This window comes from Eptesicus fuscus, chromosome 20 (genome assembly GCF_027574615.1).
Source record: "Eptesicus fuscus isolate TK198812 chromosome 20, DD_ASM_mEF_20220401, whole genome shotgun sequence".
In the NCBI taxonomy this organism is placed as follows: domain Eukaryota; kingdom Metazoa; phylum Chordata; class Mammalia; order Chiroptera; family Vespertilionidae; genus Eptesicus; species Eptesicus fuscus.
The window spans coordinates 24,233,538-24,377,716 of NC_072492.1; positions in this window are offsets into that span (position 1 = coordinate 24,233,538).

Genomic DNA, 144,179 nt, shown 5'->3' on the forward strand with positions numbered 1-144,179 from the left:
TCCTGTAAGGAAATATTCCCGAATTAGCCTTCTGTACACAGAGGCATCCATCCTTTACAGGCATTGAAGGAATGGGCAACCGTTTTATGGCGTAGGTAAAATGTTTCTTTCCTAAATATAAAGCTTTCTGGAGGCATTGAGGCGAAAAAATTGCAGCTCTTTATCTGTAGATAAGAACCATGTCAAAGGAGACATCATTTCTGGTACCCATTCCGCACAGATGCTGAGCTCTCGGACTGGAAATCGGCGCTGAAAGTGTTAGATGAATAGGAGAGATCTTGCCCAGTTTTGGGGTCTTGACGAGAAGGAATCAGAATGTTTAAGGTTGTCATCCTAGAGTGCAGTTATGAGCAATTTATAAAGTAGGGCAGGAAGTAGAAAAAGAGAACTCAGTACGGCTCTTTCCTGCAAACTAGCTAGCTAATGCAACAGAATCCTATATTTTGTAAGCCAAGTGGTTTAGAGCCCTTGAAATTATTGTGTTTATTTCATTTTTGTTATCCCTTTGTGTTTAGAGAAGTCTTTTAGAAATCTCCAGTCTGTATTAGCTCTACTAAGAGGAATCAAGAAAAGAGATTTGGCTCAGGTTCCATCAGAGTAATAAAAGAAGAAAATAATGGAGGGAGAGAGGGAGAGAGGAAGGAAGGGAAGGGAGGGAGGAAAGAGGGAGGGAGAGAGAGAGAGAGAGGGAGGGATGGGGGGAGGAAATAAGGAAGGAAAAAAGGAATAGAGGAAAGAAAATTACTTTGAGGGAGAAATATACTATATAAAATGAAAGTTACTTCAATGTCTTTAGTTCTCCAACCATGAGATTCTGTGATGAGGGGCAGGTTGCACTGTAATCAGAGGAAACAAAGGACACAATTGAGAATATGTCCAAGTGGCAGAGTTTACTGTCAATGCTAAAACATTTCACAAATGCAGCATTTCACAATTGAGCTTTCCAAAAGCAATTAAAAAGATACCCCAACTTTTCAGCACCATGAGCAAGGTAAAGGAAATTTACAAGTCTGAAATATACTGGCCCAGAAATTTCCTTTTTGTATACCTTCTACACAGTTATTTTCCATACTTTTTTATAATATTGCCCTTACTCTAAGCTAAAAGATTTGAACAAAACATACCTTTATCAATTATTTTTAACATTTTTTTGAAACACAAATAAAGGCAATATTTTAAGAGGTACCAGGAACACTCTTAGAAAGGGTGTAACATCCACTGCCTTTGGCTTGAAGTGATGATGTTCTTGTCACTATGTCCTCCTACATGATGAACACTTGGAGGAAATAGGCCAGATTTTATTCCAGCGTCTTTAACAGTAGTGTTGACAATATTTTGTAACCATATTATGCATGGAAATTTCTTAGCAAATTTTTATTAAACACCAAAGACCTATCATATTATGCATCATCTTCAGTGTGAAATACATACATACAACCTGAAACACCCATTATAAGGGTACAATTTGGTGAGTTTGACAAATGGATATGCCCTGTAACCACTATAACAATTACGATATAGAATATTTCTTTTATAGATGAGAGTTTTCCTCTGCCCCTTCCTAATCACCCCATGGCCTCTCAGCCCCAGGGAACTTCTAAATTGCTATCTCTTTAGAAGTAATTTTATTTTTTTAGAGTTGTGCATGAGTAGAAATATGCAGTGTGTACCCGTTTATGTCTGGGGACTTATGATATTTTTAAGAATCAGCTATGATGTTATTATCTTTTTAACAGTTTGTTTCTTTTTAATTCTCAGAACTCTCTCTTTCTATAAATACACCACTATTTGTTTACTCATTCATCTATAATGGGTATTTGGCTTATTTCAGTTTTTATCTAATGCAAATACAGCTTCTATGAACATTCATGTGCAGACTTTTATATAGAATGATGCTTCATTTTTTATGGTAAATTCTTGGGAATGGAATGGCAGCACAGTACTTGTATGTTTAACTTTTTACTCATCCACCAAAATATTTTGAAAAGAAGTTGCAGCATTTTAATTTATGTATTGTGAAGCTTTCTTATTGGGTATGCCCACCTAGGATTATTATGTTTTCTTGATGAATTGACCAACTATCATTATGAAATGTTCTTCTCTATTCCTGGTATTATATTTTGTTTCTGCAGTCTTGTCTTTAAACCTGATCTATTCTTCTGCAGTCTACTATTCATTTCATTCAGTGGAATTTTCCTTTCAGATATTTAGTTCTTTGTTTATATATTTTAATTATCTCCTTATAAGTTTATTTCTCCTGTAAAGCTTTAAACACACTAAACATACTCATAATAGTTGATTTTTAAGTCCCTTTCTCTAAATTCCATCATCTTTGTCATTTTAGATTTTGTTTCTGTTGGCTGTTTTTGTTTTCCAGGTGATTCTATATTTTTCTGTTTCTTGGAATACCTATAAATTTGTTATTGAATTCTAGATTTCATTAAGTATTGCACTGCTTGCTGTCTTCCTCTTAAAGGTGCCAGTGTGGCCTGAACCCTAGCCCCTTCTGAGGGAGGTCTCCTGCCCCCATGGCTGCTTCGTGCTTCCCATGCCCAGCCCAGATGAGGACTCAGGTGACCAACAGAGACTTGGTCGACAGCAGATGCCCTCTCACTCCAACAAGAATTGTTTGAGTTGTCTTGTATCCATCGTGTGGGGAAGTGGGTTTACGATATATAAATCCAGCCTACCACCAGGAATGTTCAGGACCTACTCAAGAAGGCAAATAATCCTTTCCACTAATATTGATTGTTGTCAGAGTAATAAATTTGACAGTAAAATAGTAGTCAAGTTTTCAGGCAAATTTAAATTGGCTAGTTGAAACAAGCGAATATTCTAGAAAAATTAATTGTACTGGACAAAAAGGTGTTCCTAAAGTGTTAACTAAAATTTTTATTGGTAGTTCATCTCATGATAAAAATGCATACCATGTAATGAACCTAAAACAGTAATATTATAGTGCTAAAAATTAAAATTTAAAAGCCATCAAGACTACATTATAAAATTTTCAAAAGCATCCTAATATTTAAATCAAAAGGAAGGGTAGTAGAAGAATATCATGTAAGGAAAAATATCCTGTAAGTAATTACATCTAGAAAATTAATACTTTAGAAAATTAATTGTAAGGCTAAAAGCAAGACACCCATGAAAAACACACAAGGTGTCAAAACAAGCCAGAGGAAAATCATTTGGGCAAAAAATGAAATAGGATCCCAAGTCAAATTTATAGAAAATATTCCTTTATTAACTTTTGGTCGAGAATATGTTTGTATATTTTCAGAAAAAACTCCGAGACCATGTGGATTCCAGCAACAGAGAGGAATCAACAGGACTACTCCAGCCATCAAGACAGAAGAGAAGCAGTCCAGAGATGGAAGACGCTGACGTCGCCTTGCCATACTAGCAGTTAACAGCTGTGCGTCACTACAGGTTGCCCAGGACCAAACCAGAGAGGGTCAGACCAGCATTACCACCATCTGTCCACCATCCAGAACTGAAATGTCATAGCTGACATGTACACATAAGGAACTGTGTGACATTGAAATTGGGTCTCAAAAGAACTGTTGGCCCAAAAAGAAACTCACTACAGACTCATTCATTTGCCTGTCAGCATAACCATTATTGCTTATCTCATTTTCGGTTCTTATAAGTGTATTTCTAATAGCACATGATCTCACTCATCTAGGGGAAATAATGAACAACATAGACTGATAAACAAGAACAGACCCAGAAACAAGGAGGCATGGATCAGACTGTCGGGCCTCAGAGGGAGGGTAGGAGAGAGTGGGGGTAAAGGGGAGAGATCAACCAAAGGACTTGTGTGCAAGCATATGAGCCTAACCAGCAGTTAAGGACAACAGAGGGGTGGGGGCATGGGTGGGGAGGGGTGTGGGCTGGGAATGGGGGGATGAGGACAAATATGTGATACCTTAATCAATAAAGAAATTTAAAAAAATAAAAATAAAAATAAAGGTGCCAGTGTTTGTTTGGACAATTAAATTACTTGCATGTCAGCTAGAGCTATCCCGGGCTCGTTTAAAGCTTTATTAGGGAAAGTCTACATAAGCCTTTATTCTAGAAATAGCTTTGCTCTATACTAGGTAGTGAATAGTCTGGGTTATCATCTGAATACTCCAGGTGTTAACAGAGATTCTGCTAACAGAATCTGGTTGATCAAGGTAAAGTGTCCTTGGTCTGTGAGAATTTGGGAAAACGTTCAGGTTATAATTCCCCAGTTGTTCTTTGTCCAGCTTCAAGGAGTTTCATCTTATGCCTACATAGGTTGTTACTCAACAAAAATTCATGGAAATCCTTTAGAAATTTCTGGAGCTCCCCACCTCACCTCCATGGCTCCTTCCTTTCTAGAATCCTGTCCCGTAACTTCCCACTGCCTTGGTCTAATCTCTGTCTCCTCAAGTGAGAGAGCCTAAGTGCCTGCTTAAATCCTAGTCTTCACACTGGGCTGGAATGTGTCTCCAGATAGAAAGCTCCAGCAACAGGCTCCCTTCCTCACTTGTTTCCCTTTCATGAAGTATCAGTTATGAATGGCCTGTTGTCCAATCTTTAAAAACATATGTTTTCTCTTTTTTCCAGCTTTCTAATTGTTTTCAAGTTTGTTTCTTGTAATTCCATCATGAATGGGACACATTTTGTGATTAGTTTGAACATATGAATCAAGACTACGATTGGGTGGTAGTCATTGATTTTATTTTCTAGTCCATATGGTCTGGGGAGGGTCTAGAAGCAGTCAGCTAAGAGGACAAATGGAATGTTTCCAGAAGACAGCAGCCTATTTATCCATTGGTTTCCAGCAGAATGTTAATTTACATAGTTTTCTAGTTTGAGGGTGAGACTAATAAGAAGATGGAGCAGTAATACCTTAGTTTCTGGATGTTGGGTACAATTAAAGCATCAGGGAAAATTGGCAAAAGCAGCTTTTGATGTCAGAGAGAAATGATTTAGACCTCAGCTTAGTTGTTTATTAGCCATGAAATTTCACTCAATTTCTTTGAGCCTCAATTTAATTCTGTGTAATATGGATACAACAATACTTGCATTATATAACTGTTACCAGGTTTACTTGAGAAGTTACATAAATAACTTCTAAGAGTTCTTGGAACTATTGTAAAAATGCCAGATTCCTTCTATTGGGCTGGTTGAAGAAATTTATTGAGATTTATTAAAGATTTATTAAACTTGGTCGAGGCGATTTCTTTCAAAGCAGAGAAAACAGAAATTTAGGAGAGAAGAACATGTTTCAATATGGTGTTTCAGAGAATCAGAGACTCTCAGAATTAAAATAGCTCTTAGAAATAATCTCCAGAGATTTTTATGCTCTTCAAAAAATACTAAAAACCAACCTTTTAAAAACTAAATCTTATTTGGCACCTCTGTAGGTTATTCTCCATTTGATTTCTCCCAGCTGTTCTCACGTTTTCCTGTCCTGCTCTGTCCCCCACAGGGCTGAACCCTAGGGTGTAACCCTTGGCTTCCTCGCTTACTGCTTCTGCTCCTCTTTGGACAATGAGAGAAACCACCAAGAGTCTGGAGGACAGGGAAGAGAAGGAGAGGTCGGTGTATTTGCTGCATTTCTGCCCTGGCTCCTGTCCTGTCTTGACCTTGCATTTCTGCAGTGTTGGTGTGCACCACCACAGCTCCCTGTGTATGCTTCCTCAGCTCAGCCCTCTCAGTGTCCATAAAGAAGCTATTCCTTCCTTTTGTCTCTTTAGGTCTAGAGGTGGCAGAGCTTCCTCCTTGCTGTTGCTTATCCTTGAGTGCTTACTGGGATCCTGGAAACTTGCTCATACCTCTTTCAAAATTACCTTCATGAAGTCTCTTCACTGTAACCCTTTTGAGTAGAATTTTAACCCCCATCAAACCGTGATGGTATTCATCTCCTTGGCCGATGAAACACATGACCACAAACTGGGTGATTTGAGCAACAGAAACATATTCTCTTATAGTTGTAGAGTCCAGAAGTCTGAAATTAAGGTATTGGCAGGGCCACACTCTCTCTGAAGGTCCTAGGGGACAACCTTTCCTTGTGTCTTCATGCTCCTGGTGGTTCCATGCGTTCCTTGGCTTGTAGCTTCATTATTTCCATCTCTGCCCCTATATTCACATGGCGTCCTTCTCACACTTCTCTTCCTATAAGGACACTGGTCATTGGATTTCCAGTCCAGTGGCATAATCCAGGATGATCTCATCTCAAGATCCTTAACTTAGTTACCTCTGCAAAGACACTTTTTCCAAATAAGGTCACATTCACAGTCTCCAAGACATAAAGATATATTTTTGGGAGACACTGTTCAACCCACTTCACTGACTCATACAAGATACTAATACTTAAAATAAAAAATAGTTAACCTGCTCTAATTGAAAGGAAGGTAACTGGATCATACCCTCCTCCTCCCTTATTCTATATGAAGGAAAAAGAAGCTGAATGATCAGAAGCTATTTACCTACTATCACAAACCCATTTAGTGTACTTTCCTCATGTAGCCTTCTCATTCCTAGTATTGGGGTAGCTGAGAGGCTAACCATGAAGTCAATGTCACTTAAATATGCTATTAAGAAAATTAGACATTTGTGGCTAGGTTAATTCTTGTCTTCCTGGTGTTTTGTTTTGTTTTTTCTTTTTGTTTTTTTTTCTGTTTTTTTTTTTTATTTCGCAGGGGGGAATACTGTGATTAATGCTGCTTAACCTAATGATATTTTTAAAAAATATTTTTATTGATTTCAGAGAGGAAGGGAGAGGGAGAGAGAGATAGAAACATCAATGATTACAGAAAATCATTGATTGGCTGCCTCCTGCATGTACCACACTAGGGATCCAGCCTGCAACCCAACATGTGCCCTGATCTGGTACTGAACTCTGACCTCCTGGTTCATAGATCGACGCTCAACCACTGAGTCACACCGGCCGGGCTCTTCCCATTTTTGAAGAAAGTGAGTTTTTATCTATTCTCTGCTTCTACCTTTGTTATTTCCACAGAAGAACTCCAAGAATTTTAGATCGCACCAGGTCAAATGATAGACATATTTTATAAAACCAAGGAACTATAAAGAAGTGCCAAGCAGAATGTCATTTGATGCTACCTTTTGGCATTCTGTTATTACTGCTGTCAGGCCATGGAGCCCTGAAAAAGCATATACAATTCTGATTTCAAAGATGTAGACAGCAAGTGAGGCAGAATCTTTAAACCCCTGACAGCAAATCTCTCAATTTCCTGACAACAGCTCTACCATGATATTCTAAGTATGTCTTTGGGTTATCTGGTGTCTCACGACATTTATAGATAGAAAATACATAGGGGGCTTATGGGGCATGAAAGTCAAATTCGGGCAAAGGCTTTCTACTGAAGGGCTGGTGAAAAGCTAAGGAATATGGGGCCAGGGTAGAGTCCAGAATAAGTATTTAAATCCTTTGAATTTTGTTAGGATGTTTCCTAGGTGTGCTCTACACTATCTGGTAAATATGATGCTAAAGAATTACTTTTAAAAGGTATAATCCATGACTCTTAATTAAACACAAAATCAATTAGCATTAAGCATTTTATTTAACTCATTAATTATTGAGGTAACCAGTCAGGTGTTAGAATAGGTTCAAAGGAGAATTCCAAGTACCACATACATAGACATATAAGAAAGGCCAAAATGAATTTACCAATTAATGCAAAATGGCAATTAACAAAAAGAAGTAAAATGGAACTGCATTCTACCATACAGCATTTCTATGGGCCAGAATCACTGGAATTGTTTTCAATTTGTTTTGTTTTGTGTTTAGTACTTGACAGAGTTGTAAATTTGTTCAAATCCAAGGAAAGGTGACTATAAACTAGGATTATGCACAATACAGAATACGTGGTGATTGTCTTTCTTTTCTTTTTCACAATTTTCCCCTGACAAAGTAGATAACTTTTCAATGACCTTCAGAAAAGGTTTTTAACCCTTAAATGATCAGTATTTTGATTCACCTCACTATGGTCAAATAAAATAATGTAGAAGGCAGTGCAGGGAAAACTCTAATATGTTTCATAATTGTAAGTCATTGCTTTTCATTCAGCCTAGCTGTTGTTTCTTTATACACAGCAAAGTCCTCACGTCAGAACTATTGCCATCAAATTTCTCCATCTTCTCCAATTGCTACCATATCTGAAAACACACCTTTATCTATCCCCTTGGTAAAGAATATATTAAAAGTAAGGTATTTGGAATACAACTTTAAGATTAAGTTACTTCACTATGATTAAAATGCTATAGAAAGGCTCCTTCAAATACTTATCATTCAATGAGAAAATTTTTTAAAAAGGAAAGGAGAACCAATGGGTGGGGGAATACAACTAGGAAAATGAGAAAAGGCCAAAAGGTCTTTTTGGGGTCCAAGACTTTTACAGAAAAATTAATGAGGTCTTAGCCTCTAAAATAGTCAAAGCTCCAAAAAATAAATTAATTTTTAAAAGCCCTTCTGCTTTAGATAACAGCTTGAAAATACCACTTTAGTATTGTGTGCATTGCATGTTTTTATCATATGTAATTGATGTTATGCTTAATGCAGCCTGACATTTCAAATGATTAAGGGCCTGGTGGGGGCATTAACAATGCAAGACCTTATTTGCATTTACACTAATGATTTTATAATGGGGTTTTATTATATTAATTATGACTACTGGGAGTCAAAAAGAAGCAGAAGAAATCCAAGGAACTTCACTCTTTGATAAAAAATGGCTGTTACCAAATTTGTTGACATAGATGGTTATTTGCACAAAGGGAAACAAAAGATTTTATGACGATTAATCATTCTAAGCTTGATATGCATTAGAGTCATTACTAAATTAATTTATCCATTATCGCTGGGTTTTAGGTGTATCTTTTTTGTCCTCCACAGAATGAAATGCAAATTTAATCTTTCTAGGACCACAGCTTGAGCATCTGAGTTGGCTGGCATGCAACGTCAAGTTGGTTAGCTCTACATTCCTGTATCTGGCCACTCCTCAACCCAGTCTAATAGCAAGTCTCCCTTTACAACTAGTTTCGCTTTTGCTGTCATAGAGAGTGTTTGGATGACGTATAGTTGTGTTTTTTTAAGTCTTTAAAGTATTACAAATGCCTCCTTTTCCCCCAATTGACTTCTCCGGGGTCGTTCCCAACCCCCCCTCCCCCCCCCCCCGGGCACATGCCCTCACCCCTCTACTGTCCATGGGTTATGCTTATATGCATGCATACAAGTCCTTTGGTTGATCTCTCACCCCCACCCTCCGCCTTCCCTCTGAGGTTAGACAGTATATAGTTTTAATATGGCAAATTGTCTATTGGAAGCAAAAATTACTAGATCTCCTTCCTCTGGAGGTGAGGAGGCAGCCTCAACAAATCTATGCTGGTTTAAACCTGCAGATCCTCACTGAGGGTAATAGAGAGAGATTCTGCATCATCTTTAAACTATTTTGCCTCCCACAGGCACAGTAATTCCTTTGTGTTTGTACAGAAAGCTTTCTCTACAGATGTGAACATCTGAAGCTGCCAAATAAAATATTTGTAAGAAGTAACTTTCCTACCTACCCTCAAACCAACCAAGCGCAGGAGTGTAGGTGGGGTGGGAGGGGGGAGCTACCCTGGCAGCCAAGAGAGCAGGAGGCAATGCAGTGGGTACGTGTGGAGAATTACGAATTGCGCTGTTCCCTAAAAGCGATAGAGACTAGGAAACGGTGTAATTTGCCATGCCTGTTGGTTACTCCAGCAATAGACTGCTTGTAATAAGATTTCACACTTTAATTCGTCTGAGAACCTCGCAGTGCTTTACAAGCACTAATTACTGAGCATCTCGCCATGCTTAACGGAGACAAGCGAAGGCTTCCCCACAGATTCTATTTTTAAAGTTGGTAAATGGGAAGAGAAAAATTCACCATTCTGCACAGCGCCGAGAGAGGATCAAGAGAAAAAACTGCTTGCTGGCATCACAAGCTTTACAACTAAGGCCACCGCAATCACAAAACAGTATGTAGTTCATCCTAGAAATAATATTAAATATTTTTTAATGAAAGTTTACTTATTCAAAACTGTTATTGAGCCCTAGCTGGTTTGGCTCAGGCGATAGAGCCCTCGGACTGAAGGGTCCCAGGTTCGATTCCAGTCAAGGGCACATACCTTGGTTGCAGGCTCGATCTCCAACCCTGGTCTGGGTATGTGCGAGGGGCAACTAATTGATTTGTCTCTCTCACATCAATGTTTCTCTCTCTGCCTCTCCCTCTCCCTTCCACTCTCTCTTAAAAAACAAAGAAAGAAAAAGCCTGTTATTGAGTGATGCTGTGGGATAGACGATGAGTGAGGCACAAGGAATAAAAGAGTCCATTTGGGGTGACAGGCATGCAGACAGGGTACTATAATACCCTGCCATAAGAGCTGTGATGAGCAGGGTGTCTTCATCCACTCAGGGAAGTTGGAATTTCACTTGGTGCAGGAATGGAGAATGGGTTTTCAGGGTGGGGGGGGGGCGGTGGGCAGGGAACAAACCACCCACCTTCTTTGCAAAGGCATGGAGACATATTTCTGAACCAGCAAATAATGTGGTGCCATTTCAGTTTAGATGGGGAAGAGTTCAGTGCAGATGAGTTGCAGCATACATGGGCAGAATGAGTTGAGTTAAAGAGGAGAGTATAGGGAGAAGAGAATAATATCTTTTCAGAAAGTAAACCCCTTATCGTTTAAGCAAAACCCAATATATCATCTGGTACTTAAAAATTATAGCCAACACATGCTTTCATGATACCCATATTGTTACAGTAATTTCCCAGATCTGATCCATTAATATAGCAGCCACATTGCTTTTCAACTTTTCCTAATCTTCTTAGAAAACCATGAACTGAAATCATTTATTCCAAGCTTCTTCCTCCAAAGGGATCAGGAGCAGGTTTCCACTGTAAATTGGTTTCCTCGCTTCCTTGAAGGTAAATAGTTCTAGCTTTAATAGAAATATAATATATAGCCTGTCATTTTTCATTGGTAGTTTGGTAAAAGTTGGGCTTTTAAAGACAATGTAAATATTTATTCTATGCGTCCACATAAGGATGAAAAATGTACTTATCTACTTTCCTCCCCTATAAAAGACTCAAAATCAGTTTCAACTTGGGAATTTTAGAAAGCTATTGGCAAAAAAAAAAAAGATAAATAAGTGTTTTGCAAACCAAAATGGCATCACTGTCACTGTTAATTTGCTTTAAATTGCCATAGAAAGGAGATTTTCATTCCCTGCTAGAATTTCTTATTGGTTTAAAACCAACCAGTGGATATTAGATTTTATGGGCTCAGGCATGAAAGGTATGGCTAAATATTAATCTTGCAAACTACCACACTTACAGCCAGATCCACACCCCTAGTAGACTAACACATACCTTATGGCTCAATTAAAAAAATAAAAAAAGGTTTTGTGTGAGTCTAAAAAATGATGTCCCATTTGAAATGACCCCAGACACTGTGATGGGACCTAACTGTTCATTGTGAGTACAGGTACTTACTGAATAAAGAGAAAAATAGTACAAAATGAAGTTTTCGTATTTGATTTCTCTGTGTTTCCTAGCAAATGTGGCATCTGTTTGAAACCAATAGAATGACACCATAGGGAGGATTCATATGAGAGTTTGGGATATGGGTCATTCATTCATCTATTCAAACAAGCATTGATTGATCTTCTATTATAACAGAACACAATGTTCTATACTGACAAAATAATCATTAGAAGTCTCTGCATTTTGACACATAGTTGGAAGAAGCAAATGTTATTAAGTAAGAACAATCTGGTAAGCATTACAAAATACAGTGAGAGAACACTAAAGAGGAGACGGTTGACCTACCTATGAAGGCTAAAAGAAAACACCTACACTTTTGTGCTAAATTGAACAATTGTACTCAGAGTTCACTATGATAGAATTACATATCTATACCTTGACATCTTTCCTAACTACCTACCTCTTAACATTGACCATGGCCATGTTATTGTTTTGGGCAAGGGGATGTTAGTGGACATAAGTGGACACCTTGATTATAGATTTAGGCTTGCCCTTATACTCCAGAAGAATACTCCCTAGAGAGCTGCTGTCACTTGGCAGGGGGGCCGGAACAAATGGGACATCTAGACCCCACCAGCCTGAAGCAGAGCCACTGGGCTAAGCCTAGTCTGGATCACCCAAACTACAGACCTGTGGCCCTGACAGTAAATGCGTGGTGTTGCAAACCACCAAGTTCTGGGGTTGTTGTTGTTGTTGTGTGTGTGTTTATGTAGCAAAACTGACTAATGCAGTGTTTAAGCTGGATTTAAAAAGCTGAATTTTCAAGGAGGACAAGAAGGAAAGAAATTCTAGGTCGACGGAACAGCATGTCAAAAAAGGAATGGAGGCAAGAAACGGCATGATATTTCTAAAGCATCAAGTCGTTAGATACTGCCAATATGCAGGTTATGTGAAGGGACTAACTGCCTCACACTTAGACTGGAAAGATTGGTTGAGACCACACTGTTAAAGCATTTGGAATGTATTCCCGATACACTTGAGTAGTTGAGGAATATAGTGTTATAATTAGTCCCTAGATGAACACTGCAGGGACTAATAGTCAAAGGACCCACTTGTGTTTTTTTTTTCAAAGCAGAGGCCTAAGGTTGACTATTGAACTGATTTACCCCACTGGTGAAATGATTTTCTTGGGGCAGCGCTTGCTGTCAGGGCCCAAACCTTGTTCAAACATCAAGAGCTAAATGACTTTTATCCTTTAATTCAGTGTCAGGGACCCTAAGTCATAGTGAAGGAGAGGAAGCAGCAGTAGGACATCCCTCTGGCTTCGCAGGTCTCACCTGCACAAGGAGTCATTATGACGGATCACTTGGCTTTACTCGGCATTTGCACTGGGATTGACTTTAATTTAGTGCGTTCAGTTTTCCCCAAAACCTCTGCCCTCCCTGCGAACACAGCAAAACTTGAACAAATCTTTGCCAGCGACAGGTGCCAGGGCATCAGAGACAGCCCTCTGTAGTCTCTTAAGTAGGCAGGAGACGTGGCTACTGTCACAGTGACTATGCTAGAGATTTATGGGGACTATGACTGTGGTTCAGGGAGCCTGCTTAAGCAGACATAAATCTTGGCAAAAGAGTCAGTCAAGCCATATAAAGATGCCATGAGGAAAACACAACAGTCAAGGGCTGTACTTATTAGCATAACAAAATCAAGGTATGCTATAAATCTCATTTACATATAGACATACCCATCTTGCTTTAAGTCATCTTTATATTTAACAATATTTCTATAGCACCAATCAAGAGAGGGAGTAGGCAACAGTTCCTAGAGGGAAATAAGTCAATGTTTTAAACAAAAATATTATACTTCCTCACATGTATGCAGTGCCCTCTAGTTTACAAAGAACTTTCATGTTCGGTATCTTACCTTTTTTTTTTTTTTTTTTCCAAAATATGCTTTTATTGATTTTTAGAGAGAAAAAGAGATAGGAACATCATGAGAGAAAAACATTATCTACTGGCTGCCTCCTGCATGCCCCCTACTGAGGATTGAGCCTGCAATCCAGGCATGTGCCCTGACCAGGAATCGAACTGTGACCTCCTGGTTCGTAGTTTGATGCTCAACCACGGAGCCACACTGGCCGGGCTTGGTACCTTACTTTTAACATCACTACAGACTTGTATGTCAGGCAATGCAGATACTTTCTAACTTCTATAGGTCATAAAAGCAAGCCTTCGAAAGTGTAAGAAAAACTTCCCTACTGTCTCAGTTTGTTCATGACGAAGTCAGGATTCAAAATGAGTCCTTTAACTCCTGGGCCAAGCCTCTTGACAGTAATTGAAAGAATCTCAGAACAATCACATTTCCTGCTGTATGAGTTCTCACAGTCAAACTCCTATCTAGCTAGGAGGCAGAGTCATTGCTATAGACTAAAGATTGGTATCTCCCCAAAATTTATATGTTGAACCCTAACCTCCAATGTGATGATATTAGGTGGAGGGGGTCTTTTGGGGGTGATTAGGACAGAAGGGTGGAGCTCTCATGAATGGGATTAGTTCCCTTATAAATGGGGGCCTGGAGAGCCCTGTCCCCTGTCCCTTCCTCTCAGTGAGAAGGTGGCTATCTAAGAACCAGGAAGCGATTCCTCCTCAGACACTAGGTCTGCCAGCACTTTTCAGCCTAGAGAACTTGAGAAATAAATGTTGTTTAAGTCACCCAGTCCATGGCATTTTTCCTATCACAGCCTAAAACAACTAATATAACTATTCATTTTGTTCTGGGGCCTTTACCTAGCCAACACTGTTATATGACCGATCCAATAAAGTCAGGGGAATGTTCAGAGTGAGATGGGGGCAAGTGATTAATCAGTGAAACCACAGTAACCTTTACATCTATGTAATGCCTCGGAGTATAAAAAAAAATACTTTCATAGCTAAAATTAAAGTTATTGATTTTAACTCTGTTATATCTTTTCTCAGGGGATGCATTTGTGTCAAAATAGCTTAAGTCGCAAGACATAGGATTTGACTTACATAACTATGTATCACTTAGCAAGTTCTAATTTTATAATTATTTAATTGAGGAAGCATATGCCCCTAGCAGTGAAAGGCTTGCCAATAATAATTCATTCAGTTAATTAATTAAAACTCAAAACCTGTTATCTTAACTTGCAGGTCAGTTATGACACAATTATGAAAATTGTGATTCCTCAAGGCTGGAGGAGGATCACTTCAACTTATTCCCAACTCCAAATTGCCATCCACAGTCAACACAAGCAAACCACACACACACACACATACACACACACACACACACACACACACACACACACACACAAGTTTAGAATTTGGTCTATATCTAAATGTCAACCCTTATTCCCCTGTTCTTCGTAATAAACAGAATTGTTCCGGCCATCAGCATTTCTGTAAATCACCAAGAGCTTAGTTTTCATGGCTTGATTTTCTGCTCTCTCTAAATACTGATTTCACTCACCTATCACCTCCAGCAGCCATTCTATTTCATCTGTTTTGTACCAACCCAGTTGAAACACTCAGACCATTTTTCTTTAATTTTCAAAAAAAAGGGCAGTCAAGTATTGTAAGTAGCACTTATAAGTAGCATATTTTACTGAAGGCTTTGCATGATTGGAAAGGCTGACATTACAGTAAAGTATATTTCATAAAACCTTAGCAATAGCTATTAACAGAAATGCCTTACCCCACACTAGGGAATTTCTCATTGGCCACTTCATTTGTCATATTTTTGGGGGGTTGCCACTCTCCCTCATCATAACGCAATTCTCATAACAAAACTGCTAAATAATTCTGCTTACCATCCATTATTCTATCTACCTTTGCACATCCAAATATTTTTTTTTTATTGTACTCTGCCAAAACAAATGCCATGGGTCTATTATTTCCCCTTTGGTGGGACAGAGAACCTATAAAAATTTGAAATTCGTCTATCCTTCCTTTCTCCCACCTAAGTCACTCTAAGTGGGAGGTTGCAGTGATGAGGTACAACTTTCACACTAGAGTCGACGTTAGAGAACAGAAGTGACTACACTCAATTCGGGTTTTAAACTACACTTTCATAATCCTTTACTAGGGTGTAAGCAATGAATTTCCCTTGAAAATCACAATTGGCTGCCAAAATAGCTTGACATTCTGTCTAAGATAGCGATCCTGGCCCTAGCTAGTTTGGCTCAGTGGAAAGAGTGTTGGCCCATCGGCCCATGGACTAATGGGTCCTGGGTTAGATTCTGGTCAAGGGCACATACCTCCATGGCAGGCTTGAGTCCCAGCCCTGGTCAGGGCATGTGTGGGAGGCAACCAATCGATGTGTCTCTCACATTGATATTCCTCTCTCTCTGTCTCTCCCCCTTCCTTTCCACTCACTCTAAAAATAATGGAAAAATATCCTTGGGTGAGAATTAATAAGATATGATCCTAAATTTCTGCAACACCACTTGCAGGTTGAATCAATTATATTTAAAGAGAAGAGCTAGTAGCGTGCATGTCATCAGTCAAGATGCTCATAAAATAGGTAAGCTCCTTGTGATTTAATTAAGGGGGATGTTTCTATCCTTTTATGTTTTAAAATCAATATGTGTCCTGGTTCTGGACTCTCCATTCCCTAGTCATGTAAGTTGCTTTAAGTAAAATTCATCATTGTTCTCTGTCTTGGGTCCTGGGTATGGTAGATAATAATTATTAGAAAAAATGTATACTCCTTAATTTTTCTCAGCTGCATATACTTTTTGTGATGCACATGCTAGAGAGAAGCTCTTATAGCTATCTTCATGCCCCGAGTTTGTCTGGAAGCTGGTGATGATGTTAAAGTTAGTGTCGTGGTTAATTCATCACAGAGCACTAGAATCAGATCCTGGTGTACCCCTGTCATCTCTGTGATCAATAATGAATTCCTACATGTCATCTTACCTAACCTATTGGTAACATTTGACATAGTTTATTTCTTCTCTTTAGTTACTTAGAGTCTGCAATCCAGTGGAGTTCAAAGGGGATAAAAAAAAGGTTGTACAAACAAGTTTCATACATCCTGTTTGACAGATGAAAGAAATTAGCAGCTATGTAACCCAGGAGAATGCCTTGGAACCTAATTAATCAATGTTTGTAAATTGCTTTGAGACTCTGAGTGAGAATATACATGTGAAAAGTTGTATCATCATTTTTCTTATCTAAAGCTGTTTGTTTCTGAGATGATACATTGCTGAGTGGCAGGAAGCAGAAACCTGCCCAGATGAAGTGTAAGAAAAAGTATTTTATATCAAAAAAATAACAAATTTCTATTAAATTTTATGAAGATTACTTTTTCAACAAGCAATAATAAATATAAATAATTAAACAATAAAACTAGGCAAGGCATGTGTAATCTGAAGTCTTTAATGCATACCTCAGGCATGTGATAAGTCATCATGATACAATCATATTGACTTTAATCAAGAAGCCTGCACTAATGATATAATAACTCATACTGTTGTCTATTTATCGCCACAATAACATCAACATTTTTACAAGTTCACAGATCTGTTTTTTTCCTTGTGCATCACAAAAAAAAAAAAAATCAAAAATGCTGATTGAGAACAGATGTCCTTTCCCCAAGGCCATTACTTAATATTAATTGCAAAATCTGAAAGGGCCTTTAGCTTTAAATGTCAGATTTTAGGGTACAAAGAAAGATGTGAACATAGCAATTCTTTTCACTTTCTGTTTTGTTAGATTGTTCCTGTGATGCAGTTACACAGGATAAAAGGGACTCTTTCAAAATTAAATTTCAATAGATTAAAATCTATAGGAATTTTCACATGTTTACTCCTCCTGTCTCATAAATAGGACACCTCAAAATAGTTCCTTTAAAAAATTGTGAATTAGTGCATTAAGAAAGAATAATTAGACTCCACTAAAATTTCCAAATAGCTCTCTTTTGCATGCAAGTTTATCAGCAGGATTTATCTCAGAGTTCTGTGGTTGCCAAAATACCATAAATGTTCATGGCACCTGGCTGGTTAATATTTATATTATAGTGACACATTCTAAAGAAAGCTAATTAAATTCTAAAATCCTTTCTCTGTGAGGCCCACGGATACCAACTTGTGCAACTCCATAAGATACCACTCATAATATATTCTATTTGAATGATGTTCCAGACCCAACTGCTTAGGCATCTCCAGGGCAATTCTGATATGATACGACCATTTCATTCATTTCATGACTTCATTATTCTGTGGCTGTCCCTGAGGTCTTGAAGAATGTCACTATTTCTTATGGTTTTTTGATTTAGCATGTAGCAGAGGATGGCAACCCTTGGATTATATGCCCCCAAAAAGTAGATCAATCACTTTCCATTTAAAGCCTTTTTCTTTCTCTATTTCAGAGAAACTTGCCACACACTGCACGAGTTACCAACTGGAACATATTACCCCCTTTTTTTTTTTCTCATGCCATGTCTAGCTTTAAGTCTTTGATGGTTCTCCAAGGCCTAATGATTAAGTCCAAGCTAAGTAGCTCAGTTTATTTTTCCAATATCACTTCCCACCAACGGACTCACTACCTCCAAGTTACCACAAGCTCTGAGAGCCATGGACGATTCCACTTTTCTCAGAAAGGTCATGCCCTTTGTGCCACCATTTAAAATACTCTCTGTGCTTGGAATAACATTCTGAGGTGTTTTTCTCTTGGGGAAATTATATTAATTCTTCTGAAATAGCTTTTGTTTTTTTCCTTTCTGACCCACTGACTTGCCCAGTCAGGATTATTTTATTCATCCAAAGAGTATTTATAAGATGCCTCTTATTTGTTGGGCATTAAAAGTTGGAGACTCAATGAGAACAACAAAAATATCCCCTGACCTCAAACTAGATTACAACATTTTTCAACCGGCAGCTTAATGCAGAAGACTGAGTGCTCTCACACCTGGGAGCACCTAAGCCAACCCTATTGACTCAGGAAAGGCTTCCTGAATAGTAGGATATCCAAGAAAAATAAGGAGTTAACTGGGTAAAGAGCTAAGAATCTCATTCCCATTAAAAGATCAAGCTTTCCCCAGAATGTGAGAGTACTTAGAAAGGTATAAAGCTTTCAGATACAGCTCTGAATTATTATTATTCACATTTTGCAAATGAGAAAGTTAAGACTTACCCTCAAAGAGGTGAGTTCAAATAGTTTTATATTCCTATGTTGTCCCATGGCGATGTTGGATCATGGTGTAGGGCAGGGGTCCTCAAACTACGGCCCGCGGGCCAAATGCAGCCCGCCGAGGACATTTATCCGGCCCAGGCCCATGGGGTGTTTTTGCCGCCGCTGCCTGTCCTGCTTAGCAGCCAACTCGTCCCGGGCCTGCAGTGCGCATGTGTGGAATGTGCGCCGCACTCTCCGACTCCCCTCCTTCTCTCTGAGGGACAGTGAACTGGCCCCCTGTTTAAAAAGTTTGAGGCCCCCTGGTGTAGGGTCACTATGTACCTGGTAAATCAGTCAAAATCCAAACACTACATAGAACTTACCCAATAATTTGAATAGAAGTTTAATATAAAGCACTAGTAACTAAAACAAGGGAATGGCCATAAAGGTATAGAGATAATCCTTAAGAATACCCTATGACTTAGAGAGAGTAAACCCCCCAAAAAGGACAAGGCTAGGATTCAGACTTTGTCAGAGAAGATGTGGTTCTGGCCCATTGCATGGTACAGAAGTTCTCTGGCTTCCACAAGCCAGACTTGGTCCATAGTTAGTGTATGAACAGGAAACACTTCTCCAAGGTAAATACAACTTAGGCTTCCAGACAGGCACGCAGAGGAAGTCGGGACAGGTGAAGCTTGCTCACCTGAGGGCAGCATATGGCCTGGGGTGCATGTCAGCAGGGCCAGAGGAATAATCCTCCAAGAATCAGATGGGTTGAGGAGGAATAGCAGCAAAGGGATAGGAAGAGCAGTGTACTAGTATGCCCTAAGTCTTGGCGACTCCATCATAAAGTGAAGTAAGGTAGAATATAACTGCTGGTTTCCTTCCCATTGTCTGGTTTCTTTCCTTCCTTCCTTCCTCCCTCCTTCGCTCCCTCCCTTCCTTCTTTCCTTCCTTGCTTCCTTCCTTCCTTCCTCCCTTCCTTCCTTCCCTCCATCCTTTTTTACTTCCTTCTTTCCTTCCTTCATTCCTTCCTTCCTTTCATCCTCTTCCTTCCTCCCCCTTCCCTAATCTCTCTCTCTTTTTATATTTCATTCCTTGATTTAAAACAACTTCAACTAAGTTATAACCTCAAACTATTTCACACTTCTCACTCTCCATCATCATAATGTTTTAAGTCCTTGGGGTCTTCCATCATCTAGTACAAATACGTCAAAAATGTGAAGTTGCACAAAATAGTCATTTTTCATCCACCTGTTTTCTATCAGACCCCCCTCCTTGAGATAAAGAAAAATGTAATATGTAGAGGAAGTTATTTTGTATCATAAAGGGTCTTAAATAGATGTCACAAGGGGATAATGGTTAAGTCTTGTGTACAACTAACTCTTTATATAAATTTCAATTTAGGATTAGAGAGAAAGGATAGAGATTTTAGAATCTTCTGCCATTAAGTACTGCTCAATCAAATTCTATTTGACTCTTAGGCCTCTTTTGAATTACAAGTAGTCATCTACATTTTAATATTTCTATTAATTGACACCTCCCCCCTACTCACAATATTTGAGGTAGATAGTGTCATCCTTTAATATAAGGAAATTGAAGTCTAAGGAGATCGTAACCAGAAAGCAAGTGGCAGAACCAATATTCAATTCCTGGTCTATCATACTCCAAATTCCCTCCTTTTCTCCTCACATTACCTTAGGTCAGTGGTCGGCAAACCGCAGCTCATGAGCCACATGCGGCTCTTTGGCCCCTTGAGTGTGGCTCTTCCACAAAATACCACATGCGGGCACACACGTACAGTGCGATTGAAACTTCGTGGCCCATGCGCAGAAGTCGGTTTTTGGCCTGGGCGAGTCTATTTTGAAGAAGTGGCGTTAGAACACTCGGGTGGCCAAAGAGCCGCATGTGGCTCGCGAGCCGCAGTTTGCCGACCACTGCCTTAGGTTAATAGAAGCAGACTTATGCAGGGAGGAATTACTCATTTTGCAATTCATGTATTTAGTAAATGCAAATGATATACAAAGACTTCTTGCACCAGATCCAAGTATTTCTGTGTTTCTTCATAACTAAAGAAATAGTGCAGAGGACAGGAACCATGAAACCTAAAAGTCTAAACCCTGAGATGCTCCTTAGAATGAGACAGTTGATTATCTGACATTTAACAGAATATGGGCGAGGAGGGGGGGGGAGGAATTGCCAGTAGCAATACACTGTGGAATGAAAGAGGGCAATGTTCAAGATAAATATAATTCTCCTGTCATCACCAAGAAAGAGATTCAATGAAACAGCTCTGAAAACCCACAGCAGCAGGTAATTACCCCAGAGCAGAGACATCCACTTAGAAGAGATGGAATACAATGATCAAGATCAGCGTGATACCAGAATATCATTAAAGTTTTACCGATAGGACATGGTCTCTGTTGGTGATTATAACCCACATCAAATTTGTAATATCTTCAAAAACAAATGCTTCTATAGCCTTTAGCCATCCATCTCTACTCAGATGACTTGAACTAGTCAAGAGGTTTAATAGTTGCCGAGAGAGAAGTCATTTCCTGGAGGTTTTTATTCATGTTCAAAACTAGAATCGGGAAATCCAATCAATATATATTCTCTATTTGGCCTTGGATAACATTGAGAAGCTAACAAAGATCATCACCAGGAACCTTCAGTCACTATCTTCTTCCCACACACATTACCCTCTCTTAGTGGCAGCTCTGTTCACACTCTCAGATACCGAGTGGATCCAGTTCTCCCTTTCTATTCTCCTTTAAAATTACCAAGTCTAATTTGTAAGGAGATTTGAAACTCATTCACAGTAATTTAGGCCTGGTTGATTGTATTAGTTATCTATTGCTGTGTAACAAATTACCACAAATGTAGTGGTTCATAACAATATACACTTATTATCTCACCGTTTCTGGTCACCAGGCTTACTGGGTCCTTTGTGTAGGGACACACAGGGCTGCAGTGCACTGGCCAGGCTGCATTCTTGTTTGGGGAAGAATCTGCTTCTAATTTCACTCAGGTGGTTGGTAGAATTTCTTTCCTTACAGCTATAGGATGAAGAGCTTCAGTTCGGGGCTAGCTGTGGGTCAGAGGTTCTCCAGAGCTTCTAGAGGACACCTTGTCCTGTAGACTTCTCCAACATTGCTTATTTCAACAGGCCAGAAAGGAGATGGCTAGAGCAAGTCAGCCAGCAAGATGGACTCTTATATAAGGTAATATAATCATGACAGTGACATCCCTTCAACCTTGTCATATTCTATTGGTCAGAAGAAAGTGATAGGTCCTGCCCACACTCAAGGAAAGGGAATTACACAAAAGCATGACCTCTAGGAGGCTAGGGTCACCGGGGACCACCTTAGAGTCTGTCACCATATAAAAATGATGTCTTTAAGAGACAGCTTTTCTAAGCATACATGCTTTTAAACAAGAATCAAAGAGTTAAAGTAAAAGAATGATCATGCAGGGCAATGAACAAGGAACTGCAAGGATATTTGAGGGAGAGAGATTAGCAACAGGTCTGCCTGATTTCTCTGAATCTAGAGATTTCCACGGACAGCAGAAGCCTGCACAATGTGCTAGAAGCTTTATTCCACACCCAAGTTTTACTGTTATGGACTCACACTAACACACAATTGGGTTTGGGGCAAATTGTATATAAAACCTTTCAAGTCATTAGTTTGTTCATCTGTAAAATTAGTAATAATCACACCTTACTGACAAGTTTGGATCCAGATTAAATAACCTTAAAGATAAAATGGACCTGGTATGTAGAGTTGCTCCTTGCTCTTTGTACAATGCAACCTCCTCCTGCAAATGAAACCCTACAGGTGCCCTTAAGGTCTCAAGCCAAGACAAAAGGAGGACATTATGTTTCAACAACAGTTTTGTGGATTCCTTTTTTTTTTTTTTTTGTCTTTTCTTAAAAATTCTTCAAGTAATACTATAAACAATAAAAATATATTTTTAAAAATAATTCTTCTATAACTAAGTGAAAGCAACTGTCAAATACCTTTTTAAAATTTGAAATATGTAAATATGTTCATTTCATGACATTGTAAACATCACAAATAGAAATACCCTTTGACTACCACCTGCAGATGCAGTTTTGATCCTGGAAACTATTTTTATTGATTTTTTAAATTTTTTTAAAAAACACTTTTACTATGCAGTTATAACCAATTTTGTAGATTGTTTGGTCTTATAGACTTTATAGATAGATAATTGATTAATTGATCATATTATACTGTATAAGAACTAAAGTTATTTAACTTGCTTTCTTATTCAGCATAGTTCCTGGAGTTATATCCATGTTAGTACCTATAGAGTAGGATAATTTTTAATTGTTTCTTAATATTTCCATGTCTACTAAGGCTCTATTGTGGATTAATAGTCTTTTGATTTTTATCTGTTGTAAATACGCTTGAATTAACTACCTTGAACATCTCAATATGCAGATATAAAAGTGTTTTCTAAAAAAAAAAAAATAGGTTGATGCAACATCAGCTAAAGATTTTTTGTTTTTTGTTGTTGTTTTTTTAATATACACTGCCAAAATGCCCACACCAATTTATATATCTCAGCAGGGAAATATTTTTATAGTTATATAAGGCAATGTGGGCCATGTGCCTGGTGCAGCCTTTGGTATATATTAAAGTACTCAGTAACTGTTAACTATTACTGTTACACTGAGCTAAAAATAAGTTTTTTTTTGTAGTAGTTTGACTTGTTGGGAGGATAGAATTTGGAAGAATATCTAGGACAGTTGGTAAGTTTCACTAAATGTCTGAGTGCAAATGTCAAACTCAAATGAGCAATATGATGAGGACAAATTCTATACTTTACAATTTTGCTTGAGGCCAACTCACAGTTTACTTAGAACTCTTATGTATTGAAATTATTAACATATCTAGCACAAGGATATAACCAGCAATGTCCTCAACTTGGTGAGGTCAAGAATTAAAGCCCCAAATGCCCTTTATGTGAAAGTTTCATGTGAACTAAAATATTTTCATAATGTTATGCATGCTAGAGTATAATAGACTTAAAATTTCATTTGACTTAATAAATATGACCATATAAATTGAATCTGACTTAAAATGTAATGACATGCCAGCCTTAGTACATTGCCTAAGCATAATGAAGTACCAAGATAAGATGAATCCTAAATGATAAAACTAAATGACAAATGACAGGATTTCTCTTTTAAAGCATTCAAGGATTTGACAACCTGAGCTAGATTAAAAGGAATATAATTGGATTTTTATTGGTTAGAGCACGACTTAAAGATATTCTGGATAATCAAAGGAGAGTTACCAGAAAACTCCACTGACAGAGAATCTCTATAAGAAAGAGAGAGAGAACCTCATAAAGTTTTTCCTGGAAAAGCCATGTCCTAACTTCACATCAAAGCCCAGAGGGTTGAAAAATGAAGTGAGCCATGGGGCAAGTTCTGGTGTAATTAATTAAAGACCACAGAAAGAGCAGCTGCATGAGGCTCCTCTCAAAGTAACTTCCCTCAGGTTAAATCTCAAGTAGTCTTCTCTGTTTAAAAGTAGAAAGACCCAGCATGGGCTTTGGTCCAGAGAGAAAAAGAGGAGTTTCTCAAATAACTTTTCAGCTGTGCTCAAGAGACAAACGCTGTATGGACCTGCCACGTTCTGTTTCCACTCAGCCCTTCTCTGCATGACCACACAAGCCAGAGCCTTCAAATCAGAATTTGTAAGCACTACCAGTAGAATACAAATTTTTTTCTCATGTCGACGACCTGCAGTACTGATCAAACTAATCCTTTAATTATAAATGTGAAAAGCTATGCACCAATCACTAAACAGACTAAACAATTGAAAGAATGCAACACAGAATTAAACTGATGTTGCAGAAATCTGAGGAGATGCTCAAATAATTTTAATTATCACCCTCTGAGAGATTCAAAAGGATAATACATTTATTAAAAATTAACTGGTCACTATTTCAAAAGCAATAAGAATTTGTACCAGTTGTAGTTATTCAAATCCAGGGAATGGGTTGGGGGTATGTGTTAGGCAACCTCTAAGATGGTTCCCAGTGAACCTACCTCCTGGTATTCATGCCTTTGTTTAATACCTTCCCTTTTTGTATGGGCTGAACCTAGCGATTCTCTTCTCACAAATAGAATATGACAAAATTGGTGAATAGTACTTCAAAGATTGAGTTACAAAGAGACTGCGGCTTCCATCTTGCTCTTCTTCTTTGGTTCTCTTGCTTGTTCACTCACATGGAAGTTAGCTGCCATGTTGTGGGCTGCCCTATGGAGAAGCCCCCATAGCAAGAAACTGTGGAAGTCCTCCGGGGAACAGTTAACAAGCAACTGAGACCCTTTGTCCTACAGCTTTGAAGCTTGCCAACAACATGTTGAGAGTAGATAATCCCTCAACTGAGCCTTCAGATGAGACTTCAGCCCTGGCCAACAACTGTCCGCAGTGTTGTAAGAGACCTTGAAGCAGAGGAACACAGTCAAGCCATGCCAAATTCCAGATGCACAGAAATTATGATATAATAAGTGTTTGCTTGTTTAAGCCCCTAGATTTTGCAGCATTTTGTTGCAAAGCAATTGGTAAGTCATGAATGAGGGATGGGACAGGCTGTAGGAAACGTCACTGAAGGACAAATAGAACAATTCCTATTAAAAATCAAATTAATGAACCAAAGATCAAGTCAAAAATTTTCTTATAACACAAGACAAAAAGAACAGTAAGAAAAAAATTATATATATATCCTATCTAATAAAGAGGGATATGCTAATTGACCCTCATGCTGTCACAAAGATGGCAGCACCCACAGCCAATAAGGAGGGAATATGCTAATTGACTTCCATGCCCTCAAAGATGGTGGAACCCACAGCCAATAAGGAGGGAATATGCTAATTGACTGACCCACCCTCAAAGATGGCAGCACCCACAGCCAATAAGGACGGAATATGCTAATTGATTTCCACACCCTCAAAGATGGTGGCACCCAGTCCCCTTAGCCCCACTGGGGCGGCAGGCATGCAGCACCTGTCTCTCGAGTCCCCCAGTCCCCTCAGCCCCCAGCCGCCCAGGGCCAACCCAAGGAGCAGGCAAGCCTCAGATGGCGGCTTCCCAGCCACTCAGGGCTGCCCAAGGCTCAGGTAACCACAGCCGGCCAAGGCTTGCACTGCCAGCAGTGGCAGCAGCAGAGGTGTGATGGGGGCAACGCCTTCCCCTGATCACTGGGTCACCTCCCACCCCTGAGGGCTCCTGGACTGTGAGAGGGGGCAGGCTGGGCTGAGGGACACCCCCCCTCCATCCAGTGCATGAATTTTCATGCACTGGGCCTCTAGTACAGTGGTCAGCAAACTGCAGCTCGCGAGCCACATGCGGCTCTTTGGCCCCTTGGGTGTGGCTCTTCCACAAAATACCACGTGCGGGCGCACACGTACAGTGCGATTGAAACTTCATGGCCATGCGCAGAAGTCGGTTTTCAGCTCTCAAAAGAAATTCCAATCGTTGTACTGTTGATATTTGGCTCTTTGACTAATGAGTTTGCCGACCACTGCTCTAGTATATATATAAAATATTAAAATATATTTAACACTTAAACATATATTTAACATTTAAATATATATTTAACACTTAAATACATATTTAATCATACATATTTAAGTTAAGAGATGTGGAGACTAGACCTACGAGATGAATGGACAGGAAAGTAATAATAAAGAAAAATAATTTTTAAAATTCCTAAGCTAAAAACGTTCTGAGTCGTCATATAGAGTGAGTTTAAGAGAGCTAAAATTGTTATTTAAAAAGACATCTAATAGTAAAATTTGTTAATACCCAAGAACAAAGAGACAATTCCATAAGCTAAACAGAGAGTAGTGAGAGAAAAATAAATATTTCCAGTATTATAGAAAACATTCAAAGATGTATATAAAGTGTTCATGGAAAATATTTTAAACTCATCTAAATTATATTCAAATATGACCCTAAATTATATGAATAATTATTTTATGAAATGCCTAAAATAGAAACAACTTCAGTTTAAAATGGCAAATTGACTAAACATTTCTCATTTCTACAGATAACTCAAAATAAGTACATCACTTAGACCAGTGATTTTCAACCCTGCACTGAAAGAATTTTTAAAACATGCAATACCTGACTATTTAGTCAGAGGCAATGATCTCTTTTCCCTTAGATTTTCAAATACAAAAATGACAACAGCCAACACAACAATAGCTGACCAGAATGAATGAATAAAATTTATACCTTTTTTTTTGTCAGATCAGCAAAAAATATTTGTTTTGGTGTGCAACAAAATTTTAGTAACTAGTTTACATGTGCCATGAGATGAAAAAGGTTGAAAATTGCTGACTTAGATCAATATCTTGATTCACAAGTGACATTGTTAACTTTGAATTAAATCATCAAACAATTCACCGAATTTGAACCTCATGGTTTTTTAATTGGTTGCACAGTGGTCGGCAAACCGCAGCTTGCAAGCCACATGTTGCTCTTTGGCCCCTTGAGTGTGGCTCTTCCACAAAATACCACAGCCTGGGCGAATTTATTTTGAAGAAGTGGCATTAGAAGAAGTTTAAGTTTAAAAAATTTGGCTCTCAAAAGAAATTTCAATTGTTGTACTTTTGATATTTGGCTCTGTTGACTAGTGAGTTTGCCGACCACTGGGTTAGCACAACACGTTATCCCAAATAAAATTTCTAAAGGAGTGCACCTTTGGATATTATGTATTTCACAGCTGACAGGGATGCTATCTAATTAGCTATTTATATGCAAAGCAGAGAGAAGGATAATTAGAGACATGGATTATGCAAAAGCAATCACACTGACAGAGGGCAGGAGAAACTGGGAACATATTGAATCAAATTTGTATATACATTTCTGCACTTCATCATGTTTCATTTGTATTGTATTACAGTTATGCATCATTTAACATGCTATAAATGAAGTAATATCCTAATCCATTAATTGGTAAACTAAATATAAATCTTATAATATATCTATTGGATTACAAATATAATAAGCTTTAGATGATGCAAAGAAATAAACTGCCTTAGGAAAATGTCTCCTTTAGCTCCAACATCCAGAACTCTCCCTAGAGAAATAGGGGGAATTTTTAACACGAAAAACACAGAATTCTTATCAAAAAGAAAAGTCCAGGCTTATAAAACCTGTTCTAGTTATCTGTTGCTGCATAAAAGATCGATAGGACAAGTAGTTGATCATGCTCACCGTTTTGGGGGATCTGATATTTGAGAAGGGCATAGAGACAATAGCTTGACTCTGCTCCAAGATAACAAGGACCTCAGATGGGGTGACTTCAATGGCTGGAAGTTGCTGAGAGTGTGACTAGAGCCATATGTCTGGGGCTTACTTTCTGACTATCAACTGCTTCTTTAGTTCTTCTCCATGTTGCATCTGCTGGGGATGAAATGCCTAGGATGGCTTCATCCTTCACATGCCTCTTAGTGGATGGACATCTCTCATGGTTAGCTTAGTAATTTCAGGGTAGTAGTCTTACATAATGGCTTTGTTCTAAGATACAGGATGGAGAAGACGCCGGTCTTTGTTTTGTTTTCTAATCCTCACTAGAGGATATTTTTCTATTGATTTTGAGAGAGAGTGGAAAAGACAGAGATAAATATCGATGTGAGAGAAAGACATCGATTGGTTGCCTCCTGCATGCATCATGACCAGGGCCTGAGCAAGGGAGGAGCCTGCAACCTAGGTGCATGCCCTTGACCTGAATCAAATCCTTTGTTCCATAGGCCAATTCTCTATGCACTGAACCAAACCGGCTATGGCAAGATGCCAGTCGTTTAAGGCCTGTGCTAAGAAACTAGCATGGCAACAATTCCACCATATTTTACTGGTCAACTTATTGAAGGGAAGGGGACATAGATGCTTCTCTTGATAAGAGATGGGCAAATAATTTGTAATCATCTTTAATGTGTTAAAGAACCTTATAGTCACCATGATGATTTACCAGAAACTGGTAGATCTTAGCAGGATTCTGTGACATGACTTCTTACAGGTTTTTACTTACATGGAAGCTCCCATTTCCCCAAAGGAAAAGCAAGTCAGAAATAGAATTCCATACCATGCATGGTGTCAGGTGGGTACCAGGCTTATCATGGGAAATCACTTAGTAATTTATGTAAGTGCCCAACTACTGTGCTGAACACCTGAAACTAATATAATGTTTAATGTCAACTCTAACTGAAAAGCATTTTGTAAGTTATTGTAAAATGTAAAAGAAAAAAAGAAGGAGGAGGCGGAGGAGGAGGAGGAGGGGGAGGAGGCGAAGAAGGAGGAAGAGGGAGAGGAGGGGAAAAATGTAATTCCAATCAATAAATTGTTTTGGCACAAGTAATTTTAAAAAATTTCTTCCAAAGTTAGTGTGCAAAACGTCATGTTTGACCTCTCTGTTTGGCACAGTGAGCTGAGCTGAGTATCTCAAATCCTTCCTAACCCCTATTGAAATTATGTAAAAAAAAATCAAAAGGAAATACATCCATAACAATGCAGATAAGGAAAGAAAGATCATTACAGGCACAGATAAGTTTATGTGTTTCTGAAATATGGAAGGTGTATGACGTCCTATCGACAAACCATGGAGAAATGGAATCAGTGCACAGTATCACAAGGGATGCTGCAGGTGGGTCCTGCAGATGCCTCCAGGCTCATAAGTTAAGTAGGAGCAACAAGAGAGCAGAGCCTGAATGGGATCCCCTTCATTCCTGCATATACAGGTGCACTGTTTGTATAGGATGAGCTGAAGAACTGTTCTTTAAAGAAGTTGAGTGACCTGTCTAGCAGCATTAGGGTCTGTACAGTGAAGAATTAGCCTTGCACAATGAAAAGTCTGACCCTTGGTCCCTAGCTCCTGGAAAGTAACCTATAAGCCTTTGGATATCCTGCATGATAATAGTCTTCCTTTACCTGAGGGTTTTGGGCCACACCAGATAGTCTATGATAACAATATGGTAAGGGTGGGGGCTTTGGCCACCTAGTAATAGGGGCTGGAGACTAAGGTAGGCCACAGGGGTGGTTAGCCATGTCTACATGGCCAAATCCCAATAAATAAAGAAATAAAAACCCGCAAGGCTCAGGTGAGGTTCCTACATTCACTCCATGTATACTGTCACTCACACACTGTTACTGGAGCAATAAGTGCTGCCCATTTAAATCACTGGGGGAAGGCAAGTATGTGCTCCATACCTGGTCTCTTCTAGACTCTGCCACAGATGCCTTTTCCCATTGCTAATTTCAGTCTGTATTCTTTCACTATAATAAACTATAACTGGGAGTATAACCACAAGTAATTGAACCTGAGGGTAGACATGTGGGGACGTCACTGTTCCTACTGAGAGGACTGGTCCCCAGTGTATGGCCTCCTCAATTTAGCAGTTGGGTAGATATTCATACTCTCTGCCTTCTCCAGATCTGATTATTTTAAAACTAGAGGCCCGATGCACGAAGATTCATGCAAGAATAGGCCTTCCTTCCCCTGGCCGCTGGCACCGGCTTCCCTCCAGCACCCGGGATCCGGGCCTTCACTCTGGCTGCTGCCTTCCACCTTCGCTCTGGCCAGAGTCGCCTTCTGCCTTCGCTCCAGCCCTGCTGCCCTCCTGTAGCTCTCTCTACCCCCCCACCTCCTCCACCTCATAGCAGGCATCCCACCCAGCCCAGCTGCTCTGCGCCTGTGTGCATGCACTGCCCAGAGGCCCGGAGTGGCCAGGGTGGGGCGGAATGCCTGTGTTGTCGCCATGGCAATGACACAAGCATCCCAGCCCAGCTGCCGCCATCTTTGCCATGTCAATTTGTATATCCCCTCCTTATTGGCTGTGGGTGCCACCATCTTTGTTGTGGAGTGATGGTCAATTTGCATATTCCTTCTTCATTCGATTAGGATACAATTAATCCAAATGAGCAGACTTTACAATAATCCCTCCTACTTAGGAAAAATTTACAGCCTACTACACTGCAAAGAAAGGAATTTAAAATTGTTTAGAGTTATGCAAATAACTATTAGAAGAACCCAACAGAAACAGTCAAAAGAATTTTACCTTTGTGGAGTGGAATGAGAGTTGTGGAGTCTAGAAAATGTTTTACCCTACTGTGTTTTTAATATTATTTTCATGGACATAGATTCTCTGATATTTTGCAGAATTCATGACCATCCAAAATGAACAACACTTTTCAGTTCCTCTAGCATTAAAATGTCGTCTAATTGCTAGGTTCTAGTCAAGGAAATATGCTCAGAAATGTGTGGCAGTCTTCAGAAAACATCTTTAAAAGGCATCTGCACTTTTTCCCTCTTTTTATTACATGTGTTCCTCTTTCCTGTTGCCTGAAACATAAGAATGAAAACTACGTAGTAGAGAAAGCAGACCCAGCAAGTTCCAGGGTCTTTGAGCACTTAGAGGAGCAGAGAGGGCATATGACCCTAGAGTGCATAGCTCCAAACTTTTACATGAGAGAAAAATAAGCTCTTACTGGTATTTCTGGTCTAAATCAAAGTTATTCTAAGTTTTCTGCACATGCATTTAAAAGTAATTGTAATACATGCATATTCCTTTTATTAAAACCAAATTCATGTTCTGCCATTCATTTTACTTCCATCCTATTTCCTCAAACTGCTAATTTTCTCTTTTCTTTTTCTTTTAAATAACTGTATTTTTAACATCAGTCTCTTGATAATGAGGTCTTTGATGAAAGGCAATGGTTGTTTTGACGAGTTTCCTCATTTGGAAAGAGCTCCTAGGTTATCCTCCTATGCATCCTTGGAGTAAAGCAAGGTGAATAATCTGCCTTCTAGCACAGCATTCATGTACTTAAGCACCAATATTTTGGCACCTTTGAGAAGAACATGGCTGCAAGATGCTATTGCTGTCAGTCAACCCCTTAAGCGATTAGTGGATTGAAAATGGATTTTCAGACAACCCGCCAACATTACTAGAATATTCCTTTTAGTCTTGCAGATGTGCATAAGAATCTCTATTTCTTCCCAGGTTTTACATAATTATTATTTTTACTTCCTTGCTCATTAGGTAAAGGTATGATGTAAATGGGAAGTGTTGTTTTCAGACTGGGTGAAATGGGATGCTGAGAGAACCTGACAACACCCTGGAGGAATTGACCAGATGTTTGTCATGCACATTTCAAATGCTATGGCCTGGGTGGAGGCAAATGTTACAAAACGGAAATAAAAACAAAAAAAAGCTACATACTCTTCACATTAACCAAGACAACAAAGTGCCTTAATCTCTAGCTGCCTTTGCTCCCATGGTGAAATTATTTCATCCAACTTTATTTCTGCAATTCCCAACACAATAAAATGCCTGTGCCCCTAGCCAAGTGGGTAACCACTGACACGCTGATTAAGCATTCTGATTAACTGTACAATAAGTCACTGAAATTGCTGGTGCACAGATGGGCAACATTTATTTAATTGTTTAATAGCCTGCACTCTAATGGGAACTTGCTAATGCAACTACAATTGAGAAATGATCATGCTGTTTCAGAAAAACATGAATTGATTGACCTTTTATGGACTGAGGTCATCATGTGGGTAAACTTGCAAAACTTCATTTTAACTCTTATCAGTCCTGATGCAGGAGACCACTCTGTCAGGCGAAGGCTCAGAAAAAAAATCTAAGTGAGGCACTATATATTTTAAAATGTCCTCCTTGTTATTTTGTTTTGATCCTATTAATCTTGTTTTATATTTGTTGTGGGTTTGTTTTGTTTGTTTGTTTGTTTGTTTTAGTTGATTTCAGAGAGAGGAAGGGAGAAGGAGGGATAAAAAAAAATCAATGATGAGAGAGAATCATTGATCAGCTGCTTCCTGCACGCCCCCCACTGAGGATTGAGCCCAAAACCCAGGCATGTGCCCTGACAGGGAATTGAACCTTGTTTTCCTGGTTCATGGGATGACACTCAACCACTGAGCCACACTGGCCGGGCTTGTATTATATTTGTATTTGCTTGTCTGTCAGATGTATAATGTGTTGACCAAAGTACTTTAGGAAACAGAAGACACTCTTCATAACCAGCTGAAGATATATTTATTACCACAGGCATAGTCTTTCAGCCCTAGGCCACTCTTCAAAGTCAACTGGAATAAGAACTTGAATAAGGACCCTTTCTCATCTGACAAAGAACAACTATGATTTAAAACTCATCTCAAAGTTCACTAGAGTTTAAATTCAACAAATACTTCTTGAGCACATAAATATTCTGATTTGTAAAATATTAAAAATACAAATAATATTATATTTCACACAAAAGCGTAAGAATCTAGAAATACCTGAGAGACCCTGACCTGTAGAGACCTGGCAATCATGCACAAAGCAGGTGCCATAGTGGCCAACATGTCTGATTACTGAAGGTCAAGTGGGACTAAAGGCATCTCCATATATGCCAGTGTAGAAGACAATGACATAGGGCCAGGGCCAATATTTATAATGTTATTTGATTATAAATATTGGCCCTGGCCCTATGTCATTGTCAGTTAGTATAGTATAGTTGGTGCTCATTAAGTCCCCTAAGACCTTGAACACAACTTCTAAAAGAAGAACCAGAGCCCTGAAATGATTGTGATTACTCTAGATCAACTGAAATGAAGCACTTGATTAAATGGCTGCTTGAACTAGAAATAGGGAAAATAAAAGGTCACATTTCTTACACACTCGACCTTGTGGCCTGAGATTCATATCGTTGTATGAATGAACCATTATGCACCTCATACTTTCCTGATTTCTTTCCTTTACCTCTTTCTATGAAACCCAAAATAATAAATGGTACATGAAGAAATTTGGGAGTCAGAATATTTCAAATTGGGATTCAAGTATGGGGAAGGAGTTTATTTTATTCTATTATCTTTACTTTAAATCCTGGAGAAAGCTATGGCTATAATTAAGAAATATACTTAAGGTGGGAACTTATAAAGAATCTACTTTCTCCAAAATTCTAGGCCTGAAATTGAGGCTCTGCATAGTTTACTGATGCCTGGTAAGTTGGGTCTATTTTCAGGGCCTTTTTTCCCCTTTTCTTGGGAAAAAAGGACACAAAAACTACATAAGTATATAGATTTTGAAGAAAAGAAAATTGTGCATTTTAGAAGAGAGAGAACTTCTTGTAGTTGTACTAAGTATAGTGAGACCACAGGAAAAATGTTTTTCTAAGATTTGTTTTCTCTTTTAAATTCTATATAAAGAAAAGTGCCATTAAAGTCTCTTTCATGATTTTTTCCCCTCTAAAATGCAATGTAAACATTTTGGGAGAAAATAGTTGCCTACCTCTGTGATGTCACAATCTAAATAGTGTAATTCTACTGGCATTATTGAGGGCTCATGCTCAAGCAAAAATATCCCCTATAATTAAGGAAAAATACCTGTTATGGGCCAAAATGCACATTCTTCACCGAGTCTCTACTTAGCTGCAAAAAGGCAGCCACCAGCAGGTCTTGTAAAGGGCCTATACTAACTGGCTTGCTTGATCCCTTCCAAGAAAAAAGTCAGTCTCTAGGGAAGGTATAGAGGCAGAAAAGCTTCGCTTTTGATCACCATGGCCTAAACCTAGATTGTATCTATTCAAATCTGCCTGCGTAAGTGAAATTGTGCCTTCAAAATGGTAGTGGGGATTTACTCAAAACATGTTTCTAAAAGCCAAAAGGCACTGGTGCACTAGTCAGCATAATATGGTCTAGAACTCAAAGTCTGGGAGTGAAGGAAAAAGGACTAAAATCAGAGGTGAGTCTAGATAAGAAGAAGGAGATGAAAGTTTTGGGGTGTGTTTTTTTTTTTGTTTGTTTTTTTTGCAGATGTCAAGACCAGTCACATTCTTCAATTTTCAGTTGAATGAATAAAAAATATGAGATTTGAGCTTACTGGTGACATTATCCAATCATGTACTTGGCATAATGTTTGATTCTTTAATGTTAATGTATAAGAATAAAGTCATAGCCTAAATGAAATAGTCTACCCTAATGATTATTGCATTCTAACCATATTTCACATAGAAGTCCCAGCTACCTATGATTCTCTTCAGCTGCACTACTTCTGTGTTTGCTTTATCTGATTAATTTAAGATAACTTATGACAACTAATAAAATTTCGCTGAGTAAATAAGACTCACGGGGTTTAGCCCAGAACCTAATCCTGTTGTATAGTCATAATAAATGCTTAAGCTTATATGTATGGTCTCAGTAGAATTGACTCAAGGTAGTAAATGCAGGAGTTATTTCTTTCAGCATGCCCTAGCATTGAAGACAATTTGTTCCTACTAAACATTGTATCTTAAAACAGGGACATGTCAATGTTATTAAAATAATTTTTATTATTAATGGAGACTCATCAACATCATTCTCATTGTTTATTACTCAATCAGGGATATGTTTGAGATACGTAAAATTTCTGCTTCTTTTGTTCATTTTAGTCATTTTTGCTAAAAATTGAAAACCAGACTTTTTGATTATTCACCTTGCGGCATATTTAACATTCCCATCAAGTGTTCTACTCTGCTGCATATTACACACGGAGTCTCCATGGCCACACTCTGAAAGATGATAGAGCCTGAAATTGCACTCTAAAATTGGAAATACCTAACTCAAGTATTCTCCTTAATCACACTCACCTACCCTGACCATTTATTTATCCAAGCATTCCTACTAAAATATTCCTTTTGACATCAGTTAGGTAACCAATAAATTAATTCCTCCATTCTCTTTCTATCTAGCCCACTGATTCTCATGTCCCCAAGAAACATGACAATGTCCAGTGACATTTTTGGTTTACAACCCTGGATATGTAAGTATCATTGTTATCGAATGGGTAGAGAGGCCAGGGAAGCTACTCAATACCCTACAAAGGACAGTTCCCATAACAAAGAATCATCCAGTCGCAAATATCAACAGTGCCAAAGTTGATAAACCCAACATTTAGTTCCCTGTTTTTATTTTCTTCATCAACAATCCTCTAAAACAGCACACTAGCAAATATCCTCATTTTTTTTGCACATAACACCTTCCATCACCACTCTTTGAAGAACTCCCAATCTTATGTTGGCTATTGACTCCCTACAAAGACAACCAGAAACACCCAGTGATTGAGCAAAAACTAAGGGTATTTAGATCACCGAAGTAAAGAAGAATACCATCTTGACAGGATATTAGAAAGGGCTCAGAAGAGGGAAATCAGAAAAAGATATTTATAGGGCTGTATGCTGGCAATAGGTCATTTTAAGGCAAGTCTGAAAAGATAAGGAAATAATTGAGAATGGCAGAATTTATGACACAGGAGCCTGGATTGGTGGGCACAGAGATAGGAGCTTGAAGTGACTATTGATAAACAAGCTGCTAGTCTTGATAAGTAAGCTATTTTGGTGGTTTCACAATCTTAACTTCCAAGAGCAAATATTTCTTGAAACTAACAGTTAAGTTAGTTTTGGGTTTTTTGGTTTGGTTTCAGTCTGGTCCCAGTAACTGTTTAGCACAGATTCAGGAATATATTCTTTATACTAGAATTGATTAACATAAAAACAGAACAGTATGTTGGCTTCAATTCTTAATTGAACTTAATAGCTGGACTTCATGCTTCAACTAAGCAACTACATATGGAGGAAGAGAATCACATAACTGTACAGCTTCATATCACTATATACAAATTTATAATTGCCTATTTCAATGGCCACAAAACACCTTCCAGCAATCTTACTGTTTCTCCAGTAAACTCATTCTCCCCTTTACTAATTTTATTTCTTCTCCAGTCACCAAAAACCTCTGAGTTGATGAACTTCACAGAGACAACAGAACCTATCAAATAAGAGCTCTGCCATCTTCTCTCCCTCATGTCTCATCTCCCATCACTTGATTCCTCTTCATACTTGCCTACTTCAATTCCTGAAATATGGTTTCCTCCTTATTCCATTAAGATCTAATAACATACTGTTGCCTCTTTCTGGAAATGTAACTTCTCCCTATTTTTAATCTCATTTAAACATGAGTTTCAATTTTATTGCCATTTCCACAAATAAAATATTTCCTTACTGCCCAGTACATCATACTGCCCAATTTGAATTCTATTCTTTCATAACATCTTGTATTAATTTTATTTCTTTATAATTATCAAAATTTATAATTAAAATTATCTGTGTTTCATAAGAGAAACCATACTTGCATTATTAAACACAGTAGACTATCATGTATAGTATCAAATATAGTAGACACTCAGTAAATATTTGATGAATGACTGATTGAATGGATTGAATAACTAAACTTGCTCAGAGGGTCTGAATAGCTTGTATAAGGTAGAAGAGCACCTAGCAATCACCAGAACTCTGAATGAGCCCACAATTTATCTGACTTCCTAAATCATGCTGTCTCCTTCATCCTGCATTGCCATTCCACAGAAATAATTAATTTTGTTCTCTTTGCCTCCCATGTTCTCATTTTTTCTTTATTTCTATTTATATGTCAATATCCATCTAAGTTTATTTTACTGACATTTTTATCCATTTGAGTCATGAAATATAGGAATTTTCTTCTTCAGTCCCATAGAGTTCTAGTTCCGAATACAGTTTGCACCTATACATCAAAGTTTTCATTCCACTTAAAAATTTTTTATCTTTTAGTTACCAAGTCTTTTTATCTTTGAATTAAATGAACCTTTAAATGTCATAACTGCTCTTCGAACTAATGGAACAGCCTTGGGATGTGCCACTCAGTTCTCCCTTTAAGAAAAAACAACAACATGTCATTCAGCAGCAAGGAGTTGAGTTAGCAGGCAGCCTTCAGCTATTAGCACCTTCAGGAACTGCCTCAGCTCTGAAGCCAAGCCCACTTTCTTCCTAGGCAGCCCTCAGCCAACCACGGAGCACTGTTCCTATGCAGCCAGCATCCTCTAACAGGCCATCTTTGTCCTAGAACTGCCACGTGGGTTGGTGGACAGGGTCAGATCTGCATTTGAAGATGAGACTCTCCCTGCCCAATCTTGCTTTGTTTTTCCTTTTCTTTCAGATCTTTTTCATGATTGTAAGGCTTTCCTTACTCAAAAATCCCTGACATTCCATCCCAAAGTCATTGTCCAGGGGTATTTGAATAGCAGACTAATTCAGGACTACATTTCTACGCCATTGGGTGAGTCGTTAAATCCCATTCACTGTTTATTAAGCACCTATGTAGAAATGGAGTGGGTACATTCTTAAGGGCTTACTATGTGCGACATATATTTTACAGTATATGCTAGCTTGGTTAATCTTTATAACTTAGGAGGGAAGTATTTTTCTCACTTTAGAGGTAGGAAACCTGAAACCTAGGTCGAATACTCTGCCTAATTTCATCCAGGAAACCAGCAGCAGAGTTATGGATGAGACAAAAATCTGTCTGACTCAAAATCCTGGACTCTGCCTATTATACACATGGGGTTATACCAACAGTAACATGAGATGTTGGTTGCTATGAATAATAGAAGAATTGCAAGATAATCTTTGCCCTCAAGTATTTGTTAAGACTTCTAGTTCTAAACATGTCTAAATCTGTGAAATATGAATTAAATGTTCTTTTATTGTGGATAAGATCCAGGAAGTTATAGAAAGTCCCATGGTAAGCAGAACGCCCATTGCTATATCACGTTTACCTTTAGAATTGGTCATACCATAGCCCCGATTTTAAACTGAATGTCAAATTTAATTTGCCTGAGGAAGCCTGGTGCTAAAAGTCTATCACAGATCACAAAAACAGACTTGACAGCTGCCTGATGGATTCACCTGATAAGGAGGATAGGAGAGTGGATGATAAATCACTGTTTAGAGCATTCTTACCTCATACTCACCCACACCCTAAACAGCTTAATATCCCATTTGAAAGGATTTTGTCTTTGTAAAGCTAAACATAAAAAAAAAAAAAGTGCCATTCCAGATCACAAAGAGGCTCAGCCTATATACTTCTGCTACCAAGGATTTCCATTAACCATTTCCCTGTCTTTCCAAAAAATAATTTTCAAGGTTTATCTACAATCTTATCTATAAGAGGAAGGCTCATTTCACTTCATTGACTTCCTGTTTTCTAAATCTAGAACTACTGATAATTTTATAATAAACTTAAATATTTCATTTATTATTCAACACACATTTATTGACTACCTACTATTGCAAAAATATAGTTGTCACTGTAGGAGACACACAAGTAGACAAAGGCTTTTGCCTTTAGAACTTGAAATCTAGTTGAGGAGGCATAAAATCAATAACTTAGAGAAGCATTTCTTGGTCAATAAAAGATCGAGGACAATAAAACAACAGAGTTAAATGAAATAACATATGTATCAATTATTTTAAATTGTAAATTGTTGATAACAAGGCAAACGAAATGTGACATAGTAGAGATAGAACTAAGTGTCATTTGAGTACAGCTGATGATGTGTGGAAATCATATTTAAATTAAGCTGGTCAGGGTGAATAGATTTTTGGCTTTGGAGAAGAGAAAGGTGGACAATAAAGATTGAGACAGTATTTAAATAAATGCAAGGCTACATGAAAACGTTTCAGGAGTAAGTAGTCTGATGGGTCTGAATTATTTTATGCAAGGATAACACTTCTAAGAAATCAGATTTGAAAAGTAAGATAGGGTCCTCTCATATGGAGCCTTGATTGTCATGTTAAAAAGTATAAACTTTCTAGTGTAGGGATGTTTTTACAGTGGACATATGTTTGTTTTGTCCTGTGGCTGTCACTGTTTTCTGTTTAAGTTTTGTGGGCTCAGCACCCTTTCCCTATGCCCTGTTATTCTGGTGAGATTTTTAATCATGCCACCCAACCTCGAACTCCAGGGGTGGCCATACAACTTCAGTTTAAAACAAGGTGCTCTGGCCTAGAAAGCTGCATTTTGAGCAGAGCCTCATAGACAGTGACCATGATTAGAGCTGAGTAATTCGAAGGCTGAGCTCTAGAGAAGTCCAGATTCTGAGATCTCTAGAGCTGCCCTTATCTAGATCTCTCTGAGTTCTGACCTTTCAGCTTTTCTTTTAACACATTGTTACTAACATTAGACAGGCTCTCCTCTCATTCCGGGCCACCACACCACACACCTCCGGTAGAGCAATGAAGAACTTTGAGTAGGTTAATATGAGCTGAATTACAGTGATCGTGTGTAGAATATATAATGCTTCAGAAAATAAATTCAAATTAAGAAATTATAATCATAATAATGAGGATCTAGAATTATTCCAACGCACTCGTTCTACTTTAACCTTCCTGAAGCACATCTCTACCCACGACTCTTCTCTACTTAAAACTTTTCAGAAAACACATTTCCAAACTGATGAACAAAAACAGATCCAGAGACAGAGAAGCATCAGACTGTCAAACCTCAGAGGGAAGGCAGGGGAGGGTGGGGGTAAGGGGGAGAGATCAACCAAAGGACTTGTATGCATGCATATAAGCCTAACCCATGACACAGACACCAGGGTGGGTGAGGGCATGAGTGGGGGATTGGGGGGGGGGAGCAATGAATGGGGGGATAAGGACACATATGTAATACCTTAATAAGTAAAGAAAAAAAAAGAAAACACATTTCCCACTGGAATATCAAAATTCTTTGACCAATTACGCAAGCTCCTCAGATCTGGCCACCTCTTTAATTTTCAATAGTACTTCTTTACTCCTTTTCAGGTATCAAATTTCAGGTCTCTCTGAAACTACTCACTATTACTAGAACCGCTTGATTTTTGCCTCCCTGCCTTATAGAGTTTCCAGAGACCTGGCCCTTAAACAGAGCAATGAGAACCTCGCTCTAGAAACAAAGGGTCAAGGGAGAAAGCCTATTCTGTTCTCCAGCAACAGAATATAAATAGTTCACCCTAATGGCCTGCCCATTTGTATCTTTCTAAATGGCATGTGCATATTGATGAGCAAGCCAGGCACCTTGCAGGAGCAGTGACATTATCATGTTAATGTCTTAGGTGAATGTGTTCTGTCCTGAAGGTATTGCCCTTCCTATATTAATGGCGGGGGTTTTTCTACCTTTCCAGGCGGGTTACCTCAGCAAATCTTACTAACAATGATGGGAGTTAGGCTGCTAATCTGCTGAGAAGCCCTGAAATGGCCTTCTTAGTGCCCTCCTGGTCAGATGTGAGTGTAACCCAGGGGATGCCAGCTGGTTGGTTGTGTAGCAAGGCTCTGGGAACATCTGGGCAAGAAGCCATTATTGGCTTGTGCTGGCTGATGATGTTTATAGAGCACCCACCTTGTGCAGAGCCTTTAGGACTGCCAGCAATTGAAGGGGAAATATGTCCTGTGACCTGGGGGGTTTGCAAACTAATTGAAGGTTTAGAGCATGCACATATGAAGAGAAGGTAAATTAGGAACACCAAGTAAAAGTGGCACCTGGGGCAAGGGAAGACCACTATGAAAATATCATTCTCTCCACCTTTTTCCAGGGCCGGCCCCCATCACTTGAGGAAGGAAGCTTCCAGGAGCTCCCCAAACTTTCTCTCTTCGCACTTGTCACCTTGAACTCTTATGTTTACTTGCCTGTCTTCTCCACTGGGCTTTACACTCCTATCTGATTTATAGCTATAACCCAACCCCTTTGTGCATTCCCTGGCACAGAGTAAAAACTCAATCATGAAATATTAAATAAGAAAGTCTTCCTATTGAGATAAACTCGGGGTATTCAGTTTCTTGGTGGGAGGAATACCCTTTAACAGGGAAAGGCCCCTGCTCGGTTACTCTGCATTTCGCATTTCCTCTGATTCTGCTACTTCCATTATTACTTTTACCAGAATATTTTTTTCTTTTTGAGTTATAGTTTAAAAATTCTGGGTTTCAACCTAATATGGAAGTATGTATTTTCTTAAGACATTTTTATTAATAAGACTATTTGAGGAGAGAGGTGAGAAGAAAGACAATTCCTGATTTCTTCATAACAACAGAGCCTTAAGTACTTGCCTTTTACTAGTAAGAATCACTTTTAAGGGGATTTATACTATAGGTAGGAAACAGTTCAAATGTTTTAATAAAAACTGTAATTCAATCACCAAATTTATAGTTATTCTAATTTCTTATTCTTGCTGAAAATAAATGCACAATAAATATTTCTTGAATGAATGAATTATTACCATCTCAGTGCATCTTATACTTAGAGTTATCTTTTCAGTTATGGAAATGATTGTCTCAGAGAATGTGAATATTCTTATCAGTAAATCATGATGGCAAGAAATAGAAGCCAAGAGATTCTTACTTTCTTAAGTACCAGGTCCTCTTAAAACTTTCTTCCATGCTTCTATATCTGTGTCAAATTTTCTCAAGTTATACCATGGATAAGGAAATAAAAAAGAGGAGTAAGCAGGAAAGTGTAGTGTGTTGTTGGCTCCATCCGTTCTGCCTTGGGTTACTGCTTGAGCAAATGGCAGTATTTAATCTTTTATTATGGTTGAGTACCATATATGTACCATATCTTCTTTAGCCAATCATCTATCAAAGGATCCTTTGGCCCTAGCCGGTTTGGCTCAGTGGATGGAACATTGATTGGCCTGCGGACTGAAGGGTCCCAGGTTCGATTCTGGTCAAGGGCATATACCTTGGTTGAGGGCACATCCCCAGTGAAGGGGTGTGCAGGAGGCAGCTAATCAATGTTTCTAACTCTCTATCCCTCTCCCTTCCTCTCTGTAAAAAAAATCAATAAAATATATATATTTTTTTAAAAAGACACTTTGGTTGTTCCCCTGTCTTGGCCACCTTGAATAATGCTGTAATGAACATAGGATAGATATATCTTTGTGAATAAATTATGTGTGAAAGAACAATTACCAATCAGAACCTACGAAAATAATCTAATTTAACAAAAGCTCTTGGAATCTAATGCAACCAAACAGCTTTGTGTGTGTGTGTTTTAAAACATACAAATAAACAATAAAACTACCCTAATGTCATAAATGAGTCATGAAGTTCCTAGCTCCAACAGCTTGGAAATTATACAAAAATCAAGAAGACCCTGCAAGTAGAAAGTTCTCATTTATTATTTGAAGTTATTAAGTTACCTGTATATATTCAGAGATTGACAACATTTTTATGTACAGAGCCAAATAGTGAATATTTTTGACTTGACAGTTATTCAACTCTGCCATTATAGCCTTAAAACCACTATAAATAAATGGGCAGGGCTGTGTTCCAAAAAAACTTTACTTACAAAAACAGGTGACTGGCTGGCCCATGTGTTTATTAATCAAAGGAGAGAGCAATGGTTTTGAATAGACAGATGTGGGTCCCATTCCCGACTCCTACCCTCTTAACAGAGTAGCCTTAGACAAATGGTTTATTCTCTAACCAAACTCCCTACCTCATAAGGTCAATGAAAACTGCAGTTAAAGTGACCTGGTCTAGATGAGCCTCTTAGTCAATGGTAGTTGCCTTCCTTTCTACATAGTACCAAAGGAAATACGGAAACAGACTAAGTGAATTTGCCTCTAACATGTTGAGCTACTTGCAAAAGTGGGTCAAAAAGGTCTCTGGGGAAAATTTGGGAAATATATTGTGTAAATAAATTCCATAGAGAAAGATAGCACATAAAAGTGCCAGAGTTTTAATTTTTAAAATGAGCAACTTAATATCTGGAGCAGAGTTTAATGGGTTTAAAAGAACAGAACGGGATGTGTTATTATTGCCAGCAGGGGACTACCTCATTGGGAGTCCATCACCTACCAGAGAACACACAGCTGGAACCCAATCAACTCCTGGTGAACAAGAAAAGGGTGTGCAGGAGGGCTGGGGAGGAAGAAGACAATGGGTTGCTAGAGAGATAGGTGCAAATAAATAAATAAACAGGCATGGCTCCAAGGGAACTCCCAGCAAGAGATCTCAGAAACAGAACTTGTAAGTCAGAGTGTCCCAGGGGCACATTGTGATTTACTGAAAACCCTCCACATCCTTCTCCTCTCCATCAATAGTCATGAGGTTACAGCAAACTTAAATTTTCATCAGGGGAAAAAAAAAAAAAGGAAGACACCCTTGATCACACACTGGCCAGTGCCTTTCCCCCCAAAGGAGGCATTACAACCTCCAGAAATTGCCCAATTGCTGAAGGCTGGATAAATTCTCCCCCTACATGTTCTCCAGCATGCTGGCTTATTCAAATGATGGGGCAGCGTGGGCTTTTTCTTTCTCTGTCTTCCATTTGTTCTTAAGCACCTGAAAAGAAAGGTTCCATGTGCTGTCATTGAAGTCATGTTCACACTGCCTGGTTAAGTGTAAAAAGTTGATAAATATTTGTTGAATAAAGAATAAATAGCTGAATGTGGACTAAAGAGGAGTCCTTTTTTCTTTTAAGATATTTTGATGACCTGTCCAACATGGCTCAGTGGTTGAGCATCGACCTGTGAACCAGGAGATCACGGTTTGATTCCAGGTCAGGGCTAGATCCCCAGTGCAGGGTGTGCAGGAGGCAGCCAATGATTTTCTCTCAACATTGATGTTTCCCTCTCTCTCTTTCCCTCTTCCTTCCTCTGAAATCAATACAAATATTTTTTTGGGGGAAAAGATATTTTGATGTTCCTTCAATCCTCAGTAAACTGTCACCCTTTCAAATTTAATGTCTCTAATTCCCATTGTCTTGATCTGTGAAATACTTCACTTTCTTGTTGAGGTGAAGAACCTATCAGAGAGTCAGGCAGTTTGTGTTTATTAATTCTTTCCCCCTTCATGTCAGTGTGCTACTAGCCTCAATCATTTCTTAGTGAAACATTTACCTGCAGGTATATTTGCTCTTGCCGTCTTCTTTGTAAATCACGTACAACAAAATGAAGCCAGATCACTTTTAGTAGTAGTGATTTTTTAAAAACAATTTCCATTGAAGTAGTATGCATTCTAGACCAGGCCAACATTAACTTTGCTTCACCTGAAATTACCATTGAAAGTGACTCAGGCCTTTGAAATGCATTGCCTTTTATATCAGCAAACCCAAAACCTTACTGCTCTTAACCAATGTCAGCGTGAAATGCACACTAAGTATGGAATCCACACACCATCAATAGAAATCGCATGTAGATTTCCAATAGGCGGTAGGGCCAAGAGTTCAACTTTTGGCATCCGATTTTTGGTGATCACATCCTGATCCACCCTGATTAGTTGGTAAAATAGAGAAAATACTCAGATCATAGCGTTATGGTAAGGGTTCAATTAGTTAACATATACAAACATCACTTTTAGTAACGTCAGACACTGAGTAGCCACCATGTTTGTGTTAGCCATGTCACTGTTATCGTCATGTGGATCACAATGAAGAAACACTGGCTGTCTCTGAAACCTAGATCTACAAAGACAATTACACCTACAAAGAGCATGTTTGCACTGCAGAGTGCTTTCTTACCACAAACTTTCACTGGGACAACTGCCTCTCCATCGCTCTCCCTATCACATACAGAGAAAGTGGGCTAAGAGCAGCTCCATTGTTTGCCAAGGTCATACGATCACTAAATGACAGAAACAGACTAAAATCCCAAATCGGACTGCATTTTCGGTACTTATCCACCGTACCACAAGGAAGGCAGGAAGAGATGTAAACATGAAGACAGCAGGAGAACACAAAGCTAAGAGAAAGTCTGACTGCCGGAAGATAATGAATTTTAATACGGATCAAGCTGTGGGAGCACACCTTCGAGGGATTCGTGCCTTCTGGTTAGGAAGCAGTTCCCAACATCAAAGTGTCTGAGCTTGCATTTGATCCCAGATCTTCTGAGTCAAACTCTTATTTATTCATTTGCTATTTTGATTATACCATGGTATGTCTCTGGAAATATTTAAATACTGATGAGAAAACTGTTTTAAAAAGACTATTACAGCCCTAGCGATTTGGGTCAGTGGATAGAGTGTTCTTCGGAGGACGGAAAGGTCCTGAGTTCAATCCCGGTCAAGGGCACATACCTCATTTGCAGGTTTGATCTCCCACCCCCCCTTGGGGTGCATGCCAGAGGCAACCAACAGATGTGTCTCTCTCATATTAATGGTTCTGTCTCTGTGTTTCTCCCCCTCCTTTGCACCCTCTCTAAAAGTTAATGGAAAAATATCCTTGTGTAAGGATTAACAAAATAAAAAAAAAAAAGAGTATTACAGGCATTTATAAAGATGTGCTGGAGTATAGATTTCATATGGACTTTGGAACCTCTGCCAATGTATATAACTTCATCTCCTATAGCTTTCCTTTCATTTAGTATTAACTGAATAGCCACATGGGATGTCTTCTTAAAGGAAATGATTTGTCATGAAATGAGGATGCATTGGAAAATGACTTTAATAACACGCTTTTGTTCATTGTATATTATTAGACCCCATTGCATCGTTTCATATTTTTTAACATGTTTTTTTCTTTCTAGAAAATGTGCTAAATGTTGGTGCAACATTCAGGTCAGTTGTTAGCTTGCAGTCATTTGTTCATTAAAGTTACCTCTTCAAAACAAGACTGCACCATCAGGCAGATGGATAACATCAAGGCGGGGCTATCAGGCTTCATTTATGTGAATGGGCTGTTGCCAGTTGACAAACACAGGTATGTCCGGCATTAGGAATGCAGAGAGCCTGATCCAACCTGCTGCAAGAGTCAGAAATAAGCCATGTATTTTGATGCAATCATCAAACCCCCTTCTCTGAATGAACCCATAGATGAAAGAACCATGCAACAAATCAAGGTTCAAAGGCTCTCTTCTGCACTGCCTTTGCTTTCTATCCCGTAAGCACTTCAATTTTCTTCTCCAGCCGTGCTTTACCCTTCTTAAACCTTTTAGTCAATAAGTCATCCTTACACATCACTTTCTGATATGGCATCAACTATCTCTATGTCTGTGACTCCAAAATCTTTATATTTATACTTGATTTTCCCCCATGATCCCAGGTGTATTTGCCCACTGAACCTCTCCCCCAGGGGATCCCACAAGTACCTGGCCATTAAAAGCAGAACTACTTCCTCATGACACATCTAAATCTGCTTTTCTTCTCAGTTTTTATCCCCAAATACATTTTAGAGCCATCTTTGGTTCCTTCCCCTTTTTGCAAACCCCTCTTACACTAAAAACTGCCAAGTCTATCTCTGAAATGTCATTCAAATCTGTTAGCTTCTCTCTATCTCCATTGCTGATGTTTTCCATTGCTGATGTTTTCCAGGGAGCCCCTGTCTCCTTTCCTCTTGGACTGATCCAACAGAGGTCTCATTTATCTTCTCATATCCAGTCACTTCCTTTTCCAAATCATTCCTCACACTCCCTATCTAAACCAGAGATCAGATAATGCCATTTTTCTCTTCTTAAATAGCCTTTCTTCCCATTCTGGCCCAGTGAACGTATTCTCAATCTTTCAAGACCAAAGCCAACTGTTACAATTCCCCTACAAATCCTATCTTGACTTTTCCAGGCAGATTTAGTCTCTCTTGTCTGAATTCCAATAGCCCTTCTGAAAACATCAGTTACAGTGCTGTCACTTCCTTTGTATATTGAAGTGACCGGTATAATAGAGGCTTTGAGAAATGCACCCCAGTGACAGTATTGAGAAATTTTCTTTCCAGAATCCCAGGCTCAGATCACTCCTCAGTACTGAAATTCCTACTGTTAATCTCCAATAGAATGCAAGTTCATGAGAACACAGTTAGTTTGCGTGAAGATTTAAGATCTCTTTTGCAACTCTATACCAAGAGTTCAAGCCCCAAGCCTCAATAAAGCACACTATTGGGTGTGTGTGTCCATGCACTCAGGCACTAAACCCAAAATCTTAGGAGATATTTCCCTGGCTTGCTTATACGGTCTTTTTTTTTTTTTCCTTGTTAAATGAGAATCCACAGAGTATACTTTTCCTGGACTTTTTCATTCTCAGGTCATCTGCTTATGAGAACTATTAACTAATCTCAGCCTGGACTCACCTCACTTTCCTGTTTCTTGTCCCTTTTATTTTTCTTTAAAACTAACCTCAGTGGCTATATCATCTATGAGTACCAAAAAAGAGGGTCAATCTTAACATCATTCTAACCCTCTGGCTAATAGTAAAGAAAGGCTTTATTTTTGTTGTTCTACTTTCAGAGAATTTATTGAGAACTCTTTGATATGTGTTTAATACAGTGTCAGGTGCATGCTAGGAGTAGGTACTAAATAGTCTCTATTTGTCAGATGAATGAACACATTCTCTTTATACAAAGTTATTCTTGAATCAAGAAATGACACCGTAGGTAAATAAATGTTGGATGTGAGTTCAGTATGTCCTAGATTTTTGGCCAACGAGAATCCTAAAGCACATCAAGTTGTGGCATTAAATCTTACAGAAATATATCAGAATGACATAGCAAACCAACCTATAAAGCATTCTCCCATGGCTCTGTACTTGTATGCTGATTATGCTGTCTGTTGTTGTTCTATCCTTCCATTATCCCTGACTATTCAGTAAAATGTTATTAAGGGTTGCCACCGTCTGGTCTCATTGATATGTAGAGAAAGGAAGGAAGAAAGGAAGGGAAAAAAGGAGGGAGGGAGGGAGGGAGGGAGGGAAGGAGGGAAGAGGGAGGGGGGAAGTTGTATATATAAATTAATAATTTCTACTAATAAACTTTTTTTTAAATAACATTAAACAGGGTAAGGAGAACGGGATTGTGGGTGCTACATGGGAATGGAGCACATTGGAACTTCAATTACTATGAGACTAAGACTTATGGAGATAGAAATGAAGGAGACGGTATTTGTGAGTTGAAACCTTCATCATCCTATGATGAACAGAGATCCCTTCCTGCCCTATTCTGCACTTGCAACATGAGCAAAATATTTTGTGTCAAGCATTTGAGATCTACAGGTTGTTCTTTACTACAGCATCACCAATTCATCCTGCATGAGAGGGATAAATTATGAGAAGCAAATAAAAAAGCAATTTAGATAATCATGGAGAGTGGAATTCCTTAAGAAAAGTAGAAAATTGAGAAACTGTAAAAGGACAGAACTGTAAAAATGAAAAACTCTCTATAGAAAAGGTACTATCAAGAAATATAAAAGATACGCAATCCATTGATGAAAAATTGCTGATACACATAAAGAATAGATACCCATAATGTATAAAGAGTTCTTATAAATCAATAACAAAATAAAATAATTCTAGAAACATTGACAAGGACTATAAAAAGGTGATTCATATAAAAGGTCTGTATTTAGTGACAGAAGAATATTCACAATATTACAGCTATATACAGATATATACTATATCTTCCTTTTAAGTATACATGAATGCATAATTTTAAGAATACATGAATATATATGAGTGCATAAATGTTCATATACCCACATATACTCATATATATTTTGTCTGTGTAAAAAATGTTTTTAAAAATATGAAATAATCTTTCAGCTAGAATTTGAGAATTTTTTCAGCTGCAAGTTCCCTAATTTTATGAAACAGTTTTTAAAACCCTTCTTGGTAAACATCAATTAGCACTTGAAAATGCTTTATTGTTCAGTTTTGATTGTGGTGTCCTGTAAATGACCATGAGGTCAAACTGTTTAATGATATTGTTCAGTGCTATTTTATGCTGATTGAACCTCTTGTTCTGTAAGTTACAAGGAAATGTTAGAATCTCAAACAGAGACTGTGGATTGGCCTATTTCTGCTTTTGGATCTGTTAACTTTTCTTTACATATTTGAAGTTATGCTATTAGTAATACACAAACTTAAGACTGTTACATATTTCTTTGAAAAAAAATTATCATTATGAAATAACCCTCTGTTTTTCTCAGAACATATATTGTTGAAGGTCTAGTTTGCCTGATATTATTATAGTCACATCAGCATTCTTTGCTTTGTATTGTCCAGTCCTTATTCCACATTATTAATTCTTTTTTTGATAATTAAACTTCAAGCTCCTTCTGATGGGATTATAAATTAGCTTTCTGAATTCAATAGAAGCTCCCTTGTCACCTAAAGGCCAGGTGTTCCAACTTCTCGGGTCACCTGCAATTCATCCCTTCATCCCCCCCCCCTTATAAGGGTGACAAGTTTTCACAAAGTTGCAAAAAATTTAGCATCTTCTCAGCAATTCACTTTGCATTCTTTAAAAAAACAAAACATTTTTTGTAAACTTTTTTAAAAATAATCACTGAATAAAATATCCTCAAGGACTTTCGCTTGGGTCTATGGCTCATGGCAAGTATCACTTGACTCTGCTGGCAGTTAGGAGTGGCTCAGCTTCATATCACTTTTCTGATAAATAGCTTGTAGCTCACTGTCTACAGGATGCCCAGAAGCCTGGCGACAGGAGAACACCTTAGCTGGCCACCTGGATAATTATTCAATGCCCAACATCCAGGCATGCACAAAGAGCTGAATGGGTGACTAGATTTTCACTTTTCTTCCAGTATTTATATATATGTTTATATATATTTTTTGCCACTTTATTTTCTCCTTTTCACTATGATTGCTCTTCTGATTCACCTATGAGAGCAGCCATCGGGGTACTGAATTTTCTTTCAGAATGACAGCATCCCTACCTGTTCTACCAGAATTTCATCCTCCTTTCTCCACGGGATTTATGTTAGTTGAGGATCTGAACAATTGATAAACTGTAATACTCCTCCCCATATAAAATTGATGTTGGCATTCATTCAGGGCCCATCATGTGAGTTTGGGGGTATAAATGTAGCTGCCCAATAAATGAACTATGTTCAAAGCTCTAAACACAGTCAATATCCCAAGCTAATCACATCTTGATTAAGGTGGGAGATGATAACGAATTTGGATCTTGTGGCTACCTTGAATTTAGATTCCTTATCCTCACCTCTTGCTGTCTGTGTAAACTGGTAATTTTTTTCAACTTTCTGAGCCTCCTTTTCATAGCCAGTAGAAACAAAATAATTTATAATGGTTGCTGAGTAGACCAAATAGGAAACCATAATCTGAAAAGGTGCCTTGGAAACTATCGAGGGATTTATAATTGTCAAGTATAGGGATGTACAATAGCATTCCCTTTGTTAGGACACAATAGCACCAGCAGCTGGATACAAAATACAGATTTAAATGCTTAGAGAAACCTCAATGACAGGAATTATGCCATTGCATTACTTTGTGGTTCATACATTGGCTGAAATAAGGTGTACCTTATAAATGTTTGCTAAATGAGAAAAAAAATGAAACTATGAAATAGAAGAATCTTTCTATTTCTTCCTTTCTGTGATCTCCCCAATACTTCCCATTTCCCCAGGGAGTCCTTTCCAGTCCTCCTGCCAGAGTTTACCCTACTCTGCCATGCACATCTGCAACTATGTCTATGAACAAACAACAGAGTCCTGAAGGGGAAAATTTGTTAAACTCACATCCATTTCGGAAGGACTTTGAATTCTGGTATTCCTCCCCAATCCATCTGCTACTGTTTACTTTTCAAAGTCGTCAAACAGTTTCTCCATGCCTTCTGTCCCTGGTTTTATATCTGTATTTATCGATACAGGCAGAATGGACTGTGCTTATTCCATCATATGCATGGCCAACCTTTGAACTTTATTTTTAAATAAAATCAAAGTATAATTTCAGAAAGAGCATATTATTTACATATGCAATATTTTCAATAGAAAAACTGACACTAAACACACTTGAAAGCATTTCAGGTAACTGGCATGAACCTTACTTACACTGCTCCCTCTGAATTCTTTCTCACACTGTCTTCTAAGTATGCCTACCAGCTATGATTACCTAGAGAGAGATTTTCTCTTTGTTATCTGCATTATAAAGGCAAGAGATTTCTTTTCCATTTTTCAATATAAAAATTATGTTACAATACTGAATGTTCTCCTTCAAGCCACACATGCCTTTTCTTATTTCTAGTACTTTACTATGCTCTTTTGACTTCACCTCCAAATTCAGAAATGTTGCTCTAACATATACTGACTATGTGCAGGTTGCAAATAGCCTGGAAGTATCTGTTAACTGAATAGTTGGTATTTGTGGAACAGGTACTGGACAAGTAAAGGCAACTTGAAAATTTAAATGTGCTCCGTAGACTCTATCATGTGGGTAATGTATACAAGAATAATTGTGAATCTTCTGTCCAGAGAATTTCAACTAATATTGAAGATCTTGGGTAGACAAATTATCTTAAACTTTAAAAATTAACCCAAGGGGTTACTCTTTTATATGGTTTTGGTTTGTTTGTTTGTTTGTTTGTTTTGAGAGAGAGAGGAAGGGAGAGGGAGAAAGAGAAACACCAATCAGTTGCCTCCCATACATGCCCGACTAGGGTTGGAACCTACACCCTGGGCATGTGCCTTGACTGGGAATTGAACCAGGGACCTTTTGGTGCACAGGACAACACTCATCCAATTGAGCCACACTGGCCAGGGTCTAAATGGTTACTCTTAAAGTGTTATGGCCTTAGGGCATCTGAACTTTCAAAGGCACCAAAGCCCCACAATTTTTATTTTCGTCTGTGGTTACAGCTTGCACTGCCCTAGTGAGAACATATCATTTCATATTTAGATCCCCCTAACTTTGCTGATTCTTTCTTAGGTCAGTTCAATTCTGCAACTGCATTGACTAGTGAATTTTTATTTCAGGTATTGTACTTTTCAGCTCCAGAATTACTATTTGGTTTCTTTTTGTGATTTCTATCGCTTTATTGATATTCCCTATTTATTAATACAGCATTCCCCTGATTTTTTTAGTTCTTTGTTCATGGTTTCCTTCAGTTCTTTAAGCACATATAAAACAGTTAACCTAAAGTCTTTATCTAGTAAGTCTATTATCTAATGATTTTTGTCCATTTCTTTTTTTCTGTGAACAGGCCATACTTTCTTGGGTCTTTTTCTTTTTTCTTTTTGTTTGTTTGTATGCCTTGTAATTTTTTGTTGAGAACTTGATATTTTGAATATTATAATGTGATAAATCTATTTATCCAATTATTTTCCCTCTCAGGCAATTGCTATTGTTACTTAATAAAGACCTCAGGCATCCATTTATTTATTGGGTTTTTCAAACTATTTTTGCAGACTACATTCCTTGTCTCTGTTTTGTCATCAGAATAGTCAGCCAGTGACCTACAGAGATTTTCTTGAATGCCTGCGTGCATTTATAAGAGAAAGAATGCTCCATCCCTTTTAATCCTCTCAACTGACACTGCTGGGAACCTCCTTTCTGTCTGAGAATTGAAACAATAGTCAGCTTCTGTGCCAGCCCCTCAGTAATTTTCTAGGCTGATCAAAACCCTAATTTTTGGAAGACAGCAACTCTGCTACCCACCCTGACACAAACAAGCAACACCAAAAATGTGTTCCATCATCCTCACAGCTACTTGCTATTTCTACTGGTAGTTGTCACTATATAAAACATCAAAATTCACCAGCCTTTTTCTTCATCAAGCACTACTTTAGATGTTGCAAGTATTTGTCTAGAAACCTGCATTGCAAAATAGTTGATTCTGAGAGTTCTTTACCAGCTCAATATGCTTTAGTGGAGAGACTATTTCCTGGAGCTTCCTACTCCACCATCTTCTATGACATCACCATGTCTTGAAGTTTTGTGCATTTTTATGCTTTACCTATTCAAAATATAGAAGACAAAAGGAGAGAAAGAGGAAGGAAAAAAGGAAGGGAGGGAGAGGAGGGAGGGAAGGAAGGGAGGGAGGGAAGATGCTAATACCTGAGCCACGGAACACAAGGCGACTAACCTGGGTTCTTAGATGACTTTGTTGGTGTTTCAGCCACATAAACATGTGTTGTCCTTGTGTCAGTGTCATGTTGAAAAATGCCATACAATTGCTGAAACAGTTGTATTGTTATAATTAACACCTTTTGTGTATTTTCTGGGATTACTTTGCTCTCCCACTGTAACTGGTCAACATGATATACTAGTAATTTATGAAATAATTTTCTATCAGCACTGTTATGTATTCTGGTCCTTTTGCTTTAATGACATTTTTCTTAGGCTCTTTGGCTGTATAGTTCTAATGGACTGGGATTGATGTGGGGGAGGAGAGCTTTGCCACTGCCTTCTTTCCATACCCACTGTCTTTGAAGTTGAGTTTTTAAAATCAAAAGAAAAATATCACACTCCCCAAGCCCTAAACTATTACTACAGAGATCTAATTACCTGATACCTTAAAATACATATTGTATTTCGGGGGGGGGGGGGTGGGGGGGGGGGGACCATCTCCAAAACTGTTCCAAGGAAAACAATACAAATTACAGTCATTAAGCGATCCACTACATCCCAGCAGGAGATTTCCTCCTACAGAGCTGTAAAAACATCTGAGAGATATGGTTGGGCAGGCTGCAGAAAGCACAGGTCTTCGAAGGAAGCTCTGACCTACCTTGTTTCTGCCTAGTTCATACTGGTTCTTGCTGCTGCAGCTTTCTGATTCAGGTGGAATCAAATTATGGCAGCATTTCTGGTGGCCAGTCTGCTCTCAGGAGGCATAAGGCAATTTCATAAGACAGATGCTTCTGATCTCCTGTCAACAATTAGGAGCATTACTGCAGCATGTAGCTGGGAATTCAAGGTAATTTCTGTTTTTGTCATTTCAGTGTTTGCCTCCACTAGATAAATGACTTTATTTAAGAATGGGTAGCAATGTAACACTTCAAAATATCTAACAGGGACATCATCTTAAGTAGTAGGCAGTGATTTCTAAATATACACCAGAGAGATCTCATAGGAAGCAACTTATTTATTAATAAGAACCTCAGGGAAGATTTTCTGCCATGACTTAATGAGGCTGAGGATAAGGAGGCCGGCCCCAAATTATCTCATTGGTTTTCACATGCAATATGCACTGTGCCCCACTATCAGCTGATTCCACATACAGACTTCCAATACTCCTTGATTAAGAACGTAAGAGTGGAATAGAGAAGTCTAAGAAGCAACTGCTTAATAAGAGCTAATTAAAGGACTAGCTTGGTGTTGAAAAGGACTGCATAAAAACCACACAAACTTTATAATGTTTTCTGCTTTTTCCTTTCTCTCTGTCCTAGTCCTCACTCAGACTTTCTGCATTGTCTAATTTATTAAGAATGTTTAGCTACATTCATTCATGCACGTACTCCTTCTATGGATCTGTCATTCAAATGTTCAGGGAACATGCAGCTGCTCTCATCTCATCTTCAGTTTCCATCCACTGGTCAGTAGGTATGACTTTTAATTAAAAGTCCAATATGACTTGAAATGTCACCTGACATGATCATTTAAATAGTTAGTTGCTGTAGGCAACATTCGAGATCTTCTTTGGATAACAATGCTTAGTCTCAGGAATCTTTGTCTCCCTTTGCTTCTCTTCCCAAAATGTCATCATGTTATAGATTTGATAGGATCTTGGTTGACCCATTTTTGTGTCATTGGTGGGAAGAACTTACTGGCTTGGGCTAGTGTTTGGGTGCATGTTGATATCTTCTTGTCTCCGTGGCATTGTACCTTCCTTAATCTCCTGGTTGCTGCTTGCCCCAGTGCCTTGACAGGTAATATTTGTGGTGGGTATTATCATACTTGATCTGGTCTCTGATACATCAAACTATGTTTGCATAGCTAGTTGCTAGGTAACCTATCTGATCCTGGCTCCTTCTGGTTCTATGGATCCATATTGGGTCCTCCTTTGACTTCCAATTCTTTCTGGCCAGAGCAATCTATTGATTGGCCCTCATTACATTGTATTCTTTGTCATAATTACTACTGCCTTCTGGCAAGCTCCTCAGCTACTTTGGAGGTCCATATAGGATGTGGGGAGGCAAGGGACTGCTAGAGAAACATGTATCTCAGGATTTCTTTTTTCGTGGAAACCAGACACTTCCAAGTTAACTTTGTAGTGACAATACCCTTGAAAGGTACTCTCTTTCCTTGGAGCCCTAAGTGGAAAATGGGCAAGAATTCCTTGCTCTCGGTGCCTGCCTAGATCAGGGGAAATTGGAAGAAATTATGATGGCTTCCCTTGCTTCCCTCTCACCAGCTCTTTCTTTCCCTTTCCACATTGATTAGCCAGGGGGAAAAGCATGAATTTCCTTTCCTTCTCCTGTCTAGACCCAACCTATAAAAATTTGGGGGCCAGATCTCCAAATCTCACCCTTGATAAAAAGGAAGCCAGCAGTATTCCAAACAAATCCTTCTAAACACAGAAGCCTGGTTCACAAGATTTGCCGAAAACTTTGTTGGAACTGTCAGTGAATACGAGTTCCATTTCTGAGGATGGTAAAACAGCTTGTAGCAAACCACACCTTCCACAAAAACAAGGTGACAGTCTGGATTCATTAAAAAAACAAAATGAGAAACGACATGTGGGAAACTCCTTGAGGTGCCTTGACAGTCTGTGGCTTTTTACCTTAAAACATTCACCAATTCCCAATAGGTGGAGGTTAGAGAGACTGGAAAGTCAACCAGAAAGTGACTTTGACAAGGCAGAGAAGATGAACAGAACTTTTGGCAATTTCATGGAATCTAGATACAAATTGGATTTCACAGCTAATAAAATAGCAAGGATCTTGGGCAGCCAACATTCCATGGAGAAGAAAAGTGTAGAGAACTAAGCCTGATAGTATGAGCTGCTCTCCTTGTCAAGACATTCCTGATTTATAAGTAAGCAATGAGGGCAGAGATGAGCCAAGGGAAAACAAGGCAGTGAAGAGAAAGACCTAATTGAACTTTCGGGAGTCTCATGGCACTTAGATAAAAATTGGAGCAGCCATGCATGAACTCTAGGGATCTCTCCCTCACACACAGGAATCATGCAATAATCACAGCTATTAATATTACGGCATTATCTTTGATCCAGGAATTCTACTTGTCAAAATTATCCTGAGAAACCCTTGGAAAAGTATGCAGAGATGTATGTTCAAGGATTTTAGTTGCATTTTTATATTATTGAAAATTTTAAATTAGTCTACCATTTAAATATCTTGATAAAGAGCTATAGCCAGTATAGATGTAGATGAGTGTACAGAGAAAAATATATGTAGGACAGACACCATCAAGATTGTCACACTTCTATTGGCAAGTTAAAATTGTGGGATTTATCCTTTAGTGGGGAAATGAAGATATAATCTTAAAAACAGCCTTATCCAGTTTTAAAAGCAAAAGTACACTTCAGTTTCTGCTTTAATCCTTTTAATGTTTCACAAAGGAGAAATTGTATTGTATCCATAAATGTATTCTATCCATAAACACATTCTAGAAATATGTATGTAGCAGAACTAAAGTAAATATAAATCTAAAAATGGAAATGGGAAACATGTTCCATTTACTACACACTGAAAACTATAAAATAGTTAGAAACAAATATAACAAGAAGGAAACAGGAACTATATAAGAAAAATAATAAAATCTTACTGTAGATTATAAAACCATATCTTAACAAATGGAAACACATATGCTCTTTAAGAGAGGATTTACTATCATAAACCACTATTATCCCTAAATTAATAGAAATTTAATACAATCTCAATTGAAATGCTAGATTTTTAAGTTGAATTTTATAATAGATCAGAAAGCTAATATGGAAGAAAAAAGATACCCAAGAGTAAAAAAAAAAAGAAGAAAAAAAAAAAAAACAGTGAAAATAGTGAAGAGGGACTTGCCTTAACAGATATCTATACTAATAGAAGGGTAATATGCAAATTGGCCAGGATGCCCTCACAGTAACGACCAAACAGCAGGCTGCATGGGGTGACCAGGCCGGTGGGGGGGAAGGCAGTTGGGGGCAACCAGGCCAGTGAGGGGAGGGGGGAGTTGGGGGTGACCAGGCTGGCACAGAGGCAGTTGGGGGCGAACAGGCCGGTGGGGAGGAGGTCAGTTGGGGGTGACCAGGTTGGCAGGGGAGGCAGTGAGGGGCAACCAGGCTGGCAAAGGGGGACAGTTGGGGGTGATCAGGCCGGCAGGCCGAGGCAGTTAAGGGCGATCAGGCAGGCAGGCAGGTGAGCAGTTAGGAGTCAGTGGTCCTGGATTATGAGAGGGATATCTGATGGGTCACAGATTGGAGAGGGTGTAGGCTGGGCTGAGGGAACCCCAACCCCGTGCACAAATTTCGTGTACTGGGCCTCTAGTGATATATAAAACAATTTCCTATAATTAGATTAATATGTCATAGCATAAAAATAGATGCATGGATGGGAAAATAGGATGTAGAAGAAAGAAATGTGCACAAATATATGAGAATTTCTTATATATTAATACTGATATTTCAGTTTACTAGGAGGAAAATAAATTATTGATAAGATTGTGTCAGAATGGCTATCTGTCTGGAAAAAAATAAAATTGTACCCTAATATTAGGCCATAGGGCAAAATTAAATCACACATAAAATACAGACTTAAATATTAAAGAAAAATTTGAGAGATGTGTTCAATACCTTATTGATGAGGTGACAGGAACCTTCTTAATCAAGATAGGAAATTAGAATCTACTAATAAAATATAACCATTTTGCCTATAAAATATTTTAAATATTTATATGGCAAAGGATCTAAAAACCAAGGCAATAGACAAACAATGGATTGGAAAGAAAATTATAAAATATTCAACACAAAAAATTTTGCTGTCTATATAATTGAAAATCTGAAAAAAATAAAATGATTTCCCATAATCCACATTTAATGTTCTATACTTAACAACTCCTGCACAGCAAACCACAGCATAGTGTGAATGTAAACTGTTTGTTTTTTTTAAATATATTTTATTGATTTTTTACAGAGAGGAAGAGAGAGAGAGAAGAGAGAGAGAGAGTTAGAAACATCAATGACAGAGAAACATCGATCAGCTGCCTCCTGCACACTCCCTACTGGGGATGTGCCCGCAATCAAGGTACATGCTATACAACAATTAAAAAGAATAAACTGGGCCTGGTTGGCATGGCTCAGTGGTTGAGCACCAATCTATGAACCAGAAGGTCACAGTTCAAATTCAGGTCAAGGAATATGCCCGGATTGTGGGTTCTATCCCCATCTTGGGGCGTGCAAGAGGCAGCTGATCAATGATTCTCTTCGTCATTGATGTTTCTATCTCTCTCTCTTTCTCCCTTCCTCTCTGAAATCAATAAAAATATATTTTTAAAAAGGAATAAATTGGAATTATACCTGTTGACTTAAGGAATTTCTATGAATGAGAAAAGCAGAAAGCAGAGTTTGCATACAATCTCATACTGAAAGAAAGAATAACCTCCATCCTACCTAATAAAAGACAAATATGCAAATTGACCTCACCTTCGCTATGCCCAAGCCATGCCCACCAGCCAAGCCACGCCCATCAACCAATCAGGATGAGTATGCAAATTACCCCAACCAAGATGGTGGCTATTTTGCATATCAAGACAGCGGAGAAAGAAGCCAAGAGCTGCAGAAGGGAGCAAAGCTGTGGAGAAGCAAGCAAGCCGGGGGGAGAAGAAGGGAGGAGCGGAGGCGGGGCTGGGGGAGAAGGGAGGAGAGCAGGCGGGGCGGGGTAGAGTACAGCAGGAAACCCTATTGCAGGATTTTTCCTGCAACAGGAACACTAGTATGTATATAACTTGCATTTGTATAGTATCATAAAAATATAAACAAAACTTTGGAAGGAAAATTATTAGAATGTTATCATGAGTTTTCTAAGGGTCGGCAGGGGGGAAGCCTGAAGGAGGAGTGATATGAGAGGAAGGAGAGAGAGGACAGAGGAGGGAAGCAAATAGGAAAAAAAAAAAAAAAAAGGTAGATTTTGTTGGCTGTGATTTTTCATGTGCTTGTAAATGGCACTACTTAGGAAGATCCAGAAAGAGTTGTCTCTGTTCATGCAAAAGAGATTTCTGAAACCACTAAGCAGGAATCTGCATAATGGTGTATTAGAAGTATTTACTTGGAAATCAACAGTCCCAAATATAGGAGGTTGAACCCTGGAAAGTTACTTCATGTCTCTGATATTCAGTTTCCCCAACTTACACTAGGATAATAACTGTCAGGAGTAAGAGGATGTTAATGTAGATTGTATCAAATGCGTAGTAGTACGTAGGCACAGAGCAGGAACTCAAAAATGTTAGTTCTCTCCTTCCCACTTCAATCAAATTATGTTTCTTAATAGTCAGTGGCAGTCACATAAAATCAATTTCTAAGACTGAGAATGGTAAATTACCCAGGTTAGTTTTCAAAAACTAAGATTTCAAATAATTTTTAAATGTGAGAATGCAAAGGTTTGTTAGACACCAACTAGTACACAACCATCTCTTGGGATAATTAATTTAGGCCTATTAATATACTCCCTGGAAATTTCAGGCATGGCTTTTTTTTTTTTTTTTTTTTTTAGGTCCTCACAAACTCTAGTTATCCTGCCAGAGCAGATATTGTTTCATTATTTGGTTGGATGCAGATGGTTGGTTTTCCTATCTTTTCACAATTCTTGTCAGCAGGTTTACAGAGAGTAAATGAACAAAGTTGATTTGGGGGTCGGGACGAGGGGAGAGTGGAACGAGTCAGGCAGAAATGAACTTGACCCAGAAATCACACACCTTCTGCTACCCTTTGCACACTCTGCAGTGCGTCTCATCTCACTGAACACAGCAATGTTTGTGGAGCTGACTTGCGTACTATTCCAGGAGTTGGAAGGAAGAAGAGAGGCAAAGCGTTCAATACAGATCTATACCAGTGTTCCCAACCTTTTGGCCATGCCACCTAAGCATCTCTCAAATCCTGATTCCCCCGTCCCCCACCCCCTTGCCCCCGTGACATATAATTCTTATTCAAAAAGTGAACTCCTATTCACGTGGAGGAAGTCGGGCCATTAACTTGGTCTAAGCAAGCTTCCAAAGAACATGGCATCCATGAAAAAGAAAAAGAACAAAAGGACAGTTGAGGTACTGAGGAAGAAATCACTAAGAAATTGTTAAAAAAAAATAATATGAAATGATATGAAAAAATAGCAAATAAAGTTTCAAAACATATAATAGAGAACTGAAATACATATGTCTATGAGGCCCATAGAACCATAAGAAATGCAAAAAATTCACTGTTAATAACTCATTCTCGAATTGTCCCCCTTAAAAATCAAACTGCCCCCCTGTGGGACATGTGCCCCATGTTGGGAACCACTGATCTATACCGTTCCCCCACTCACACATGAAAAGGTCCCCATTTCCCTGTGATTTTCCCCTAGGCCTTACATTACTATTTCACTGACATTCAAACACGATAAGTGTGAGCAAAGGCTTCTTAAGTGAACAGGCAGTAAAGAAATGTATTTATACCAGACAAAGCAATGAAGGTGAGGTAAACCATTCTGTTCTTTTTTCTGGCTTTATAGGATGAAGAAGGCTCTTAGCTATTTTCAGTCATTTGTGGCACTGCATTATTAACTTGCCATCGAGCATCACATGGAGGTGGTTCGAGGTGGCAAGAACTCAGTCAGAGAGTGGCATCCCAATAATGGCACTGACGAACTGAATAGTCCGGGAAATTCAACTTTATGAAGACAAGTTCTCAGTTACAAGATGCCCATCTTGTCCAGCCAATGTGGCTCAGTGGTTGAGCATCGACCTCTGAACCAGGAGGTCACGGTTTGATTCCCGGTCAGGGCACATGTCTGAGTTACAGGCTCAATCCCCAGTAGGGGTCATGCAGGAGGCAGCTGATCAATGATTCTCTCTCATCATTGATATTTCTCTCTCATCCTCTCTGAAATCAGTAAAAATATATTTTTTAATAAAAGGAAAAAAGCCCCATATTATAGACTCTGAATTCTTCAATGTTCCACTAAATGTAAAGTATTGAGTAAACCATAATTTAGTAAGTATAAAATGGGATAATCAAATTTCAGATAATACATACTCAGCAATTAGGTGTTTTAAAGGAAATCCAATTTCTAACTTCTCTGCTATGAATAGCCATTTTAAAAATTCTTCAAATTTAGTTTTTAAAATCAAGAGCAGAGTATCAATACAGTTTTGTGAGAGCATAATAATAATAAAAGTAAAACAACGAAATTTATTAATTTTAAGTATCTCCAAGTTACTCTATGACTTAGCATAAGTACCTAGTGATTAATCCTTACGTTTTTTGTGGAGTTGTGTTTTTTTGTTTTGTTTTGTTTTTTGCCTTCAAAAGTTATAAAATAATACAGTCTAAGGTCTAGTGATTAATCCTTACGTTTTTTGTGGAGTTGTGTTTTTTTGTTTTGTTTTGTTTTTTGCCTTCAAAAGTTATAAAATAATACAGTCTAAGGTCTTTGTATGAAAGTTTCTAGTATGCTCCAAACAGGGCATGTATTTAAACTCTGATTTAGGAATAATAAATCTGAATTGATAGCCCCACACAAACTAGGCCATAAAAAGAAAACTGCTGCAGAAAACTTGAAGTTGCTTGTTAAACTAGAGAAGACCATTTATTGAAATCCAATGTATGGGTGTGTGCCTTTGGGGTTTCTAATTTTAATTAGAGAATTGCTCTAAGATTGTTTCTGTTTTTTTAACAGACCATATGGGGAGGGAAATGAAATAAAGTTGCCTCTACTACAAAAAGCATGAGAGAACCCCTCTAAAATTGTGTTTTAAAAATAGCTCTGAAGAATGTAATTATGTGAATTAAGCATCCAGTTATAAACTAGTATATACTCCACCACCACCCCAAAAAAATAAATAAATCCTGGCCTATCTCTTTCAGGTAATTGCCATAGGAAATGAGAAAATACAGCAAATATTCTTAAGCCAAAAGTCTGGCAAACCACTGTCATCTTGAATGTTTCTTTCTTAGCAAACTGATATACCATACCTATTGACTCATCTAATAATAATATTCAGGAATATTCATAACTAGTCATGGCTGTGTATGTTTTTGTGTGACCTAAGGATTATCAAAGAAAAATTGCATTGGGCAAACTAAACAGGCAAGGCAGGCTTTTAAATAAGACGACTGCAATGGATGTCAAGACTATTGCCACAGGGGAGAGAGACTGAACTTGACTCCACTGAAACAGAGCTGGAGAGTTTTTAAGCTCCATGGTGAGCTGGTGGAAAAAGTGAGGGAGGAGAGTGAGAGGGAGTAGTCAATGTGACAAGGCCATCCCTGTTTGCTAACTGGCTCTTGTTCAATTTAGGTTTCTACTCTCTCGTTGAGACTGGGAATAGGGGCACTTTCTTGATGATTAATTTCAAAGGACATTCTGAGCTATGAAACCAGCAGGAGGCTGTGAGAAGATTTACATCTTAAAGGGGCAGAGAAATAAATTACAATTACAAATTTTATAAAGTAAATGACTAAGAGGGAGGTCAGGGGCCTATAATCTGGAAGAAATTTGTCTAAAGTTTGGTCAGCCCAAGTGGAACGTTAGACTATGTTGGTCAAGCTGTTTTTATTATCTCCAAATATTGGTCATATTATCTAGAAAGTTAGGGCAGAGAAAATAAAATTAGAAAGTGACAGAAGCTGAGAGAGAGAGAGAGAGAGAGAGAGAGAGAGAGAGAGAGAGAGAGAGAGAGAGAGAACTTAGACTTGATTAATGGTTACAAAAATTGTGTTCTACCTGACCAGTGTGGCTCAGTTGATGGAGCGGAGTCCCATGCACCAAAGGGTTGCTGGTTTGATTCTTGGTCAGAGCACAGGCTAGAGTTTCTGGCTCAATCCCCAGTGGGGGTCATGCGGGAGTTAGCCAATCAATGTTTCTCTCTCATCACTGATGTTTCTCTCTCTCTTTCAGTCCCTCTCCCTTTCCTCTCTTTTCCTCATTCTGAAATCAAAATAAAACTATTTAAAACAAACTGTGTGCTCTGTGGGAAGCAAGTCTAACAAGACCTATGAGATGCTTTATAATAAGGTTTGGCCATCCTCAACTAATGGGCTATTTACCCTAAGTCACAATGCTTGGAAGCAAATTACAGATGCTAAAGAGTCCTGAAGTTTCTCTCTCTTTCTCTCTGTTTAGCTTTTTATTAACACAATATTTTTCAAGTTGAATACCGAAGCCTTGTAGAACTTGGTTTCAAGGGTCAGAATGAAGTGTGAGATAATCTTTGAATTCCCTTTTAGTACTAAAATACTACTATTATACGCATTACATAATATGCTTCTTTGCTTTAAATATCAGAATGTACTGCTTGTGCATTTCTCAGTTCAATGGCAACTCTGCTATTTCTTTTCCCAACTGACTCCTTAGTATGTGTTATCCCAGATTTGTGGGTACCTTCTTTTTGTGTGCTAAATACATTTGTCAAAGCTTATTTCCACTCTTACATACATACCCAGTACTCTTATATATTGAACTAGAGGCCCAGTGCACAGATTCATGCACTGGTGGGGTCCCTCGGCCTGGCCTGTGGGGATCGGGCTGAAACCCGCTCTCCGACATCCCCCAAGGGGTCCTGGATTGCGAGAGGCCACAGGCCAGGCTGAGGACCCCACCAGTGCACGATTGGGGCTGGGAAGGGACCGTGGGAGGGCTCCAGGGTATGTCCGGCCCGTCTTGCCCAGTCCCAATTGGCTGGACCCCAGCAGCAAGCTAACTTACCGATTGCAGCATCTGCCCCTGGTGGTCAGTGCACATCATAGCGACTGGTCAAACAGTCAAATGAACAGTTGCACACTTAGCATATTAGGCTTTTATTATATAGGACTAGTGGCCTGGTGCACAGATTCGTGCACATTGAAAGGAAATTAGAAAAAAAAATTTAATATTGCTATTCGCTCTTTCTCTATAATAGAAGTGTCAACCAAATTCACAATCAATAATGACAGATTGAAACACACACGTGTGATTGGCGTGAGAGCTTTATATGTATCATGCATGTGCAAGTCAACTTAGCCTTTTATAGATTATAAAATAAACTTGGTTAATTAGACCTGCTTTCTGATTTAGCTAAACTTTTTGCAGCCCAGTGAAGCACCCCAATTTCTCTTTCAGGTAATTGTCAGCAACATAGCAGTAAATATCAACATGAAGCAAATTATTATTGTAGATCATGCAGGGAGAACAAAGGGCAGCAGTGTTTGACTATACAGTAGGTCCTCGGGTTACGTTGGAGATCTGTTCCTACGGAGCGATGTAACACGATTTTCGCTGTAAGTCGGAACCCACCTACATAAGCACCTATATCACTCACAATTCCTGACCTTTACTTGTGGTAAATAAATAATAAAAAACATAAAGCACATATGTACATATATCAAAATGACAGAACTTTATTTTTATAAATAAATGGGAGATGGCGACGTAACCATGAAATGAGGTACATTGAGTCCAACATAACCCGAGGACTGTCTGTATTCTATGTAGTGAGAAAACCTTAAGTAATTTTCAAGGTCCAGCATTTCTTACTTCCTTTCAGTCGGGTCAAGTTTCTAAGCTTTCTAAATCTCCATTTTCTGGCTAATGAAAAGAAAATAGGATTCCACCGAGTCTCCTATCTATCTACTCCAGGACTTCTGTGAGGATCAAATGAGATGAGGCATGGGAAAATGCTTCACAGACATTTGCTTGAAGTGTAAAATGTTTGCACCTGGCTATAAAGCAAGTCGTGTTCCTGGGCTGAAGACACTCCAAGAAGGTTAGTCACTAGGGAGAGGAAGTCGGGCGTTGCTATGTGACATCATTACCTGGCACCCACAGCAACCGTTTCTGGGCTTGGCTGTGGGCTGCATTTTATGCCATGGGGTCTTGGCAGCGTTGGCTGCAATTTGGTGGAGTTTCACTCCAGAGTGGCGGTGGGGCCTGTGTCCCACTTGGGGGAAGCCAAGTGTTGCTTTGTCAGTGCCAGGTCCATGGTGCCGTTTCTTTGTAAATGGCCAGTGCGTGTCACAGCAGCTCCTGTGTTGAGCGCCTGCCCCCAGGTGGTCAGTGCACATCATAGCTACCAGACAGTCGGAGGGACACTTAGCATATTAGCCTTTTATATATATAGATAGGGAATCACCACAGATTTTTAAATTTGCTGACAGGCCATTACTGTTCAAAGTGTTCTAAAAATGGTAGCTACTAGCATAGTCACTACCTGTATCCTAAAGCAGGGAGGGTTCCAGAGAAGTAAAGAAGGGAAAAAAAAATCCATCCTTTAAAAAATCCTAAAGACCTTTCTGAAGCAATAACTTTTTGTGTCGTTCTTTGATAGGTTTTTGAGAAATTTTTCGAAAGATTGAAAGGAAGGGATGAAAGAAAGAAAAAAAAAGTGAGAGAAAGGTGTGTGTGTGTGCATTTATCTCCAAATGTCCTTATTTAATTATGTAAACAAAATGTATATGTTTCTGTTCATCTTATTCTTTAAAGAATCCTGAGAGTTTTAGCCTATACAGTCTTTAAGCAGCAATTTTGCTTCAAACTTCTTATTAACCACAGCAGGGAAAGGAATTATTAGTATATCTTGGGAGAATTCCTTTTGCCTGGTAAAATGAGAGGAGTCAAATGGTTGATGTTACTTGGGGAATTTCTCTCATTGCTGGAACACACAATATAACTCTTTTGAGCTACATAATTCTATTTTGGTCAATGAGTAAGACAGGCGAACTTCTTAGGAAGCAAACTAATGTTGTTTTCTTTATAATAAATACCACAACTACATTACCCTACCACAGAACAGAAGACATGAATGTAGTGTTCTTCAAAGAAGGTAACAGGTAAGGACACCAACATCAACAAAACAAAATTTGTACAATTACCAGCTCAGAAAATTAGACTGAAATATTTTTCAACTCTCCCAATGATTTAAGTATAATATATTATGACATAACAGTCCTATTGAACATACACTTATATAAACATGTTTATGTTATTGTGTGCATTTAAATTGGTGTATCTAAGACTACTGGTAAACAAATGAACTAAAATAAATTTCTACTATTGGAAACACTAGATTTTATGTTCTGCTAAAAGTTATTCAAATGTTAACCCTAAGTAAGAGTTTTATGCTGTAATCACAGCTGTCAGTATAGACTTGATTCTTAACTGTGAAAAGTAAATTTTGAGTTCCAAAAATGCATTTAAGAAATAAAAACATGTGTAAATGTTATAGTGGATATAGTAGCTTTTAAGGGTAGTGAGGTATTTTAGATAAAACAAATAATATTATACTTAATAGATGTGCAAATAATATTATACTTAATAGATGTGTTCATGTACTTCTGGGCTCACATAGTTTTTCATTTTATATCTTTAGTCCTATTATGTGCACAAATCAACATGACCTCCTAGAAAAACAATGGATAATAATATAAATAATAACAAATGTTAGAGAACTGACCTCATCTTTTGGCAATTGGAATGTCTTTTCTGAAACAATCAAGAAAGATGAAAGTTATCTCCTGTACATCCTCTTGTTTATAACCCATTATTCACTGTAAATCTTAGTAAATGTAATCTATTACTCTACTCCCAGGAAAAAGCTGATTAATAATGTTATACTACATAAGATAGAATATGCATATTCATGAGCCCTCATGAATTATTTGTGAAATTGAAATGAGTAAACCTTTATCGTATAGGAAAGCAATTAAAAGTACTTGACGCCCAAGATGATAAATCCAAACTGGAAATTTGGTCCCCTGAGCACACACAATTTGAAACACTGAAGTGAGAAGTAACATGTCACAGAAGATGAGACTTCCCAGAATATGAAAGGTACAGTTTAAATATTCAAGTTGCTTTTTTGGATCATAAAACATCCTGGTGCTCAAACAGTTCAGCTCATTTTACAAAGCTAAGCTGGTGGGTGATTTAGGGGACGTTAGGACAGCATATTATCTTCTGACACACCTGCTTTCTGAAAACCTACAAGGTTTTATATTTTTATTAAAGTGCCTGTGTAACCGGGAACCAAGACGATTCCTCAGGCCCGGAGGATTTAAATTTACTCAAACCGTACAGCAGAAATTAACACATGACATAGAACACAGTATCTTCCTACTGCACGTCCTAAGCTAGCTTAATAATGAAGTGATATATAAAGTTGTCAAAGGGCAGTGAATTTACAAAGAAAAAAAACACCATAATAATTGAAGTGAATGAACTGGAAAACAACATCCAACATATCCTGTGTGGAAAAAGCTCAAAGTTGTGGCCTAAGGTTAATAATTCATATAATGTAGTTTAGCGAATGGTATTCTAATGGCTTCCCAAACTAGAAATGTATTTTTCTTTCCTTTTCTATTCTCAAGTATGTACAGAGCTGGGGAAAACAACTAGCTTTTATGGGGAAACCCTTCAGGTCTTATTGTCCTATTGTCAATTTCATCTTCGTGGTATTGTTCTATAGCCGTGGTCGGCAAACTGCGGCTCGCGAGCCACATGCGGCTCTTTGGCCCCTTGAGTGTGGCTCTTCCACAAAATACCACAGCCTGGGCGAGTCTATTTTGAAGAAGTGGCATTAGAAGAAGTTTAAGTTTAAAAAATTTGGCTCTCAAAAGAAATTGCAATCGTTGTACTGTTGATATTTGGCTCTGTTGACTAATGAGTTTGCCGACCACTGTTCTATAGTATTACTATTAAAGGGCACTGTTTAACATTCAGTTTGAAATATTCTCAGTCCTTGCCACATGTTTACACCCCGTTCTCCGTCTCAGTGTGAAAGATACTTCCAGGTGTAAATGATTTTGCCCATTTTACGCTGCCCCCTTTTCTTTTCCTGACAAATATTTCCCCTCAAACCTTCCACCATTTAAAAGACCAAAAAAAAAAAAAAAAAAAGCTGCCTAGTTTAGAACTCTTTATATCATGAAAGGTCATTTATTTTACTAGTTTCAAAAAACAAGTTTTCCCTAAATGTCTGTACGTTGGGTGAGCACTGGAGCCTAAAACTGCTTTACTTCAGATTTTTTTTTTCCATTTCTTAAAAAGGGAACAAGATATGAAGAATCAACTGAAATGAGCCAAACTCAAAAACACCTTGGTATACTGCACAGGGAGAGGTGGATAAAAGTTCTGTCATCGAGATCAGCATCATAGAATAATAAATCCTAATTGACTCTTACCAGCCACTAGGTCTTAGAGAACCTCAGTCACTAGACTCTCATAACCCCAGTTCCTTCACCTAGTAAGTGTTATATTAAGGCTTGAATGAGATCATGTCCAGTAGTTTCCCCCTATCTGTGCTTTCACTTTTCACAATTTCAGTCAGTGACAGGCAGTCAGCCAAGGTCTGGAAATATTAAATGGAACGTTCCAGAAATAAACAATTCAAAAGTTTTAAATCATATGCTGCTCTGAGTAAGTTAATGCAACCCCACTCCTCCCCCACCCCCACCTGGGTTGTGAATCATCTCTTTCTCCAGTGTGTCCATGCTGTGTACATCCCCAATCATTAGCCACTTAGTAGCCAAGGGATTGGCTGTGGCAGTGTCTCCGTGTTTGTGTGCAAGTCACCCTTATTTTACTTAATAATGGCCCCAAAGTGCAAGAGTAGTGATGCTGCCAATTTGGATATGCCAAAGAGAAGCCTCATAGTGCTTCCTTAAAGTGAAAATGTGCAAGTTTTTGACTTAATAAAAAAATAAAAATAATCATGTTACAGTTGCTAAGATCTAAGGTAAGAACAAATCTTCTTTTCATTAAATGATAAAGAAAATCCATGCTAAGTGTAGCTGTTGTACCTCATACTGCATAAGTTATGGCCACTGTGTGATAAAGGCTTGGTTAAAATGGAAAAGGCAGTAAATTTATGGGTGGAAGACATGAACAGAAAACGTGTTTCCATTGATGGCAGTGTGTTGCACCAAAAGCTGAGAGCCCCTACAAAGACTCCAACAAGGGATCCCCTGAAACAGTGACACCAAGCCATTCACTGCAAGTAAGGGGTGATCACACCGATCTAGGAATAGGTTCGAACTGAGAAATATAAGTATTCCTGGAGAGGCTGTGTCTGCCAATGAAGAAGCTGCTGACATTTCCAGAAGAGTTGAAGCTGATTAGGGCTCATTACTATCTGCGGGTTCAGGGAGTCTTGGGATCTATCCCCCTCCCGATAAAGAGGGACTACTGTATACAGAACAATTTATACTGTGAAGTACTATGACATCTAAGGAAAACATTATTATGAGACAGAATTCCTAACTGCTAAATGACAGCTGAGATATCAGAACAATCTTACCAACGCTAGATGCTACACGTCAATGTTTATTCCTAAGAATTCGTAGGTAGATAATAAAACATTAGATTCACAGCATTCATATATCTATGAGGAGGAATGTGGCTTTCAAGAAAGCTCTTAACATCGACCTAACTCTGGAACATTTTTTGTGCCACAAAATATCTCTAGCCACAGAAGATTCTGTAGATCTCATTCCTGCTCTAATTTGATCCTACACTAATCCAGGGCTCCAAATGAATCACAAGGGATGTTAGGATCTCACAGCTGAAGTTGCAATAATACAAAGTTTTTAATGTTATATGTCTTCCATACCTGAGATTTTTCCCAGCTACACTACTATGCCATTCTGCCAACCAAGAAATACCTTCTCTGGATTTTGTATGCATCTCATCATCAAATGAAGATATCATTGCCAGGGAATATGATTCTGAATGTCAAGATCATTTGAGGACAGCAGACCCAAACATGTTCCTGGCTGGGCATGGAGTCCCCACTTATCTGCAACACCAAGGTTACTTCTCAACAAGTTTGTCTCGTTCTGGAAAAGACTTCACTCAATGGTTTGCACTCTACACTGTTGGAGGAGAAGAGTATTTTTATCCCAAGTTCATCAAATTTTTTCCCAGAGGATTTTCTTTTTAATTTTAAAAAATCTTTATTGTTGGAAGTATTACATATGTCCCCTTTTTCTCCCCATTGACGCCTTCTAGTCCGCCTCCACCCCAGGTTTTCACTAACCTATCATCTGCGTCCATGGGTTATGCATATATGCACACAAGTTATTCAGTTGATCTCTTCCCACCTACCCAACCACCCCACCTTCTCTCTGAGATAGGACAGTCTGTTCCATGTCTCTGGATCTATTTTTAATGAGCTATAATTAATGCATTGTCTTGCTGGAGCTGTTCAAACATCACTTCATTCTATTTATTTCCCTGTGGCATTAGTCTGACTACTCTCCTAACATAGTATTGGTAGAATACATTGGGTTAACCACATACTCATACAGGCATGGTTTTTATCATACATTTAGCCTTACTTCATGCTTCATGTTCTGTATCTAATTTTGCTACATTTAAGATGTAACCTTAATTTTCCTCCAAACCACTTGACATTATTTGCACACACAAAAAAATTCAAACTTTGATTTATTATAAAAACACTAAACTGAATAACGAGCAAAACCCACTCCTTTCAGAGCTATTTAATCACGGTGCATTTCTTGTATGACTATCTGTAAGGATCTGTTCTGAGGGTTGGAAACAGAGAGAGATTGACCATTCCCTCCCCAGGATGAGTTCACAATCCAGTGGTTTGAACATTATTTTAATTGAGGGGAAATTGTGGAAGGTTTTTAAGGAGGAAAGAGAGCAATTTCAGGAAGATTAGCCTGGCTTTGGTGTCTTGGAATTATTATCTGAAGAGCAGTAAGACTGAGGAGTATGACATGGACAAATGGGTTTACAGAGAGTGGCTTTACCTCATCTCCCCATTAGATTGTTTATTCCCAATCTAATGCATTTCCTTATATTTTTACTACATGACTGTGTTCCCAAACAAATATAGTTCGTTTTCATTTAATGCTTGTGAGTCATCCTTATTAGTATAGACAGTTCTTACTCATTTTTAATTCTTTATGGTATTCCACTATAGCATTGCTGAATGCATCAACATTTGTAAATGTATTAAATATTGCTAAATTATCCTTCAAAGTGATTATAGTAATGTTTATCCCAACTAGCAACATATAAAGAGTTCTTGTTCTGCCATATCCTTACCTATAATTGGCATAGTCAAACACTTACTTTTGTCACTACATTGAGACTCAATCACTTGTGAAGTTTTTTTCCTGAAGATTTTCACTTTGGAGGGTGGAGGGCAGAGAAATCGCACTTTCTCTCCATAGGTTTTGCCCATTTTTCTAATTGGGTTTTCTTAATGTTTTAGGAATTATTAATATATTCTTCAGGCTTATGCTTTGATGATTATATGCATTACAAATGTTTTTCTCATCCTTGACTTTTAGTTTCACATTGTTTATGGTATTCTTTGACAGAAATTTTAAATTTTAATGTTTTTCAAAACTCAGCCTTTTCATATCTGATTTATTCTCTTTGCATTAAGAAATGTTTTCTCAACCTGTTCTAATAAGGGATTTTTCTGTATTTTTCCAAAATATATAAAGTTTTGGGTTTTATAGTTACACTTTGTATGTTGTATGCTGTATTGGTCTAACTTTGCAATATTTCTCCAGATAAGTAACACACTGTCCCTAGGACCATTTTTTAAATTTCTTTATTGATTATGGTTTTACATATGTGTCCTTATTCCCCCATTACCCCCTAAACCCCCCATTCATGCCCTTAGCCCCTGTTGTCTGTGTCCATTGATTAGGCTTATATGCATGCATGTAAGTCCTTTGGTTGATCTCTCTCCCTTACCCCCACCCTCCCCTACCTTCCCTGAGGTTTGACATTCTGATCGATGTATGTAAAATGTTATAGCTGTCATGTATCAAGTTTCATGTATGTCTGGGTCTTTTTCTGGGCTTCCTACTTTGTTCTTTTTGTCTGATTATACATTTCTGTGGAACTTATAATAATTTTTTAATTACTATAGATTTATAATAATTTGGTATTGGCAATAGGAATTTTATATACATTTTTCTCTTTCAACATTTTAATAACTCTTTCAAGTTCCACAAAAATTCTATTGGGATTTTTATCAGAATAGTAGTAAATTATAGATTAATTTTGGGATAATAGATATCATTGTAATATTGAGGATTCCCATATATGAACATACTGGCTCTCAATTTATTGAGTTCTTTCTGTCCTCTTACAGCAATATTTTGTAATTTTCTCCACATGTAAATAATTTTTGAGATCTATTTGTGATTTTTTAAGTCTTTTTAAATTGAATGTATTGGAGTAATGTTGGTTAATAAAATCACACAGGTTTCAAGTGTACAACTCAACAAGACACCATCTACACACTGCATATTGTGCCCATCACCCAAAGTAGTATCTTTCCATCTCCATTTATTTTTTTATTAAATCTTATTGTTCAGATTATTACAGTTGTTCCTCTTTTTTCCCCCCATAGCTCCCCTCCACCCGGTTCCCACACCACCCCATGCCCTTACACCCCGCCCCCCCCCCCACTGGCCTCATCCATAGGTGTATGATTTTTGCCCACTCTCTTCCAGCACCCTCACACCCCTTTCCCCCTGAGGACTCTCAGTCCACTCCCTTTCTATGCCCCTGACTCTATTATATTCACCAGTTTATTCTGTTCATCAGATTTTTTTATTCACTTGATTTTTAGATTCACTTGTTGATAGATACTGTATTTGTTGTTCATAATTTTTATCATTACCTTTTTCTTCTTCCTCTTCTTAAAGAATACCTTTCAGCATTTCATATAATACTGGTTTGGTGGTGATGAACTCCTTTAGCTTTTTCTTATCTGTGAAGCTCTTTATCTGACCTTTAATTCTGAATGATAGCTTTGCTGGGTAGAGTAATCTTGGTTGTAAGTTCTTGCTATTCATCACTTTGAATATTTCTTGCCACTCCTGTCAGGCCTGCATAGTTTCTGTTGAGAAATCAGCTGAAAATCGTATGGGTGCTCCCTTGTAGGTAACTAACTGTTTTTCTCTTGCTGCTTTTAATATTCTCTCTTTGTCTTTTGCTCTTGGCATTTTAATTATGATGTGTCTTGGTGTGGTCCTGTTTGGATTCCTTTTGTTTGGGGTTCTGTGCACTTCCTGGACTTGTAAGTCTATTTCTTTCACCAGGTGGGGGAAGTTTTCTGTCATTATTTCTTCAAATAGGTTTTCATTATCTTGCTCTCTCTCTCTTCTGGCACCCCCATAATTTGGATGTCAGTATGCTTGAAGTTGTCCCAGAGGCTCCTTACACTATCTTCATATTTTTGGATTCTTTTTTTCTTTTTTGCTTTTCCGGTTGGGTGTTTTTTGCTTCTTTGTATTTTAAATCTTTGACATGATTCTTGCGATCCTCTAGTCTCCTGTTGGATCTCTGTATATTATTCTTTATTTCAGTCAGTGTATGCTTAATTTCTAGTTGATCCTTTTTCATATCCTCGAGAGTCTCACTAAATTTATCGGCTTTTTCTAGAAAATACTTGAAAAACCTTATAACCGTGGTTTTGAACTCTATATCCAATAGTTTGTTTTCCTCCATTTCTTTCATTTGTGACCTGTTTTGTTGTCTCTGCATTTTGGCTGCTTCCCTGAGTTGATAGAGTGGCTTTGTGTGCTAGGTGTCCTATAGGGCCCAGTGGCTCAGCCTCCCCAGTTACCTGAGGTGGACACTCTTGGTGTACCCCTTTGTGGGCTGTGTGCACAGTCTTGTTGTAGTTAAGCCTTGATTGTTGTTGGTATCACTGGGAGGAACTGACCTCCAGGCCAACTGGCTGTGAGGATCAGCTGTGTCTACGATGGGAGGACTTCTGTGCTGGAGACACCCTTATGAGGCAAGACTTGCTTCAGTGGGGCTTTGGTGCTCACTGAGTCTGCCCCCTGAGTGTGTCCCTTATGGATCTGAGGAGTTGTAATCTGGATGGTCCTACTCTGACCCCTGGGTACACTGGCTTTTGGATCTCCAAGGAGGTGCTAATTTAGCCTCTGCCTGAGGCCACCCAGCAGGAGCTATGGAGAGATCTGCAGATTCCTCTTCTGTGTTTGGGTTTTGGAGGTGCCAAGCTGTGAAGCAATGCAAGCTGCTGTGGGGCCTTGGGCCTTCTTTTGGATGTTCTGGGTCTCTCTGACTCAGCTACAGTTTGTTAGGTAAGTTTAGATTTCAAAGGACCAGGCCATTCATATGCAAAAGCCTCTCCGCACAGCTGGGGTGGGGCGGAGTCTCAGGGCGGAGCAAACAGCAATGGCTTCCTGTCAGCCCTGCCCTAAGAGGCCTCTGGGTCTCAGTGTCCCTTGGTAATTGCTGCAAGCAACTCTGAGAAAAAGCCGCTCTCAAGTTCCGCCCGCTGCCAGACAGTCCAGTTTCTCCCTCTATGAGTCTGGGTCCCCAGAATCTCACCTGGAACTGGAGTTGAGAGCAGTCGGGAGCTTGTGTCTCCCTTCCACTTGAAAAAGCCAGCCACGTACTCAGTTGCCAACCCTGTCTGCGCGCTCCTCTGTACCTCTGCCTTCCGCAGCTCCTGTGAGTCTCAGTGTGCTTTTCTCTTTCCTTCTAGTTGTAGAATTTCCACTTAGCAAGCCTTCCTGTGGTTCTGGATGATGTCCATTTTGTCTTTTAGTTGTAGTTTTGAAGGGGTTGTGCGAGGCAGCAAGTTCAGGTGTTTACCTATGCCGCCATCTTGGTTTCTCCTCCATCTCCATTTATTACCCATTTGCCTACCTCTTTCTACTCTCCAGCCCCTTTCCCTCTGGCTATCACCATTACTATTGTCTGTGATAAGTAAAAACACCATGGTACATTTTCACAATGGAATACTACTCAGCTGTAAAAAAGAAGAAAATCTTATCCTTTGTGACAACATAGATGGACCTGCAGAGTATTATGCTAAATGAAATGAGCCAGTCAAAGAAAGGCAAATACCATATGATTTCACTTATATGTGGAATCTGATGAAAAAAATAAGTGAACAAAATAGAAACAGACTCAAAGATACAGAGTACAGACTGACAGCTGTCAGAGGGGAGGGGAGTTGAAGGGCTGGGTGAAAAAGATATAAAGGGATTAAGCAAAACAAAAACAACAACAACTGATAAACACAGAGGACAGTAAAGTGATTGCCAAAGGGAAAGAGAGGTGGGGGCAGGTGGAAGAGGGTAAAGGGAGGGTAAATGGTGACAGGAAGACTTGACTTTGGGTGGTAGACACAGTGTATTATACAGATGATGTATTGTACAGTTGTACACTTGAAACCTAAACAGTTTTATTAATCAGTCACCCCAATAAATTTAATTTTTTTTATAAATGGAAGGTTAGATTAGACATCACATGTCATTTAGTTGAATCTTCTGTATCACATTCTCCACCTTTAGTGAGCAAAACAAATCATATGAAGATGATTTGACTCTAACTCCATTCATGGCTAGACACTGCATCCTTTCTAAAACAGTGCTCATCTCCATGCAAGACTGAGACCTTTTTACATTGAGAAAGGCCTTTTACACATGCACACGTGCACGTGCGTGCGCGCGTGCGCGCGCACACACACACACACACACACACACTATAATAACCTCCAAACCAGTTCTCAAAGTTCATTTGTAGAAAAACATAAATAAGAAAATTGAGGCCTTGTGTGGTCCCAAGTCATGGAGCTAGTTATGTTGTTCAAACTGTGAATAACACTAGTTTCCCTAAATCTCAGGTTTTAACATTTTTAAAAATCTATTCTTAACAAGAGGTTTTATTATAATATAGCAAGTAGCCAAACAATATGGCCATCAATATGGGCAGTTCATTTACTTAAATTATACTACACACACTCAGTTTAAAATGGGAAAGAAAGAGTGAAAAATAATAATTTTCATTATGGTAGAAATTCTCCCCACTAGGTCAATCAATAAATACATTCCCTGAAACAAACATGATGGGAAATGCTAATATACTCATTTCTTTGTTAGCATCGATTTCCTGTACTCATGGTATAAGCATCTTGCTGCATTAAATTGTATTTAAATATATGTATTTTTATACAATATGTCCTCTAGCCAAATATATCATCCCATGCCCAAACAAAGACATAGAAAAAAATGTTCCCCAATGTTGGAGGAAACACTGGCTGTGCTGGGCATATTCTGAGATGAACTATTGAACTCCACTGCTGCACCCTCATTAAGGATATTTAAGGGTAAGTTTTATATCTAACTTTTTTATTTACAGGAAAATTTTAAAGACTTGTACAGTGATTTTATTATATTTTACTTTTAAATATGTTGTTATTGATGGAAGAGAGAGAGGAAAGACTTGTACAGTGATTTTATTATATTTTACTTTTAAATATGTTGTTATTGATGGAAGAGAGAGAGAGAGAGAGAGAGAGAGAGAGAGAGAGAGAGAGAGAGGTGAGAATGAAAACACTGATCCTCCTGCATGCCCCCTACAGGAGATCTAGCCAGCAACCCAGGCATGTGCCCTGACCTGGAATCGAACCTGTGACTTTTTGGTGCATGGGACAATGTTCAACCAACTGAGCCACACCGGCCAGGGCTGTACAGTGATTTTAGAACCAAATTTCTTTGTAGATTCAACACCAAAGATAGACAGAAAACCTGGCCATTTCCCTTGTTTGGATGCAAGTCTATGTGAAACAAGTACTCAAGATATCTAGAGCTATTACACAAAGGGATGAGAACACATGCATAAACAGAAGAGGCTAACTTAAATGAGCATTTTCATGTCTAAGAGTCTATAAATTCTATGAAAAACATTACTAAAAAGATAACTGTCAATTATCCAATTGACAGAAACAGCTATGGATAAGTTACTATTATACATTACTCGGGCCATGAATATAAGTGTTCTGAGAGCAGCAGAGGTCACTGACCCAGACAGAGTCTCTGCTGGAGACGCTGGATTATGTTCTCCCTTTATATTTGTGCCCATTCTCATGTTCCCTGGGTGGTAATTCTCAAACTCTGCCCTGCACCAGAATCACCGGGAGGTGATTGTTGGGCCACACCCCCCGATATTCTAGCTCAAAATGTCTGGTGTGCAGCCTGAGTTCCCAGGTGATTCTGGGAACTGCTAATAAGTTCAGTTTCCACTTACTGTTAACAATGTTTGTTTCCATGTGTGTGGAGGTGGGAGGAGAGAGGAGGAAGTTGGCATGATTTATTAACTGTTATGTGGTAGGCATTTTTAGAGCACACTGGGGCCTGAAAATACTGATTTGCCTACAGCCAAGATCCTTCAATGCCTACTACCAAATTATAATAAATTTCCTAGCTATTAGGTGCTGAAATGCTTATCTCTCTTGTAGCTTATAATTAATAGTTTCAGATGATGTTTATCAACCAGTAATTGTTGATGCATTTGCTTTCCCCATGGTTAAAGTACATAGAGCAAAACCGTTCTTTTGACAACTTAACATTTTGGCTCAGCAATTTTTGACATTTGCTTTGCGTTTGGAAGCTGTGATATAACCTCTTTCCCGGGGCATGTCAGTTTTTCTGAGTTATCCTTGCCACATGCATTTCCAGGTTTTGATGAAAGATTTGCTCTTCACATCAATTATCTTCCTTCTTGTTTATTTTTCTCAGGATGGAAATGTCTCCTTATAAAAAAATATAAACCATCAGAATTTATCACAATCTAAAAAAGGTTAAAGAGGAAACAGAAGAAAATATTTAAAGACCCATCACACCATTAAGATTCTCCCCAGAGCAGCACCCTAGTGGATTTCTTTAAGAAGAATTCTCTTAGAGTCAAATTATCCCTGGTCCATAATCCATTTTTATAATTGTAAAGGTTGTGGAAACACAGAAGTTTACACACAAAAAAGCAATGATTATGTTTCTTTGATAAAGTAATAAGAAACCAAAAAACATCATCTGGCTGGTCTGATTGCTTAAAATCTCATTACACATTAAGCAGATAAAGCATTCCAAAGAAATTAATAAAAAGCTCCAGTCACTAATGGACAAAACATCAGTAAGAAGTTTTTAATGACTAGTTGATTAAAATTAGCAGATTTATCTGACACCTGTAGCTGCAAAGTAACTATTGCAAAAAGTGATTCTTTTTCCTCCCTGGCCTTAATTTTTTTCTGTATGTGCATTTTCTGTGCCCGATACAGAGTAGAAGCTTAGTAAAAGTTAGCAGAGTCAACGAGGCAAATAGTCCCCTTCAAAGTCCCTGGACATTGGTGGATATTGAGTTTGATAGGTCAGGAACTTTTTGTTTTTACTTGAACCAAGTTTCACCAAATAGCCCTTCTGGGCGGCTTTCACACTCGGCCTGCTAAAGGAATTTGGACTTAAGGTTGATTGCATTTGTGTGTTTTTCATTTTACCTAATAAAAATATATTTATTCACTTAAGAAAGTTGATCACTTGTTTGGGAAAAACAAAATCAGTGCATTTGCCCAAAGCTATCCTGTGTGCCTACTGCCTTACCATTCATGTCAAGTATGTATCATGACAACCACTGTGTCAGCTGAACACAAAGAAGGCTGAGTATTCCTCCACATTAAAACCGTTTTCCCACTATAATAACCTATCAAACTGTTTGCGGAAAAGCACCCTGTCTCCATAAATAAAAATGAACGCTGGGTGTCCCAGCTTTCAGAGTCCAGATTTCACCTCGTCCCTGTGTTTCAGTACCGCGACTCAGCCTCTCCTTCTGCTGGGTCTGCCATCTCTCTCTGGATCAGTCTCCACTGAGGAAAAGTCACTTGACAACCTGTGTCCCAGGAGGGAACCTGACAAGCAATCTTCCTATTTTTAGCCCCAACCCCATCCACATGCAGGTTGTCAGGAGTCCCTGGTACCTCCAAGTCCCAATTTTTTCCTGGGGTGTTACAAGGTTCATGTCTCATCACAGTAAGCATTATATTTTAACCTTCTTTTCTCTGAAATTATCAGTCATCTTAGTACTTTCCATCTTCATATAATGTCTTCAGGATTTACAAATATCTCCTAGTTTCACTGACAATGGACTGTTTCTGTTTAGCATCCTCCCTTTTGGATTTGGGTGATTATTTTTTTTTTAAATAAGGTTGTAGAAATATTTTTCTTTACTTTATCAACTTGAAATCACAAGTCCTGGAAATATAAATGAAGTAAATATGGGAAATTTGCCCTTTATCATAGGAAAGTACTCACTGTATTAAATACAGGGTGTTCCAAAACAAGCTATACAGAAACTTTGAACAATTATGAAGGCAGTGTTTATTCAAATACATTTCATTTTCAAAAAGGAGCTCATCAGCTAAGTGATTGTTTCTTTGATAAAGTAATAAGAAACCAAAAAACATGTTAAAGTGTGTATACATTTTGGGGGAACACCCTGCAGTTATCATGATGCATTTAAACTATTATTTCTTTTACAGAAACTTCTGGTTTAAATTAACTACTAGTGATTCTATAAATTCATTTGTAGTTATGCTTGCCCTCGAAGAATGTTCTCATTTGGATGCACCTGCTACGCCGTACCACCTTCATATTAGCTGTCATATTAACATTCAAATCTAGCACCAGAAAAAACTAGACCTATTGGCCCATTAAAAGTAAAGAAAAACAAAACAACCCCCCCCCAAAAAAAAGCTTAAATCTACTATGTGTAGAAAATGAAGGAATAAAGGTGAAAAGTACAAAAATAAAAGAAAGAGAGAAAATGGTTACTCTCTGTACATTATCAAAATTGTACAGGTCAAGCAATATGCAATTCCATTATCTACAGCTTGGAAACTGTAATGGTTTGGAAAAAGTAAAGAAAACTGAGTTTAGTTCTAGAGTCAGAATAAAAAGATAGTCATGCAAAAATTCTCTGTAGGAGAAACAGATTTTGTTTTAGTCTGATCTGTTGAAGAGCTCCAGAGAGTGGTGGGCAAAGCCAACCTGTGACTAGCAATGGTGAAGTAAGAGTCCTCTCTTTTTGATATTGGTATTCTAAATCTGTTTATGGCTAACTTTAATTACAATGGTTAGAGAGCCTGAACTGGTATAGGAAACCTAGTATAGGAAACACATCCTGAAGGCTATTGTTTTATTTAGCATTGTATGAAAATACACCTGAACGATCTTTAAGAACTACGTTTTAGCTCCCTCTGCAAGATGACAATTAATCTGCAGCCCTAAGAAGATATTGTTATTTTCACCTTATATGACTTTGCCCAGCCTGGAAATCTAAAGAAGAAAACTAAATGAGTAAATGAAATGCTGCTGCCTTAGAACAAGGCAATCTGCTCATCAAAGCAGAACAAGCATCATTCCATGTGCCTGGGATGCCTTCGTGTTCAAGACAAGTATCTGAGAGAAATTGCTGATATTCTGACTGCTTGAAGTGGATGCCTTGCTAAATGAGGTTTCTCCTGAGAGCGAGATGCCCCGCACGTGCCTACCAGTTCTCAAATATAATGGAAAGGAAGTTCTCTGTGATTCCGCATGACTTTTACATCCAGAGATCAATTTAGTAGAAAATGAAGGGCTTCTGTTCATATGACCCACCATTGTGTTAAAAAGGTTTAAAAAGAAAGTTTGGAACTTTAGGAGCCATTATCATTATTCTGTGTTGTAGTGAGTCTGCAATTCACCCTGCACTTTCAGCTCAGCATTCCCTTCTCTCCCATTCAAAGCTGAAGTCACCTGGACAGATAGCTTAGTTGGTTACAGCGTCAACCCAATACCCCAAGGTTGGGGGGTTCTCTTTCTGGTCAAGGCACATGCAAGAATCACCCAATGAATGCATAAATAAGTTGAACAAATCAGTGCCTCTCTCTCTTACTTTCATCAATAAGAAAAAAAAATTTTTAAATAGCTGAAGTCAGTAAACATGTTCATTGAATGTGAGTTTTAAATTTCAGTTAGAGGGGAGAAAATGACATATCTTATAAAAGTTTATGAAGTTGAGGAAAGCAAAAAATCTATAATTTTTTATATGTAGCTCTTCAAAAAAATTTTCAAGTTACTACCCATTTCACATGGTATCTATTTATTTTTTGTTCTTTTTATCGCATGTGTAACTATGCTAATGGATCTGCACTAAGTTTTAGTATTAAAAAGCATGGCATAGGTTAAAATGCCTATCTTGAGGTCCTCAAGCATCACTGAATGCATTGTAATGTAATAATAAACAACAGGTTTTGGAGAAAGGAAGAATAATTTTTCATAATTTCATATCAATTATGCAGATAACATACTTTAAGGAATAGCATTTGACCCACTGTATGCATAAATGTCTACAATTAGCCATAATTCAATGGGACATTACTGCATAGCTCATACCTGTACCTCACTTATGGCACCACCAATATCTCTTACTGTCGTTTCAGGCACATATCTCAACTTCTACGCCAGACTACAACTTCCCAGAAAGAATCCTTACTAACTTTGTTCTTGGTGGCTACTAATTTCCTAGCATGGTGCCCAGCACCCAGCATTCATGCAGTAGTATTTGTGGAATGCATGAATGATTTTCATCTAAGTTCTTTCATATGCAAAGTACTTTCCTAAAACCATAATTTTTCAAATTCATTCTCAAGAAGAAACACAAATGTAAAGTATCTTTGGTTACCTTGCCTGATTCATAGGAATGGTTTACATTAATGTTACTTTTTAATTATCATACTCATTACTATGATTGGTCCTAGAATGAATTATACTAGTAAGGATGGAGGTGGTAATAATGATGGGCATCAAATGGTTCTTCACAGAAGAGAAAGCTTTCAGTCACATCAGCCAATTGATCACTGCAAAATTTCCAGCACCGTGGTTTCTATAATTCTTATTTTTCATTTGAGCACATGAAGACCAGAGAAGTCAAGTGACATGTCCAAGATCACATAGACAGTAAGTACAGGCTCTGGGGGACTAGTATTCTGGTCTTTCTGACTCCAATAGCCCATGTTGCATGCAGGTCAGTCCCCAATTTACAAGTGCTTGTTTTATAAAACCTTCCTCAATCTAAAAACAAAACAACAAACAGCCACACTATTAAAGAAAGCATCTGTCCACATGACCACAAGACTACAGGACATCCTTAGCCCATTGCGCCCCTCATTCCTATAGCTGTTGAGAACAGAAAGCATGTGCTATCTCAAAATGCTTTCCATTTGCTGGAGTAAAATTTTTTGCAAACATTCTTTTCTGCTGAAGGTATTTTCATTGCCTCCTATTGGGTGGAGTTTGTTTACTCGTCCTTAATGAGGTGAGAAGGATCATGCTGCTGTGCTGCCTGATTCTGAATTGTCACAGATGAATTTAATCTTGAATCATCTGGAAGACCTGGATCTGGAGAGGATTTGGCTGGCCATGTCCTGCATCTCCCAGAGAGGAGTTCACAGAGGGACCAAGAGGAACTCTCCTCCTTCCTACCTTCCTTCTCTAGGACCCTCAGATTTTTCAGTTCAACCCCTTCACTGCCAATTAATGAAAACTTCTTCCAGAATTGTCTCTCCACGTTCTACTCCTGTCCCATTACTTATAGTGACCAAGGCAATCCTTTTAAAATAAATCTAAACACATCAACCTCTTGTCCAACATTCTCTAAGAGCTTCCAATACATGTCTCACCTCCTCATTCCTACCCTTTTTTAATGTATGTTTTGGAAATGAGCCAACTTTACCATTTTCCTTATCATGAAAAAAGGGTCTCAAAATTGATAAACATATAATATAGCACTAGCCTAAGTTCTATAATTTTCTGTTCTTTAATATACTTTGCAAAACCTACCAAGGTCTAGCAACTATTTTATCATTACAGACCAGTAAAATTGAGCATCAATCCTCTCTAGAACTGCCAATAGATAACTGATAAAAGATTAAATATGAGTTCCTTTGGTGGTTTATGATATCACTAATATAGGATAAATGGAATCAGTTTTTTAAAACTAGTTTCATTTCTGAGTTTATAAGTTGAGGAATATAAATATAAGCATATTGGTGAAAATTTAAAAGTGAACCCCCAAATAGAATTTAAAACAGACTGTATAAATTCCAGATTCCTAAAATAAGAGAAAGAAATTAAAAAGTTGACCATGCTCCCAAAACTAAGAAAGTTACTTCTTTAAAGACTACCAGACCAAGAGAGATTCAGGGGTAAATTCTTTAAAATTTTTATTCAATAACTCATTCCTATGGTGTTTAAACTTTTGCAGAGCATTAAGAAAGATAAATTGCTCTTAGAAATGGTAATAATAAGATTCTATCTAAATTATTATAACTTAGAATCAAGCAGTATGTTAAAGCACTAATATAACATGACCCAGAGAGGTTTATTCTGATTTAACTAAGAAAACCATATAATTTATTTTCCAAAGTAGAATCTTTTTGAAAGTAAAAGAGAATGCTACTCATAATTACTCTCTCATACCCAACATTCACTATGTAAAATTGGTATTGGCTTCAGATTCAAAATATCTACAGGATTCAATCACTCCCCCCTACATATATTCTGAGTTCAATTCTGTCTGAATCATATTAATCTCCCCCCTATTTTTTTTTTTTTGCTGTAGTCCCTCCTTCTACTGCTGCCCCTTTCAGTTGCTATTGTTTTCTCAATAGGACAATGAGGAGAATCCTTTTAAGAGGCTCATCAGATAACAGTTCTTGTGCTCAGTCAGAACTTCCTGATGTCTTCCCACATACATCACTCAAACAAAAATCAAAGTTATTTTGGTAAATAAGGTCCAATATGATTTAACCCTCTCTTTCCTAGTTCCTACCTCACCTCTCTCCCTCTAGCTAACTCCACTCCATCAACTCTAATATCCTTGCTGGTTTTTGAACTTACTAATTAATTTTCTATCCCAGGATCTTACCACGGGCTCTTCTCTCTGCCTGAAATGTTTTCCCCAGAGATAATCAGCCTGGCTCATTTTCTTCAAGATTTCAATTGAATGTCACCTTCTAAATGAGGAGTGCTATCAACCCTATTGAAATTGCACCCACTCACCCAACCATGTTATCTCTGCCTGAAATGTCTTATCTATGAGGTGTGTGTTTTTTAGTGTACTTACAACAGTCAAACATGGTATTTATTATATACTAGAGGCCTGGTGCACAGATTCATGCACTGGTGGGGCCCCTCAGCCTGACCCGTGGGGAACTGGCAGAATCCATGCACTGGGCCTCTGACATCCCCTGAGGGGTCCCAGAATGCGAGATGGTGCAGGCCAGGCCAAAGGACCCCATTGGTGCATGAATCCATGCACCAGACCTCTAGTATGCATATAAGATCTTTGGTTAATCTCTTCCCCCCACCCACCCACCTTCCCTGAGATTCATCCATCTGTTCCATGTTTCCATGCCTGTGCATTGTCTTCCCCCTGGTGGTCACTGTGTGTCATAGCTACCAGTCAAATGGTCAAATGGTCGCTTAGGCTTTTATATATATATAATAGAGGCCCGATGCACAAAATTCTTGCACGAGTAGGCCTTCCTTCCCCCAGCTATCAGCACCAGCTTCCATCTGGCACCTGGGATTTGGGCTTCCCTCTGGCACCCAGGTCCCGGGCTTCCCTCGCAGCCCCAGCTTCATCTGGAAGGTCATCCAGAAGGATGTCCAGTCTAATTAGCATATTACACTTTTATTATTGTAGATAGATAGAGATATTTGCTCTCCATCTACCAGAATGTAAGTGATATAAGGGCCCAATTTCTCCTTTGTTCTCTTCTCTTTCTCCATTTTTTGCTCATATTAGACAATTAATAAATATTGTTGAATTAATGAATGAGCTAAACATTTTCTCTTAAAGTTTTTCTAGAATTTCAATTTGACTCTATTCTAGTTCTCTTGAGCATAGCCTTCACAGTTTTCTCACAGCCAGTATCTGGATCTCCTGTGGGTATGTTTCTATCATCTGTTATTTCAGGCATTCCTCTTCTTTCTCCAAATGCCTTATTTTTTATTGACTACCTGAGATTTGTTATGAAAAAATTGCCGAAGGAATTTGAAGCACCGGATGACATTACGTCCAGCAGAAAGGATTTACTTTTGCCTTTGGCAGGCAGTTAGGTGAGAGGCAGGTCACTTTAATTCATTCGGGGACTGAATGGATTCAAAGCTGAGGTTCAGTCTTTATGAGAGCTGCTCCATTCTGATTGCCATTACTCAGAGGCATAGCCCTTCTGAGGTCCCAACTGAAAGACCTTGGCGTATTTCAGCACCATTCCTCCCTGGCGGATCCTTAACTAGGAGATTGCCAATAGTTCTGTTCAGTCATTCAGCCTCTCAGCCACCTTGCTAGGAAGAAGTTTGGATGATATAAACTAGTTGCCATACTGGAAGTAGATGTTCCAATATTTAAAGGCTATCTGTGACCTACCCTTGCATATAAACAACTTCCATAACTCTAAAGAATGCCCGATTAAATGTGGATTCAGCTATTTTCAACAAATGTTTCTTTCTTTCATAAAGCCACAAATTTAAATATTTCTCAAAACACTTAAATCAGGATATCTGTTTTATATAAAGATAACCTACTTAACTATAATGCTAAAATTATTTTTCCCAGATTGGAAAAATAAGTAAGCATCACGTCTTATGAAAGAATTTTGTTAAAACCAATATGGAAATTATTGTGCCTATAGATGACATACACCATGTTCATAATATGTAATATAGAACAGCATTTCTCAATGTGTTTTTTCTTAAGAGATAAGTTGTTATCTCTTCACCCCCTCCCATCAAAAATGTTTATATTCAAATATGTTTGTGGATTCCTACATACATGTCTCTAGCTTGGGGACCTAGGATGTGTTAGCATTTAAAATGTTCTGAAGTATTTATACAGTAAAGACTTGTTTTCTTTTTATTTTAAGGCAAGGTTTTCCTACTTTATTAGAGAAGATAATTTTTTAAAAATATGTACCTATTGACATCCCAGAGAAGTGGTTTCCTATGGGACATACTTTAAGGAACTCTCTTCTGGAAGAAACTGAATAATATAACATAGAGCCTCTACCTTCCGGGGATTTTTCATCAGTTGGAGAGAAAAATATGTTCATATTGAGCTTAATTGGAATATACAATTAAAATCGCTTTCCAAGTAACCAACACAAAACAAGTCACAAGATGTCGTGATCAAAGGTAAAACTGATTGCCCAGTTCTTTGCAATCGAGTGGACCACATTACCAGAAGACCAAAACCTATGCCACGGTTTAATTTAATTAGCATTATGAATTTGCAACAATGAATGTAAAGTCTTTGAGGTCAAAACTATAGAAGACAAAGTTTTGAAAATTCCACTGCCCAAACAATGTTATTTGCCAACCAAATAATGGTCATGAGACTTTTTATTTATTAACTTAAAAAGTTTAGGGTACTCTCTGCAAATCCAGTGCAGTAAAAATGAAAGCCACTAAAATAAGCTTGCTTCTCTGTGTAACAATCCCTGGCCAGGACAGGGGACCCCACAATAACACAAAAGGTTTTTCCTTATATATTTCTCATTACTTTTTTTAAAAAAAATTATTTTTATTTTTAGTGAATTTATTGGTTGATATTGGTTAATAAAATTATATAGGTCTCTACGTTTTTAAAGCCTCCTGACTTTGTAGAACCACTGCAGTAAATTCTAAATTATGATGTGTGAAATGGAAAAGAAAATACAGCCTGTTCTTCCTTCCTCCCAGGCAATAGGCAGCAGCACGCCTGTTTGGGTTTTCTTTTCCTTGGGAGGGTGTTTCGTTTTTTGTTTTGTTTTGTTTTTTTAGCCAAATTGCTGTCAGGATTGTCACCTTCTTCTATAGAAAGCTTTTAAAGAAACCCAGCATAGCCACGCACACACACAAATCAAGATGCCAGCATTCATCCAGAGCACAGCATATTCAACCTGCTCTGCCCTGCTCCTTTTAGCTTTATGTTCTATCTCTCCGATCTGTTTTCTAACTGGTTCTCTTGCCAATCACTGGAACAGAAAGACAAAGAGCTTCCATATTGGAAAACAACACAGTGGCATCATAAGCTCTCGCTCACTAGTTAAATTCAAGATAAGAAATCCCATCACAGTATCCGTGATTTTAGAACTATCACTGCGATTCAATGCCTTCCATGAAATAAAAATGTATGTTGCTTTTCCCTTTGTACAGCAGTTAGCTAATTATTGGACTCTGGGAGTTCACTAGAGTACTTTGGACTCAAGTAACAGAATATCCAACATGCTAAGAATAAGGAGTCGATATATATGCAGATCAGGGCTGGTTGCGTGTCTCAGCAATATCAGTTGTCAGGACTCTATGTCAACTTCTCTGGTCTTGAACTCATGGTCACAAAATGGCTGTAGTAGCTCAATAATATCTTCAGATGAGAAAAAGCAGGAGGAAGGGGCAGTGCTTTCCTTTCTATGAACAGTCTCTATCAAGGAAAAATAAATATTTCCTAGAAGCCTGCAATAACTGCATTTCTATCTCATTGTCCAGAATTGCATCACCTGCCTGGGCCCCAGCTAGAGGGAAGATTAGGAAAACAAGCATCCAGTATTTTTAGCCTCCATAATGCCACATGGAACCGGACAGAACAAAACAACAAAACAACACAACAGAGGGCTGGCTGTCAGGTATCTAAAAGCATCTACCATAGAAAAGAGACAAGGTAAGTGGGGTTCTCTTTCTTATGTGGTCCATTAGTCCTGTTTGGGTAACCAAACACTGTTCAATTCTACTTTTATGGATCTATTCTCGTTTCAGTTCCATTAGAATAAGAAAAATGTTCTTGATTTTAAAAGACACGTTTTGTTTATTCATTATATACACATGTGAACCTTTAATATTGTTCTTAAATGAGTTTTTGGTTGGTAGCATAAATGAGTAAAACGTTAAAATACAAATTACCCTGAAGGTCAAACCAATACGTAAATTGCTTAAAATTTAAGGATGAGCCACTCTCTGATTGTGAAATCAGAGTTATATACCTTCAGTCTAATAAGTATTACTAAAATATTATGCAAAATGTCGAAATCTCCGTGTATAAATATTTTTTGTAGAGGAAGCCCAAAGCTTTGGCAGATTCTTAAAGGGCCAACTACTGCCTATAGAAACACTGATAACAATAAATAATTATAACAAATCAGGGTATTCCTATACAATGTTTTAGAAAAAAAAACAAACCTCATCTACATTTAGAAATAGCATTGATGGAATAGTGTCACTAGATTTAGAAACATAATTTCACAAAAGCATTTTCACGGTCAACCCCCTTCCTATTTGTTGCTTGTCCATTTTATTGAACAACAGAGAGATTATCAACCTTCTTTATGGCAGAATCCAGAAAAGCCCATTGATAGTGAAAAACAAAGGGTATTTTCAAAGCAAAATGTACGTGGGAAACTCCTCTTTTATTTTCTTTGTCTATCTCTTCTTTCAGCTCTTCAATAAGAAGTTATTGAGTTCTTGCAATGTGCTATTGGTTTATTTCAATTGTTTCATAAAATACAGCAGATAAGCAAAGCTCTGGGGAGATTCACCGAAGGTCATACAGCTAACAACTGTCGCAGATGCCAAGCCAGGTCACGCAATATTAAGCCCAACATTCTTTTTACTCTACCACAAATGGCTTTCTTTACAGGGGCTAGAATGCAATCTGTATGTCCAAACTGGGAGAAAAAAAGGTTCTGGTTATCCTACATGTTTAATTAGTATAAACAGTCAAGTCACAGAACTCAAGGTAAATGTTCAAAAGTACTTGTTTTCAGTGACAACATTGCACCTCCATTTACTCTAACACTCTCTGCATCATATCTGTGTATATTTTTTTAATTTAAATGCTTTATTATTTAAAGTATCACATGAGTCTCCTTTTTCCCCCATTAACCTCTCCCCGGCCTCTCCCACCTCCCAGCACATGCCCTCACCTCCCTACTGTCAGTGTCCATTGGTTATGCTCATATGCATGCATTGCATACAAATCCTTTGGTTGATCTCTTACCCACTCAATCCCCCTACCCCCTGCCTTCCCTCATAGGTTGGACAGTCTGTTCGATGCTTCTGTCTCTGGTTCTATTTTTGTTCATCAGTTTATGTTGTTCATTATATTCCACATATGAGTGAGATCATGTGATATTTATCTTTCTCTGACTGGCTTATTTTGCTTAGCATAATGCTCTCCATGTCCATCCATGCTGCTGCAAATGGTAAGAGCTCCTTCTTTTTTACAGCAGCATAGTATTCCATTGTGTAGATGTACCACCGTTTTTAATCCACTCATTTGCTGATGGGCACTTAGGCTGTTTCCAAATCTTAGCTATTGTAAATTGTGCTGCTATGAACATAGGGGTGCATATATCCTTTCTGATTGGTGTTTCTGTTTTCTTGGGATATATTCCTAAAAGTGGGATCACTGGGTCAAATGGAAATTCCATTTTTAATTTTTTGAGGAAACTCCATACTGTTTTCCACACAGTGGCTGCACCAGTCTGCATTCCCACCAGCAGTGCAAGAGGGTTCCTTTTTCTCCACATCCTCGCCAGCACTTGTCGTTTGTTGGTTTGTTGATGATAGCCATTCTGACAGATGTGAGATGGTACCTCACTGTTGTTTTGATTTGCATCTCTTAGATGATTAGTGACTTTGAGCATGTTTTCATATGTCTCTTGGCCTTCTGTATGTCCTCTTTCACAAAGTGTCTATTTAGGTCCTTTGCCCATTTTTTGATTGGATTGTTTATCTTCCTTTTGTTAAGCTGTATGAGTTACCTGTAAATTTTGGAGATTAAACCCTTATCGGAGATAACATTGGTAAATATGTTCTCCCCTGCAGTGGGCTTTCTTGTTGTTTTGTTGATGGTTTCTTTTGCTGTGCATATCTGTGTATTTCTGATAAGACAGTCCTTGAAAACTTGGCACATGAATCCCGAAAATAGCGTAGACCCTCTTGGATTTGTGATTTCAGTTATATGAGTACATGTCATATAATATACATACCGAAAAAATAATTAAAATATTAATTGCCTTTTGGTCTGTTAGGATGAAATCAGTAGCCAACTCTCTTTATGTTTCTATTTTAATCAGCGTAATACACTTAATTGAATGTAATTTTGTCCTCAATTTTGTGCTATGGATAGTTTAAATATTCATGTTAATGTTACCATCAGGAAAAATCAATTCTATAATTCAATTTTATTCTGCCTTCATTTGATAAAATCCAGGATATTTGTTGTGATTTAAAGTATGATGGAACATAATGATTATGAGTAAAAATGAATATGAAATTCTGCAGTAAGTCTCCAAACAATTTTGCATAGTGACTCTAGAAAGAGTCCAATGCACTTGCTTTCATGTTAGTTTCGGCAAAAGGAGCTCGAAATTCAGAGACAGTTTCAGTCAAGCCGCAAAACTCGTGTTCATTCAAAAGAGGAAATGATTACCTTCTGGTCTTTTCATTAGTTATCAGCAAGTTGCTGCAATTAGATTAGGAATGGATGAAGACCTTATTTTCCGTTTCATCCCGTGTTACATTATCTATGCGGTGCACACTGGGTATTTAATAGAGGGTTAGAAAAAAAGGTTAAGTAGATTTATAATTTTGATGGGCTCACTAAGAAACAGTGCCACAGTTGCCTGGTCAGACAGCAAATCAATTTATGAGTATTCAAATGCAAACCGCATTCAGTGTCAAGCAGAACTATTGCCCGGCCTTCCTTAGAGAGGCGCTGGGTTAGCCTTTTCAAAGGTGCCTCCGGATGCCTGAGAAAAACATGCTGTTCCTAGGATATGCACAGTTCTAAGAACCTCACGGTGAGCCAAGTGGCTCTTTCTGCATTAGTAAAGAGAACGCACTGATTTAATATTGTGCCAAAGAGGCCTGCATTCAAGTATGTGCTGAAGGCTAGTCATCATTAATCATTTTAGTTATTATCACAGAAATTATGATTGTGGTACCTGGATTGCACTAATGACACCTTCAACCTCTCATGCGCCATGCCCTTTGTCACGTGACTTTGCACTTTCTCGCACCAGTAAGTGGTATGTTTCCCTGTCCTTGATTGCAGTTGGCCATGGGACTAGTATTGATAAAAAGATGTTAATAGATGATACAAACTGAGATTTTTTATTTAAAGTCCTCACATATTTCCACCGTGCTTTTACACCTGTGTCACTGTCATAGAAAATGACAAATGCATGGCCCAGGGACTCCTGTTGCCCCAGTCAACAGCCAACCAAATTTCAGACACTTGTGGGATCCCAGCTGAGACCAGAAGCCCCGCCCAGGCAAGCTCAACCTTAATCACCAGCCTGCAGCCCTGTGAGCTAAGTAAATCGCATTGTTTTAAGTCATTATGTTTGGGATGGTTGGTTATGCAGTACTGTTGTGGCTGTAGGTAACTTATATGCTATAATAAGCACTGTTTCATACTAGGAGATAGTAATGGGCCATATCATTAGTGCCTTGTTGGCTGGTGGGGGAGGAGAGAGGAGAAAGAGGAAAACTAGGGGAAAGTGTGTGTTCCACATAACAAAGTACTAGTACATGTTCTTCTGGTCTATATAGAATGGTAAGGGCTCCACTGGGCCTTATCTCTGCAGTAAGGACAGTCACCAGGAGCTGTCTGTGCTAAGGCTGAATGAGCCAACACAGACTCAGGGCAGAGAGAAAGACCAGGAGTTGAGGGGGCAAGTAGAGAGAGATGCTACCTCTGACACAACCACCCTGTAGGCAGATTTGGTTGTTTCTTATTCAATGAGAAAATTTGGTCAAACATATGGTGTGTGGGGGTTTTTTTCAATAGGATTGCCAGATTTAGCAATAAAAATATAGGGTGCCCAGTTAAATTAGAATTTCAGAGAAACAACAGTAATATTTTATTATAACTATGTCCCTCACACCAGACATGCTGTGTATTCTTCAAGCATTGAGACTGCTGCTGAAAGGTCTTAGGAAACGGAGAAATTGTTTAGTTTAAATAGAGCTTTACCTATTGCTTTTCTACATTCTGTTACGTGGTTTAACCAGTTACTTGCCACAATATTTTGAATTTAATTAAAAAAGGTCCGCCACTTGCATCTATAGACGCTAATGGCGTACAAATGGTTAAGGAGTAATATCCAAAAATACCTTCTAAAAATCTCAGTTTGTATAACTGGTCAACTGTTATAACATGTGAAGGTAGAATTCAATGCAGAATTTCTCTGGTAGAAAAATGTACTAGTACATTTTGCAACCCCTCATCCATTTATGACACTTACAAATTCACCTGTAAACACCATGGCTAATCAGACGTCTGGAAATTCTCCCCTCATCCTTCAGCTACTCACTAACAACTGATTTGACTTTATACATAGTCTATCCCCAAATAATTCCAGTATATTTTTTTTCCCAAAATGATATTGTTTTTCTGTTTTTATAACTACAAAATATGATTTTTGGAAAAAAATATGAAGCAAATAAAAACATTATGTTGAAAAGAAAAAATTATACAAATTCTTACCCACTGAGAAACAATTTTTCACATTCAGGTACAAATCCTTTCGCTTATCTATGCATACAGATAAATACTTAGAGATCTGTACAAAACAGAATTATATTATACATACTGTTGGATAGACTGTGGGTCTTAATATAGCATGGGCCATTTCATTGGCAACAAATATACATTTACATCCTTGTTTTTAATAGATGTAGTCAGTGAGTCAATATTTATTGAGTTACTACTAAATGCAAGACATTCTGTATTTCATTGCATGTATACCCCATGGTGTATTTAACCAATTCCCTGTAGTCAGGCATTTTATATTGTTTATAATTATTCACTACTGTAATAGAGCCTGCAATGAATATCCTTGTAATCCTACAACTCAACTGATAGAAACAGCAGTGTCTAGACACACTAGAGAAGAGCCAACATCTGTGGGGTTATTGTTTGTACCAGGGCAAACTGCATACACAGTTCCAATATTTATGCATAATCAATAGCCCATAAAGACTAGTCAATCAATGAGTCATTCAGTTCTCTCTTTTGAGAAAGCAATCTAAGGGGAGGGGGAAAAGGTCACTAAAACCAGTCTCAAGGGCTGTATCCATGCCCCCATTTAGCATATACATTTTTTATTCACTAAAGATTTACTGAATACTAAATATGTGCCAAGCTCTATTCAGGGTCCAGCATAAAATGAGGACAGAATGGCTCCTTCCACAAACCATTTGGTGTGACCAGACCTCAACTGTTAGTGTATATGGAAACCCAATTTCCTTGCATCCTCTATGATACCAGATATATATTCTTTACCATTTTGGTACAATAATATTATCATAATGTGTTACTGTGACTACTAGTTGTAGGCTAACTTAAAAAGTTGAGATAAAACAGGAATAGTAAAAAATAATCCATGAGTCGCTTAAACAGTTTATTTATTTAAAATATATTAAGGTGCATGGACTCCTAATAGTTTGATGTGTAATCCAAGCCTTTTCTGCTTGGGGCATGGGTCTGTTAAAGTATACTCCTCAAGTGAATTACAAAGACATTTCAAAGTGTTCTTTAGGGCTTACTCCAAAATAAGTAGCTCCAAGTAATATTAGTTTAAATATTTATTTACGGGTAAGGGTCATCTTTGGTGGGGGAAAAGGGCTGTTAGACAGGTGTTCTAGAAAAAGTATAACAAAGGAATGTCTACTTAAAGTGTAAGGTAAGCCACAAAATTGCGTTAATGCTGGATTAGTCTGCTTTTGTTGCTATAATAATGTGTAACCACCACCACAAAACTCAGTGGCTTCAATAGCATCTAGTTAACTCACTCTCATCAGTTCTCTGGGTTAGCTGCAACTCAGCATTACCTTGGCCCAGCTTACCTGGGCCTGACTGCAGGCTGCTGGTCACATTCAAGTCCCTGTCCTTTCCCTGTGTCTCTTAGTTTGAGACTCAGGCTGAAGGAACAGCTTCAACCTGGGGCATGATCTTCTCACGCCCAATGTTACAGGCTCCAGAAGTTCCCAGAAATAGGCCAAGCCTCATAAAGCCTTAGCCAGAAATTGACACACTTTCACTTCTGTCCACATTCTTCTGGCTAAAGTAAGTCACCAGGGCAAGCCCTTTTGTCAGCGGGGTGAGGAAATACATTCTTCTACAGAGGGGAGGAGCGGTGTGGGAGTAGATGATAAACATAACGCAATCAGCTATGCAAATTAAAAACTAACATCAAAGATAGGCCAGCTAAGCACATAGACTGCAGATGAGTACAGACATCAAAGTGCTGCTTCAAACAGGCTAAACAAAACTTGCTGAGCATGTTAGTGAACATGGCAGATGGCATGATTTTGACTTCTTTTTTTTTCAGGGACATGACTGGATTTTTCTTGCTTCAACTACTCTTCTAAGCCATGTTCTATGATTTCTATTTTCCATTACAAAGTGGAAAGAAAATCTAAAGTACTCTGGATGTACAGGCCTTCTAGATTATTATTGCTTCCTTTCTCTTACAGTTATCTAACCTGCATCTAACTCAACAGCAGTCATTTTTTTCCTAACTCATTCATCCTCAACATAATATTACCAAAGATCATGTTTTGTACCTACATACTCAAATTGAGTGGCATTTTCATGTAGTAGATGTCTTGATTTGTATATACATTTTGGATTCCATAAACTTTTTTATGTCAGTAAGCTTCTGCTCATTTCAATTAACATGAATGCATATTAGGCATTTGATAAAGAAAAAGAATGCTACTCATCAACGGGAAAGTTTCTTAAAGAACCCCCCAACTCCCATTGTTGCTTGGCTCTTTCCATCTACCCTCTTTCCGTCCATCTTAATTTTTCTTTCCTTTTCCTGGACAGATCAATTGTGAAAATCAAGGCTTCTTTCATTTTGCTGGAGCTATGTCAAAAGGAAAGGCCAAGAGTAGGTTTGGAAATCTGCTTGAATCAAGAATCCATATGCAAGGCTTTTCTGAAAGGCAGTATTCATTCCTCCCCAAAGAGAGGTGAATGGCAGGTGTGGAACTCCTGCCAAGTTGGGTTACTTTATCCAAGCTCCTCCATCTGACATTTCTTAATAGTAGGTAGCAAAATTGAGCTTCCAATTCAAACTAAATTTCTCTGGGGTAGGAACTGGAAAAGATGAGCTATAGTGTCAAGCCATTTATGATGATCAGATTTGATAGGTTCGGGTCAGCCTGAATACATTTCTATGTCACCTCTCCCAGATTATCGTGCTCACTGCATTACTGAAAGCTGAGACGCAGACAGCCCTTCTATTAAAATAGGACCAACTAGGTCCAGGCTCAGAGAGAAAATAAAAGGTCTGCAGTTCCAAGACGGGTTGCATATCTTTAGGTAAAGTAGTAAAGGTGCTTAATAACAGGCCTAATTGAGAAATACAATTTTTGTTGCTGCCATCTGAACCTGGTGAATGAAAAAAAAATTAAGTTAGGGGCAGGGGGTGGGGGTGGGGCAAACCTCGTCCAAGGAAAGCTTAGGAAGCAATTTCCACCCATGAAGTAATTAAGGAGTGAAATGAGTTTCTACATTAGCTCTCGACACAGAGTGATGTCAATGAGAAGCCCTCTTGGGAAAAGTATTATAACGAATCTGCCCCAATGGTCAAGCAGTAGCTGATTTTGAAGAGATGAAATATAGCCCTCTACAGGCAAGGTGTCTTCTTGCTCTTCAAAGTATTAAACAAGATCATTTCTTCTATATTAATGACTGCTACCATTCCAGAAGAAAATAGAGGGCAGATATCAAGGGAATTTAAAATTGCTTTGCTGATCTTTTATCTTGTTTTTTTCTTTAATTACAAAGTATTAAAAGGAAAGCATAGTTGTTATATTAAAAGATGATTACACAAAGAGAAGTGTAAAAAAGAAAAGGATGAGAGGGATTTAAAAACATGTCCATACTTGGGTGCACCCCACTCAGCCCTCTAAGGGATAAACGCTGTTCTCTCTCTGACTCCCGTTCTGTGAATTTCTTGAAACTAAACGTGTTTCACACTCTTCGCCCTACCCTCTTTCAAGTGCACTTCCTAGAGAGACCCTCTGGATGCTTTAGGAAAGCCAGTCACCTGGCTAAGGAATCTCTTGACCCAGCTTAAGACCAATGTTTAAATAGCAGCATCTAAAAAATGAGGCTTTCCCCTTACACATCCTCTGTGGAAACTTAATGACAGGTGATTTTGACTTCACTGTATTGCAATAAAAATCAAATCAGTGTCCAGTGTTGCCTAGCAGTAAAGAAATTTCAAGCAATAATCCTTTGGCAAAAAAAAATTACTTTCCTTCCTCTTTGTCTTCTTTCATTTGTGTTAATTACATCTGTCTCGATTGTCTGGTTGGCATCTACTTGCATTCCCGAATAAATCTCTTTATGTCCAGTATATTTTGAGTTTTTCTGCAAATTATCTGCCAACCGTCATCTCTTCAGAGAATTAGTTCAGAATTCTGGGAAAGTATTATGCTGTAGGTGAGTTATTTGGCTCCCTCGTTTTATCATTTATACTCTCTGTCCCACCTAATCTCCAGGACAATGTTTCTCAAACTGGGGTCTTTAGACCCATGGGTGTCAGAATACATATTCTGTGGGTTAGGAAAATCTCTACAAGAATTGAGTATACATTCACTTCGATGATTATCTTTTAAAATTTTATATATAAGCACAGTGTTGTCTAGATAAAAAATATAATTCAGTACAGATCCATAAACTAAGTGTCCATAATTTCTTTTATATGAATGATGAGCCTAAGGGAACATTTTCTAGCTAGGACTAGATTGAGTTAGCAAGCATATGGTTGATGTTAAGAAGGCATAAGCTAGTGTCAAAATGGGAATAAGCAGCTTACATCCATCTTTGTTCTATGTTGACTTTTTTTAAGATTTTAAAATTGATTGAGAAGGAGAAGGAGAAGGGAGAGAGAGAGAGAGAGAGAGAGAGAGAGAGAGAGAGAGAGAGAGAGAGAGAGAGAGAGAGATGATGTAGGGATGTGAGAGCATAACATCAATTGGCTATCTCCTACTGAGGATCGAGCCCACAATCCTGGCATGTGCCCTGACCGGGAATCGAACTGGCAATGTTTAGGTGGATGGGATGTTGCTCAACCAACTGAGCCACACCAGCCAGGGCCTCATGTTGACTTTCTAAGTAATAACAGGCATCGTGTTCTTTTGCAAAAATAATTCATAATTGGAAGCCTTTTTTAGCAACTAAAACTAATTCTTTAATTACCTGAGACTGATTTGCCATCATGAAAGTGACATTTGTAAATGATGACACGATATGGTATGTGCTATAATGGGTAGAAGAGGGACATCTTCCAAACAGAGGAGTACACTGGAGTTTAGGCATGACGAGCCAGTAGGCATTAACACGTGCAGCAGTGTTGGCGTGAAGTCAGTGCAAAGGAAGCATCCATGCAAAGATGTGGATGTAGGAGAGCACAATGTTTACATAACAGTTTGTGAATTTTAAAGAAAACTGCAATAATGCTAATTGGTACATTATCTAACAACCATGTGATCTAGGGCGTGAGTTTATCGTTATTATCCTGCTTATATGTGAAAAACTGCTGCTCAAAGAAGTGAAGTGAGGTGACTTTGGTCTCACACTTGGAAGTGGCAGGGCTGGGACCTGAAACCACGAGGTTGCTATTGCACCGCACATTTCCACTAAACCACGATTTCCGACTCCAGTACTCGGGATGGCTTGGAGAGCACCCTGGGTTTCCCTAGTTTATCTCTGTCCTGGTTACCATCCAACCATGTAATGGGCACTATTAGGTAAGCAATTACACAAACCCAGATGCTTTGTGAATTAAAAATCTGTTGAAAAGTTAATGATGAGTAAAATCCAAAAGACCAATATTTATCTAGTGTCTGTTCTGTTGCAGCCGCTTTGGGAAGACTGAGCCGGAATAAACGTAGGTCACCTCTCCCTTCACCTGTGCCAAGGTGCTTGGTGATGTGAACACTCTCTGTGCTTGTCGCTTGTTCTCCCCTCCAATGCCTCTGCTTTAGCAGATCTGTTGCAAACCCACTTTCCATCTGGAACTTATTGTTCTTCCTTACATCCTTGGACTGGTCCTCTGGCCTCTTGCACAATGACCACTGTTCTGGCCCTGGGTTACTGAGTGTTATATACTTCCTGCTGGGGTGAGTTCCCAAGAATGTTATTTATATAATCAAATGAAAAATAAGTAAATAGCATGGCTAGTGTTGCTCAGTGGTTGAGCATTGACATATGAACCAGGAGGTCAAGGTTCGATTCCCAGTCAGGACACATGCCCAGGTTGCAGGCTCGATTCCCCATGTGGGGCATACAGAAGGCAGCCAATGAATGATTATCTCTCATCGTTGATGTTTCTGTCTCTCTCTCTCTCCCCGCTCCTCTCTGAAATAAATAAAACATATATATTTAAAAAATAAGTAAATAAGTACATTACTGAATTCTCTTTTGGAAGACACAAATAACTGCTTGACTATTTGGTTTTGAGTTTTGCCCAAAAGACTGCCCCTCCCATTCTTATTATTCTTGTTGTGGCCCATTTAACTTGAATTCTCATCCTGTACCTCTTTGAAGCAAAAATACTAAGTATTTTTAAACCATCACCTCAAAACATAAAAAAAAGACAAGAAATCAAACGTAATGTCACTTTTATAAAACTTGGTGTTATATGTATTCTGTAAAATATATAAAAACAAGTGGGAGATTTCCATGATGTTACAAAAAAAATCTTCAAATTCCTGATTAAATATACTTATTCATTCCTCAGTGTTCTTCTCTGGTGGCTAGCCATTTATTCAAAGTCTCTTCTTTCCTTCCCTTCTTCCCATAGCCTTTCACTGCCCAGAACTTTCTTAGAAAGCAGCTTCATGGTTATGCAATCATGATCCTTGGGGCTTTGATTTCCCGGAGGCTTGTCTCCAAGCTAAATTATTGAATTACAGAACAAACCTACTGGGGTATGTAGAGTCACAGGGATGGCAGCAGCGACGGGGTGGTCTTCCTAAGACACAGAATTATGTCCCACATTCTTACATTGGCATAGAGAGCACAACTAACTGCATTTTCAGATTTTATGCTTGCCTTTGGTAATATATGAGCAGCCTTCTTGATATTTTAATTAACTCAGACTACCAGGATTTTGTACAAGAATATTCAGATTTAATGATAATAAACCACCCATTGCCTAGCCAACACAAAAGAACACACATGGAAATAAAGTCACATATCAGGAAATAAGGATTTTGCCAGTGAGAATCCTTCACACTTTTAGGTCCAACATTTCTGGAGGTGAATTTTAACACAGGCATCATTTAGAATTGCCGGCACATGGCAATAATAAAAAGCAGATGACTCTTAGTCAAGTTCATTATTGATTTGTAATTGTCTACAGACAATGTATCCCCTTGGCACCTGCTAACTCTGCCTTGCCTTAGGTATACCACTCTTTATGAAAAGTGCAAAAATTCTGATGCATGACTATCATTCTCTTCTATCAAAGCCCCAAACAATTAAGAGCAAAGGTCCAAAGTAGAGGAGTCCTCTTGGCTAAGCTTTAGCAAACAATTACATGTTCATCTGAACCTGCAACTCTAGTAATCCACAATGAAGCTAATAACCTATTAGCTATAAGCCTGCAGCTATTGTTATCATGAAGACAAGAAGAAGCCCAACTGTACAAGAATAAAATAATATTATTTGGTATATTACATTTAAAGAAATAGCCCAGAGTCATTTTATGTGTGTGATTGCATTTATTTTATTGGTTTGTTAGAAAAGTAATACAATGCTTGTTGTCACAAGGAAAACAATATGAAGGTATAAAAGAATTTAACAACCTCTTTCTTAACCCTCCAGTCTAACTCCAGTATCTCAAAACAATCTACGTCCATTTGCAATTTGGTGTATGTAATCTGTAGGTTTTTTTCTGTGCTTTTAGAAATTAGATAGTTTAGAGCAGGGGTGGGACACCTTTATTCTGCCAAGGGCCATTTGGATATTTATAACATCATTTGAGGGCCATACAAAATTGTCAACTTAAAAATTAGCCCGCTATATTTGGTCGAGCATTGAATTAACTCACCCCTAATGCCTTGCCAGGGCCAGACCAAATGATTTTGTGGGCCTTATATGGCCCACAGGCCAGATGGTCCCCACCCCTGGTTTAAATATAGATAGATAGATAGATAGATAGATAGATAGATAGATAGATAGATAGATAGATAGATAGGATACATACACATACATATATTTATATGTATAAATATTTTTTTTATGTTTTTATGAAAATTGGGTCATCCCATATACTTTTCTATAGAAGTTGCTTTCTGTCACCAGTATATTTTATTCTTCCCTTTGGGTCATGATATTCAGATATAACCTAGTCTTTTAAATTTATTGATTCTTTCATTCATTAATCATATATTTATTATGACTGTCTATAGATATCTGCTTTAGACATTCGGGTGAATAAAATAGACTAAATTCTTGCTTTTATGGAATTTGCATTCTTATGTGAGACAGACAATCCTATATAATAAAAGCTAAGTGTCCAGTTGACCAGTCAGCCATTCAACCAATCAAAGCGTAATATGCTAACGATATGCTAAGGCCGCTCAACTGCTTGCTATGATGTACACTGACCACCAGAGGGCAGTCAACCAGTCGACCCGTTGGGAAGATGCTCTGACTGGTAGGTTAGATTGCTGCTGGGGTCCGGCCAATCAGGACTGAGCAAGATGGGCCGGACATGCCCTGGAGCCCTCCCTCGGTCCCTCCCTGGCTGGCCAACTTCCCGCATCTCTCCCTGGCCCTGATAGTGCACTGGTGGGGTCCCTTGGCTTGGCCGGTGCCCTCTCGCAATCCAGGACCCCTCAGGGAATGTCAGAGAGCTGGTTTCAGCCCAATCCCACAGGCCAGGCTGAGGGACCCCACTGGTACACGAATTTGTGCACTAGACCTCTAGTAAACACATAAGGAGTAAAAGAACAGCATGCCACGTGCTATTAAGTGTTGTAGAGAACAAAAGGCTGAGGACTGAGAGGTTATGCCTTTTGGCCTCCTTCACCTATTTTGCCCATCCTCAACCCCCTACCTCTGGCAACCACCAATCTCTTCTCTGTATCTATGAGCTTATTTTTTGTTTATTCATTTCTTTCTAATTTCACACATAAATTAGATCATATGGTATTTGTGTTTCTCCATTTATTTATTTTACTTAATAACATAGTGCCCTCAAGGTCCATTCATACTGCCACAAATGGCAAGATTTTATTTTTATCTGTGGCTGAATAATCACACACACCACATCTTTATTCATTCATCCATGGAGGACACACAGTTTGTTTGTATATCTTGGTTACTGTAAATAATGCTGCTATGAACATAGGGGTGCAGATATTTTTTTAATTAGGGTTTTTGTTTTCTTTGGATTAATACCCAGAAGTAGAATTGCTGGATAATACAGTAGTTCTATTTTTAATTTTTTAAAGAATCTCCTTACTGATTTCCATACTGGCGGTACCAATTTACATTCCCAACAACAATGGACCAGAAGTCCCTTTGTCCACATCCACATCAACACTTACTTCTTGTCTTTTTTATTATAGCCATTCTGACAGGCGTAAAGTAATACCCCATCGTGCTTTTGATTTGCATTTCCCTGATGACTGGAGCATCTTTTTCTGTACCTGTTGGACATCTATATGTCTTTGGGAAAATGTCTATTTGGATATTCTGCCCATTGCTTTTAATTGGATTGTGCTGAAATCTTAATGTAGTCTATATAAGGGTGTCCCAAAAACTGGAATTTCAGTCCAACCTGTGCATTGAGTTGCACAGACAGGCCCTAATTTTGCTCATCAGGTTGGTGATTGATGCTTGTTTGCTAACACTGAGAATGTTGGCAAAGGCGGGAAGGAGGGCTGGCAGAGGAGCTGTACTAATTACGGAAGGTGCAAATTCAACATGCAGCACATTTACAAGACATAATGAGCCTCGCTGAGGTGAAACAGGCGGTTTGTTACATACATTAGAATTAGACGCTATAATTGCTTCACAGCCCAAATGTGAATGATCTCTTGAGAAACAAAGAAAGCAACCCACCCACCTCTGCATGACAACGAAGAATCCCCTTCCACTGACTGGTAAGCAGGGAACTAGGACACAGGGGTAATTTGGTCAAAGCGACAGCGGATTAGACATGCTGCTATGTGTTCTCAAGCGCCACAGGGAGCAACGGAAGAGTGTGAGGAGGGACAATGGCCTTCATCAAGGCGAACCTGCAGCATATCTTCCCTGGGTAGTGAGGGGCTTGGCCCTGTGTCAGCTGTGCCTCTAAAGCACGGGGGCTACACCAGCCAGGCAAGCAGCAACCGTGATAGGAATTTAGAACAACATTTGGTGCCTACTTTTAAGGAATACCGTGAGTCATCCTGAACAGCTTCAAATAAGTTCTACCGAGGGTTTTTAGAATCTAAGACAAATACAATAATGTTGAGAGAACCACAGACTTATTTAGCAATTAAGGCACTTAAGCAATTGTTCAACAGTGCCACCTATAGGCAAACATCTGCTCCTTTAATGGAGTGATGGGAAGTGTGCCCTGGGGATCACCACCACTCACTCAAAAGTTTAGCAAAGGCTTTCAGATCAGACTCAAGTGTTAATTCTAACACTGACTTGATTAAGTCCATGGACTTGGGCAAGTTTCTCAGCCTTTCTGAGTTACTCAATAATTGTTTTTGTACCTCCAGTGACAGGAAACCCATTTTTAAATGGAAACAGGCTATTCCACACTTGGATGCTGACATGCCAATATGTTCTTTATAGAACCAACTTGATATGATTTTGTTCATTAGCTCAATTTTTCCCTCATGGGGATAGTCAAAATAAGCTTAGCCTTTCATCCATATAGTTCTTAAAATATTGGAAGGCAGATAATGAGTTCCTTTTTAATCTTCCCTTCTCCAGGCTAGTTATTATTAGTTGCTCTTAGAACTACTCTATACAAAATAAAAATAAACATGAATCACTAACATCAGTGGTGGGCTCATGCCTTACAAGCATTTTTTGTTCAGGATTTTGTGAAGTATTCCTATTATTCCTTTCATGTGTTTGTTAAAACTGTATCTCAGGCATGTAGATTGCTTAAGATCACACAGTTGTGCTATCTTTTTAAACAAAATTGGACTTTAATTATATGCCTGAGGCAGTATCCTTTTGAAATTTGATGAAATCAACATCTTCCCAAGTTCATGTAAGTACATAAACCTAAACATGGGGTTAAACATCCTGTAAGCCCCATCCTTCCATCTTTGCTTTCAGATCCTCAGCAAACCTACTTGGACCTCAAGTTCAAACTCCTTTTTTAAAGAAATTAAAGAGATAAGGCTGAAATTTGACCCTCTTTCTCCCCGTCTCAGTCTCCATTCTTCCTTGGACAATATCCTAATTCCACAAACTCCAATAAAAAGAACAAGCCCCTGGGTTTGGTTGACCAAGTAAACACCCTACTGTTGTGTTTTCACACCAGAAAATAGAATTTACTGCTAAAGAGTCAGAAAGCTACTCTGTAATTTTCAATTGACTGAGTTCTTCAGCCTGGGATGCTGTGGAGATTTCAAATCTAGCCACAGGCATGCAGTAAGCAGGTACCCCCTGAGCCTGGATTCCAGGAAGACTCAGCACTTTCCACAAAAGAAAGAAGTAAACATTCTTGTCTGGTAAGAAGATAGAAAGCTCCGGGTCAAGAAGGCAGCAGATGTGTGAATCTAAAGTTTTCCGAGGAAAGATTGCCTTTTGAGCTATAATTTTCAGCTCTGTGAAGGTACTGCAACCACAAATCGCCCTGTGCACTATTGTATTCCAGGCATTGATTTTGGTGATGAGGTACAGGGCATAGGCAAACACTGAATTTTCATTAGCTCTTTAGGGAGACTGAGCACCGTCCCCAAACCAAACTGTCCTGAACATATTAAGAGATAATTTAGATAAGCTGGCTCGATGGAACTTAAACAAAAGCAATAGCAATAAAGCATTTCTGGATGAGTTGCTAATTTGAACTAGATCATATCAGTGTAAAAGAGCGACCCATACAAAGCACTTGTCTTTCCTTGAATCAAAGTTTTAATGGGAAAACTGTGTCTAATGTTTTATTTTTTCTTCTTTTGTGTATGTTTTAGACAAAAAGGCACCAAGAAAACTTAAGGGTTAAGAGATAATGGGGTGGGGGCGGGCTGGGAGAGGTCGATGGGTGAAAAAGGAGACACATGTAATACTTTCAACAATAAAGCATTTAAAAAAAAAAGAGAGAGAGATAATGAAAGATTGATATACCTGTAAGAAAGAGAGATGACTATATGAGAAATCCTAGTCTTAGTCATTGGTACCATCTTATGTACTCAGACACCTAAGTAAGCATTAGGAAGAATACTGAGTGATATCGAACTATCTCTGTGGCACTTGTCAAACCCTACTTGGCACTATTCTACTTCCTTTATTGTCCTTATAAAACTATCTGCTTTCTGAGGTCAGAAATATTCTCTTAATTACTACAGCATCTATATGCTATATGGGATGAATGGATTGTTTTGTGTTTTTGGCCTGGAGACATTAAGGATAGTATTTATATACAGTGTAAATTTTACAAAAAGTCCTGATAATTATAATTGTCCCTAACTGAGATATTATTAAATAGCACAAAATAAGACAATGCTTTCTAGAAGACATTATGTTGTGAAACTTGTTAAAATTCAATGAAATGGGTGATTCTGAAAATCATAATATAATCTAATTCAAATGTGGAGAATATAAAGATATAGTGAGCGGGCAAATTACCATATAGATCCTACCTTTCATATTGCATACGACTGAAGCAATAAAAATGACATCAAATACAAAGTGTTTTTAGTTCCTAGGCTATTAATTCTTTAAGATACTGAAAAACTGTAAGTATTACCCTGAGTGTTTTGGTAAATAACATCTCAGAATTTCATATTTTTGGTAGGGTTCTGGCTTAGGAATTAGGTTTGAAAAACACTTGTAACTCAACACTGTATGATTTTAGGAAATTTTGATTGGTGCTAATGATAAAACATTTTGAATGGTTGAAACTAGAAAGACTACAGGGTTCTTTTTCACCGTTAAATCCCCTGTACCTAGCATAGGACCTGGCTCATAATAGGGCCTTGATATTATATATTTTGGTGGCTATCAACTTCTCTATGATAAATATAGGCAATCACATTAAACACTACTATAATCACGATTACAGAATATACACAGCATCTCAAAAAGGTTCCTCGTGTCCTTTTGAAGCCATCCTCACCCTCAGTCCTAGGAAACCACTGATCTGCCTTCTCTCATTATTGATTAGTTTCATTCTTTCTTGAATTTCACCTTTAAAAGCACACAGCATGCATTGTTTTGCACCTGGCTTCTTTCACACAGCATAATGTTTTGTTCCCCTCGTATAGTAATTATATACCAATTATTGGACTTTCCCTCTACAGCTGCATCTCCAGGATTCCTGTCCTGGTTTCCTATCACTGTGGTTGCCCTCAAGTCTATCTTTTGTTTCTTTAAGCCAAAAAGACAGATTTTCTTTCAAAGATTTATCGCCTCATGTGTGCAAAATGGAAACAACTGGAAAGCTCAAGAGTGTTGGCCATGGCCCCACCCCAAAAAAAATCTGTGTTTTTTTTGTCATTCTCTTTAGTGCCTTCAGTTAGATGTTATACATATTGTGTCATATATGACACATATAATGTTATAAATGAGAGATACCTCTCTATATAAAAGGCTAATATGTAAATCCTATGATTAATTATATAAAATAATCTACTGTATCTTTGAAAAATTTAACATTTAACTCTTCAACTTTCAGGGGTTTTGTTTGCTTGTTTGTAGCACAGAAAAGACATCAGGGTTGAACCACACAAATAAGCAGATGAACAACCACACAAATAAGCAGATAATTTAGAAACATATCTCTCTAGTTATATGTTACATATGAGAAGTAAATATTAAATTTATCTACAACTTTAAGTGGGGCTACAAATAGAAATACTTTTTTTCAATAAAATTTATCCTTTTATTAAAAGATTCAAGCTTCTGTTATAAACATTACAAAATAATAACAATATATAATAGAAAAGCACATAGGCTTCTAATTTGATCTCCCATCAAATTTTGCATAGAAATCCTTTCTGTAATATCATAGGCATATAATCATCCTGCCATTATTTTAGATTAGTCCATTGTTAGAAAGCATTACTTTTAAAAAAATACTTTCTATATTGTGTTAAAAGTTCTCTTCTGTAACTGTCACTCATTAACCGTAAGTCTGGCCACAAGACAACATAAAGGATGAAACCTCCCTTTCATGTTACAGCTATTTAAATATTTCAAAATAATTACCCTTTTTAACCAAACCTTCTTGGACTAATATCATACATATGAAGTTATTTTTAGACCTTTCTCAACACATAATAACTCTCTTACATATGAACTCATGCTCATGTATTTCCTTTTTAAAAGGTTGTGATTAGAACTTAACACAATACAATGCATGTAATCAGACAAGTGCAGAATTAACTGGGTCCATCACCTCTCTGAGTCTGAAACTCTACTTGAATGAATGCTTTTTTTCTTACTTTGACCACCAATCATATTGGCTTGCAGAATATTATTCAAGTTCCCTTATTGTTTTAAGTATTATTTAAATATTACATCAATCTATAAAAATATACTAGTGTTCTCAGGAACGAGTCTATATTTAAAGCAATATACTGTACATTTATATTACACACTAGTTTAATAGGGGGCCCAGTGCATGAATTCATGTACCTTGAAAGGAACTGTGGGCCGCAAGGCTGTGGTGGGCACAGGGGCAGGTCTCAGCCCATCCTCCGCGCCCTGGCCCCTCCTACCACAGCCCCCGGTCCCCTGTCTGCTGGCAGCCCCACTCGCACCCACTGACAGTGCGGAGCAATTGAGGCTGGTGAGGAGCAACTGGGGCCGGCATCAGCAGCAGGTGTGAGCTGCGGCTGCTGCCACAATCACCCCTTAGGACCAGGGGGAGGTGGAGAAGCCCTCAGAGGCAATCAGGACCGGTGCCAGGCGCCGGCAGCAGGTGCAAGCACCAAGTGGGACTGCAGCGTGTGGGAGCAAAGAATTTTCAATAGCCACCAGATTCTTGCCCTAAGGACAGCAACCAGTGCCCCGCCTTGGTCTGGCACCCCTGCTCACCTGCTCTACCATCCCACTGCAGCCAATGCCCACCATGTTCCATGCTCTGCCACCTGCTGCTGATGCCTGTCATGTTTCGCACCCACCCCCTGGTGGTCAGTGCTCGTCATAGCAATGAGTGGTTGTTCGGTTGTTCCGCCGTTCAATCTATTTTCATATTAGGCTTTTATATATATAGATATACTTACTTATATGCTAGTCATAGGAACTTATGCTACCAGTAATCACTGAATAACAGATACCTAGTTTGAGTTTAGTTTTGCCATAACTGTTTGCCTTCTGACCGTTTTCGTGCTGCTTTTATATATGGCTCTACTAGTATAAATTTCAGTGTTTCTCCCTGTGCCTGTCTCCTAAACAGAATGTTCTAATTCAGGTGAGAAACCAGTCATATGTGTCCTCTTGTCCATGTTCCTCCATAGTGACACTTTTACAGAAGGTGACCAATTTCCCTCAACGGAAGATAGTACTGAGCTAATTAACTGAATTCTACCAAAGCAGCTTTTAATTGGGTTATTGTTCTAAACTGCTAGCAGTCAGGCGACGAGCTCACTCTCAGAGCCTTTAATGAAGCAGGGCAAGGAAGGCTGAGGCATCAGCTTATTGAGTCCATATTGACTCCACATAAACATTAAGCATTTTCCCAGGCATTTGAAAACAGTTGCCTATCTCCACTATGCATGCTTAATTTTATCCTCTGTAGTTCCCAAAAGTACTAGTAAACTTGGTTTTTATCCTAGGTCAAGATTCTTGAACTGTGACCTTCCCCCTGCCATTCCCCGCAGCGCCCACCCCCCACCCACCACCACACACACACACACACACACACACACACACACACATATACATACACTTCTCATCACATAATCACACAGGCTGGTCCATAGTTTTTGTCTCGTTGTCTGCTTTATCTAAACTGTCTTACCATCTGCAGTCTATGGATTCCTCTGGCCCTGCTTATCATGTCCCACTGCTTTTGGCAAGAATCTCATAACCACTGCAACCTGAGTTTCTTACACTCTGTGGGAGTTCGTTCTCTGGAAGAAAGGCAGCTAAAAGAAGTTCTTCTTAGGAGAAGTAGTGCAAATAAAGGGGCTCCGTGTCCTTGCTACCTGTCCCTCTAAATTATAAGAAAGGGCAAGGGAAGCACGCACAGTGGAATGAGGGAGCGAGCCATCTTAATTGTCTTATCCTGTTATTGACATCACATCAGCAACACCACAGCGTCGGGCACATCATAGTCAGAACGATCAGGAGTATCCAGTCAACACTTGGAGACCAGATTGTTAGGAAAATGGGTAAAATGAAAGTTGGCAAAATGTACCTCCTAATTGCCCTTGCCAGTTTGAACTCGAGGGAAGGGCTTGGAACAGGGTACTTCAGGGCAAATCAACTAGCAATTGAATAGCTAGTCCCTTTAAAAATTATCTGGTATCCAAATGGCCATACAGGCCTGAAGTGGCCACAGGAAATACCTGCTAAACTATTTTTCATGTCTTAAAAACTGATACTATAGTAATAACTCCAAAGGCTTCACAACTAGGAATGCTTTGCACAGAGGATGGACATATCAAAGGTATCAGGAGGACCACCTTCTAATGTATGAAACAGAAACTCAACTTTTTACACATAGTCTTAAAAGTAGAAGGACAGGGACCAGAAGGCACAGGGAGAAACATTTTATAAGAGGTTACTTTGTAAAACATAACAGCTTTTCAATGGGGATATTCTGGACAGATCTTAAAAAGAGATGACAGTTGGCATCATACCCTCTAGGTCCATCCATGCTGTTGAAAATGGTAAGCTTCCATTATTTTTTATGGCTGAGTAATATTCCATTGCATATACATATCACAACTTTTTTATCCACTCATCTACTGATGGGCACTTGGGTTGCTTCCTTATCTTGGCTATTGTAAATAATGCTACAATGAACATAAGGATGCATATATATTAGTGTTTTGAGTGTCCTTAGATATATACCCAGAAATGGAATCACTAGACAGAGAAAGATTAATACCATATGGTTTCACTTATATGTAGAATCTTAAAAACAAAATAAATAATCAAAATAGAAAAAGACTCATAGATACAGAGAACAGACTGAGGGATGCCAGAGGGGAGAGGGTTTGGGTGGGTTGGTTGAAAAAGGTGAAGGGATTAAGAAGTACAAATTGGTAATTAAAAAATAGGCATGGAGCCGAAACTGGTTTGGCTCAGTGGATAGAGCGTCGGCCTGTGGACTCAAGGGTCCCAGGTTCGATTCCGGTCAAGGGCATGTACCTTGGTTGCGGGCACATCCCCAGGAGGGGGTGTGTAAGAGGCAGCTGATCGATGTTTCTAACTCTCTATCCCTCTCTCTTCCTCTCTGCAAAAAATCAATAAAATATATTTCTTTAAAAAATAGGCATGGAGATATAAAATGCAGCATAGGAAACATAGTTAATAATCCTATCTAATAAAAGGGTAATATGCAAATTGACCATCACTCCAACACACAAGATGGCTGCCCCCATGTGGTCAAAGATCCTGCCCCCATGTGGACACAAGATGGCTACCACAAGATGGCCAGCAGGGGACAGTAGTTGAGAGGACCAGGCCTGCAAGGGGGGGCAATTGTGGGCGATCAGGCCAGGAGGGGAGGGCAGTTGGGAGGGACCAGGCCTGCAAGGGAGGGCAGTAGGGGGCAATCAAACCTGCAGGGGAGGGCAGTTAGGGGTGACCAGGCCTGCAGGGGAGGGCAGTCAGGGGTGACCAGGATGGCAGGGGAGGGCAGTTAGGGGCAAACAGGCTGGCAGGGGAGCAGTTAGGCATCAATCAGGCTGGCAAGGGGAGTGGTTAGGGGGTGATCAGGCTGGCAGGCAGAAGCGGTTAGGGGCAATCAGGAAAGAAGGCAGGCAAGCAGTTGGGAGCCAGCAGTCCTGAATTGTGAGAGAGATGTCCAACTGCCCGTTTAGGCCCAATCCCAGTGGACATCCCTCGAGGAGTCCCAGATTGGAGAGGGTGTAGGCAGGGCTGAGGGACACCCCCCCCCTCCATGCACGTATTTCGTGCACCAGGCCTCTAGTATAGAAATAACTATGTATGGTGCCAACTAGGTACTGGAAATATCAGGGGGATCACTTTGTAAAGTATATGGTTGTCTTAAACTAAAACACCTAAAACTAATACAAAATAATATTGCATGCAAGCTGTAATAGAAAAAAATAATTTGTTTTAAAAGAGAGATAGGTGATCACTGGAGTGGTGAAATGATCCATAATGTAACCCTATTTTTGAGATTCTGTTACTTGTGATCCTATAAAATTTCTTGCTAGAGAGAAAGACTTAGGGGGACTCCACTGTTAGCTAGAGTGCACTTTGGACAGCCAGTCTCGGTCACCTTTAAGCCATTATTTAAAATGCAAATTTCTAAGTTCAAGTCAAAGGATGCTAATCAAGTCTTGAGGAGGAGTCTTAGAATCAGCATTTAAGCAAGTTCCAGGCAAGTTTAATGCCCACTAAAGTTTCAGAACTTTCTGTTTAGTGTTTGCCAGTTTGAGGAAGCATCCGGCGCTGTGGGTTGGTTCCAGTGGGCCATTATCTATCCTTAGTTACACACATCACTGTCAGGGACCAAGAGTCGGTCAAAGGATTAACTCTGACCTTCAGTAAGTTACTGTAACTAGGCCCACTTCCTCTTGCCTGAGGACAAAGCATTTCTTCTGTAGCCGCCCTTCAACTGCCACACCCTTTATCTATAGTTACGACTTTAGCCGATTATCTAGGTCAGCCCCCACCCCTCCTAGGCATCCACCCTTCTAGAAATCACATATAAGGAACGCTGTAAAAATAAAGTTTTGAGGCTTGATCAGAAACCCCTTTGTCTTGCCTCCATTCTTTGCGTCCCTTGTCTGTCTCTCATTCTCTTAGGTGCGCCGCCTCGGTACCCCCGTTAGAAGACCCCGCTGGCCGGGGCATTAATGGCGCCCAGACGTGGGGCACGAGAGTCGGCTCTCCGGGGAACATCTGCACATCGGTCCGGCCGGACACCCTCTTGAGTCGCCGCGGAACGCCGCGAGTGAAGACTCGCCTCTTGAGTCGCCGTGGAACGCCACGAGAAAGACTCTGTCACTTGATCGCCGCGGAGCTGCCCGTCCGTGAGTATGATCTGATTGTAGTTGAGTATTGCAGATGATCTTTTCAGACAAGATTTAAGAGTGAATTCCTTGTGAGAATGAGTTTTTGTGCCCTTTGACGGATTTCCTACACTTTGAGCTTCTCGATTCAACCTCCAGTCCGCTAATAAGCACTCGTCTCGCCGATCCGGGAAGAATGAAAGGTACCGAGATCTGGCCGAGCGAGATCTCTGAATCACTCTGAGGAGTAATTTGTCTTTGGTCGGTTCCTCTTCACGTCTCTCGCAAACCCTGAGCTCACTCTGTCTTAGTGGTCGCTAACCTGGCATGGGGCTTATACATCCCGACCTATGATACGTGAGCAGGGGCCTTTGGGCAAACAGAGATTGTTGACGAGACAACTGTCCTAGGCATCGGAAACTCAGGGCTGACCTGGCACGGGGTTTATACGTCCCAGAGGCTTACGCGGAGGAGGCAAAAAATTGAGAAGCTCCCACATCAACATGGGTACCTCTCTGTTCTCACAAGGAATTCCTCGGTGGGCTCAAGGAGTCCCTCAGGACGCGAGGAGTAAGGGTAAAAAGAAAGGCATGTCCCTGGTTTCCACTAGTGGGCACCATCGATTCAAAGCGATGGAAAAGAGTAGACTTTTGACCCAGAGAAAATCCCTAAAGGTTTAAAAAGACCCCCTTAGATGATAAACTCTCCCCGGAAGATCGGCAACTGCCAATCTTTTTCTTTCCTTAATAATAAATAAAGAAATAAAAATTGAAAAATAAATAAAATAAAAAAAGATGCCAGACCATTACTGAATCTTCCCCCTAAGAAGGAGGTGGGGGAAGGGAGACACGTGGCGATCCAATATGGACGCCACTCCCCAAGAAAGCCACTTTGAAAGGCCTCATCTTCGCCATCTTTATTTATTTTCCAGCTAATGACTTAAAGCTTTTACGAATTCATAAATGCATCCGGGATTTCTGTGCACATGTAGAGGGAAAAGGCCAGTTTAAAAACGAGTGCGCATAGTTTTGAGCTGAACTTAACTCTTTGCTGTGTACAGAATAAAAACCCGAGACTGTTTTGGCCTTAAAAATGGCAGAGATGAACCGGGGAAAGAGATACAGGTGAGCTTCCCAAGGCTCTCTTGAAATTTCCCACCCAGAGGCAGGTAACCACCAGGAAGTAGAAAGCAAGTTTACATGTGAATAGCTATGGGTTTGTTTCTTGACTTCCTCAGCAGGAAAAATTCTTTAAAAAATTTAGTGGCTGTGCCAAGCCTATTGGCTGGAAATTTAAAACTTTTAAGTTCAAATGATCTAAATGTATTGAAATTTAAAATAATGAAATGTTGATCTAAGTCTAGATGTTTTAAGTTAACCTATTAATTGAATAAATGTATCCTGCATTTTTAAATGTAAAAGTTTTATTGATTTGAGAAATACTAAGTATTTGATTTGCTACCTGAAAAATTGAAGCTCTGAAAGTTTAAGTCTTCTAACCATGAAAAGGCTACAAAAATGAAAAACCCAGAACCTTTTTTCCTAAGAAAAATGGCGGATTTGACCAAAAGGAAAAAACAAGCTAGTTCCAGCAACAGATTGGCATTTCCATAAAAGAGTAGTTTTTAAAATGCTAATGGAAAGTGTTAAAAATTTAACCTTAAGTCTTCAAGACAAAATTTATCCAAAGTAAATGCCTTAAAACAATTGGAATTGGATTTGAAACTAAAGTAGCCCAGATAAAGACTGGCTATGCCCTTGTTAATGCAGGAAGGTGTAGTCGCCCTTCCCCCAGCATTCAGGAAGGCAAGTTCCCGCCAATAGCCATTTTTAAAAATGTAAAGGTATTATTGATTTGAGAAATGCTAAGTATTTAATTTTGCTAAGATTTAAAGCTCTGAAAGTTTAAGGTCTCTTTTCTCTCCATTAAAAGGTTTTAAAGCTACACCCTTTTTTATGGAGGGAGGGATGGACACGCCCTTCCCCTAGCATGCAGTTAGGCTGGTTCCCGCCAGCGGCCATTTTTAAAGAATGTTCATTTGCATTTCAATGGCTACACCTTTTGCTAGCTGACCTTCCCAGAAAAGGTCAAATGGTTTTTCCTGAAAAGGTGGCTCATTTAAAATCAGCTTTCCACCAGTAGTCATTTTTTAATACTTATAAGTTTGCTTCTCAGTTTCCCTAGGCAGAAATAACATGGTTTAAAGTTGACTATTAGATTTTAAAATTTATTCTTAAAGCTATAAAGGTGTTATTAATCTAAGAACTGCAAATATTTGACTTGCAAGCTCTGAAAGTTTAAGATTCAGATTGAATTGTGAGAAATTATAGAATTGTGGTAACTAAATGCCTAGAGTATTGCAACTTAATTTTTGAGAAAATAAAATGTTTTCTCTTAAATAATTAGAAATTCAATATGTTACTTCTTGGTCTGATTTTAAAAAGGAAATTCTGTGATATAGTTTAAATTTAATTGACATTCTTTAAGATAATTTAAGTATATAATCTTTAAATCATATATATTATATATTTGATCTTTCCAGGTGTATTTCAAGGTTTTGAGAATGGCTTTTGAGACATTTCACTGGGCCCTTGAGGTGTATTTCAAAAGTCTATTCTCTCTTAAAATAAATATTTTTTTAAACCGATTGATACTTGAAATTGCATGGAAAGCTTTATCAAATAAAAATTAATTGATATATTTTACTTACATACATATATATTAAGTGTTATGAAAGTTTTCACCTGTAAGAAAGGCGGAAACAATATATTTCTTAAATATAGCCAAAATTTTCAACAACAGTAGAATTTCATAGAAAGACAAAAGCCTCAAGTAGCCTGCATTTTTGTATGGGCTGGAGGTGGGACACTGCTTATGCTTTTGGGTCAGACCAATAAAGTATCAAATAAGTTTAATGAATGTTTCTTTCCTTTTTTAAATTAAAGATACCTACTTAGGTTACCTTATAAATTGGATTTTTAAAATATAATCAATGTTTCATATAAATTAAGTTACATGAGAAGCCAATGTTTTATAAGTAGTTGAATCCTGACTCATAGCCGCCTGCATTCTTAATTAAGCTAGAGGAGGAGCAACATTTGCAGCTTGTGAGGCAGCCGCCATCTTGCCTGCCCCTCTGGCCACGTGGTTACTGCCCGCCATCTTGAAATAACAAAGGCCAACCCCTTTAAATAAGCCAATGTCTTTGTAAGCAATTTAAATAAATCTAAGAAAGTTACTGAAGCCTTCCCATGATCCCTCTGTCTTAAGAGGATACCTTAAAAATATAATTCTAAATTTATGAAAAGGAGAAATTTTAAAATTTTAAATTCTCTTTCACTAGTATTTACAGTGTAAACTAAGATTATTGTTAAAATGTTAAATCTGAAAGTAAATTAGTAGTCAGCCTTACTGTAAGAGTACTTGTAATGTAGCTAGCTAGTCGCCTGAGTTTTGTCTTTCAAACTGTAACCATACTGATTGCTTGTTATAAAAAGAAAGATAAAGAATCTTAAATGAAACTCTGTATCCTGAAAGTTGTTTTGGAAGGAAATAGAGAGGCTTCCTTCAAATATCTTACAGATTGTAATTGATAACCAATGCATTAGGCCTCAGAAGGTGTAGAAATGACTTTTAGAAATTATTAGGAGGCTTTAACTGGTTAAAACCGTTTCTATACAAAAAGAAATTGATAGCCAGTTTGAGATTGAATTGCCATGGCCTAGAACAAAGAATATTCTTACATGATATTTTATAATTTCATTATAATTTTTGATATTTTACAACAGCATATTGTACAATTATCACAAACTTACAAATTAATTCTTTGAATGTTTGGCAGCAATTTATAAGTACATGAAAGGATTTAATCCCTTCCACTGTGTGGAAGGCCCCCAAGGAAAGCATTTGAGGGTTAGATTTGCTCACGGCAGAACAGGGAGGGATATGTTTGGCTCTACAGGAACGATGCTGCTTCTACGCCAACAAGTCTGGCATCGTCCGAGACAAGATCAAGAAGCTACAAGAAGACCTCGTCAAGAATGGACTCCTCCCCTACCTCCTCCCCATCCTTGGTCCCCTTGTTGGTTTTCTCCTTATTCTTACATTTGGCCCTTGGGCATTTAGAAAAATAACTGACCTCGTAAAACAGCAAATAGATTCAGCTTTAGCAAAACCCATTCAGATTCATTATCAACGCCTGGAAGTGGCCGATAGGTGGGACTCGGTTTACCAAGAGCGAGAGCACCTCCAGACCCAGACTCGCTCCTTCCCTACGGGGACAGCATCTTAACCAGAGGGATGCTTACCTACGCTCTAGCCAGAGCCAGAGGTATGGGTATCGAACCGGGTGCAGAGCAAAGCATTGCAAGGGAAGGTTGGAATATTTTCCAACCTCCTCTGGATTTCCCTGAGAGTATACCTGGTTTGCATAGAGGTTGACATCGATAAAAATAATGGCTCTGCCTCTCCTCCCCAAAAGATGTCAAGAGCCACACACAGTGGGTATGCAAAGCCCACGGGAGGAACCAGGTCAATGTCTCCTCGGTCGATTAATGCCCACTCCCGTTTCTTAAACAGAGAGGGAGGAGATGTCAGGGACCAAGAGTCGGTCAAAGGATTAACTCTGACCTTCAGTAAGTTACTGTAACTAGGCCCACTTCCTCTTGCCTGAGGACAAAGCATTTCTTCTGTAGCCGCCCTTCAACTGCCACACCCTTTATCTATAGTTACGACTTTAGCCGATTATCTAGGTCAGCCCCCACCCCTCCTAGGCATCCACCCTTCTAGAAATCACATATAAGGAACGCTGTAAAAATAAAGTTTTGAGGCTTGATCAGAAACCCCTTTGTCTTGCCTCCATTCTTTGCGTCCCTTGTCTGTCTCTCATTCTCTTAGGTGCGCCGCCTCGGTACCCCCGTTAGAAGACCCCGCTGGCCGGGGCACATCACTCCTTGTGCCTTAGGTTCTCCAGCCTGTCACACTTCAAAGGCTTATACGTAAGAGGAAGAGAAAATAAGAGCAAAAGTCTCAGTGTTTCCCACGTAAGATGGTTTCTGTTCGATGCCATTCATCTTCTTCTGTTTTCCGTAAATATATTTTTTAAAGAAAGAAAATCTGAAAATAATACTGCCATACAGAAAATAATACTTTTTGCTAAAATGTCATATTATGTAAGCATCCCAAATGCTATTAATTCTGTGGCTATCTTAGAAATATTCACAGTGTATATAACTCTGAATAGCAAGTGCACAGAAACATCAAAAGAGCCTTCACTGTAATACCCAAGCAAAAAGATACTTAGCAACCTAACTATAGTTTAACAAGGAGTCCAGAGCTGCCTATAAAAAACTACTAGATATCGGCTCAAGTACAATTTCAAACTTCTTGAAGTTTCCCTCTGGAACCCTGCTACCTCTCTTTCCCACTCCCTGTTTGAATTAAGAGTCCCAGTGTTGAGTCCTAGCTCCCTAGAAACAAGGACCGCCTGTATATTCAGACCTCCATCCACACATTTTGATAGTAGTTGGTCTAATAGGTGTGACGGGATATCTCACATGGTCTTGTTTGCATTTCCCTGATGATTAGTGATGTTGAGCACCTTTTCAGGTACTTGCTGGTCATTTGTATATCTTCTTTGGAAAATGTCTATGTGGATCTTCTGCCCTTTTTTAAATTGGATTACTTCAATTTTTGCTTTGGAGTTGTATGAGTTTCTTATATATTTTGGGCATGAACCCTTATTGTGTTAAACATTTCACAATAAGATGCGTATCAGACCATCACTTTAAACACTTATATACCTTAAACTTACACAATGTTTTATGTCAATTATATCTTTTAAAAGCTAGAAAAAAAGACTGTTTAAAAAAAGTTCAAGTTAGAAAACAGAATACACACAGTAGGATCCTTTATTATTCTTTTTCTTTAATGCTCACTTGAGGGTGAACATTTGGAAGTTATCAGTATATTCATTTAGAGATGTATCCTTTCAACTTAAAATTTCTACAACTAGCATAAATGTATTGATTTATTTTGCTTAAATGTTCTACCACTAGTAAAAATGTATTGATCCTTTTACCAATCATTGAGATATTGTGATTACTAAAGATATTCAGCATAAAATGCCTCCACTTCTAAAAACATTTTCTTGTCCCTGGAACCCAGTCATTGTATGTTCTATTTCCAATTTCACCATAAGCACTGGGCTCCCAAGACCCTAGAGGGTGGACATTTTGATTGATGTGTTGATGGAGGGTGAAAAAGCCTTGCATCTTCAAAGCTCTCTTAGAATCCCACCCCAGCCCCACTTCTCTTCTCAACCTCACCTCTCTTTTCCTGTCTTCACTCTCAAGGTCTAATGTTTTGTCTTTTCAGATTCATGGTCTTCCTATGTTGTCCCCAAAGAGAGAAAGAGAGGGTTCTCCACCCCAAAGCTAGAGTAGGGTCCAACAGGTGGGGGTAAGTGGTAGCTTAGGCCTGATACCATAGGCTTTTATTTCCCCCCTCATTCTTGCCCTTGAGATGTTTCTTCTTTGGTTTAATGTATAAAAGTCTGGAACAGAGGGTGTGGGCCTTGAATAATCATTTCCAAGAGGCCAATATGCCAGCTTTCGCCTTAGGCAACATGAATTTGTCCCCATTATAGAACAGTGAATAAAAAAAAAAAAATCTAACATGGTTTAACTTAAGCTATTAGGAGAAGGGGTTGCCAAAATAGGTTTAAGCTCTAAGTCAAAGCTGATAAAAATAAAGGAGAAAATGCCTAAGTAAAATAATGGGAAGAATACACAAGTTGCAAAGGTAGAAGAATGTCATGAATGTCCAAAAGAAGGCCAGAAGCAGTGACAAAATGTATTTCCGTGAACACTCTCTTCGTAAGGCGCAATTACTATTAGGGTCAGCCAAATTACATATTTAGGCCTGAGGCCTGGGAGCTTATGCTAATTTGAACAGCTGTTCCAAAGAGGTTTTGTGCTATTTGTTTGACAGATGAAGAAAATGGAGCTCACTAATGGTCTAAGTTGCTATGACACAGACTGATTTCCCTATTGTTAAAACTTTCTTACAACATCAATTGCAAATATCTTTGACAATTTGAACCTATTCTTCAGTGTTGACATCCTAAGGAAATACTTTTTTTTCAAAATCTGAAATCCTCATTTGAAAGAATATTACCATTATTATAACCAACTTCCCCTGTTTTCTTCCCGAGCAGAATTGAGAAATGGGGAACTGTGGGTTATATATGCATAAATATCCCCATTGTTGGAAGAAGATACTCATCTTTGTTTCAGATTGTCTTTATTTGGAGCCAATCTCCCCTACCTTTGGAAATAAAGGGGATGATTACATTTTATTCACAAGAAGGGATTTATACGACTCATAATGTTGGAAGAAACAGCTGCTTCTCTTTACTATGGCATTTGCTTTCTTTCCTTGCATAGGAAGTCAGCTGGGAGATGCTACTAAATATTGGACTGAATGAAATACAAACTCAGTGTTTGTTACTATTTGGACATAATTTTTGCCTCGTTGTCTTTCTGGAGGAGAGGAAAACATCCTTAAAATAATGTCTCATTGGGACAAAGAAGATAGAAGACACAATCAAAGTGAGAGCCGTTCAGCTGGAAAATGTAGATGAAATGTGTGAATTAATAACGCAACTGGAAACACTGCATTTATCTAGTAGCTTTTAGGGAAGCTCACTAACAGGGGTCTGGGGAGCAAATCTTTTACTTTCCAGCAAAATTACAAGTCAGGGTATTTAGAATTCTCAATCTTCTTAGATACTATTTTTAAATGATCAGCATCATTCAGATTAATAGGATTCAGGGATAGAGGTATGTTTTTGCAACACTCTAGTAAATGGAATTCAAGAATAGAGTATTTTGTTGCTGTCATTGTTGCGTGTTTTTTTTTTAAAACCGTAGCTTCCTTTCCTCACTTACTTTAGCTAAGATATATTCTGCCTGTATTGAGCTCGATGTCATTCTATTTCATTTTCATCAGTCCAAGAATATTTGGCCTCGGAGACCACATTCTTCTATAATTCTCTAACGAACTACCCTCATGTTCTCCCTATATAATATTTAGGTGTTTAAAGGCGTGTGTTGTATATCTGCTAAGAGGAACAATGTTCATTCTTTCTGCATATTTAACATTTTAATGGCCCTCCATATCCATACTTATGTGGTGATTGTAGGGGGCGGGAGATGGTGGAGGTGGAAGAGGACATGGGGAGATAAAATCGTGATGGGGAAAAATAAAAATAAAGAATACCAAAAAACAATACTATTTCAACGAAAAGAAAGGATAACTGACTGTTAGGATCATCTAGTCAGTGACATTTTCTCATAAATGCATTAAATCTCAAGCTACTCAACAACAGGCACTGTATCATAGGTCACTGTATACCTTGGTGCGTAGCTTAGGGTCTGTATTAGTCTTAGGTTCCCCAGAGATACAGAACCATAGGATGTATATTACATAGAAAGAGCCTTACTACTAGGAGTTGTCTTACGCAATTATGAAGATGGGTAAGTCCCACAATTTGCAGGGTGAGCCAGAGGCCTGAAAACCAGGAGAGCCCTGGTATACTTTCTGCCTAAAGGCCAGTAGGTCCAGACCCAAGGAGAGCCAATATTTTAGTTCAATTACTAGTAACCATCACAAGGCCTAACATGGTATCATTGCTCCATAAGTATTCATAAATTAATGAGTTTTATCAGGGCTTACCAATTATGCCACACATTTCAAAAAGTTCTTTAAAAATAAGGATATGTTGATTAGACATCAGATATCACCTTCTTGAAGAAAACAATTTAAAATGCTGAATAAATTATGTTTTTTCAAAATATTCTTGAGAACATACAGGAACTAATAATACTAAAGAAATAACTTACCACACCAAAACATATGTGCAAGTGAAAACTGAGAGAGTCCATAGGCCATTTTACCCTAAAGATATTTGTCAAATCTGAGAAATATGATCATAACTTTCAAAGCTAACAGCAGAAGACAAACCTCAACCTAAAAGGAAAATGTTTCTCTATAAAAATTAGACTCCCAAAGGCTTTTTCCTCAATGAACCCAGGAGAAAGTAGGTTGGTGGCCAGCAAAGGATATTATTCTTGGGAAATAAATTATAAGCACAAGTCAGCCCTCATAGATTTCCAGCCAAACTCACTTATTCCTATAGCCCCCGAAAACACACATTATGAACGTGGTAAAGAGCTGTCTAGACTGGTAATGTTCCAAGCACTTAGCTAAAACAAAAACAAATTCTTTCGGGGGGAGAGGAGGGTTGTAGGGAAGGACCTTAAACTGAGATTTCAAAAAATTTTCAGATAGGTAATTTTCTAAGGCAAATGGGTCATTCAGATTTTTAAAAACAATAACAACAATCAGTGAGCACACAAGGAAACAAAATGCCATGTCCACGAATCAGAATAATAAATTCTGAAACATGTATACTGTCAACTTAGACATTAGAATTCACAGTTGAAGACTACTAAATAGCCTTGTTTTATATGTTCAAAGCAAATAAAAAATAACTTGAAAAAGCTGCAGGAAACAGCAAATTACAAATGTTTACCAAGAAGATTTAGAAAAGAACCAAATAGGAGTTCTAGAATTTAAAATATAATGATTTGATGAAGAGGCTTCCAGCTATGATGAAGTAGTCGGTGATACAACAATGCTCCAATTAAGAATGAATGGATACATCCAGATGAAATGTGAACATCTGTATGAAGGATTTGCTGATGTTACTAGATGAGAGGCCACAAGATTCCGGGGGGGGGGGGGGATTTTGCAGAGAAAAATATTTGCCAGCTGTTTTCTGTTGCAGCATTGATATGAGTTGGAATAGGGGGGAGTAGCTATTAGCAGAAAAAAATCAACAGAGTATTTTGACAATATCATTTGATTGAAGAAACAAAATATGAGGTATGAAGAACCAAGATCCCCTCAAATGAGGAGGGACAGATCTGAATGTCAGGTTTTGTTTTACTCAAGATATCGGTAGAATTTTGATCCTATACAAAATGGTAGATCAAGTGAATTTTGTTTGGATTTCCCCCAAAAGTAGACTGTGGTACAAAGATTTGAGTGTGAAAATTGTTTGGGAGATGATCTCTGGAAATCTGGCATTTAAGCACATAGGAGTGCATTTAAGATTCCCCTCATCCCCCAATTTTCTATCAGGTTGGAAGCTTCAGGGTCCTATAATATATGGCAAGACTAGTAGATGTCCGGAGCCAAGAGTTGATTAAAGGGTTAACTCTGACCTTACTTTAGCAAGTTATCTAAACAGAAACTCACAGAAACCAGGCCCACCTCCTCTCTCTGAGAACAAAGCATTCTTTCCTTAGTTACCCTTTAACTGCCAAATTCTTTACCTAGTCACCTCCCTTTACAACCTTAGTTAATTGCCTAAGTCCACATGATCCCTTCAGCCCCCATCTCCCCTAAGACATCCCCCCTTCTAGAAACCACATATAAGGAACGCTGTAAAAATAAAATTTTGAGGCTTGATCAGAAACCCGTTTGTCTTGCCTCCTTTCTCTGCTTCCCTTGTCTGTTTTCATTCCCTTAGGTGCGCTGCCTCGGTACCCCCGTTAGAAGACCCCGCAGGTCGGGGAAATATTGGCGCCCAAGACGTGGGGCACGAGAGTCGGCTCTCCGGGGAACATCTGCACATCGGTCCGGCCGGACACCCTCTTGAGTCGCCGCGGAACGCCGCGAGTGAAGACTCTGTCACTTGATCGCCGCGGAGCTGCCCGTCCGTGAGTATGATCTGATTGTAGTTGAGTTTTGCAGATGATCTTTTCAGACAAGATTTCAGAGAGAGTGAATTCCTTGTGAGAATGAGTTTTTGTGCCCTTTGACGGATTTCCTACACTTTGAGCTTCTCGATTCAACCTCCAGTCCGATAATAGGCACTCGTCTCGCCGATCCGGGAAGGGTTAAAGGTACCGAGATCTGGCCGAGCGAGATCTCTGAATCACCCTGAGGAGTAATTTGTCTCTGGTTGGTTCCTCGCCACGTCTCTCGCAAACCCTGAGCTCGCTCTGTCTTAGTGGTCGCTAACCTGGCATGGGGCTTATACATCCCGACCTATGATACGCGAGCAGGGGCCTTTGGGCAAACAGAGATTGTTGACGAGACAACTGTCCTAGGCAACGGAAACTCAGGGCTGACCTGGCACGGGGTTTATACGTCCCAGAGGCTTACGCGGAGGAGGCAAAAAATTGAGAAGCTCCCACATCAACATGGGCACCTCTCTGTTCTCACAAGGTATTCCTCGGTGGGCTCAAGGAGTCCCCTCAGGACGCAAGGAGTAAGGGTAAAAAGAAAGGCATGTCCCTGGTTTCCACTAGTGGGCACCATCGATTCAAAGCGATGGAAAAGAGTGGGCGACGCCCTTCAGGATTATTATGAGACTTTTGGCCCAGAGAAAATTCCCATACCCACCCTCGGCTTGTCCGTCGGTCGCGGTAAAAATGCCAGAAAACCCACCTCAAAAGGATCTTATGGAAGAAATCAAAGAAACTCATCCTACCCCTAGCACTAAGGTCCCCGGTATCTATCCCTCACTTAAAGGTTTAAATAAGATCCCCTTAGATGATAAACTCTCCCCGGAAGATCAGCAACTGCCAATCTTTTTCTTTCCTTAATAATAAATAAAGAAATAAAAATAAAAATTGCAAAATAAATAAAATAAAAACAGATGCCAGACCATTACTGAATCTTCCCCCTAAGAAGGTGGTGGGGGAAGGGAGACACGTGGCGATCCAATATGGACGCCACTCCCCAAGAAAGCCACTTTGAAAGGCCTCATCTTCGCCATCTTTATTTATTTTCCAGCTAATGGCTTAAAGCTTTTACAAATTCATAAATGCATCCGGGATTTCTGTGCACATGTAGAGGGAAAAGGCCAGTTTAAAAATGAGTGCGCATAGTTTTGAGCTGAACTTAACTCTTTGCTGTGTACAGAATAAAAACCCGAGACTGTTTTGGCCTTGAGAATGGCGGAGATGAACCGGAGAAAGAAATACAGACTAGTTCCCCAAGGCCATCTAAGATAGCTCTTTTGAAGTTTCCCGCCCGAGGCAGGTAACCAGCAAGTAAATAGTCAAGTTTACATATGAATGGCTGAGAATTTGCTTCTTGACTTCCCCAGCAGGAAAATTGTGACCTTTTGAAATTTAGTGGCTGGGCCAAGCCTATCGGCTGGAAATTTAAAAGAACTTGGAAGTTTACTAAAGCAAATGATAAATTTAAATTAAATGTATTGAAATTGATAATACTGAAATGTTGATCTAAGTATGCCTAGTATGAAGTCTAGATGTTATAAGTTAATCTATTAATTGAATATGCCTTATATTTTATGTGAAATGTATCCTTAACAATGTAAAAGTATTATTGATTTGAGAAATGCTAAGTATTTAATTTTGCTAAGATTTAAAGCTCTGAAAGTTTAAGGTCTCTTTTTTCTTCATTACAAGGTTTTAAAGCTACACCCTTTTTTATGGAGGGAGGGATGGACACGCCCTTCCCCTAGCATGCAGGTAGGCTGGTTCCCGCCAGCGGCCATTTTTAAAGAATGTTCATTTGCATTTCAATGGCTACACCTTTTGCTAGCTGACCTTCCCAGAAAAGGTCAAATGGTTTTTCCTGAAAAGGTGGCTCATTTAAAATCAGCTTTCCACCAGTAGTCATTTTTTAATACTTATAAGTTTGCTTCTCAGTTTCCCTAGGCAGAAATAACATGGTTTAAAGTTGACTATTAGATTTTAAAATTTATTCTTAAAGCTATAAAGGTGTTATTAATCTAAGAACTGCAAATATTTGACTTGCAAGCTCTGAAAGTTTAAGATTCAGATTGAATTGTGAGAAATTATAGAATTGTGGTAACTAAATGCCTAGAGTATTTCAACTTAATTTTTGAGAAAATAAAATGTTTTCTCTTAAATAATTAGAAATTCAAAATATGTTACTTCTTGGTCTGATTTTAAAAAGGAAATTCTGTGATATAGTTTAAATTTAATTGACATTCTTTAAGATAATTTAAGTATATAATCTTTAAATCATATATATTATATGTTTGATCTTTCCAAGGTATTTCAAGGTTTTGAGAATAGCTTTTAAGACATTTCATTGGGCCCTTGAAATGTATTTCAAAAGTCTATTCTCTCAAAAAAAAAAATAAAAAAAAATATTTTTTTAATTAAACTGATTGATACTTGAAATTGCATGGAAAGCTTTATCAAATAAAAATTAATTGATATATTTTACTTATATACATATATATTAAATGTTATGGAAGTTTTTACCTGTAAGAAGGGTAAAAACAATATATTTCTTAAATATAGCCAAAATTTTCAAAAGCAGTAGAATTTCATAGAAAGACAAAAGCCTCAAATAGCCTGCATTTTTGTATGGGCTGGAGGTGGGACACTGCTTATGCTTTTGGATCAGACCAATAAAGTATCAAATAAGTTTAATGAATAAGTTTCTTTGCCTTTTTAAATTAAAGATACCTACTTAAGTTACCTTATAAATTGGATTTTTAAAATATAATCAATGTCGCATATAAATTAAGTTACATGAGAAGCCAATGTTTTTATAAGTAGTTGAATCCTGACTCGTAGTAGCCTGCATTCTTAATTAAGCTAGAGGAGGAGCAACATTTGCGGCTCGTGAGGCAGCCGCCATCTTGCCTACCCCTCTGGCCATGTGGTTACTGCCCGCCATCTTGAAATAACAAAGGCCAACCCCTTTAAATAAGCCAATGTCTTTGTAAGCAATTTAAATATGTCTTCTAAGAAAGTTACTGAAGCCTTCCCATGATCCCTCTGTATATGCAAATAAGCCTAAGAGGATACTTTAAAAATATAATTATGAATTTAATAAAAAAAGAAATTTTAAATTTTAAATTCTCTTTCACTAGTATTTACAGTGTAAACTAAGATTATTGTTAAAATGTTAAATCTGAGAGTAAATTAGTAGTCAGCCTTACTGTAAGAGTACTTGTAATATAGCTAGCTAGTCACCTGAGGCTTGCCTTTCAAGCTGTAACCATACAGGTTGCTTGTTATAAAAAGAAAGACAAAGATTCTTAAATGAAACTCTCTATAGCCTGAAAATTATTTTGGAAGAAAATAAAGAGAGGTTTTCTTAAAATATCATAGAGATTGTAATTGATAACCAATGCATTAGGCCTCAGAAGGTGGAGATAAGAAAAGATTAAATTACTTTTAGAAATTATTAGGAGGCTTTAACTGGTTAAAACCTTTTCTATACAAAAAGAAATTGATAGCCAGTTTGAGATTGAATTGCCATGGCCTAGAACAAAGAATATTCTTACATGATATTTTACAATTTCATTATAATTTTTGATATTTTACAACAGCATATTGTACAATTATCCCAAACTTACAAATTAATTCTTTGAATGTTTGGCAGCAATTTATAAGGATATGAAAGGATTTAATCCCTTCCACTGTGTGGAAGGCCCCCTAGGAAAGCATTTGAGCATTCTATATTGGCCCTTCTTGCTCCTTTTGCCAAGAGGACCCTCTTCTCACAATCCAATTGCCCACAGCTGTTGCCTGAGTTTTCAGTTCATGCTGAGGTTGAAGCCTCATAGTGGCTGGTACCATGGATCTGTCTCTTGCACAATGGCGTGAGCTGGGTACCCCAAGATCTGTGATCAATGCCGGGGCCCCACCAGCAGGCAAGGGGATCCCAAGGCAGGTGCTGGGCATGGAGGCCATAGGGGCATAGGATACCAAGGAGACAAAACTGAACCTCACATCACCCTGCTTGGCCCCGGAGGATGGCTGGTTAGTCAAAGACGGGTAAGATTCCTCAAGGGAGGAACAACCTAAGACAGGCACAGTCGCAGAGGGGCCATCAGGAGAGAACTTGGGGGTCAACAGAGGTGGGGCACAGAACCTCACCCCCCAACATTGCAGAGGCTTGAACACTCGCCCCTTCTGAGGGAGTTCTCCTGCCCCATGGCTGCTTCGCGCTTCCCATGCCCAGCTCAGATCGGGACCCAGGGAACATACAGAGACTTGGCCCAGCTCAGATCTGGAAGAGACCCAGATAACAAGAGACTTGGCCTAGCTTGGATTGGGACCCAGGCAACAGAGAGTTGGCCAATGGCAGCTACCCGATGTCTAAATCTAGCCTAGCACCAGAAATGCTCAGGGCTTTCTCAAGGATGCAAAATAATCTTTTCCATTAATTACAGGGTAAACTAGATTTTTGTTAAGAGTATTAAATTTGACAGTAAAATAGTCAAGTTTTCAGATTAATTTAAATTGGCTAATTGAAAATAAGTAAATATTCAAGAAAATGTAATTGTACAAAAGCTGTTCCTAAAGTATTAACTAAAATTTCTATTGATAGTTCATTTCATGGTAAAATTACTTAACATGCAATGAACCTAAAGCAGTCACATTTTTGTGCAAAAAATTAAAATGTAAAGTTATCAAGACTGCATTATAAAAATCTTCCAAAGCCTCCTAATAATTAAATAAAAATAAGGGAGGATAGTGGAGTAATATTCTGTAAGGAAAAATATCCTGAAAGTAAATTACATCTAGAAATTTTTTACTTTGAAAATTAATTTTTATTTGTAATGCAAACAGCAAGACACCCATTAAAAACACACATGGTGTCAAAAATATACCAAAGGAAAATTGTTTGGGCAAAAATCAAAGTCTAATTTATAGAAAAGAATTCTTTATTAACCTTTGGTCGAGAATATGTTTATATTTCCAGAAAACTCCAAAGCCCATATGGATTCCTGCAACAACAGATCTCAGAGAGGACCTGATAGGACTACTGCAGCCACAGAATAAGCAGTGGCCCCTGAAAATAGGAGAAATAATCCAGAAATAAAAATAGTGAAGATGCCTTGCCATGCTAGCAGTCAGCACCTGTGCATTGCTGCATGTTGACCAAGGGCAAGGAAGGTCAGTGTGCATGCTTACAGACCATGTGTGCACACCCTTCTGCATATAAGTCAATGTTTGATGTTTTGTGTTTTTACCAGGACCCCTGACTTGAGGGTCTTGCTTTATTTCTAACACAGGGAATAGTATTAACTGCCACATTAAAAGAAATTGTTATACCTCAGGCATTAACCATTTTTATAGATGGATCCAGTTCTGAAAGGCTGGGTCTACTGCAGCTGGAGAGCAAAGATCCTTCAAACTTTTTATATTTCAGTAGAAATACAAGCTCTTATTTGTGCCTTAACAGATTTTGCTACAGAGCCCATCAACCTATAGTAATAGTGCTTATGTGGTAAGTATGGCAAAAATTATTGTAACAGCTACTATAGGGCACACTAATTCAGAGGAAACTTTTCATTTAATTTTCAGCCTTTTAAATGTTATTAGAGAAGGACAATTTCCATGTTTTATTGGAAGCAATGTCCTCAGTGTGTTATCCACCTCTCTGTGCCAACTTTAGGGGGTAAATCCCCAAGGACTTAAACCTAATCAAATTGACAAAATAGATGTTACTCAATTGTGGAAAGAGCCAATCGTACTCTTAAAATCATTTATTAAAACAAAAAGGGGGAGATAGGTGTTATGTGTCACCTCTAAAGAGGCTCAGTCAAACCTTTTATACTTAAAAAAAAAAAAAAAAATTTTAATGCAAAGGATTGTAAAGCAGGTGAAAGGCATCAGGCCTCCTGTACAATAGCCTCCACTGAGTCAGCTAGGTGAAAGGAATCATAAACCAGATAAGAGTTTTATCAGATTCAGTAATAATGTGGGGAAGAGGTTGTGTTTTATATCTTTTCAGAAGGAGCAATGCAGCCAATTCGGGTGCCAGAGCATTATGTCTGTCACCACAATGGACCCAGAGAAGCCCCTATGTCCTGCCCCCAGGAACGATGCTGCTTCTACACCAACAAGTCTGGCATCGTCCGAGACAAGCTACAAGAAGACCTTGTCAAGAGACGAAAAGAGCTATTTGAGAACCCGCTCTGGAGTGGACTTAATGGACTCCTCCCCATCCTTGGTCCCCTTGTTGGTTTTCTCCTTATTCTTACATTTGGCCCTTGGGCATTTAGAAAAATAACCGACCTCGTAAAACAGCAAATAGATTCAGCTTTAGCAAAACCCATTCAGATTCATTATCAACGCCTGGAAATGGCCGATAGGTGGGACTCAGATTACCAAGAGCGCGAGCACCTCCGGACCCAGACTCGCTCCTTCCCTACGGGGACAGCATCTTAACCAGAGGGATGCTTACCTACGCTCTAGCCAGAGCCAGAGGTATGGGTATCGAACCGGGTGCAGAGCAAAGCATTGCAAGGGAAGGTTGGAATATTTTCCAACCTCCTCTGGATTTCCCTGAGAGTATACCTGGTTTGCATAGAGGTTGACATCGATAAAATAATGGCTCTGCCTCTCCTCCCCAAAAAGGTGTCAAGAGCCACACACAGTGGGTATGCAAAGCCCACGGGAGGAACCAGGTCAATATCTCCTCGGTCGATTAATGCCCACTCCCGTTTCTTAAACAGAGAGGGAGGAGATGTCCGGAGCCAAGAGTTGATTAAAGGGTTAACTCTGACCTTACTTTAGCAAGTTATCTAAACAGAAACTCACAGAAACCAGGCCCACCTCCTCTCTCTGAGAACAAAGCATTCTTTCCTTAGTTACCCTTTAACTGCCAAATTCTTTATCTAGTCACCTCCCTTTACAACCTTAGTTAATTGCCTAAGTCCACATGATCCCTTCAGCCCCCATCTCCCCTAAGACATCCCCCCTTCTAGAAACCACATATAAGGAACGCTGTAAAAATAAAATTTTGAGGCTTGATCAGAAACCCGTTTGTCTTGCCTCCTTTCTCTGCGTCCCTTGTCTGTTTTCATTCCCTTAGGTGCGCTGCCTCGGTACCCCTGTTAGAAGACCCCGCAGGTCGGGGAAAAGTAGATATCATGGCCATATGCACACTGCCATGTCTTCCTTGCTATAAAGTGGGTCGATTGTCCATGGAGATAGTATGTGAGATTCCATGTCAGTAAACTAGATGTGAATACCTCTTAATTATGCATTCCTACTGTTTAGGTACATGTTCCAATGAGATTCTTGTGTGAAGATACATATACAAGAGTATTCACAGCATTACTGTTCATAATGTCTATCAGCAGTAGAATAAATAATGGTGTATTATTCATACAATGTCTTATTACACAATAAAGACACTATATGAAAGCAGCTCACATTATCAATATGAATGACCCTATAATACTGTTGAGTGAAAGAATAAAAAAATATATAAGTGTTCCATTGATATAGTTTGATAACTGGCAAACTAAATAATACATTTTTGAAGTATGTACCTTCAGATGATAAAAACTATGAAGAAAAACCAGAATTGTAACAAAAGCTAGGTTAATGCTTACCTCTTTAAATAGGAAGGGGGTTGTGTTCTAGACAATTGGAGGTCTTCCAAAATTATACACAATACATGCGTGTGTGTGTGTGTGTGTGTGTGTGTGATGTATATTTCTACATACATATATATTTCAAACTTAAAAACAAAATGAACATGTGTGATATATAACATCGACCAGGACAAGGACATAAGGCATTGTTTCAGAGCAAATAGCTGTATTTTACTTCAAAACCTATTGGGAGCTGGTTAATGTCTCCATGTTAAGACTAGAAGATAACTGACTTTTAAACAAATAAAATTTGGAGACCATCTTGATGATCGTAATGCAACTAAAAAAAAACAACAACTAAAAAAAAACAAAAACTGAATCCAAACAAGTTGAATGACTTGCCCTATGTACTAGTAAAATGATTAGTGAAGAGACTACACTAGACTCCCACTGATTGGGACAATGAGCTTAATCATTGACATGTAATCATGAGAAAGTCTCTAAAGCCAGCTGTGATATCTTGCCCATATTAATAATGGGTCCTTTGCACTGAGAAATAGAACATTGTGTATCCTTTGCCCTGTTGGCTTGTCCATGCCATAGAGCATTTGATGTAGCATGTACTCCACTCAAACAAATGCTATATGTTTGCAGTTTCCTAGGTAACCAAATAGTTTTCACTTAAACAGAATAAGATTAGAAAAGAAAAATATATTGTTCAGCATTTCAGCTTACTCAAATGAGTAATTCTTAATGTTATCCATTGTCTTCCCCACATCAGAGGGGCATGAATTTTTTTTAACCTTAGTTTGATTTTTTCCTAACCCGTTATTCCTCAAATGCTGTCCTTGCCCTCATTTGCATCAGAATCAACTAGAACATGAAATATTTTTAAAAGGTAGATGCCTACATTTTAGCCGAGACATAGCACAGTCTAACAGAATCTTTGAAAATTAAATTTTAAAAGCTCTATTTCAAACAAACTCTCCAGCTGATTTTTACACCCAAAACAGTGGAAGAATTCTACTGAAGAATATTTTCTAGGAACTCGTGATTCATCTTATTAATCTTATGTTTTATTATTTAATGCCGTAGGTGACAAAGCAGCATAACTTCCTTGAGAGATTACATTTAATATAAGTTTCTTAAACAAGGAAAGAAAATTCCATCTGATCCAATCTTACAACTGAGTTTCCCTCTTATAAATTCCCAGTGCTCCAGCTGCACAGAGGCATAACTTGTTAGTTGCAGGAATAATCAGGGATCAGTTAATCCATCTTCATCATGGAAAAGTAAAATCCAAACTTGAGCACTGATTTGCTAAAGACACACAAAGAGTTAGTGCTTGAGCTCCTACCAGAGCTCAGTTGCCTTAATTTTCCCTTTAAAGCATGAATGTGTACAAAATCTAAAGATAATGTGCAATGGTGAAAAGAGAATTTCTTTTTTGAGGGGAGGTGGTTGTAATAGTCTATGATTTGATTTTCAAGGTATTTAACTTTTATTTATTAGTCCTGCTACATGACCTCTTCATATTTTACTTGATCAATATACAGAAATACTATAATATAATGTATTTTCACAGTTTTATTTCTACTCCAATTCATTCTAAAAAGAAGTCCATTTATAGGAAAAAAGAAAGAAATGTATATACACGCACATATATAGGATACCAAGTTAAAACTATAAATAAGACTAATGTGGCTTATTTTGATTTGCCAAGTTGCTATGTCATCAGCAAAAGAAATTTGGAGCTACCTAAACAATCTCCAGGCTTTCAACTTTAGTATAATCTTTAGTCAATGTATTCTGGAAACGGAGAGGGGAATGGGATGTATTTATAAAATGGCTTTAGCTTTTATTTCTCAAAGAATGAAAGAAAAAGTAAAATATATACATATATATATATATACATATATGTATCATTTCTTCTCAAGACACTCCAAGTGGGCTTCTACAACTACCATTCAAATACTGCTCTTGTCCAGGACAATAATACCCTCCCAGACACCAAATCCAACCGCGAGCTCTCTTATCCTACTTAAATTCTTAGCAGTAGTCAATATATTTGGCCACTCTCTCCTTCAAACAGATTCTTCTCTGGGTTTCCATGGTAACACTCTGTGATGATTAGTTTTGTATGTCAACTTGGCTAGGCCACAGCGCCCTGATATTTATTTGGTCAGATAATTCTAGATGTTGCTGTGAAGGTATTTTTTTTTTTTTACAAAAGATTAACATCTAAATCAGTAGATTTTAAGTAAAGCAGATTACCCTCAGCAATGTGGGTAGGCCTCATCCATTGGAAGGGCTTCAGAAGAAGAAGTCTGAGGTTTGCCCAAGGGTAAGGGCACTCTGCCAGCAGCCTGCCTTCAGACTACCTAGAGGCAGCATCAGCTCTTCCCTGGGTCTCCAGGCCAGCCAGCTTGCCTCCCCTGCTGATTCTGGGCTTGCCAACTTCCATGTTGATATCATGCTTCCACTCACAGATTTGCTTTCAATAGTGTATATCCTATTAGCTCTGTTTCTCTAGAGAGCCTGAGCAACTCCCCTTCCTACATTGTTGGCCATAACCATTCAGTTCCTTTGTTGGCTCTTCTTCCTTTGTCTGGCTTCCAAAATGTTAGTGTGTGGATTCCATTTTTTCAGTTGCATTATGATCATCAAGACGGTCTCCAAAAGGACTTGGTTCTGGGACCCACCTCTAGGTCTACACAGTCTCTCCAGGACACTACTGTCTAAATACCATAAAAAGGGTAAAGACTCTCAGATCTTCAACACTGACCTCTTTCTATAATTCTAGGGGACATGTCCACCCACCTATAAATCCAATAGTTATTAGTAAGTTAACATGGACAAGCCCAGCCAGCCTGGCTCAGTGGTTGAACATCGATCTATGAACCAAGAGGTCACAGAGTCACAGTTTGATTCACAGTCAGAGCACATGCCTGGGCTGCAGGCTTGATTACCACCTAGTGTGGGGCATTCAGGAGGTAGCTGTCAGTAATTCTCTCTCATCCTTGATGTTTCTACCTCTCTCTCTCTCTCTCTCTCTCTCTGAAACATATATATTTTTTAAAAAGGAAGTTAACATGGCTGAGAACAAACTTGGTTTCCTCCTCTAGACCTGCTGCTTGTCCATTTTCTCTTTCAGTAAATGGAACCACCAATCACTTGTAACCTTCCCTCACTCCTAACTTCTAATTCATGAACTAGTTCTGTCGACTCTATAGGCAAACACATTTCAAATCTGTTCACTTTTCTGCAAACCACTGTCATCTGTTACCTAGATTGTTCCATTGCTGCCTAATTTATCTGTCCTAGCTTCAATTATTCATTTTACACACAAAGCAAGCTCATTAATCATGTTCAATGATAACTCAAATGATACTACGTCCCTAGTAAAAGTTTCCAATGGCTTCCAACTTCATCTAAAATAAAAACCAAGCTATTCACCATAGATTAACTGGCCCCCATCCAGTTCTTTGACCTTATTCCTACAAGTCTGCATCATCTGCTTCACTCCAGCCTTTCAGGCCTCCTTTCTCTACAATAAATATACGGGGTTTGGCCATGGCCAGAGGGGCTCAGTTGGTTGAGCACTGCCCCGTGTACCCAGAGATCATGGGTTGGATTCCAGGTCAGAGCACATCCCTGGGTTTTGGTCTCGATCCCCAGTGGGAGATGTGCAGGAGGCAGCCAATCGATGCAACCCTCTCACATCAGTGTTTCTCTTTCTCCCTCTCCCTTCCTCTCTAAAATAAATAATAAAAACATATTTTTAAAAATACACCAGGTTTGCTCCCTTCTATGGCCTTTCTCAGGGCTGTCCCCTTAGCTCAGAGTGCTCCCTCCCCATTTGTTCACACCTTTGAACTTCCACGTAGACCATAGCTTTTCTCTTCATAGCTTTGAGATTTAATCCATATACCATAAAAATTCACTTTAAAGGTGTATATGTCAATGGCTTTAGTATATTGACAGAGCTGCGCCACCATCATAACTCTAATTTCAGAATATTTTTATAGTTCCTAAAAGAAACGCCATACCCATTATCAATTACTCAGCATTTCCCCTTTAGCCCTGGAAACCACTAATCTATTTTCTGTTTCTATAGATTTTCTCATCTTGGACCTTTTATATAAATGGGGCCATCTAATAGTTGGTCTTTGTGTCTGGCTTTTTTACTTACCCATAACATTTTTAGAATTTCATTTAAGAATATCTGGAATTTAAGCCAGTTTGTATTAATGCTGGAATTATTTTGTAACCCAAACCCTTGCTATTGAAAACGTGGTCCTTGAACCATCAGCATGAGCATGCTCTGAGGGTGTCTTAGAGGTGGGACTGTCCAGCCCCAGCCCTAGTTTATTGAATCTCAATCTGCATTTCAACAAGATGACTCCTGGGCACAGTAAGTTACAAGTGCTGATCTATAGCACCTTGCACGGGTTTTTGCATGAGCTGACTTCACTAGTCACACCTGTTCAGCAAACACCTGGGGACTTTTGGAGCAATGATGTTTACATTTGAGCCATCTTTCCAACATTTCTTTTATATCCATCATTTTCCTAAATCTTTACAACAATCTCATTGAATTGATAAGCGGGTCTTATTGTCACCAATCTACAAACGAGAAAAGTGATATTAAGGTGAAATGATGTGCCCAACTCCTCGGGCTAAGAGTGACAGAGCCTATGCATCACCAATACCCCCGTTAGGGTGGGCCAGGCCTTAGCAACATTTCCTCTCTTCCCCAACCCATATAGTTTTACCATGTGGGAGAGTCTTGCTGGGGCTACTGCTCAATACAGAATTTTAAAATTCTTGTAGGTACTGCAAAATAAATCACATTCTCCAAGTCATTCTGAGTTGAGCTAAAAATCCAATTATCACTGCACTGGCTGACATCATAAATCTCTACCAATTCTCAGCAACTAAGAGATAATCTTAAGCACACTAACAGCATTGAGCTTATGACCTCCTTCTGAAGATTCTTATAGCATCCCCTCAGAGCTGGGACATGGGTTCGAATGTCAAGCAGACACCTGGATTCAAATTCTGACCCTGACTCTTATTGGATATTACACATGAGTGAATTATTTCATCTCTTTGAGGCTTAGATTCCTTTCTGTAAGATGAACACTGTTGTTTTCTACTTGTAAAGGTGTCCAAATTGAAGGAGATAATGAATGCTCAGTGTTCAATACAATTTTTAGCTCCCACTAAAGTAGACCATAATGGTGGTTATTATCATTCACCGCCCTGAGAAAGTTTTCTCCTCTGTCAGACTGAATAAGTGGAACAAAACAATCTCAAAAGTCCCTTCATTTCTGACATTTGAAAGTGTAACCCATGTTGACTCTTCATGCTCTCATCCTTCACCCAAAATTCAGAGCTTGCCTTCATTTTTTTTTAAAGGAGATTTGTGTGATTAACATATAAGACTGTTTCCTGATTCAATGAGATTTCCAAGAATATGTGGGGATCACAGACTGCAGGAGTGATTGTATTTTGATTTGAATTCTATACTTTCAGAGGGGGTCATGCAAATATACACATATGTCTTTTAAGACACTGGAGTTTTATTGTTTGTTTTTAAATATATTTTTATTGATTTCAGAGAGTAAGGAGAAGGGAGAGAGTGATAGAACATCAATGATGACAGAGAATCATTGATGGGCTGCCTCCTGCATGCCCCACACTGGGGATTGAGTCCACAACCTGGGCTTACGCCCTGATGGGGAATCGAACCGTGGCTTCCTGGTTCATAGGTTGATGCTCAACCACTGAGCCACACCAGCCAGATTAAATCACTGGAGTTTTAAAATTGCTTTTTCTAATTAGAAGAATGAGTATCTAGTCATTAGCCTTACGCAGTGGTCGGCAAACTCATTAGTCAACAGAGCCAAATATCAACAGGACAACGATTGAAATTTCTTTTGAGAGCCAAATTTTTTCAACTTAAACTTCTTCTAACACCACTTCTTCAAAATAGACTCGCCCAGGCCGTGGTATTTTGTGGAAGAGCCACACTCAAGGGGCCAAAGAGTCGCATGTGGCTCGCAAGCCGCAGTTTGCCGACCACTGCTCTAAAGGATCACAAAAATTTAAAAAGCTAGAATAGTGGTGGTATGTAATATATTCTGTACCATCAAATATGAGAACGGGGCAGAAACAGAACAGCCAGGTGAAGAGAGGCATTTCTCAAGTGAAGTCACCATGTTCTAATTCTACAAGAAAAAGGCAGTCATTTCCTTACCTTCTTACTTATTTAGATATGTGCCAGCCCTTGAAGATATATAAATATTTTATTCTTAAACAGAAAAGAGAAAGCAGAATTTTAAAAAACCTACGTGTGTGCTTATCCTACACTCCTTTATTGCTATAGCAATGAGGTTATACCTCTTCACCTCCACCTCCACTAAGCATAACTTCCTGTAAAAACACGTCCACCTGGGCCCTTCAAGATTCTACATTTTCTCTTTTTGGATCAAGGTTGCTGTTATTATTGTAACCCAACTGGCACTAAAGGATGAATCAAAATTGTACAGACAACATTTCTTACTCTTCTGATCTTAGAGTAGAATTGCAGAGTCTTCCCTTTAAATATCTGAAGTGTTGTTTGGAAAAACGACCACTCTGTCAGATTTGGGGTTTAGTTTGCAAAGAGAAAAAGTAAACTAAACAAAATATTTCCTGGTTTCAAGGAACTTAAACTTATATTGAAGAGAGAAACACTAGGAATCAAATCAAAACAAGACAAAAATCACTTAAATAAAAACATATATGAAATACTTTGGAAAATAATTATATCTTGCCATTAAGAGAAAGACTCAAGAAAACCTTCATATAAAGAAGTACAATATTTTATCTCAGCCTTAAGAATAATAGGCCCTGATGTTGTATGATGGACTCTGCAGATATAGATCTTTTTACCCTTATACATTCATTAATACATTCAGTTCAATAAAAATGTATAGGGTATTGCTTACATGAATTCAAGGGTCTCAGTGTTATCGAATCTCATAGAGTGGGAGTGGTGAAAAGTATTTATATGTTTAAATTAAATAGTCAAGCCAAATTTGATTCTTAAAAATCTCACTTTAAGATCCTCAGATTCTAACCATTATGCTATATTTTAACCTCCAGTATAAAATAAAATAGTGACCCTACTGAAGTATTTCTCAAATTGTGGTCTGCAGAGCACTGGGTTACTTATAATCATTTTTAGGGAGGCCATAAAGTCTAAGCTGTTTTCATAACAATAAGATGTGATTTGCCATTGTCTTTGTGTTGCTATTTATACAGATGGTGGGTAAACTACTGGCACCTGTGCACAAATTAAAGCAAGGAGACAAAACTGTACTAGAACGTGTATTAGCACTGCCACACATTCCCAGAAAAAAACCACAGTTTACTTACAGTGTCCTTGGTGAAGCAGTATTTATTGCTGGTGTTATTAGATGCTGACCTTTAAGTGTATATAGTTAATATTCTGTATGACAAAATAGGAAAACACACCTGAAGCACTCTGCATACAGAAGCACAAAAATGCTATTGAAGAACAGGACTTATGAGACTGAGTTGAGGTGAACTAGCCACGATTTTTACTTGAAAGAGTGACCAACAGAATAAAACTGACTATTCATATTTGGGTATTTGGCAGATATTTCATCTAAAATAAATGAAATAACCCTGTCACATCAAGGAAAATTAATAGCCATTGTTTGTTGACAAGGAAAATTAAACTTTTGTAAAACCTGTATCTGCCACCATGAGCTTAAGCGTTTCCCAAGAGTTGAGGCTTTTCTGATGAGATCCTTGGTGATACTGACCAATGTAGTTCTTTTCTACATTGTCTAATAAAATACTTCAACATCTGGAAGATCTGTATACCTCAGCAAATCAATATTTTCTAAACAACCAATGCATGATGTTACAAAATAATGTTAGAATCTAAGATCCATTCCAAGTGAGAGCTAGACCAATGGATTTTAAACATAAGAAGCTAATTGATGTGGTTTCAAATGCCACATTACAAATAACCTTTAGGAAACTAGTTTGTCAAATTTGGGAACTGATCAAAGAAGAATATCTACAATTATCTGAAAAGGCTATTAAAATATTCCTTTATTTTCCAACTATATATACGTATGAGGTGAAATAAATCTTTATGTAGTTCAAGCAAAAAAACATATTGCAATCAATTTAAAGTAATGCAGATGCAATGATACAAGTGTTTTCCATTAACCCAAATATTTAAAAGAGTTTAAAGGATTTAAAACAATGAAACATTTCTCATTGAAATTTTTGGAAAATATATTTTCCAAAATATATTATGCTAACTGGTAATAGACATTGTGATTTTATATGACTTAGTATATTTTTAAGTGTCTCTAATATAATCCTAATATGTGAAATTTTGATAGATTTGTCTTTGGACTCAATAATTTTTAAGAGTGCAAGGGTGTTCTCAGTCCAAAAACTTTAAGAACTACTGCCTCATCAGATATAAAATTATACTATATAATGCTAAATTAATTAAAACAATGTGTTATTGGTGCAAGAACATTTAAGCACATCGATGCAGAGAACGAAGTTCAGAAATAGACTCATATAAATGATAATTAAATACTATGATCAAGTTTGCATTTTAAATTAGAAATTATATCAAGCAGGGTCTTGACAGGAAACAGATGGCGCTATGAAATGAGGTAATTGAAGAAATTTTAATAAAGGGACTATTTTCAAGGTTAGAAGCTGAATTAAGGGGAACTCCTAGGAATATAGAGGCACCATTTTGTAAGAAACAGTGAGATCCTGTACCATCTTGGGAGTGAAGGTGAAAGGGAGGGGAATATGGAAGCCAGAGACTGAACTGTTCTCTTCATAGCTGTAGCAGCGAGTTCCAGGAAGGAAGTGTGGCCTCCAAATGAGAAGTAGTCATTGTCAACCAGCAGGCCAGCAGGAGGGAGCCTGAGGAACAACCCCCACTTGGTCCTCTCCCATCCTCTGAAATTTGGTTGATGCCTCCTATTGGCCAAACACAGCCCAGAGCCAGATATTCCAGGAGTAGAAGTTGATAATGGAGATTTTTCAACTACAGTTGACATACACTATTATAGTAGTTTCAGGTGATCTGATATTTATATAACTTAGGAAGTGCTCAAACAAGTGTAGTACTGCCTGACACCTGATATAGTTACTACAATGTTATCCTCTATAATAAAAGGCTAATATGCAAATCAACCAAACAGCAGAACGACCAGTTGCTATAATGTGCATCAACCACCAGGGGGCTGACGCTCAATGCAGGAGCTGCCTCTGGTGGTCAGTACGCTCCCACAAGGGGAGTGCCACTCAGCCAGAAGCTGGGCTCACGGCTGGCGAGCGCAGTGGTGGTGGCGGGAGCTTCTCCTGCCTCCATGGCAGTGCTAAGGATGTCCAACTGCTGGCTTAGGCCCGCTCCCCATCAGGCAGACATCCCCTGAGGACTCCCAGACTGCGAGAGGGCACAGGCCAGACTGAGGGAACCCCCCCACCCCCTCGCCAAGTGCACAAATTTCATGCACCGGGCCTCTAGTTGACTATATTCCTTATGCTGTACTTTACATCCTCATGATTCTTTTTATAACTGGCAACTTGTACTTCTTAATCCCTTTCATTTTTTTCACCCATCACCCAATTCTTCTCCTATTTTACAAATGCAAGTTAGGCTCAGAGGGACTGAAGTTACTCATGAGTATACAGCTCACATCATGCCAATTAATAGCTATATAATTATGAAAATGTTGTCATTTTTGTATACTTTTAATTCTAACTTCTGGTGTCATAAAATATGCTTCAATCAATACCATTATATCTAAATTTTAATGTATACCAACCCCTCTTCCCTCTCCCACGCACAGGATAAAATTTGTAGAATAAACTCCAAAAGTATGCTAACATTTAAGATTTTAGTTAGCTGAGTGGAAATTCTACAACTAGAAGGAAAGAGAAAAGCACACTGAGACTCAGGAGCTGCGGAAGGCAGAGGTACGGAGGAGCACGTGGACAGGGTTGGCAACTGAGTACGCGGCTGGCTTTTTCAAGTGGGAGGGAGACACAAGCTCCCAACTGCTCTCAACTCCGGTTCTGGGCGAGACTCTGGGGACCCAGACTCATACGGGGAGAAACTGGACTGTCTGGCAGCGGGTGAAACTCAAGGGTGGCTTTCTCTCAGAGGTTCTTGCAGTGATTACCATGGGACACTGAGACCCAGGGGCCTCTTAGGGCAGGGCTGATGAGAAGCCATTGCTGTTTGCTCTGCCCTGAGATCCCGCCTCATGAAGCCATTGCTGTTTGCTCCACCCTGAGACTCTGCCCCATCCAAGCTGAGCACAGAGGCTTTTGCATATGAATGGCCTGGTCCTTTAAATTCTAAACTTACCTAACAAACTGCAGCTGAGTCAGTGAGACCCAGAACATCCAAAAGAAGACCCAAGGCCCCACAGCAGCTTGCATTGCTTCACATCGGGGCCTCATCTGGGCACCTCCAAAACCCAAACAAAGAAGAGGAATCTGCAGATCTCTCCATAGCTCCTGCTGGGTGGCCTCAGGCAGAGGCTAAATTAGCACCTCCTTGGAGATCCAAGAGCCAGTGTTCCCAGGGGTCAGAGTAGGACCATCCAGATTACAACTCCTCAGATACATAAGGGACACACTCAGGGGGCAGAGTCAGTGAGCACCAAAGCCCCACTGAAGCAAGTCTTATCTCATAAGGGTGTCTAAAGCACAGAAGTTCTCCCAGCGTAGACATAGCTGATACTCACAGCCAATTGGCCTGGAGGTCAATTCCTTCCCAGTGATTCCAACAACAATCAAGGCTTAACTACAACAAGACTGTGCACACAGCCCACAAAGGGGTACACCAAGAGTGTCCACCTCGGGTAACTGGGGAGGCTGAGCCACTGGGCCCGATAGGACACCTAGCACACAAAGCCACTCTATCAACTCAGGGAAGCAGCCAAAATGTGGAGACAAAGAAACAGGTCACAAATGAAAGAAATGGAGGAAAGCAAATGACTGGATATAGAGTCCAAAACCACGATTATAAGGTTTTACAAGAATTTTCTAGAAAAGGCCGATAAATTTAGTGAGACCCTAGAAGATATGAAAAAGGACCAACTAAAAATTAAGCATACACTGACTGAAATAAAGAATAATATACAGAGATCCAACAGCAGACTAGAGGATCACAAGATTCAAGTCAAAGATTTGAAATACAAAGAAGCAAAAAACACCCAACTGGAAAAGCAAAAAGAAAAGAGAATCCAAAAATATGAAGATAGTGTAAGGAGCCTCTGGGACAACTTCAAGCGTACCAATATCAGAATTATGGGGGTGCCAGAAGAAGAGAGAGAGCAAGATACTGAAAACTTATTTGAAGAAATAATGACAGAAAACTTCCCCCACCTGGTGAAAGAAATAGACTTACAAGTCCAGGAAGTGCACAGAACCCCAAACAAAAGGAATCCAAAGAGGACCACACCAAGACACATCATAATTAAAATGCCAAGAGCAAAAGACAAAGAGAGAATATAAACAGCAGCAAGAGAAAAACAGTTAGTTACCTACAAGGGAGCACCCATACGATTGTCAGCTGATTTCCCAACAGAAACTATGCAAGCCAGACAGGAGTGGCAAGAAATATTCAAAGTGATGAATAGCAAGAACCTACAATCAAGATTACTCTACCCAGCAAAGCTATGATTCAGAATTGAAGGTCAGATAAAGAGCTTCACAGATAAGAACAAGCTAAAGGAGTTCATCACCGCCAAACCAGTATTATATGAAATGCTGAAAGGTATTCTTTAAGAAGAGGAAGAAGAAGATAAAGGTAAAGATAAAAATTATGAACAACAAATACATATCTATCAACAAGTGAATCTAAAAATCAAGTTAATTAAAAATCTGATGAACAGAATAAAATGGTGAATATAATAGAATCAGGTGCACAGAAAGGGAGTGGACTGACAATTCTTGGGGGGAAAGGGGTGTGGGAGTGCAGGAAGAGACTGGACAAAAATCGTACACCTATGGATGAGGACAGTGGAGGGGGTAAGGGCAGAGGGTGGGGTGGGAACCAGGTGAAGGGGAGCTATGGGGGTGGTGGGAGAGGAACAATTGTAATAATCCTATCTAATAATAGACAAATATGCAAATTGACCATACCTCCGACACACCCACAAGCCACGCCCACAAGCCATGCCCACCATCCAATCAGAGTGAGTATGCAAATTAACCCAAACCAAGATGGCTACAGCCACAGAGAGCAAGGTTTCCTAGGTAACAGAGGAAGCCAAGCTTTCTGCCAGCTGTTGCAGGCCTAAGCTTCCACTCAAGCTACAAAGTTTCAATTATAGAAGGTAAACAAATTCAAACAAATGGTGGCAGAATGGAGCTTGAGAGAACAGGCCAGGGTTGCCGCTGGCAACAGGGGAAGCAAAGCTTTCTGCACACCCTGGCCGGGCCCACCCGCTTAAGGCAACAAATTTTCAATTATAACCCCAACACAAATGGCTGCGGGCCTCGGAGGGAGCCCCAGGCTTGGCTCCGCTCCAGGCTACAAAGTTTCAATTGTAGAAGGAAAATAAATTCCAGATACCAGGGCCTCTGCTTGCTTTGCCAGGGGGCGTGGCTGGCCTGCAAACCACCACAGGCCCCTCGCTCAGGCCACCCCATGTCCCAAGGGAACCCCACCCTGATCAGGGACACCCTTCAGGGCAAACCAGCTGCCCCCCACCCATGCACCAGGCCTCTATCCTACCTTATAATAGAGTAATATGCAGATTGATCATCACTGCAACACACAATATAGCTGTCCCCATGCGGTCAAAGATCCTGCCCCCATGTGGACACAAGATGGCCACCACAAGATGGCCAGCAGGAGAGGGCAGTTGGGAGGCACCCGGCCTGCAAGGAAGGGCAGTTGAGAAGGACCAGGCCTGCAAGGGAGGGCAGTTGGAGGTGATCAACCCTGCAGGACAGGGCAGTTAGGGGTAACCAGGCCAGCAGAGGAGGGAAGATGGGGGCAAACAGGCTGGCAGCAGAGTGGTTAGGGGGTGATCAGGCTGGCAGGCAGAAGCGGTTAGGGGCAATCAGGAAGGCAGGCAGGCAAGCAGTTGGGAGCCAGCAGTCCTGGCTTGTGAGAGGGATGTCCGACTGCCCGTTTAGGCCCAATCCCAGGGATCGGGCCTAAACGGGCAGTCGGACATCCCTTGAGGGGTCCCAGATTGGAGAGGGTACAGGCTGTGCTGAGGAACAACCCCCCTCCGTGCACGAATTTTGTGCACCGGGCCTCTAGTCTGAACAATAAAGATTTATTTAAAAAAAAGATTTTAGTTAGTATTGCCAAAATATCTCTCAGTTTCATCTCCACCAGCCACACACAATGAAGTCCATTCACCTAAGCTCTTATCAACATTGGGAATTTTTATACCAGAATCTACCCACCCTCAATTTTAACAACACTTGTTCAAGAAGACAATTTTATTTATTTTAAAGTGTTCTGTTAATATTTGGCAAGAATTAAATAATATAAAAATATTTTTTCATTTATAAAATGTAGATAAACATTCCAAACCATTGTCTCTATTTCCCATCACAGATTGTATAATATTTGAACAAGTGTCCCATACCCAGCATATTGCAGTTGGAAGGACACTGTATTGACATCTATTACATGTCATCTGAATAAGTAGTTCCCTTCACTCAACCTTCTGTCATGTCATGATTATAAGTTATTTATCAAACTTGATCCCTCTCCTATGAATATGCTAATTGGAATGAAATCTAAATTGATCTACATATATCTTCAAGGCAAATAATAATGTTTGGGCATTTTTGTGTTTGTTTTTGCTTTTCCCTAAAGAATCTGCTTTGCATCCTAATATTTAAATCAAAAGGGGGGGGGGGTAGTAGAAGAATATCATGTAATGAAAAATATCTTGTAAGTAATTACATCTAGAAAATTAATACTTTAGAAAATTAATTGTAAGGCTAAAAGCAAGACACCCATGAAAAACACACAAGGTGTCAAAACAAGCCAGAGGAAAATCATTTGGGCAAAAAATGAAATAGGATCCCAAGTCAAATTTATAGAAAATATTCCTT